This window comes from Haliotis rufescens, unplaced genomic scaffold (assembly GCF_023055435.1).
Source record: "Haliotis rufescens isolate VD_foot unplaced genomic scaffold, xgHalRufe1.0.p SCAF_3, whole genome shotgun sequence".
Taxonomy (NCBI): Eukaryota; Metazoa; Mollusca; class Gastropoda; order Lepetellida; family Haliotidae; genus Haliotis; species Haliotis rufescens.
Window position 1 is genome coordinate 5768640 of NW_025964001.1, and position 131605 is coordinate 5900244.

Consider the following 131605-nt stretch of genomic DNA (forward strand, 5'->3'; position numbering starts at 1 on the left):
CAGAGTTAGCTTGCCTTCAATAAACAACATGAATTTGTATGTTCCAGCTGTTGTAACTGTTTATAAACCATCAATACTTGAGACATCTTCCCGAGGCAAGAGAGTTAACTGACTATAAAAGTCCAGCTTCCACCCTTGCCGAACTAGGCTGGTATTATGGAATTACATTTTGGCTGGACTAACGAGTCTGTGCATCGTCCAATCAAAATCGCGCAACGAAATCGAATTCCGGTTCGTAAACTATCGCGAGATTTTGGTCGATTGCAGGATTTGCAATGCATGTGCACCGCCAACTCGTTGTCAACAGATATTTTCCAAATCTGTTCATGTTTTTAATAAGGTGCTCACGTGGTTTGATGTATTTCGCGATGTAAGACTCGTTTTACTATATACGAGCAATATCTATGCTTGCGATAACGAATACGTCAACATTCTGCGTAAAATATGCGGAGCTGACGCCTCTTTAAGGATTTCCCATTGCGTATACGTACGCGTACGCATACGCATTCGTAAGCAAGTCTATGAAATACGCGAACGAAATGAATGTGTTTTACCCTGCATTATTAATTTATACCAAATCGAAAACGAAAATACACAAATGCAAAGACTGTGTTTGAAATAAGGAAAAGCGTTTATGGATGTCAACGTCTTTTTTATGAGGAACACAACGTTTCGGAATACACGTGTATATACTTACTCACTATCGAGTAATATTTTCTTTATTTATAGGGGAACTTTCAAAAGCTATAAATGAAAACGGTAAACATGGCATACAATTATTTCCAGATACTTATGAATTTGTGTTACTGTTATTTGCAGATGACGTCATCCTTGTCTCAGAATCTATTGGGGTTTACAGACTCAGCTTTATATCATTGTTGTTGTTTTTTCAGATACATGGGGCTTAACTGTTAACATACAGAAATCAAACGTAGTTATTTTCAGAAGGGGGGGGGGGGGGGGGGGGGGGGCACACGCTGTCTGCCAAGGAGAGGTGGACATACAGAGACATCTCCCTGCCCATAGTTAACAGCTATAAGTACTTAGGTGTAATATATTCTTCAACTTTCAAGATGACAAAGTGTTTTGCTGATCTAGTAAATCGTGGAAAACGGGCTTTGATGGAAATAAATATAAATTTAAATAAAATAGTAATGATTGATCCAAAAGTATATTTTAAAATATTTGATACACGGGTATTACCAATACATGTATATGGGTCAGAAGTATGGGCTTACCAGCGGTATGATCAATTAGAACGAGTTCATCTTTTGGCATGTAAAACTTTTTTAAAGGTGGGAAAACATACGCCAAATGCAATTGTCTATGGTGATTGTTGTCGCAGATCCGCATTATAAAGAATGGGTTAAAATTAAACAGGATGCATGAAGGGCGTATTCCAAGAAAAGTATATAACATGTTGATGTATTTCGACAACATTGGTCATAATACTTAAGTAGTATCTGTTCGTAACATTTTACGTTCCGATGGTTTGGGATTTGTATGGTTAAACCAGTCTGTTGGGGACAATATAGCTTTCATTGGGTATTTAAAACGTATCTTGTAGATGAATTTCGTCAAAACTGGATGTCAACACTCAACAGTAGTACCCGATATGTCATGTATAAACAAAATAAAACACTGTTTGAACCTGAAAGATTTTTGAGTATTTACAATAGCAACATGTACGCAGTGTTTTTATTAAATTAAGGTGTAATGTTTTACCTTTACGACAGAACGAGGGTAGATGGCAATCTATTGAATCATGTTTACGCATGTGTCCTGTTTGCAATATGTCTGTTGAAGATGAATATCATTTCGTATTGATCTGTAAACATTATACTGAAGTGTAAAGTTTATTTGCCAGATTTGTATTGGAAATTTCCAACTATATATAAATTCCATAGTTTATTGTGTACAACTCCGGATTAGTTATTAAAACGTCTGCAATATTATGTATATTAAGCATACGAAAAAAACATGAAGTCGTAAAATCCATGTAATGTGCTTCACTATTTGCATTGCATTTCTTGCACATGGGCCAAAGGCCTACACACAAATACAGTAAACTACGGTTATAACGAACTCAAAGGGAATACGAATTTTAGTTCATTATAACCGTAGTTCGTTATAAGCATATATACAGCATAACTACAGCAAATAGTCGGGACCAAAAAAGTGAGTTCGTTATATCCGTGGTTTACTGTAAACTAATTTTTACTTTTGACTACATACTTACTCCTTCATCAGGTAAATAAATGCCCTGAGTCCTTACCTGGTGAAGGAGTAAGTTTATACTCCGAAACGTTGTGCGCCTCATAATAAAGACATCCAACAATTCTCTTCCTGGTGTGTATCACTTCTAAGTGCCTTTCAAAGACTTGAGTGTTTGAAATATTTTAAAACCCCAACAAGACAGTCAGGCAGGTGACCCATAAGTGTTGCCTGCCGATCTTCAAAGTTACCTGCCCGCATTCATAAATAAGAAACTACTAAAAAAGCGCTAAAAGAAGAGACCTATACGAGGAGTTATGTATATAATTATACATAATAAAACTGAATACAAAATTAGTCTTAAATATATCGTGCAGACGGTCTGGCACATGGAGGAAAATTTCATGCAGCCTGACAGATATGTTACCAGCCACGGGTTATTTCGGACACTGATTGTAGATCACATTTTATGAATGATATCTTAGAAGCTTCATTTGACACAAATACACGGTGAAACTGTCAAGCTAGGCAGTATTTTCATTCTTATTTGGACATGTTAAGCTTATGTGGTATCTACACACTGCATCTGTTCTGAACTGATCTGCACTGAACAACGACTTCGCAACAGCCACTGAGTTATCATCCTCTGTAGGGAGTTTTAGATAATATTTCCGATCATGCGCAAATGGTTGCGGAAGTGAGAATGTTTGTTTGGAAAAATGTGTACACGTCAACTTGTCAAAATAAGTGATTTACCACGAAAGTAATCTGCACACCCCGACATCCCCAGGTCATCACCACGGGGGCTCCAAAATACTGGTTTCAACCGCACAGTGTGAATTTTACATCAAGCAGCGTCCTTGTTTCGTCACGGAAGGCGACCAAACACCTGTCCAACGTCCCGGTTTTCGTGCATACTGATGACGACAGTGTCTGTTAAGCTTACATTGTTTCATATCAATGTCGACTAGTTAAACTTTTTGGACAGTTGATAGTTTGTATAGGAGCCTGTTGGAGTTGAAAAATGATGGGTTCTTATTCAAGAGAGCAGAAACGCAACGTACAATAAGGTTGGTATGATTCTGAAAATGCATTGCAACCAGCTGTAATCATCTTAATCTTACGTCAGTGTGAACGCAGGATCTATTTAATTTGTTTGATGGACACGTGAAGATCCTGGGTATAATAGGTGTTCAGCAACCCATGCTTGTGAAAGGCGGGTTTGGGTGGTCAGGCTCGCTGACTTGGTGGATGCATGTCATCGTATCCCAATTGCATGATCGATGCTCATGATGTCAATCACTGGATTGTCTGGTCCAGACTCGATTATTTACTGACCACTGTAAGAAATTTGCTGAGTGCAGCGTTAAACAATAAACAAACGAACAATCATATGTTTGATGACATTTTAATTTCTGTGTTGATGTAAGGTTAAACGATACAAATGTTAACAAAAGCTGTTTTATATTTATTAACCAATATACCGTATTCGACGTAATAAGCGCTCCGCTCTAATAAGCGCCCACGGAGATATTAGCTAATATATTGGCCAGTGAACAATACCAATTAGCACCCCTTCCGATTGATAAATGTACACAACATTTATTTATTCGCGTATAATACGTACTCGTGTGTTACATGGACCCTTAATTATGGGCATTTAAATTCTGGAAAAATGTATCTCTTGTATATAAACATTTCAGGCTGTCAGCATAAACAACGAAATTTATCTTTCAACTCTGTCTTTTTCACCAAAATAAGATTCTAATAAGAGCCCCCTATTTCTAATTTTGAGAGCGCCCTGGGCGCTTATGACGTCGAATACGGTACCAAAAATTATTGCACTACATACAGTTTTTGCATATTTGCCGTTTACAAAGTAGACAGAATTTATGGATAACAACTGCTTTATTTACTGTAAAGCGATGTTTCGGTATAGATCCTTATACCGTTATCAAGCAAGTCTACTTTGTCATCTGTCAACTGCTAAGTAATGCCTATCAAATAATTTATTGCCACAACTTCAGTGTATTGCAGTACTTGATATGTACACTAAACGGAACAAAATGCAGTCAATAACCCTCATTATTATTTGTGTTCTCTATATCAGATGTCATTGATTTTATCAAACTGTGCATATTATACCGTTAAAAGTTCATTATTTACATAAGTCATGCTTAGTGACATCCAGGCCTCATGCTCAGCTTGACAAGGGAGAAAGCTCCAGCATATCACGATAGGGAAAAGTTGTGTACATGGTGTATGGGGCCTGAATTGAACAATAATTCTACGTCCCACAAAGTATGATTGTGCCAGTGATTTATCCAGACAAGTGCAAAGACAGTACATGTGTAATAAGTAATAAGTACTCAATGCTTATTTACATTTTAAGTAAGAAAAAAGTATTTTTATGAATCAACATAATATAAGAAAAGATAGATCTATTTGAAGATTTCTGTTTGAAAAATTGGATCAAAATACTTTCTCCAAAAAAGTGGAAAAAAATGTTAAAAATTACAATAAATATATAAAGTCAATCCTTTAATGACAACAATAAGTATTTATCATTTGGCTACTAGTGAAGAATGTATTGCTAAGTATGGCATTATGGCTCTTATGATCTCCTAAAGAATTCTGGCCACATAGTGCAAAAAATGTGCGAACTACTGCACTTCCGCTACCCTATTTGTCACCATGAAAATCACAAATGCTGCAATACGATGAATGCTGCGGTACCACAGGGTCCTAGGATACTGGTAATACTATGCAGTCCTTTTGTTCAGTGATGTAGTTTCTCACTGATGCTTGGTACAAGGTGAGGTGAAATGGGGTTTAACATCGCGTCAAAGATTATTGCTCTTATATAGCGACATGCATGCACATGTATGTGTGTGTGTGTGTGTGTGTGTGGCTGCTTGTACTTGTCCAGACTGATGCCGATTTATAGTGCTAGCACACTGAGATACCATGCCGCAGTTTAACATGAATACCCCACTCAGACACAGTATACTGACTCCGAGCCGACCAGTCCTTGTTTTAGCCCCTTAATGCCGAGCGCCAGACAGTGTAACAACAAGTACCATCGTTTAACATCTTTAGGTCAGACGCGGCTGGGGATCGAACCCCGGACCTTCCGCTCTCCGGGCGGACGCTCTACCATTAGACCACGGAGGCGGTCCTGCTTGGTACAAAGTTTGCCTACATTAGTAGACATGGTACATGATTACACTGAAATAAGGCTATTTTTGGTATGTTTTCATGTTCAGAGTTCATGGAGTATTGATTATTCCTACCTGATATATTACCCTATATCGCTGTGTATAAGGTGAGTTTCTCGGATCTAGAATTAGGGGGCTTTCAAGGAGGGTCGTCTTATACACAGGGTAGAAGTGTTTTGATGTTTTTCCCCCAACACAAAGACATTACTAATTTACTGTGAGCACGTTACACCAGAAATACCATGTCAACAAATCCGTACTGAAGTACACAAACTAATGATGTTATTACCCTGTCGTTTGATAAAAAGAGTTCATTATATATCTGGACATATGTTTGGACTGCCCATATAAATGATATGATGCTAAAAATAAACATCCAATCAAATTACACTCCTCTGTCATGATTTAAGCAAGCAGCCATATTACCACTATTTGTCTTGACTTCTCTGGACTGCCCCTGTGGTCTAGTGGTAGAACATCCACCCGGAAATCCTTGGCCGTGTCATGCCAAAAGACGTAAAAAGATGGTACTTGTTGTTACCCTGTCTGGCGCTCGGCATAAAAGGGGTAAAACAAGGACTGGTCAGCTCGGAGTCAATATACTTTGTCTAGGTGGGATATTCATGTTAAACTGCAGGATGGTATCGAAGGGGGCTAGTATTGAAATATTGACGTCAGTTCAGATTAGTACAAGCTGTCACACAGACAGATAGAAAGACAGACAGACACGTGATTGCTATATAAGTGCAATAATCTTGGACGCGATGTTGAACCCCATTTCACCTCACCCCACTTTGACCTGTGTGTGGTTATGTATACGACTGGAATGTCGTGTAGCAAAAGGACCTCTATTTGTACACAAGAAAACACCATTTCTTGTGATGCGCTTAAAATAAATGGAGGGTTCGCTTGGATGAGACTGTGATTTTGAAAGTATATCTATTCGTAACTCAGTCAGCAGAGGCATTTTGGTTGGTTGTTGATTTAAAGCTCAAAAGCGAGATAAGTTCTATGCTAAGTTAGTGCTAAGTGATGTAGAGTTGGTGACATCACTCCCAAACGAAGCTATGGTTGTGAATAGGTGTAGGGTATGTTATGTCATGATAGAATAGAGGTACAATGCACTGGATAATCAAAGATGCCTTAACTGCAGCTGATTATCTCATTCAGTCATGACAGAATTAGAAATCCATTATATGACATAATTTAGATGACACATCACAAAGATTTGTACAATAAGGATAAACCCCACTATGAAGATGATAAACAAAGATATTGCTGTGTTTCCGGAGGCAATGTTATATGTCCTAAGCAATGAAATAAAACAAAACTAAAAAATATTTTGAGGCAATGTTCACAAGGCCCTTAAAGAAGAGTGATATCAAGTCAATCTGACCTTACTTAGAGGGCAGATGATTGAAAGCCAATTATAGACATGATAAAACATTGGCAGAATGTGACATATTGTGGCTACTAAACTGGGTGGCAAAAGAAAGTATAGGTCGAGTTCCATGATTAATAAAAAAATAACAAGAAGAGGTTTTGTTGTGAATTATAATATAATCTGGTGAGGGGTAACAAATGATTGATCAACCACAGTTTGAATGAAATTGTGCAATCACAGGTAATGTAAGCTCAAGGTAAACAATGGTGGGGTAAGAAATTTCATTTTCAAAAGTTGTCTGAAATGTCACACTACAAGTTCATTGTTGACACAGTTGCCTTCAACTATATGACCTCCAGCTGCCTCAATGCATGCTGTGATACGCCGCCTCATCGATGACGTCAGTCTTCTGATGTCATGGACTGGAATCTGTTGCCACTCGTCTCTCAGGGCCTGCTGCAATTCTTGATTGTTGATGGCAGGCTGATGGCGTGCTCTAATCTGTGTGTCAAGATGGTCCCACAGATGTTCAATAGGATTCATATCGGGTGAGTGGGCAGGCCAGGGAAAAACGTCAACGTTCTGCTGGTTTGAAAAGTTCCGAGTAAGTCTTGCAGTATGGGGCCTGGCATTGTCGTGTTGAAACAATGTCCCCTGCTGTTGGTATGTAAGAACGGAAGCACAACTGGCTGCAACACTTGGTCTCTGTACTGCACAGCGTTCCCTGTATAATCACCAAGTCAGTCTTCTGATCTCCACAAATACCGCCCCACACCATGACACCTCCCCCGTCGAATGGATGGACCTCTCGAATACACGCCGGAGCCAAATTTTCCCCTCTGCGTCGATAAACTCGTTCTCTGCCATCATTGCGAAACAAGTTAAACCGACTTTCATCAGTAAACAGCACTCGACGCCAATTTCTCACTTGCCAGCGTCGAACCTGCCTCACCCATCGCAGTCTCAGGCGTCGATGTTGAGCTGTCAGTACCATTCCTCGGAAAGGACGATACGCTCGGATTCCAGCAGCACAAAGTTGTCGTAGTACTGTACGTTGGCTAATGGGATGTCCAAACACTGTTGCCGCCGTCACTGTCCCCGTCACCGTTACGAATCTGTTTTGCGGGTGAATGAGCCGTATCTGACCGTCTTCCAGTGGTCTTGTCACTCGGGGTCGTCCGGTTCTAGGCCTGTCCTTTGTCCTCCCTGTCTGCCTGTACCGTTGAAACAGCCTGGCTACTGTCAATGGTGTACAACCAAACCTTCTGGCTATTTGGACCTGTGTTGCCCCCATTTCGGCCATACCGATGGCTCTCTCTCACTGCTCCTGTGACAGTCATGGCATTTCTTTTGTGTGCTTTCATCACGTGTGGTTATACCCTGCAGACGAATGCATTTATACAGCTAACATGCACATGCAGTTTATGCCATAGGCGGGAAACCTGTTTCACCATTTTTTTGTCACCGCACGAGCGCCGTCAAAGGTGGCGCGTTCGGGTGAGGTGTTTTTTGGTACCTGTTCCTGGGCAGTCATATTCCCAATACCCACTTTCCACTAGTTATCACTGTTTTTAGGAAAATTTGTGGTGATGCAGTTGCACAGGCTGAGAATGTGCCATAGACGCTCTAGGCACTGCCTGCACTCTGGGCACTGCCTGCACTCTGGGCACTGCCTGCACTCTAGGCACTGCCTGCACTCTGGGCACTGCCTGCACTCTGGGCACTGCCTGCACTCTAGGCACTGCCTGCACTCTGGGCACTGCCTGCACTCTGGGCACTGCCTGCATTCTGGGCACTGCCTGCACTCTGGGCACTGCCTGCACTCTGAGCACTGCCTGCACTCTGGGCACTGCCTGCCCTCTAGGCACTGCCTGCACTCTAGGCACTGCCTGCACTCTAGGCACTGCCTGCACTCTGAGCACTGCCTGCACTCTGAGCACTGCCTGCACTCTGAGCACTGCCTGCACTCTAGGCACTGCCTGCACTCTAGGCACTGCCTGCCCTCTAGGCACTGCCTGCACTCTAGGCACTGCCTGCACTCTAGGCACTGCCTGCACTGTAGGCACTGCCTGCACTCTGAGCACTGCCTGCACTCTGAGCACTGCCTGCACTCTGAGCACTGCCTGCACTCTGGGCACTGCCTGCACTCTAGGCACTGCCTGCACTCTGAGCACTGCCTGCGCTCTAGGCACTGCCTGCGCTCTAGGCACTGCCTGCACTCTAGGCACTGCCTGCACTCTGAGCACTGCCTGCACTCTAGGCACTGCCTGCACTCTAGGCACTGCCTGCACTCTAGGCACTGCCTGCACTCTAGGCACTGCCTGCACTCTGAGCACTGCCTGCACTCTGAGCACTGCCTGCACTCTGAGCACTGCCTGCACTCTGGGCACTGCCTGCACTCTAGGCACTGCCTGCACTCTGAGCACTGCCTGCGCTCTAGGCACTGCCTGCGCTCTAGGCACTGCCTGCACTCTAGGCACTGCCTGCACTCTGAGCACTGCCTGCACTCTAGGCACTGCCTGCACTCTAGGCACTGCCTGCCCTCTAGGCACTGCCTGCATTCTAGGCACTGCCTGCCCTCTAGGCACTGCCTGCCCTCTAGGCACTGCCTGCCCTCTAGGCACTGCCTGCACTCTAGGCACTGCCTGCACTCTAGGCACTGCCTGCACTCTGAGCACTGCCTGCATTCTAGGCACTGCCTGCACTCTGAGCACTGCCTGCACTCTAGGCACTGCCTGCACTCTGGGCACTGCCTGCACTCTAGGCACTGCCTGCACTCTAGGCACTGCCTGCACTCTGAGCACTGCCTGCACTCTAGGCACTGCCTGCACTCTGAGCACTGCCTGCACTCTGGGCACTGCCTGCACTCTGGGCACTGCCTGCACTCTGAGCACTGCCTGCACTCTAGGCACTGCCTGCACTCTAGGCCCTGCCTGCACTCTGGGCACTGCCTGCACTCTGAGCACTGCCTGCACTCTAGGCACTGCCTGCACTCTAGGCCCTGCCTGCACTCTAGGCACTGCCTGCACTCTAGGCACTGCCTGCACTCTAGGCCCTGCCTGCACTCTGAGCACTGCCTGCACTCTGAGCACTGCCTGCACTCTAGGCACTGCCTGCACTCTAGGCACTGCCTGCACTCTAGGCCCTGCCTGCACTCTAGGCACTGCCTGCACTCTAGGCACTGCCTGCACTCTAGGCCCTGCCTGCACTCTAGGCACTGCCTGCACTCTGAGCACTGCCTGCACTCTAGGCACTGCCTGCACTCTAGGCCCTGCCTGCACTCTGGGCACTGCCTGCACTCTGAGCACTGCCTGCACTCTAGGCACTGCCTGCACTCTAGGCCCTGCCTGCACTCTAGGCACTGCCTGCACTCTAGGCCCTGCCTGCACTCTAGGCCCTGCCTGCACTCTGGGCACTGCCTGCACTCTGGGCACTGCCTGCACTCTAGGCCCTGCCTGCACTCTGGGCACTGCCTGCACTCTGGGCACTGCCTGCACTCTAGGCACTGCCTGCACTCTAGGCCCTGCCTGCACTCTAGGCCCTGCCTGCACTCTGGGCACTGCCTGCACTCTGGGCACTGCCTGCACTCTAGGCACTGCCTGCACTCTGAGCACTGCCTGCACTCTAGGCACTGCCTGCACTCTGGGCACTGCCTGCACTCTGAGCACTGCCTGCACTCTAGGCCCTGCCTGCACTCTGAGCACTGCCTGCACTCTAGGCACTGCCTGCACTCTGAGCACTGCCTGCACTCTAGGCCCTGCCTGCACTCTGAGCACTGCCTGCACTCTAGGCACTGCCTGCACTCTGGGCACTGCCTGCACTCTAGGCACTGCCTGCACTCTAGGCCCTGCCTGCACTCTAGGCACTGCCTGCACTCTAGGCCCTGCCTGCACTCTGAGCACTGCCTGCACTCTAGGCACTGCCTGCACTCTGGGCACTGCCTGCACTCTAGGCACTGCCTGCACTCTAGGCCCTGCCTGCACTCTAGGCCCTGCCTGCACTCTAGGCCCTGCCTGCACTCTAGGCACTGCCTGCACTCTAGGCACTGCCTGCACTCTAGGCACTGCCTGCACTCTAGGCCCTGCCTGCACTCTAGGCCCTGCCTGCACTCTAGGCACTGCCTGCACTCTAGGCACTGCCTGCACTCTAGGCCCTGCCTGCACTCTAGGCCCTGCCTGCACTCTAGGCCCTGCCTGCACTCTAGGCCCTGCCTGCACTCTAGGCACTGCCTGCACTCTAGGCCCTGCCTGCACTCTAGGCCCTGCCTGCACTCTAGGCCCTGCCTGCACTCTAGGCACTGCCTGCACTCTAGGCACTGCCTGCACTCTAGGCCCTGCCTGCACTCTAGGCCCTGCCTGCACTCTGAGCACTGCCTGCACTCTAGGCACTGCCTGCACTCTAGGCCCTGCCTGCACTCTAGGCCCTGCCTGCACTCTGGGCACTGCCTGCACTCTAGGCACTGCCTGCACTCTGGGCACTGCCTGCACTCTGGGCACTGCCTGCACTCTGGGCACTGCCTGCACTCTAGGCACTGCCTGCACTCTAGGCACTGCCTGCACTCTAGGCACTGCCTGCACTCTAGGCCCTGCCTGCACTCTAGGCCCTGCCTGCACTCTAGGCACTGCCTGCACTCTAGGCACTGCCTGCACTCTGGGCACTGCCTGCACTCTGGGCACTGCCTGCACTCTAGGCACTGCCTGCACTCTAGGCACTGCCTGCACTCTAGGCACTGCCTGCACTCTAGGCCCTGCCTGCACTCTAGGCACTGCCTGCACTCTAGGCCCTGCCTGCACTCTGAGCACTGCCTGCACTCTAGGCACTGCCTGCACTCTAGGCACTGCCTGCACTCTAGGCACTGCCTGCACTCTAGGCACTGCCTGCACTCTGAGCACTGCCTGCACTCTGGGCACTGCCTGCACTGGGCACTGCCTGCACTGGGCATCATAATGATGTCACACAACAACTGGCTTCTAAATTTTTGATGAATGAGACAATCGGCAACCGATCAAGTCTGGACTAGATAATCCAGTGATTGACGTCATGAGTATCATTCCACGCAATTGGGATACGATGACATGCAATCCGCCAGGCCCCCGAGCCTGACCTCCTGATCGATTTCGTCACTGACAATCATAGGTTGCTGGTGACCTATATTCTCACCCGGATTCCCTTCAAGTTCCATATCTTATGGAGGAGTAATGAACAGGCAACTGTTTATCCCTCCTTATATAAACATAATATATAATAAAATTTGCATTTATCATTTATTTATAAGACTGGGTTAGAAATAAGCAAGTACGACATATGTATCATGATACACTGTGTGGCACGGGTGGCCCAGTCATCTAAGGCGCCGCGATTCACTGTGCAGAGTTGCGTCTCTTGGGCATGCCAGAAACCTATGATTGTGGGTTCGAATCCCGGTTCGCCCCGATTATGTTTCTAAGTTTGACAGCACCATACCCGTGCTCGTGGTTTTCACCGAAGTGGTAAATGTCTGAGACCTTTCCTCCCACATTAAGCTGACATGCCGTGATATAATTGGAATACTGTTAAAAGTGGCGTTAAACCCAACTCTCACTCACTCACTCACTCACTCACTCACTCACTCACTCACTCACTCACTCACTCACTCACTCACTCACTCACACACACACACACTCACTCACTCACTCACTCACTCACTCACTCACTGGATTTGGAATGGACTTCCTTACATGCTGTACACATTTTTATGTGTCTCCTCGTAAATGATAGCACAATGTATATAGTTTTAATCATATTTTGCAACAAACTTTGCATGTATGGATTTCTTAAAGATATGGATTTCTTAAAGAATAGATGAAGAGAATAATTTATTTTGTGAGCTTCTGCTGTGACAAGTTAATGTTATACAGTAGAGGTTATTTTGCTGCAAGACACAGAGAAATAGGAGGACGAGTATTGACCATGCCTTCTACAAGGAAGTGTTCACAAGCAGTGGCGTTTTCATGTTATAACATCTTTGGAAACCTTTCAGAAATCTAAGCACAGTGTCGTCAATGGTAGCAGTTAAAAAGTTGCTGGATAAAAAGAGTAAAGAAGTTGAAACCTACAAGTCAAAGCTGTCTTTATTGATTCTACATCTTTGATTTTTTTTTACAAAGACAAGTTCAATACTAACCTAAGTTTTACTCAACGGAACATATGGGCAATATAATTGGTCCATGAGCCCTATTGCGGTCGGGTAGCCTAGTGGTTAAAGTGTTCGCTTGTCACGTCGAAGACCTGGGTTCGATTCCCGACATGGGTACAATGTGTGAAGCCAATTTCTGGTGATATTGCTGGAATATTGCTAAAAGCGGAGTAAAACCATACTCACTCACTCTGTCTATGAGGTGAAAACAGTGGTCAGTTTGACTTAAGGAATTCCAAAGAAGAAGACTGATAATAAAGCACATACTAGTAAGAGCTTATTACTAAGGATGCTTTTAGAAGCCTTTTGATATCATAATGCTTGTATGTTTGCAGGGTAAGAACTGAAGGACAGGAGCGCCATGCATCGGCGAACCAACTCCGAGGTCACCATACCCAGGATGGCTAATGTATGCAAGGTAATACTTGTATTTTCATTCCATATTAGGCCACATTTTCTTTTCTTGCTTTACGTTTTTTTACAGTAAATACCTGTCGGTTAGTGAAAAATAAAACTTAATTAAAAACATGCAATTCTGATATATTTTTAGTTTTATCATCCACTTCAAAGTACAAGTAGGCTGGTATTAAAATAGAGTTTCTTTACGTTTGTACATTGATTTTTAAACATTGATGCTAAATTATTAATAGTGGGTCCTTGTTTAGAAAATATGTTTGGGTGCAATATGCTGTCAGCTTATCGGTGATAAAGAGAAAGGTAAATTCAATATTATATATTTTTTCCATTTCTACAAAATGTACAGGATCTGTAAAGCAAGTAAAAGGAAAGTGTGGCCTTAGCATGAATAGCAGAATAGCCATTGTTGATAACAGTATTGATAAATGTACAAAACAGATGCCAGCCTACCTAACACTCTCCTACCCAGAGTTCCATGTGGCCAGCGTAGTACCTCTGCCACAGGCCAACGCCATGTTACGATACGTCACATCTTACAGTCCGTTCAAGATACTGCATGTTTTTCATCTGTTTCATTTTTGACAAGTCTCCACATTCTAGATAAACATATGTCATAGAATGGTTAACTTTGATTGAGAAAGTAACGTCAACAACTATTTCCATTTGCGTAGTTATCCTGTGTTTACATTGGTTGTACGGCTCCTGGTGCTGTCATCGAAGCCCAAGGGAGAGCTAGTGATGTGGCCAGTTTGATGTATAAAGATATATTGTCATGGACATCACTGTCGCAGTTGTAGTAGCATATCTACAAAATTAAACAAAACAATATGTACAGCTCACCGAAATATGGAAGCGTAGTAGGGCCACGGTGAAATTTTTTTTGGTCCAAGTATCTCCTACGTAGGACTTATTATCTCCTACGTAAGACTTATTATCTCCTATGTAGGACTTAGTATCTCCTACGTAGGACTAAGTATCTCCTACGTAGGACTTAGTATCTCCTACGTAGGACTTACTATCTCCTACGTAGGACTTACTTTCTCTTACGTAGGACTTAGTATGGCCTAGAATCACTATCTCTTACGTAGGACTTAGTATCTCCTACGTAGGACTTAATATCTCCTACGTAGGACTTAATATCTCCTACGTAGGACTTATTATCTCCTACGTAGGACTTATTATCTCCTACGTAAGACTTATTATCTCCTACGTAGGACTTCCTATCTCCTATGTAGGCAATAGTTATTCTAGTCCATACTAAGTCCTACGTAGGAGATAGTAATTCTAGGCCATACTAAGTCCTACTTAGGAGATAATAAGTCCTATGTAGGAGATTATTAGATAAAATAAAATTTCACCGTGGCCCTATGCTTCCGTACCGAAAGGCTTACATCAGGCCAGTATGTTTTGATTTCAGAAAGAGCATGTTTGTTTACAAACAAGAGAAAACTCTGATCACGTGATATGCAAATTACCCTGTGGCAGTGGTGTTATGCTGAGTCACCACTGTGCCGGAGAGCGCCTACCTAGATCAAATTTCCATGTTGATCTCTGCCAGTGCCTCCAGGCAGACCATGTAGACATGCTTATACATCAGTAATGCTGAATGAACATTCACAGACGTTTTCCATGTAATGCAGTAACAAGGTAGCCTGATCTGGTGCAGGCAGAAAGCCAGCAAAACAGATTTGTCTCGACCTGCCCAGCTGCCGATATTTGGCCCCAGGTCTGCAGCAAATGTCGTATTAACATGATTAATTCCCAAATTGGAATGAAACATTTCCAAATTCATGTAATATAGTAATAACTAATGTTATGTCTTTGAAGAAGTTATGTTTTTCACTGACCAATTTGAGCAAAATGTTTCATCCTTGATGAATCCTTGTAAAATCTGTGTGGCTATGTGATGTAGGGAAACCCTTATACCAGTGTATACCATTCTATGGTCTTGTTGAACTTTCTACATTTGTAAATATTTTGCAGTTTTGTAATTTAGTCTATCTTGCTATTATTCTTTGCAGAAATATGACAAATAAATGTTATATTTCTTTAATTGATGTGATAAGTGTAGGTAACTGGAAATTTATTTCATGTTCATTTATGTGAAAATATTTCACATTCAACAATTGATCTAAATTATAGTTAGAATAAAACTTGCAATACAAAAAGCATTTATTTGTCTATTTACCATGTTTACAATGGCTAAGTTGGTGTATCAGTTGGCTCTATACTTTTGTTGAACACGATACAATCAGATACACATTTTGTAAATAGGGCTGGATTGAGAAATATTGACATCTTGAGGACTGACAATAACACATTTCATTTTGATAGACTAGAGAGAAATAATGGGTTATTAAAACTGTGTAAGATCAACTTTGCAATTTTTCAATCATCATCAAGGCCAAAATAAGTGTATCAATACCCAATTTTATCTTGCAAATCATACTTTACCTTACAAATGTTAAATGTGTCCACATGTTCATCATTTTCCATGTCCCTTTCCTTTTATTAGTGGTTTCATATATTGTCACAAAGCACTGTTAAAAATATGATTGTAAGTATGCCCTTCAGGCAACAGGAGCCTGTGTTAACCAAGCCATTCTGATGTTTACCATTCCAATGTCACTAAAATACAATGAGTTGTGAACCCTGTGATCCACCCAATGTAATCTGGCGGTTATTTTATCATTGTATAGTAAACAATGGCATACATGTATTTCAAAAGTATGTTCAAATGCTGCTAAAGGTTTCAACACAGACAACAGGGCTGCAATGAATACACTATGAGGCGAATATGATACATATCAACGAATACACTATGAGGCGAATCTGATACATATCAACGAATACACTATCAGGCCAATACGATACGTATCAATGAATACACTATGAGGCGAATCTGATACATATCAACGAATACACTATGAGGCGAATCTGATACATATCAACGAATACACTATGAGGCGAATCTGATACATATCAACGAATACACTATGAGGCAAATATGATACATATCAAGGAAAACACTATCAGGCCAATACGATACGTATCAAGGAATACACTATCAGGCCAATACGATACATATCAAGGAATACACTATCAGGCCAATACGATACATATCAATGAATACACAATGAGGCAAATACGATGTGTATCACGAATATAGGGTAACGAATACAAATATTTCTTCAAGTCAGCATTTGAAATATTATTTATTATATTCAGTGAAACAGTAACAAAATAGATTATTTGACATGGTTTGACCATGTTGACAGTGTTACTTAATATTATCACATTATGCATTAATATACTGCGCTTATCCAGGTACTAGTATCTGCTCAAAAACAACAATGACCAGTGACCACATTTCTGTCAAATTATAAAAAAGAGTGTTGTCTTTGAAGAAATCTACGTTTGCATATAATAAGGATATGTTTAGGTACAGGGTATGTAAATGCACATGACTGCATAACCATGGTTGCAATAATATACAATGACCGCTCGCTACAACGCTACATTTGTGGTAATTGATGAGTGTTATGAACAATCAGCTGTTTAACGAGGTGGAGTTGTAGATGACCCACACAACAGTGGGTGAGTGAGTGAGTGGGTATGGTTTTACGCCGCTTTAAGCAATATTCCAACAATATCACGGCGGGGGACACCAGAAATGGGCTTCACACATTGTACCCATGTGGGGAATCGAACCCTGGTCTTCAGCATGATGACAGAACACTTTAACCACTAGGCTACCCGACAGCCCCCCACACCGCCCCACATACAACAGACTACTGCATGGCTTGTATATATTCCATTTTGCATATCTTGCTTTGATAAATAACAGACAACTTCAAGTAAAACAGAATCTTTGTAACCTTTTTGTTGTTGTAAATATTCGATTCTTGTGACCATGGATTACAAATTCAATTCATTAAGGGATACGGGTTGATTCACCGAATACATAAGTGAATCGTAACAGCCCTAATCATTGCTAATAGACAAGTTTGTATATAACAGTTGCTCAGTGGGGCTAGTCTTAGGCTTAATGGAAGAGGATAGTCTTGGTTCCATCTGGAATGAGATGAAGTCACTGATTCTTTGTATTTCGTTTGGTGGGCGGTCGGGTAGCCTAGTGGTAAAAGCGTTCGCTCGTCACACCGAAGATCCGGGTTTGATTCCTGACATGGGTACAATGTGTGAAGCCCATTTCTGGTGTCTCCCGCTGTGATATTGCTGGAATATTGCTAAAAGCGGCGTAAAACCATACTCACTCACTCACTCACTGTATTTTGTTTGGAAGTTCGTTCCATAGAATGGGCCCTGCCTTGGCAAAACTTCTGTCCCCTGTATGGTTGGTAGGTGGGGTAGCCTCATGTCGTGACATTGTTTTCCACTGGCTTTGAATGTAATTTATGCAAGATCGTTCATGTTGTCTTCTCCCTAATCATTTGTGTTGTGGTGAAGATGATGTCTGTATTTTCAGGACTGCGGATGTGCTTGCCAGAGCTGCTTCAACAACGGTTCCAGGTGAGACACCTATCATGATTATACCGCATGTACAGGTAGCCATGTTATAGGGCAACTAAAGTGCCACAGTTGCATCCCTAACGCGTGCCAAAATCCTAGAGTGTGTTCAAATCCAACATTTGCCCTATTGATGATGATTCTTGGTATGTCAGCACCATACATCTGATCAAAGTGGTAAACATCTAAGACCTGCATCTCTTCAGGCTTTCCTCTCACATTTAAGGGCAAGTAAATTCAACATAACTTTGCAGATTTAAATACTTTAGGACATACTTAAACACAAATGCTGGACAAAAAGCTAGTCTGAAAAAAGGAAATAAGGTAAAACAGATGATAAAAAATGACAGGCGAAATTGTCCCCCTAATGAAAAAAATCTCCCACTGGGTAATTCCCCTCTCTCTAGGGTTAAAATGTGTTCATGGTGTTTGATGTGCTGTGCAATTTCCTAGTTCACTCAGTGTGAATTAGGGATTAAAGCTTGTCCATGTGTCATGGTTGTGTGAAATGTCTTGAAATGACTTGTAAGCAGTTTCAATCTGAGGGTTTGGAGACATCATATTTGTTGTACCACTATAACCCATGTCTTGAAATCTTCTTCCATGTGATAGACTGGTCAAGTTCACTAAACCTGCATATACCTATCTTATTAAGGTAGAGTAGACAGAGGCAAAGGACTTCACGTGTGTATGTTGTACTGCACTGGGCTTATGTAAGCACTGAAAATGATGTCGTTACTACAAACATGATTGAAGGGCCACACTATAAGTTGTAGCAGTATCACAATGGGTAAGTGTGGTTATAACTTATATGTATTTGATATAGGTTTGATACCAGTCACTTATGGCTCGTATAAAACCTAAAGTTGGACGAATAAAACCACATGAGCCCTTGTGATACTGCTTCAATGAATTTATCTTGCTGACACGTTTCAATCGCCTTTGAAAAAGAATTAGAACAAACTGAAAACTGATAGAAATGTCTGTTGAACCTTGGTTAACTTGTGCTGTGTCACTTGACTTTCATTGACTCAGTAGCAACATGCAGCTTTTTTCTTCGTGGCCAGGAATATATTCTCCCCCTCAGAAATCCATTTGCAGCCTGTTTTCTTCATGGCGGGGTATAAGAGATATATTCTCCTGCTCAGAAAGTCATTTCCCTTCCAGGCCGGATACAATTTAAGTTGTAGCAGGATCACAAGGAGTACATGGGGTTTTACGCGTCCCACATTAGGTTTTAAACTTAACGAGGGACCCATAAAACCCCATGTACCCCTTGTGATCCTGTTTTAACGAATTTATCTCACCAACATGTTTTAATGTGAAATTGTAAAAGAAGTAACACAAATTCAAAATTGATAGAAAACACCTGTTCGATTAAGCAAATGTTGAGCTGAGGTTACATGACTTTCATCGACTCGGAAAAAGCGTGCGGCTTTTTGCTTTTCACATGCAGCCTGTATGGCTCATGGTGGGGTATAAGAGATTTATTCTCTGGTTGAGAAATTTATTACCCTCCAAGGCAGGTTACACAGTATTTTATCAAGATCACGTGAACCAATCAGATGTCAGCATTCTGACATGGAGGCAAGATGAAGATGCTTATACATGTTATATGTGTTCAATTGTGTATTATTGTATGGTATGAAAATTAAGTGTCAAATACTAGTTTCTGATAATATTGTCAAGAGTTCTCAAAACATTGCTAGTTAAACATGTTTAATCATATTAATTGGCTCAAATGTTATATACAAATGTTGGGTGGGCATTCTTTGATCGAATATGCCGCTTTCTGATGATACTTTCATGTATCATATTTAAAAAAATAATTGCAACCGTACTGTCATTATAGAGAGCCGTATCATATTGTGGCAATGAGCTTCATTAAAGGAAACGTGGTGGAGGGGAAAAGTTAAGGTGTTGGCTCTTCCTGCCGGAGATCCAGGTTCAATTCCTTACATGGTTAAAATGTGTGAAGTCCATTCTTGATTCCTGCCTTAATCAGAAAGTGACACAAAAACCAAACATTCCTTCAGACATAGTTAACCCATGAAGATCTGGAGTAGAATAGGTCTTCAGCAACCCGTGCTTGCCCTAAACAATGCTAAAAAGCAACTATGATTGTCGTAAGAGGTGACTAATGGGATCAGGTGGTCAGACTTGCTGACTTGGTTGATGCATATCCCAATTATGTGTATCGATGCTCATGATGTCAATCACTGGATTGTCTGGTCCAGAAACGATTATTTACAGACCGCTGTCATATAGCCTATATATTACTGAGTGCGGCGTTAAACAACAAACAAACAAATCCCAGATAGTTACCTCCCTTGTCAGTGCTCCCACTGTCTATCACAGGCTCATCTGCTTCACTGCAGGGACACAGCAGTAGGACCTTTGATGTATAATATTTGTTTTAACGGATCCTCCCAACTGAAAAAAAAGGAGTTTGGAAAAGCTTTTTTATTTATATGAACGTGATTAAAGCCAAACCTGACAATTACACTTGTAAATATAAAATAACCTTTTTCCTCCTACCTGACTAAGACAAGTGCTCAATGACCTGCAATGTTTTGCACAGTTTATGCCTTTTTATCCCCCGCCCCAACAAAGTTGGTGGGAAATATTGAAATGGGTTCCATCAGTCCGTGCATCCGTGTGTGCGTGCGTCCCGAAATCGTTTCCGGAGCATAACTCAGAAACCGTTAAATATTTCCCTACGACACTTTGCATGTCTATCAGACTCATGCTGAACTGGTGCCTTTTTTCTTATTTAGGAATTTTAGAAATTTATATTTCGCTGACTATATGCTTGTTGTTTCTATTTCACACTTCACAAAATGTCTAACATGTCTAAAGGAAAATAGAACTTTTGAGAAATTATTTTTCTTACCCGTATCCTATCGACCCTATATCTGTAATTTCTGACAACATTGTTCAAAAACAAAATAAGAACATGAAGGGTCTAAGTTTATTTATATTTCATAAGAAACTAATAAAAAACGGTTGGTGACTATAGCATAAAACCTCAGACCCCTCACTGAAGTCGGCTGATGACAAGGGGACGTATGATGAGGCTCCTCTCTCTTTGGTTGTGATTGATCCTGGGCCAGCTGTCGGCCCTGGTCACTCATCTCCCCCATGTATTGATTCCCCCATCTGTAGTGTCATTAACAAAACGTCCCCTTCCCCCACCAGTAATTGATTTATGTCTCACAAGTGAAGTCTGGTAAACTTCTGGCTTAGAACAGCCAGGAACTTGGATACTGTTATTTCTTATCCGGGATTGTATTCAGACATGTGTAGTTTAATTATGTGGAAGGAGTTTCTTTGGCCATGGAAATATTTATCTGCATTTATTGACCACCTGCTACCTATTATTTGGTCATACTGACAACTATCAGTTTAATCTATAGGATCAGGAAATTTGTGCTATTTTTGAATAAGCTTTGAAAACTCCCCAAGCGTTTTCAAAGGAATCAGTAAACTTTGGGTATTTCCTCCAAATGAATGAAACTTGGATACTTTTTGTTATTGATGTGAGTGTAATGCCTATTATTGGATGATTTGACAGGGAAGTAATTTGATGAGACGGGGTGATGGAAATAATTCAGCATTGAGCATTGTTAAGAGCCATTTTCATGTCACTCTATATATATATCACAATAGCTGAAGCTGTCAAGCATTAAGGTAGCTTGGCATGAAGGAAGATTGGTTTCTAGTTTAAGCTGGAGAGTTTCAGATCTTAGCAAAGCGGCAGGGACTGTGCTGGTATCTTAGCGGCAGGCACTAGCTTTCTTTGCTGATGAGCCTGCAAATCCTTTCATTGAACGGTGCTGTAGTTTGTCATCATCTCGCTCAAACAGTGAACTGAGCTCGCTCACAGAAATAATCAATTTCATCTACTCCGGAGTTCCCTAGAAACAAAATTATTAGGCAGCATTTGTGTTCAGTCTGCTATTAATGATTCATCTACACTGAATGTAGGGTCGAGGACTTGTGTGCTGGTTCCCGTGTTGAGCAGACGAACTGTGAATCATAGAGGTCATGCATTGATGGTTCTGCATGATTGGTATAACCTCTGGCGACTCTCCTGACTCTTCTGTCGGATCTGTTTCATTCCCATGCTTCATAAAGATGGAGGTGCATTAGCATGATGGCAGACAGTTATTCTGAGTGCAGTACGTGCATGCATGTAGTTCCAGCGGACATGTGTGGGTGACATCACATCGCCAGCCTCATTACTTCATCGTCCTGCGCTTTCCTGGTGCTGTTACTGAAGCTGGCATCAAGGGGATTTTCTACAGCACTGTGATAATAACACCATGTTAGACTGTTGTGTCTTGAAACTGCACTGAAGCCGTCCCTGCCTGCATCAGCTTTACTGCCTCGTCTGTGTTGCACCGATGCCTTACACCACCCAATGCACAAGTGCCTAACTCCATGTCTTCAAGTGCTTTAAAATCAGCCGTGATCCAGTGTTGACCTTTTAGGATACCATGGATGAAGAATATGGCGTTTTTTCGATGGATGTAGAAATTGGGATTTCCTTAAACGATGATGAGGTCAGCCCGACCTAATTAGGTTTTTACAGAGCAAGTTTAAGAGTATTGATTGTATTGTCATCAACATCGCAAGATGAGTAAGAGACATTGTGGACCTGTTTGGTAAGACCTACTTCCTGATAATGCCATTATATCTTTCCAGACATAACAAAATTGTGCCTTCTGCTGTATATTTGCTATCTAGCACAGCACTGTATGGGGAGCACTGGAGACTCTATCACTGTTGTTGGTTGTCAGCATTGTTAAGTCTCCATAATAGCTTTCGGTTGTGTGTCTCGTCACCAGACTAAGTAAGCGTGTGTACCTGTGGCACAGTTAGATTTGGAATCAGTAAAATATTGAGGGTTTAATTTAGTGTTTGAATCTGAATGCTGAATTGGCCTTTGTGCTCAACATGCTCAATATCTCTACGATAATATTGATCAATGTCCATACCAATAAAAATCATTGCAAGGGATCGGTTCTGGCATACTGTTAAAACAACACTATGACATAAGAGGCATAAACAGTGAAAATTCATTGCTATGCTTGAAAATTCAGTTAAAAATTTATTCAGAAACTAACCTCTTTCTATAAATGTAAAGTAACGTCATGTTTCTATGTGTTATTAATGTCAACTGAATCAATATCGTGGTAACTTGCTTAAACATATGAAATACGGATTATATTGTATAGGAATTAGGTAGAGTGTATCTCATATATGTTATAATGTTTAGGTTGAATTATGGAAAATTGCATTCGACTGCTTGCTCGTTTGGACCTTCCAATCATTCTTCGATTATGACAATTAACTGGAACACCTCTGGCCATATCTGGTAATATATTCTTTTCACACTCAGCAATTTTGAGAGAAGGCTGCTTATGGAACACAAACATTATTGATTATTATTCTGATAAATCAGCTGTCAAATGGATAGATGATAAATCAAACTTGAAAACAATTAATCTTTAATTATTTAGAAATGGGATTCACCGAAACAGCAATGCACTTTGATATATCAACATTATTTTGTTATTAGTATGTCACTCATATTGTGGCTTTGCACAATCAATTTCAGTGCATCACAGCAGAGTTTTTGACTGTTTGTCTTCATGTTTGTTTTCATGTTTGTTAAATATGTTTGTCATATCCTGACAGCAGCTATGTGTGAGCGAGCAGTGAATATCTACCTAACAAACATGTGTCACCTATATTGTCGGTTTATATAAAATTGGGTATGCTGGCATATAAACCGAATTCTACAATGGCATTGAAGAATGCTTGATTCTGATTGGTTAAAATAAGGTATCAAAGCATTTGGTTCCAACTGATAAATAATAGGTATTGAATCTACAGTGATACACCCTCAAATTTCAAAACGCAGTAGGTATATCTCCTAATTCACTGATGCACTAAGAATGCTTTGCTTTCATTTGTTTAGACTGAAATATGTTTTATAAAATGATGGTCCTGTAAAATATTGATGTAGACACAGAGCGAATATTTGATAAAATTTGGCTAATAAACTGAAAGCACTTGTTGGGAAGATAGGAATGAAGCGTACCTCTTTAACAGATAAATATTTCCTGTCTCTGTTTGAAGAATGATTATGCTGATAAGATATGTCAAGTAAGCCAACAGTGGTTTAGGTGGTCAGGCACGCTGACTTGGTTGATGCCTGTCATCGTATCCCAATTGCATGGTTCGATGCTCATGATGTCAATCACTGGATTGTCTGGTCCAGACTCGATTATTTACAGACTGCTGTCATATAGCTGGAATATTGCTTAGTGCGGCATTAAACAACAAACAAACAAAATTAATGAATGATGACATTCCATAAGAAAGAAAACATTTATTAATGAAAGGTTAGAGAGTGCTCAAATAACTCAAGTTGACATGGAAAACCACCGCAAAGTAAATCATGACCACAAACTTCTGAGTTCATTAACGTTCAGTGTTGATAAATTATCGATTATAATTTTTCAGGCCGATTCCCAAACTAGTGTTTAGTATTACCAAAAAGCTGAAATTTATTTTTGCCTAATATGTGTTGGGTCTTTAATAAATGGAGTAAAAGGCGACTATGCTTGTTGTAAAAGGCGACTAACGGGATCAGGTGGTCAGGCTCGCTGACTTGGTTGATACATATCATCGATCCCAATTGCGCGGATCGATGCTCATGATGTCAATCACTGGATTGTCTGGTCCAGACTCGATTATTTACAGACCGCCGTCATATAGCTGGAATATTGCTGAGTGCAGCGTTAAACAACAAACAAACAAATAATAAATGGAACATTTCGAAATGAAAGAATGTATGTATTGACAATTCTCAACTATCTACATTTGTATATTAAGACGAGCATCTTTGTAGTCCAAAGACGTTTGTAATGATAAACTTTTTTTACTTGATGTTAATGTCCATCTCCACATGGTTGAATGTTCATGTTGGGTCATTTTGAACCAGTGAGTCCGGTAAAAAATAGATATAGGTTTAACACAATATTGAAAGTCATTTAGGAAGTATAGACTACCAAGTACTGTATTTGCCATAATAAGTGCACCTGGGCAGGTTAAATGGTTTTTTAGAGATCGAGTGGTGGTGAGCTAACTTAGTTCAGACATTGGGGAAACTAAACCTTTTTTGATAATTGTTACCGCCTTACCGGGTACTAGTAACCTGTAGTTTAGACAAGAAACTATGGACTGTCTTGTAAAAAGAAATAGTTTTGTGCTTTGGAAAAATATGGTAGATTCATCCCGGCTCCGGAGGAAAAAGTTGCCAAACTAGGTACAATTGTGTGTTCTGATTGTCCCCCGTCGCGCGAAAGCGCGAAGCGGGGGATATAGTATTCACGACCGTCCGTACGTCCCACCTGTTTGTTGCCGCGATATCTCAAGAACTTAACACTGGATTGTCTTCATATTTGGAACTATGGTGTATATACAAATTCCACAGACACCAGTCGGTTTTGGTGACCTTGACCCCATTTTCAAGGTCACAGCAGGCAAATCTGCTTTTGGAGTTGGAAAACGGTGTTGCCGCGATATCTCAAGACCTATTTGCTGGATTGTCTTCATATTTGGAACTATGGTGTATATACAGACTCCGCAGACACCAGTCGGTTTTGGTGACCTTGACCCCATTTTCAAGGTCACAGCAGGCAAATCTGCTTTTGGAGTTGGAAAACGGTGTTGCCGCGATATCTCAAGAACTAAACACTTGATTGTCTTCATATTTGGAACTATGGTGTATATACAGACTCCGCAGACACCAGTCGGTTTTGGTGACCTTGACCCCATTTTCAAGGTCACAGCAGGCAAATCTGCTTTTGGAGTTGGAAAACGGTGTTGCCGCAATATCTCAAGAACTAATCGCTGGATTGTCTTCATATTTCGTACTATGGTGTATATACAGGCGGGGGACATTTCGTCACAAATACTTGTTTTAGTAGGGTGTATTTTAGTATATTGGAAAGTACCTGGGGTACATATGTGTAGTACCCAATTTGACAATGATCCCTACTGCATTACTATAGAGTGACCAGGCTGTTTGTGCAGCTTCATACTCTGAATATGTAATATACTGACAATAAGAGGTGCACGGTATTACCCGTATACCACGATAAGAATACTGATGAATATGTATCACAATATGTAATATACTGACAATAAGAGGTGCACGGTATTACCCATATACCACGATATAAATACTGATGAATATGTATCACAATATGTAATATACTGACAATAAGAGGTGCACGGTATTACCCGTATACCACGATATGAATACTGATGAATATGTATCACAATATGTAATATACTGACAATAAGAGGTGCACGGTATTACCCGTATACCACGATATGAATACTGATGAATATGTATCACAATATGTAATATACTGACAATAAGAGGTGCACGGTATTACCCGTTTTGGTACTGGTGATTGCTGTTGCAGGATATTTTTACATATGGAACAATTTGACCAGTCACCGTAGGGACTTCCAGGGCTACATGTATTTCGATTGCGAAAACGTTATGTTGACATATATTAGCCAGATTGCCACAGATATGACTTTTAACGAGTCAAAGTATGGCATTTTTAATATATGTATCCATTCTCGAGGAACTAAAGTTTGTTTCAATGCATAAAAAGTGGTAATCTGACCGTGGTTGCTGTATCTCTTCACACACGATTTCACCTAACTTAATGAAAACAATATTAAATGAAATTTTGAATAAGATAAATAAAATATAAAAAAAACACAAGTCCAGATATACAATGAACATGTTTTAATAACAAGAAAGTATAATAATGGTACTTCAGTTCCGATTTGCTGACTGGTATTTCTGGTGCTATGTGCTTGCGGTGATCAGCTGATAATGTTTTTTGAGATGGGGAAAAACATCTGTCAGTGTAAAACCTGAACTTATTGAAAAAGTGTATGTACGTTTTTGGGAGCCATGTGTTACCGCGCATATAACCAAGTTAGCGGTTTATTGAAAGGCACAATATCGAGGAAACGCTGTGCTTGAGATTTGCGTTCCGTATTGTGGCGTATCGATAAATGGGCCCAAGTTTATCGTATATGGTATTGTGTGTCAAGCATCGCGATGCATCGGAATATCGGTGTATCGTTTCACCTTTAATTGTACGATGCATAAGATATATTGTACGTATTGCAATATATGTATCATTATTGCAATAAATTGCAATACGGATGTCAGACCAATACCCATTTACTACTGACAACATCTTCCTGAGGCAAGGGTGTTAACTGACTACAAACGTCCAGTTTCCACCCTCGTTGAACTATACTGGAATTTCGTGGCTCGATCATAGCGCCACCAGTGACTATTACGAGTTATGTCCATTCTATGTCCATCCTATTGACCAATCAGATACCACCTCTCATATCACTTGCATTTGCTTGAAGCAAAATGGCGGTGCCCAATCAAGACGATCTGATCAATAATCAAGAAGTATGTGGTAATAAAACGAGGTGCATGAAATCATTTTGAGCACCTTGATTTAAAACATGAAGAGATTTGGAATATATCTGTCGACGCCCAATCGACAGAACACATGCTTTGCAAATCCTGCAGTCGATGGAAATGTGCATGTTTAAATCCATGTTGTTTTCGAACCGGATGTCTTGTTCGTTACACAGACTTGTTAGTCCAGCCAAAATGTAACTCCAGAACTCCAGACAAGTTCGGCAAGGGTAGAAACTGGATTTTACAGTCAGTTAACTCCCTTGCCTCGGGAAGGTGTACTGACAATGGGTTAAATAAAAGCTTATTAACATATCACTGATATTGATTTTTGAAAACGTTATAATAGAAACACATATACCGTATTCGACGTAATAAGCGCCCAGGGCGCTCTCAAAATAAGAAATAGGGGGCTCTTATTAGAATATTAATTTGGTGGAAAAAACAGAGTTGAAAGATAAATTTCGTGGTTTATGCTGACGGCCTGAACTGTTTATATACAACAGATATATTTTTCCTGAATTTAATTGCCCATAATTAAGGGTGTATATAACACACGCATGCGTATTATACACGAATAAATAAGTCTTGTGTACATTGATCAATCGGAAGGGGTGCTAATTGGGATTGTTCACTTGCCAATATATTAACAAATATCGCCGTGGGCGTTTATTAGAGCGGGGGGCTTATTACATCGAATACGGTATTAAGAAACCACAAACACCCACACAATGCATGTTCTTGTTAACTTCACAAGGGTAAACCGACATCGTCAGATGTTAATACCTTGTACAGTTATGGATTTTTCAAATTGTACCTGGGTAGTCGTTTAGCTGACTCATCATTATCATCATAAAAAATAAAAGCAAATCAGATTTATTTGGCAATGATGTGATATAGCGAGATAACTTGTGATTAACACCTTATATCATAGGCTACCTTCCAATAATGACACCATAAGTCTTTTAATATTGCCAATTTTATTACTTTTCTATGAAACTGACTGATGTTGATCACAGAACGGCTGTAAGGTGGCAATACATTAAAAACATCATCTGCCGTTTCTCCCAGATAGGACTGCTCTTGTGCTTTCTGTTGCCAGGATACTTGGCATGCATAATCCAATTAAAGAACGCTATGGGACATAATGACAGTGAAAATCGTTTTCACTCTAAATGGTTTATGTAATATCCTGTGGAAAAGAAAATATGGAGAACTCATGAATCATGTCAATGAAAACTCAGTAAAGCGATGATTATTAGTGATTAGTTGATAACTAAATCCACGTAATGTGATTATCACAAGTCTTTTTCTCCAGTTTCAAGCAACATGGCAACCGATATTTGACAGTCAGCAAATTGATGCCATTCAATTTGACACCAGCCGAAGGTTATTTAGCCTGGTTTCCACAATTTCTCAAACGAATGATCTCAAACTAACTGACCCTGCTGGATCACATAGTTGTTCAAGTCTTTGAAAGGCATTTAGAAGTGATACACATAAGGAAGAGAATTGATGGATGTCAACTTCTTTATCATGAGGAACACAACGTTTCAGTGAAGGTGAAATTGGGTTTAACGTCGCGTCCAAGATTATTGCACTTATATAGCCATGTGCATGCACGTGTGTATGTGTGTGGCTGCTTGTACTAGACCGGACTGATGCCGATTTATAGTGCTAGCCCACTGAGATTCATGCCGCAGTTTAACATGAATACCCCACTCAGACACAGTATACTGACTCTGAGCCGACCAGTCCTTGCTTAAACCCCTTAATGCCGAGCGCCAGACAGGGTAACAACAAGTACCATCTTTTAACGTCTTTTGGTATGATGCGGCTGGGGATCGAACCCCGGACCTTCCACTCTCCGGGCGGACGCTCTACCACTAGACCATGGAGGCGGTCCACATCGTTTCGGAGCATATGCTTACTCCTTCATCAGGTGAATGAATGCCATGAGGCAGAGAGCAAGTTGTTAGTTTCCACCCTTTGTTATCTTATTATGTTGTTGTCCTTACATGTACATATATGGGCTCTCTGCCTCATGGCATTCATTCACCTGATGAAGGAGCAAGCATGTACTCCGAAATGTTGTGTTCCTCATTATAAAGAAGTTGGCATCCATAAATTCTCTTCCTCCTGACGTAGTTGTTGTTTTAGAGCCCATGTATTTCTTTCTTTTAACAATATTGCCTGCACCAGTACATTTATCACATTGTCTCAAACTGTATTGGAGAACAATGTCTGAGTTTCAGTTTGTTTAGTTAAAAGATTATGACTAAATCATTATATGACTCACAATGAGTGAGTGAGTGTGTATGGTTTTACGCCGCTTTTAGCAATATTCCAGCAATATCACGGCGGGGGACACCAGAAATGGGCTTCACACATTGTACCCATGACAGGAATTGAACCCGGGTCCTCGGCGTGACGAGCAAACGGTTTAACCACTAGGCTATCCGACCGCCCCTTGATTAAACTAAGGCCCACCTAAGAGTATAAGGTTGTTGGGGGGCATTCATGGCCCAGTCGTTTCAGGTGCCGCAATTCACTGTGCAGAGTTGCCTCCCTTAGGCATGCCAGAACCCTAGGATTGTGAATTCGAATCCAGGTTTGCCTGATTATGTGATTATGTTTCTAGGTTTGACAGCACCATACCCATACTCGTTGGTTTCACTAGATTGGTAAATGTCTAAGATCTGCATCACTTTGGGCTTTGCTCCCATTTTAAGCTAACATGCCTTGATATGACTGGAATACTGTTAAAAGCGGTGTTAAAACCCAACTCACTCACTCACTCAAGACTGCCGGTGATATGTGAATATTACTATTCATACTAGTGTTGGAAATAGGGACTGAAAGCAAGGGCCCATGTCACGATCCTCAGGTCAACAGTTAAAGGGGCTCTGTGATTCAAATACTGTAGCAATTACCCCTAAGGATTCCAGCACCCCTGTAATTTCAAACTCTGCATACTAAAGAATCGGTCCATTAACCTTTATGTAATGAAAAGTGAAAAAAAATCTGAAATGCTCTATTTATTTATTCTGCCGAACGCAACTTGCTGATCATATCAAGTAATATGTCAGTGGGGAATTCTGTTGCTGACCAATTTCCATGATGGACTAGCTTATCACCTTGTTTGAAAGTATAATGCATCTCACCTCTCCGACATTTAGTTGCTTCTCGGAAGATGGTATTAACTAGGGATGAATCAGATTGGAATATTACGTTGTCTCTAAATGCAGTCCCACATCTCATCTCAAAACACAGTCTGTGTAACGAGGTAATTTTTAGTGTGATTTTCTCATGAATAGCAATGTTTTGTCAATGATTACTTCAACCTGAGCTAATAGTAGATTTAACTCCCTGTTATTCATGGTATTTGGTGCACTGCTGTGATATTGATGGAAACTGATTGTAGTGTAAAAGTTTACGTACAACAATTTCAAGACCTGTGATGATTAGGGGTAGAATAGGCCTTCAGCAACCATGCTTGCCATAAAAGGTGACTATGCTTGTCGTAAGAGGTGACTAACGAGATCAGGTGGTCAGGCTCGCTGACTTGGATGATGCATGTCATCGGTGGTGAAAGCTGAGGTTAACATGTTTTCATACACACTCGCGTGTAGCTTCACTGGCTGACTTACAAGGTACCATGATGTCAACATGACACAGTACATACTACCGGATGTCGAGAACGTTATGAAAGTGTTTTAATTCTTTATTGAACATTACATTTTACACACTTCTACGACCCGTGAAGATCCAGGGTAGAATAGGTCTTCAGGAACCCATGCTTGCCGTAAAAGGCGACTATGCTTGTCGTAAGAAGCGACTAATGGGATCACTGACTTGGTTGATGCATGTCATTCCAATTTTGTGGATTGATGTTCATGATGTCAATCACTGGATTGTCTGGACCAGATTCAATTATTTACAGAACACCGTCATATAGCTGGGATATTGCTGAGTGCAGCATTGAACAACAAACAAAAAAAACAAAAAAATTCAATGATTTCTCTTGGGCTTGTTTATATTTTTTAATATATTTAATTGAAAGAGCTGTATGTATTTGCTTTCTGAACATAAGACAGTTCTTTTGTTGCTTGTTTTGTCCCGTTGATTTATTACCACAGGAAGAAATCATTCACATCAAAATTTAGACTCAAATAAAAACATTGTTCTCTTTTCCATGACCCTTTTGCCCCACAAAAAAGTACACAGTATTGGAAGTAAATCTATTAGTATGGTAGCCTTTTGAAAAGGTGGCAGATGTAGGTAGGTATTCAAAGACAAAGCAAATAAAATGTCTGTCTGCCAAATACTGTAAAATATCATGTTGGTTGTTTGGTAGTAAGGGCTGTGTTAAATTTGCTTGAACAAGGATCTTGCCAAAAATGTCAGTTTCCATTTGAGACTGCTATGTTTTGAGCAAATGTATAAACATGTTATTTGAATTTAGCTATTTTCCTCTGATTTAAGCTGTATCATTTATTGCAAGATACTGTTGGACATTTTTCTGTACAATCCTGAGATCTGGGTATTTTTTTTGTTCTTATGAAGTTGTCTTGACTGAGATCAAGGTGTGAAAGTAATGTGTTTTGACCGGAAGTACTTGGTGGTACATTGAGTGCTTTGAGGAAATGATCATGAAAGGAGCCTGCTTCTGTTTTTGCAAGTAAAAAACGCCTCTAGTTTAAAATTAATATGCAGTTGTCATGGTTACAGGTTCCATCCCTGTGTCATTATGCTCTAATAATGTCCCCCAGGGAGGTGCAGCCATGTTATTGTTAAGGAATGTCATGGTGCAACTCACCGTTTGCCTTCAGCAATAAGCAGTCTGTTTTAGTCACAATAAGTTGACTCACATGTTATAAGCAGTCTTTTGTAGTCACAATGAGTTGACTGACATGTTATAAGCAGTCTGTTGTAGTCACAGGGAGTTGACTCACATGTTATAAGCAGTCTTTTTTAGTCACAATTAGTTGACTTACATGTTATAAGCAGTCACAATTAGTTGAGTCACATGTTACAAGCAGTCTGTTGTAGTCACAATAAGTTGACTCACATGTTATAAGCAGTCTGTTGTGGTCACAATCAGTTGACTCACATGTTATTAGCAGTCTGTTGTAGTCACAATTAGTTGACTCACATGTTATTAGCAGTCACAATTAGTTGACTCACATGTTACAAGCAGTCTATTGTAGTCACAATTAGTTGACTCACATGTTATTAGCAGTCTGTTGTAGTCACAATTAGTTGACTCACATGTTATAAGCAGTCACAATTAGTTGAGTCACATGTTACAAGCAGTCTGTTGTAGTCACAATTAGTTGACTCACATGTTATAAGCAGTCACAATTAGTTTAGTCACATGTACAAGCAGTCTGTTGTAGTCACAATTAGTTGACTCACATGTTATAAGCAGTCACAATGAGTTGACTCACATGTTACAAGCAGTCTGTTGTAGTCACAATGAGTTGACTCACATGGTGTTTGATTGGAATGTTGTATCCTTGCCAAGTTGCCATGGAGTCTGTTCTAAGCTGTGTCTCTGTTACCATTGATACACTGACTTGAACTCTGTCCACAGTTTATGTTATTAGTGCCGTACTATTACACTTTTTGTGTGATGAGGTCACAAATTGACACAGGATATATGCAGCAGTAAGCGCTTAGACAAAAGTTCCTGACCTGCCCTTCCGAAGTTCCATTTGTTAGTTAGCTTTTCAGTTTTGATATCGCAATCTAGCAATCGTAGCATTGAAATAATTATGGTAACGTTTAGAGCTTGCGGAAAACCGAAGGCTTTGATCATTGCTGATAACCATTGTAACCACCGGAATGACGTGTAAATCATGATGAAGGTGACTGTCGTGTTTGAAAAGATTCAAATTGTTGAGTATGAGCAAGATGAGCTGTTATTTGATTGGCTGGAATGTAATCCTCACTGCCTCTCTCAAAGACTCTCCACCAGTCGTTCAGCTGCTTTTTGTCAAATGTGAATCATGGTAAATCACATATTCATGGTATATGCAGAAACAATGAGTGAGTGAGTGAGTTTAGTTTAACGCCGCTTTTAACAGTATTCCAGTTATATCGCGGCATGTCAGCTTAATGTGGGAGGAAAGCCCGAAGTGATGCAGGTCTCAGACGTTTACCACCTCGGTGAAACCCACGAGCACGGGTATGGTGCTGACAAACCTAGAAACAAAATCGGGGTAAACCGGGATTTGAACCCACAATCATGGGTTTCTGGCGTGCCCAAGGTTCGCAACTCTGCACAGCGATTTGCAGCGCCTTAGACGACTGGGCCACCCGTGCCCCCTCAGAAACAATGAGGAGTGTGGCATTTGACAAGAGACATTTACAGAAAGCTCCTGTCTCCACGTGTGTGTTACTTACGTCTGATCCCTGCTTAATGTGTGCCAACCCTTCTCATCTATACAGTGACAGGGGTTGATTTAAGTGATGGCCCGTTGGCCTGTGGCCAGTTAAAATTACGAAAGGCTGGCTGAAACATGAAGTAGATGTGAACTTTTCACCCCTTCTCTGTGTATGTGTAATTTGATTTAATTGGACACTGCTAGTATTTTTTTAGGGGGCATAAGATATGTAGAAGGCATGAGGTTGTGTGAATGTTTAACTCAAAGATCATCTTGGCAGAATGACACAACCGATGTTCATTTCGTAATGTTCTGTACAACAACATCTTTATTTGCTCATAAAATGGCTCCCGAAATGAGGCAAATGGAAGCCAAGATTTAATCTCAGAGTGCCGAAAATGACGTTTTAGGGGTGAGGACTTCTAAAATGTTCAGAGCCCCCTGGGTAACTCAGTCATGGCCTCCAACATTTAGTTTTGGGACAGTTAATTTGGAGAAGGCCAGTAACTTTTGAAAGGAGCCCTGCTGGCTACATATTAATTTGTTGTTAAATCTCCCCCTGAGTGATCTGTATAAGTGTTCAACTCTGTACCTGTGTATAAGCTTGTAGTGTGCTTGCTTTCACCTTTCAAGGACCGCTTCCATGGCCTTGTGGTAGAGCGTCTGCCCGGAGTGGAGGGTCCAGGCTTCGATACCTGGCCGCGTCATACCAAAAGACATTTAAAGATGGTACTTGTTGTTACACTGTCTGGCACTTGGCATAATGGGGGTAAAACAAGGACTGGTCGGCTCAGAGTCAGTAGGCTGTGTCTGAGTGGGGTATTCATGTTAAACTGCGGCATGGTATCTCAGTGGGCTAGCACTATAAATCGGCATCATTCGGACTAGTACAAGCAGCCACACACACGCATGCACGTCGCTATGTAAGTGCAATAATCTTGGACGCGACGTTTAACCCCATTTCAGCTCACTTCACCTCACCTCACCTCACCTCACCTCACCTCACCTTTAAAGCAGTGCATAATTTATGTTACATCTGAGACCTTACTTTCTGCTAGCTATTAGCTATAAAGACAGCCATACCGGTTCACCATAATCTCAAGTCTATTTATCCTAATTTCAAGTCTAGACACAAGTGTGCTAAGCTCAGAAAATGTAAATACTTACCACTGAAGAAATGCAAATAAAAAGTCATTGTAAGCCTGTAACTATGTTTTGAGAGAACTATTTTGGAAGTTTGTGTTGAGTTAAACGTAATTAACATGTTTTAGGCTACATGTTTGACTCCCCTTAAGAGCTTTTACAACAAAATCTAAAGAGAAAGATTTCTAAGAAAGGTTTTCGAAAATTAAATGACGTAATTATGATCAAACACAGCGTTTGATCTCCTTCTCAATGTATGGAAAATGGAGAGATTTGGTCTGGTGTATAGGATGCAAAACAAATTATTTGAATTCGAGATTAAAAATGAAAGTCAAGGTGTCCTTGTCATTACCCTGATGTTAAAAGTTCCAGATTTGGGTGTCCTTGTCATTACCCTGATGTTAAAAGTTACAGATTTGTGTGTCCTTGTCATTACTCGATGTTAAAAGTTACAGATTTGGGTGTCCTTGTCATTACTCGATGTTAAAAGTTACAGATTTGGGTGTCCTTGTCATTACTCGATGTTAAAAGTTACAGATTTGGGTGTCCTTGTCATTATTCGATGTTAAAAGTTACAGATTTGTGTGTCCTTGTCATTACTCGATGTTAAAAGTTACAGATTTGGGTGTCCTTGTCATTACTCGATGTTAAAAGTTACAGATTTGTGTGTCCTTGTCATTACTCGATGTTAAAAGTTACAGATTTGGGTGTCCTTGTCATTACTCGATGTTAAAAGTTACACATTTGGGTGTCCTTGTCATTACTCGATGTTAAAAGTTACAGATTTGGGTGTCCTTGTCATTACTCGATGTTAAAAGTTACAGATTTGGGTGTCCTTGTCATTACTCGATGTTAAAAGTTACAGATTTGGGTGACCTTGTCATTACCCTGATGTTAAAAGTTACAGATTTGTGTGTCCCTGTCATTACCCTGATGTTAAAAGTTACAGATCTCGGGATCCCTAGATAAGGTACTGCAGGGGCAGACCTCAAGGACCCAGGACCCACCTGCTACTTAATGCAGTGGGTCATGGTGGACTGTGGGTCTTCATATTTTCAAATGTGTCAGATCCGCATTGGCTGCTGCACGTCTCTGTGTCCTCCCGGCTTGGGTCTGTAACTGTCGGTCCGCTGAATGTCAGACGATCAGCCCAATATGGTGAGAATGTCAAACACGATACACACTGAGGGACATTTAACCTGTTTCAGTCTAAACATCACCATGTGATGAATGCTGTGAAGGAATATGTCTGTCACCCATTGTGGAGGCCCCAGTTTACCCTTCAGCTAGATATGTGTATAGCGATTTAATAACGAGTTGGGATGCGAATGGTAATTGAAAGCTATTCACAAGCAAGTAAATTCTGGTGATTACATTTGTGATGGTTGTTGATTTGTATGCTTGCTTATCTTATACAGTAATCTCAGTCTTTCTTTATGAATTATTCTGTGCCTATCATGCTTCAGTGATATGAAATCCAATATTTCTCATCAATTTGGAGATGGGAATACATGTCTTTTAAAAGCTAAACTTGAAAAACTGAATAGACTTTATCTAACCATGCAAGATTCTGAAGTGGTTTCTGGATTTCTTCAGTTGAAAGTGAGTGAAGTAAAAACTGAACACGATTAAAAGTGCCACTACCAGTTATACAGTAACTACATTAGAAATGAAACGTATTGAAAGTTGGGACCAGTTTATTGATTCAGATGTGACTTTTGATCTTTTCAAGTTGTGTGAAGTTGTAATTGTACCAGAATGTGGGCGATCCTTTAAAACTAGAGTGACCTTTGCCTATACATAATGTACTTTCAGACAGTGGCCAAGATTAAGTGGTCCCAGCATGTCTCCCTGGTACGTTCATTACAGACACAACATGGGATACGTTGCTGGAATGTAAATCTCCAGTTTGTGCTGTTAATGTGAGAACTGACACATTGCATGCATGATGACGGCACAGCTAGACAGAATGAGACATTATTGACATCGTACATGTTCGGCATGTCGGTAGACTCATTAGGTCAGCCAAGGGAGATTGCCTGAGTTTTCCACACAATGGGAACTGGCTCTCTTTTGATCTGGCAATTTGGACTTCTTAATGGTTTAAAAATTCCACAATTACAGCGTTTACTTCTGTTGTTTCTGAATGTCTAAGCTTTCCTACAAATAATTAATCGATATTACAACCATGTTAACCTAACAACTGCAGTAAGAGATTCAGCCTTATTCACTAAGACAGTACATTTAACCAATGTAGACTGTTCAGTTTTTCACTGCTGCAGCAAATTTAACCCTTGTAGACAGTTCAGCCTTTCACCGCTGCAGAACATTTAACCAATGTAGACAGTACAGCCTTTCACCGCTGCAGAACATTTAACCAATGTAGACAGTTCAGTCTTTTGCTGCTGCAGAACATTTAACCAATGTAGACAGTTCAGTCTTTCACTGCTGCAGAACATTTAACCAATGTAGACAGTTCAGTCTTTTGCTCCTGCAGAACATTTAACCCTTGTAGACAGTACAGCCTTTCACAGCTGCAGAACATTTAACCAATGTAGACAGTTCAGTCTTTCACTGCTGCAGAACATTTAACCAATGTAGACAGTTCAGTCTTTCACCGCTGCAGGATATCTAACCAATGTAGACAGTTCAGCCTTTCACCGCTGCAGAACATTTAACCAATGTAGACAGTTCAGTCTTTTGCTGCTGCAGAACATTTAACCAATGTAGACAGTTCAGTCTTTCACTGCTGCAGAACATTTAACCAATGTAGACAGTTCAGTCTTTCACTGCTGCAGAACATTTAACCCTTGTAGACAGTTCAGTCTTTCACTGCTGCAGAACATTTAACCAATGTAGACAGTTCAGTCTTTCACAGCTGCAGAACATTTAATCAATGTAGACAGTACAGCCTTTCACTGCTGCAGAACATTTAACCAATGTAGACAGTTCAGTCTTTGACTGCTGCAGAACATTTAACCAATGTAGACAGTTCAGTCTTTGACTGTTGCAGAACATTTAACCAATGTAGACAGTTCAGTCTTTTGCTGCTGCAGAACATTTAACCAATGTAGACAGTTCAGTCTTTCACTGTTGCAGAACATTTAACCAATGTAGACAGTTCAGTCTTTTACTGCTGCAGAACATTTAACCCTTGTAGACAGTTCAGTCTTTCACAGCTGCATAACATTTAACCAATGTAGACAGTTCAGTCTTTCACTGCTGCAGAACATTTAACCAATGTTGACAGTTCAGTCTTTTGCTGCTGCAGAACATTTAACCAATGTAGACAGTTCAGTCTTTCACTGCTGCAGAACATTTAACCAATGTAAACAGTTCAGTCTTTCACTGCTGCAGAACATTTAACCAATGTAGACAGTTCAGTCTTTCACTGCTGCAGAACATTTAATCAATGTAGACAGTTCAGTCTTTCACTGCTGCAGAACATTTAACCTATGTAGACAGTTCAGTCTTTCACTGCTGCAGAACATTTAACCAATGTAGACAGTTCAGTCTTTCACAGCTGCAGAACATTTAATCAATGTAGACAGTTCAGTCTTTCACTGCTGCAGAACATTTAACCAATGTAGACAGTTCAGTCTTTCACTGCTGCAGAACATTTAACCAATGTAGACAGTTCAGTCTTTCACTGCTGCAGAACATTTAACCAATGTAAACAGTTCAGTCTTTCACTGCTGCAGAACATTAAACCAATGTAGACAGTTCAGTCTTTCACTGCTGCAGAACATTTAATCAATGTAGACAGTTCAGTCTTTCACTGCTGCAGAACATTTAACCTATGTAGACAGTTCAGTCTTTCACTGCTGCAGAACATTTAACCAATGTAGACAGTTCAGTCTTTCACTGCTGCAGAACATTTAATCAATGTAGACAGTTCAGTCTTTCACTGCTGCAGAACATTTAACCAATGTAGACAGTTCAGCCTTTCACCACTGCAGAAGATTAACCCAATGTAGACAGTTCAGTCTTTCACAGCTGCAGAACATTTAACCCATGTAGACAGTTCAGTCTTTCACTGCTGCAGAACATTTAACCAATGTAGACAGTTCAGTCTTTCACAGCTGCAGAACATTTAACCCATTTGTTTCTATGCAACCATATTTTAATATAAAATGATGTGTATTGACAGCTGTACATCATCCTCTAGTTGAGCACTAGTACCTTACGGTTCACTAACATTTCAAACTCGACCTTTGTATTCCTTGAAACAATCAGCAGAAAGTGCATATTAAACCTCTTAGTGGCCATTACTCTGCCCTTTTTGTTCAAATTGTGATGAAATTTGGTCTGTGTGTAGTTAGTCACGGGGCTTAACATATATGTTCCCTCTTGCAATATTATATATTTTGACTGCGATTTGACCTTTGAACTTCAACCAATGTTATAAGGTATTTTGGGCAGTCGGGTAGCCTAATGGTTAAAGCATTCGGTCGACACGCCGAAGACCTGGGTTCGAAGCCCATTTCTGGTGTCCCCCGCCGTGATATTGCCGAAAGCAACATAAAACCATACTCACTCCCTCACTATAAAGTATTTATGCAGAAGACATTTTTATATCAACAGTATTCATAGTCTGTCTGTGTTTTCTAAGATATTGACACTTTAAACTGTTGACTATATATGCAGGTGAGCGACAGTGACGCCATGGGACTGTGTTGGAGATATGTCATTTGTATGTCCCGCAGTGTCTTGTTTATAAGGAGGAGCTAATTAAAGGGAAAGCTTTGCTGTATTTCAAGGCACAAAAAAATCAATAGGCACTATGGTAATTGATGAAGTTGCATTGGTCCTGCCATGCTTGCAGGTTAGATTCAATACAACAACACTGGCATGTGTGGCACATATTGACCAGTCCTTGGAGTGTTGTGTGGATTTCTGGAGGCAAGTTGTGTGTGTAGGGTGGTGGCTGGTATGCCGCAGTAAATGGTTAAAGCTGCCCGAAACACGTAAGGTATAGCAGTTCCTACAGTAAGGTTCAAATGTAGGCCTAAAGCTGTGTCATCATTCTTTAAAAGTATCTAGACATATAGCCCCTACATAGCCTTGTCATTGGTATTGTGTCATAACTAACATGATTTGTAGTAATGTATTCGTTGATGCAAGAACCTACAGGCTAACTGCAGTCATGGATGACTCTAATCCCGCTTGAATCCATCTTGGCAGTGACACTGTTGACTTGGGTGGACGTATGCTTACCTATCACATAGGTTCTTGCTTGCAATTTCTTTTTCTGAAACAATCATTACTGAGGGCTGACTCCTTAATGTCACAATTATACCTCCACTGTGCAATGTGATCTCACACCCTCTACAGTACAGCCCTACACCTCCATTGTACAATGTGATCTCATGTCTACTACAGTACAGCCCTACACCTCCATTGTACAATGTGATGTCATATCTACTACAGTACAGCCCTACACCTCCATTGTACAATGTGATCTCATACCCTCTACAGTACAGCCCTACACCTCCATTGTACAATGTGATCTCATGTCTACTACAGTACAGCCCTACACTTCCCCTGTACAATATCACCTCATATCCACTACAGTACAGCCCTACACCTCCTCTGTACAATATCACCTCATAGCCACTACAATACAGCCCTACACCTCCTCTGTACAATATCACCTCATATCCACTACAGTACAGCCCTACACCTCCTCTGTACAATATCACCTCATATCCAATACAATACAGCTCTATACCTCCTCTGTACAATATCACCTCATATCCACTACAGTACAGCCCTACACCTCCTCTGTACAATATCACCTCATATCCACTGCAATACAGCCCTACACCTCCTCTGTACAATATCACCTCATATCCACTACAGTACAGCCCTACACCTCCTCTGTACAATATCACCTCATATCCACTACAATACAGCCCTACACCTCCTCTGTACAATATCACCTCATATCCACTACAATAAAGCCCTATACCTCCTCTGTACAATATCACCTCATATCCACTACAATAAAGCCCTATACCTCCTCTGTACAATATCACCTCATATTCATGATATGTTTCAGTCTGGACCTCCACCAACAGATAGAGGAGCTGCAGTGTCAGCTGATCCGGAGCAACTCACACATCTCTCTCATAGAGCATGAGCTAATAGACAGTAAGCAGCTCGCGGAATATGAAGTGCTGAAACTGCGGGAGGAGTTTGCTCGACTCAGGGACAGATACGACAGGTAAATAACTTAAAAAACAGAATAAATGACAGTATTTATGAGTATATCATATGTGACTTTTGCCTATGATAAATAGCCAAAGGATTTACTATTCTTTAAGATGTATAATATCTTTTTGTGAATGAGATCAGTGTTGTAAATAGGCAGAGGGTTGCTATGTGGACCTCTGTCAGACTTAATCCTCTATTAATGTCAACAGTGATAAATAGATCCTTTGTGATGCCTTGAACAGTCCTCTATTATTGTCTACCATTATGAATAGATCCTTTTTGATGCCTTGAACAGTCCTCTACTATTGTGTTCAGTAATGCACAGGTTCTTTATCCCTTGAACAGTCCTCTATTATTGTCTACAGTAATGAATAGATCCTTTATGCATTATACAGTCCTCTCTTGTCATCTACAATAATGATTAGATCCTTTATGTGGCCTTGTATGATCCAAGGTTCTGATGTTCTATAATGATTACATCCTTAAAAGTTTATGCACAGTGCCTTAATGATGCCACATGCTGTTTGCAGGCTGCTGGAGAGCCACAAGAGGATGCAGAAGGTGAACCACGACCTGGAGGACAAGCTACTTAAAGTGGTCAGTACGGGCTGCCTTCATCCTACAGCTGGGTGGTCGGGTAGCCTTGTGGTTAAAGCGTTTGCTCGTCACTCCGAAGACCCGGGTTCGATTCCCGACATGGGTACAATGTCTGAAGCCCATTTCTGGTGTCCCCCGCCGTGATATTGCTGGAATATTGCTAAAAGCGGTGTAAAACCATACTCACACTCACTCACTCACTCACTCACTCACTCACTCACTCACTCACTCACTCACTCACTCACTCACTCACGCACGCACGCACGCACGCACGCACGCACCCACCCACCCACCCACCCACTCACTCACTCACTCACTCACTCATCCTACAGCTGGAAAACTGTCCCACTATCATCACACAGAAGAAAAGTTTAACACTTGTGTGTCTTTCATAGTGTGCATTCATGGGTCATGTGCATTGACCACCATGGTTTAACTTCAACTTAATTGTCACATTATGTACAGGGCCTATAAATGTATGTTTTCTGTTGCATTAGAAACTATGTGTTTTCAGGGTTAGCTATGTAATGTTCAAAATAATGATATTATATTTTTTGTTCAAGGTTAATAAATTTGAGGGAGAGAAGGTGTCCCTGCAGCGAGAGGTAGCAGCCTTGACCTCTAAACTTGTTGATGGCAAGGTCACTATCTGTGAGTTAGAAGAGGAAAATGTAAGTATAGAACTTGATGCAGATGTTCATTGTCTTCTTGTTACAGCCATACCAGTGTTTTAGAGCTCGAGGACAATCGCTGAAAGAGTAAATGGAAATCGAACCAAAGATGGCAAAACTTTATTTCAGTATTAGGAGCCTTGTGGCCAAATACAATGATTTCTCAGAGTTGTGTTGCTGAGATGTGCATTTCATTTTGATTCTTTAAACGTTTTACATAAAGGAGATGGAATATGGAATACTGTAAATCGTGAAATTAACGCGAGCGTGAATTAAATGCGAAAAATGCGAGTGGTCTTTGCTCGCATTAATAAACATCGCATTTATATCAACAATAAGACACTTTGGTTAGCAGAAATACCAACTTAGACATACACTAAAACCAAACAACTATGTATTCCACATCACTGTTTATTGAGCAGCACTTGTAACAAGTATATAAACAATGTCATTCAAACACTAATTACATCTTGTGTATTGTCAGTGCTGGGGCCAAGACAAGTCAGAGTTCTACTCACTTATGTCTTCACTGATCACACCTGCAAATCCAGACAGACGCCTCCCACCCAACACAGTGTCTTTGTTCTTTGCGACATAAGGCCGACACGAGCCAGCATGCATGTATTGTTTTAGCGAAGAACTCTACTCAGCGCTAATAAGTGGTGCTATTTGGTGTGTGATTGGATTAATGTAAGGTTGGATTAAGGTGAGGATTCACATGAAAACCTGACAGAGGACATTTTGTTTAGATATAAATCCACTGAAGCTTGAGAGGAGGGGGTGTCGCATTCATATTGAGTCGCATTTTTGGCTAGGGGCCAGCGGTCGCATTCTTTTGGAGACGCATTAATTTCACGTTTTACAGTATCTTTAGTTGAAGTACTTCATAGTTTTTTGCTATTACTTTCAGTATTTGATAAAATAACAAGCAGTTTTGAAGTGGACAACATCTAAGTGATGGTGATATATTTCTCTCCTACTGGACCGCCTCTGTGGTCTAGTGGTAGAGCGTCCGCCTGGAGAGTGGAAGGTGTGGGGTTTGATTCCCGGCCGCGTCATACCTAAAGACGGTGGTACTTGTTGTTACCCTGTCTGGCGCTAGGGATTAAGGGGCTAGAACCAGGACTGGTCAGTTCGGAGTCACTTACTGTGTCTGAGTAGGATGTTCATGTTAAACTGTGGCATGGTATCTCAGTGGGCTAGCACTATAAATCAGCATCATTCTGGACTAGTACAAGCAGATGAGTACAATAATCTTGGACACAACGTTAAACCCCATTTCACCGGACCTCACCTCTTCTACTGCAACACTGTTTCTGGACTATTCATGTTTACTTCGGGGCGGTCGGGTTGCCTAGTGGTTAAAGCGTTCGCTCGTCACGCCGAAGACCCGGGTTCGAATCCCGACATGGGTACAATGTGCTCACTTACTCACTCACTCACTCACTCATGTTTGCTTCCCTCCCAGGAGCGGTACCGCAATGACTGTAATCTGGCAGTGCAGCTACTCCACTGTAGACCATCCAACTTTGTGTCACATAAACTTAATTCGGTAAGCTTTAGCCAATTCTTTGTATATTTGTTATATTTTATCATTTAGAGGCACTATTTAGAGTGGTCCTGTGATCTATATATTGGTCACAATTTGCTCTGCAGAGTGGGCTCCCTTATCTCTGTCAGGATCCACTTGGTATAGTTATGGGTGTGAATCCTTGATTATGATCCTTGGTTTGTCAGCACCATACCCATGCTGATGAGTTTCACCGAATTGATAAACGTTTAAGACCTGCATCAGTTTCGGCTTTCCCTCCACATGGCATTTTGTTGCCATGACATGTGATTGAAACAATGCTCAATCCAGCCTTTATTCCAACTCAATCATGCAATGATGCATGTCATCCCAATTGCCTAGATCAATCACTGGATTGTCTGGTCCAGACTCGATTGTTTACAGACCGCTATCATATAGCTGGGACATTGCTGAGTGCAGCGTTAAACAACAAACAAACAAACAAACACTCATGCAATGTGTGACAGTAAACCTTAACTCACTCACACATTACTGTGAAGACCCATGAAGATCAGGGGTAAAATAGGTCTTCAGCAACCCACGCTTGCTGTAAAAGGCGACTATGCTTGCTGTAAAAGGCGACTATGCTTGTCGTAAGAGGCGACTAATGGGATCGGGTGAGCAGGCTCGCTGACTTGGTTGATGCATGTCATCGTATCTCAATTACGTAGATCGATGCGAATGATGTCAATTACTGGACTGCCATCAGATAGCTTGAATATTGCTGAGTGCAGCATTAACCAACCAACAAACAAACAAACAAACAACAATCATTACTGAGAAACAAGAAAAACTGTTACCAAGTTTACTCTTCAGAAGGAGAGTCTCTGGCTTATGCTTTAAGGTTTACATTGACTCATTAAAAGGGTTGTGAAGATTGTTATTAGTGTGTATTTAGAATTAAATTATCTCGTGTAGCTTCACAAAGATGGCGACTACCATAGGCGACGACCTAGTCAATCGAAAAACATTTGCGATTTCATCCCTGACTCAAAAACACAGGCAATCGTTTAAAAGGGGGATTAAAAGATGAAAAAACATATTCATGTCAACAATGACAGGCAGCGGTAAATCACTTCCATACGAAGGTGTACCAGTCGTGGATGTTGATTTTATGAAACGTTCTCCGATTGGACTATTGATATGTGCGATACTCCAGTCATATTTAGCACAGGAAAGTGGGCGTGATGTGGCAAGGGTGGAAACAAGACTTTGATAAATAGGCTAGGACACTCTTGCCTCGGGAAGATGTAAACTTGCATACCAGAATTAGTATCAAGTCAGTCATCTTATCTAGTGAGCATTTGTAAGTTCTGCCTTTGATTGGCAGGTTTTCGGAATTAGTATCAAGTCAGTCATCATATCTAGTGAGCATTTGTAAAACGTTTAGACCTCCTCCATCTCAATATTCAAATTGCCACACTCTGCTGCAGCTTCCAATGGACTTGCAAGACAGGGTGAAAAAACACATGACCAGAGAACAGATTCTCAACATGGAGAACAGTGTCAAGGAGTCCAAGTTGATCCGAGTGCCGATGCAGACTTTCCCACCATGTGCCATGGTCTACTCCGTCAACAACACCGATGCTGACACCAACATGGGGAACGTGTCCCCCACAGAAGCAGTGCCAATGTCCCTCATAGCCAAAGTGCTAACCCAACCCGAACCCAGGCGGAAACCTCAGAGGACTTACATCTGTTTGAAGTGTAAACGGGACGTTGTGTTGATTGACAAACAGGTCCAGGCGACGGGCCTACGTGACCTTGAACGGAACAGTTTGCCGATGAGGGTGCATCGGACAGGAAGTACGAGTAGTAATGGTAGTGGTAGACCCAGACACAATTCTACGGAGACAGAGATCTGATACGAACTGTTGTGTCACTGTGTGATATGCCTTCAAGGTGAAGTCGCCGACAACTGTAGTCGGACTTCATGTGTGACTGAGTGTTTTTAGCATAATTGCATTTCCAAACTTTCCTGTATGATGATGTAGGATATGTAGAGTCCACCAGGGTTCCGAATGGAACATATTCAGGTTTGCACGGAATTTGATACAGTTTTGCAATCTAAATATTCACAATTTATGCCTTGGATATATGAGTTTCAGGCCACTTCGTATGCAGCATTGTGTAAGGTCTTATGGATCCTAGAGACAGGCACAACTACAATTGTACCAATATAGTGACTGACGACTGTAAATATTTTTGCTACAACATTTGGCTAACATGGTTAATAACTCTTTAAAAATTAGTGCAGGCGTATTGTCTTGTTTCTGATAGAGTTGAATGTTGTTCTAAGGCTAAAAAAAAATAAAAGAATTGGTTGTCAGGCAATGACTTTTCAAAATATAGTGCAGACAGGCAGTGTTTTTTTGTTGTTGTTTGCTTGTTAAAATTGGTATGTAACCAAATATACAGCTGTGTACCATCAACCTTTGGAAGGGGCCTCACTATATATTAAAACAAGCCGCCATGACTATAAGATGAGATGCGCCATAAAGTAGTGCACATGTAAAGGGAAGTAACTATGTGCTACATTGGATGACATTGTTTTATACGGTTTTTAAATTTTTGGGGAAAATGGAAAAAAATTACGTGCGGCGGACTTTATGATGAAACGTGCCTGAGAACCAAGACTATTATTTTTTTAGCCTAAGGTGGGTTGGGAATTGTCAGCTCACCTTGATTTGCTGAATGTGTCCGTGGCTGCTATTAGGGTTGTTATTTTAATAGATTTAAATGACACCCATATTTCCTAAATGTAATTTATTTTCGGCGTCATGTTTGTTACCAATTGTTTTGCCCTTTTAATTGAAATTTTAAAAAAAATATTTAGTGTTTAGATTTAATTTTAAGAAATCAGCTAGAAATTTACGAAATTGTGTGCTATGTAGTACACACCTTGTACTAAATCACTGAGATGGCAATTTTAATACCTGGATCATTAGGACAGTATTGTTCAATCAGAATAATTCATTAACTAGTGATTGTGATTGAATCTTCTAGAAAATAGTGAACAATGGAATTATTATTTATTTTAGAAATTTGATTGTTTACATTGGTATCTTGTGTCCAGTCTGACCTCTATCATTGGTTCTGCCTTTAATTGGCAGCTTTTCTGAATCTTGTTTCACATATTTGCTACCTCCAAATAACTGACTTGGGTGGAACAGGTATTGTTCTATAAATATGTATATCGGGAACCTATTAGAAAACATAATAAACCCATCTATCTCCTTGTTCCTTGAGAATGTTTTATGTGATTGCTATAGCCAGTGGCAGTCCGAGCAAGGTTGATTCAGGTCCAAACTGACTTTGTCTGCTGACTCTAGTTTTATGATGCATATAAGTGCAGGAGTTCATGTTTACCCTGGGGGCATGGGTGGCTAGTCGTCAAAGGCGCTGCGATTCACTGTGCAGAGTTGCGTCCCTTGGGCACGCCAGAAACCTATGATTGTGGGTTTGAATCCCGGTTCGCCCCGATTAGGTTTGTCAGCACCATACCCATGCTCGTGGGTTTCACCGAAGTGGTAAACGTCTGAGACCTGCATCACTTCGGTCTTTCCTCCCACATTAAGCTGACATGCCATGATATAACTGGAATACTGTTAAAAGCGGCGTTAAACCCAACTCACTCATTCACTCACTCATGTTTACCCTAAATACACAGATTTCACGACAACACCTAGACCTAGACTGGAAGTAGACACTAGACTGTGGAACATACTCTTCTTCAAATCCCAGATGGGCGGTCGGGGAGCCTGGTGGTTAAAGCGGTCGCGCGTCACGCCGAAGACATGGGTACAATGTGTGAAGCCCATTTCTGCTGTCTCCTGCCGTGATATTGCTGGAATAATCCACTCAAATCCCAGATAAGTTTTGTAGCCGCTGAGTCATCATACGCATAAGGTATTAATAGTTTCTATTGGTATTCTTGTCTCTATATGGCTGAAATAAGCCAGATGCGATGTTAAATCTTAACATTATATAATATTGCATACTCTAAAAAAATTCTGCTTAATATTCTATGTGAAATGATTTCTAATTTGACTATAGTCATATAGGCATATCCCAGTTACGTGGATCAATGCTCATGATGTCAATCACTGGATTAAACGACAAACAAAAGACACTTTGATAATGATTTTATGAGTGCTTGTATCAGTGTGTCTCACTATATCCTGCTTGTCATGAAACAGCTTCAGTCTTCCAGTCATGCAGCCTGTCTCCATGACCGTGGTGATGACACTTAAGTATTTATTTTATCAGATGAGTTTATTACCACAGGTACTTATTCTTCTGTTAGGCTAAAAAAATAATAGTCTTGGTTCTCAGGCACCGCCCGCATCATCCTAAAGTTTGCCGCACATTTTGTTTTTATTTCCCTTTTAAATTTAAAAAAAAAAATCCTTAAATATTACAAGTCCAATGGTAGTCAAAAACTATTCCAGTATTTTACTCAAGGAATACATTTATGTAGGGAGGCCCTTTCCCAGGTTGATTGTACACAACTGTTTATTTGGTTACACACTAGTTTGAACAACCCCCCAAAAACCCAAAACATCACCCTCCCGCACTACATTTTCAAAAGCCATTGCCTGAGAACCAATTCTTTTATTTTTTTAAGCCTAAAATCAGGGCAACTCAATGCTATACTTACCAGCTCTTCTTAACGTGACCATGGCAATAGTTGCCTTGTATGCTTGGTGTGAGCAAGATGGTATTTCAGTTTGTATATATTTTTTAAGTTGTTTTGGGTGTGTTTATATATTGTGGGTTTGAAATACTTCATGTTTGTATATTGTGAATATGAATTTGACCAATATGAAAATTGCATGTGTATGTAGGACTGCCACTATGACAGAATGGTACTATTAAATTGCAGCAATATAGGTTTAGTGTTTGTACTTAGCCATTGGTTAGGATCTCAAGGACATTAGAATTGTAATATGCATGGTAGAGTATGTTTGTTCTAACAATGAGAAGTCAACTGAATGAATGTTTAACTGTTCTTATTCACAACCATTCCAGCTGTTTTAGTCCAGAATGATTAGAGTGACCGTCACCAGAGTGTATTCATTAGATAACAGGAATTGTTATTGTCAGAAGAGGGGGCACGGGCGGCCCAGTCGTCTAAGGCGCCGCGATTCGCTGTGCAGAGTTGCGTCCCTTGGGCACGCCAGAAACTATGATTGTGGGTTTGAATCCCGGTTCGCCCAGATTATGTTTCTAGGTTTGTCAGCACCATACCTGTGCTCGTGGGTTTCACCGAAGTGGTAAACTTCTGAGACCTGCATCACTTCGGGCTTTCCTCCCACATTAAGCTGACAGGCCACGATATAACTGGAATACTGTTAAAAGCGGCGTTAAACCCAACTCACTCACTCACTCACTGTTGTCAGAAGAAAACTATGGTTGTGTCCGTCAGTCATGCCAGGATTTGCTGCTCTTTTGTTCAAATCTCAAAATTGTACCTTTGATCAGTTGATCCAGGCATGGAAAAGGGGCATCACTCTGCATAGTGAATTTCTATGCTTTAGACTGATATCATCTGGTCATGAAATGTTTTGATATGAATTGTTTTTCAAACCAAACTACTTTTGCAATATTATTCGATTAAAAAAGTAGTTCTAATTTAGTGTTCCATTGAAAGAGGTTTGTTACTATTTCGTTCTATCTTCTATCATCTAAAGAAATCTTATTCATAATCTCATCTGAAGCATACCATTTTGTTACATCTGTGTCTATTCAAACTGCCTTAAGTCAAGCCATTTTAAGAAAGAAACACATGGGCATCCCTTATTTAAGTGGGCATGACAACACACTCCATGATGTCCATATGTGTGATACATCTAATGTCACCACTGGCTATTGCTTCCTGTAACTGGAATGCAAGCCTCTCAATATGTATGTCATAGGTCATTCACTTCTCAAACAGGGCATGTTTGTAAATAACTCAAGTCTTTTCTTTAACTCTCCACTCAACTACTTTGTGAGTTGTGAAAAGTATCTGTCTATTGAAAAAAAGGCTGGCTACTGAGATAAGGATGTTCCATGAGTATGAGTTTGCTTCCATCTGAGCTGCAGGCCTTGTTTATGCTCATTCGTGACCAACTCGTGTTATTCCGGGACAAGCAGAATAGCGACTCGTGCCCCTCTCGTGACCATTTTTGCGACCGGGTTCTGTCTTAGCGCAAACGGGCATACCTAAAACAATTGTCAACTCGTTAGGTAATTGTTCACACATTTCCCCATATATTATATATATTTAAGATGCAATTTAAAGCACATCGGAATGTGCGGAATTATACAGTATGATTGAACACATTTAACTGTCTTTGGTATATTTTTAGATGCAAGACATATGTTAAAGCAGAAATTATTTCTGAGGGATTCTTTGACGAAGAATTTGAAATCATACGCACATTCTGATTGGTTTGTTGTATTTTAGCACATAACATTCATCGATAGGGGGGATGAGTCTTCTTGCAGGTTACGGAAAGGGGCGAGTGGTGACAAATGGTTTATACTGAAGAGTTTTTGTTGTTGAACAAGGCACTTCTTATATGTACCTCAGGTAACGTTCTTCATATGATTAGAACAAGTGGACATGTCCATTCCATAAACTGGAACCAGTTCTCCACCCAGTTCCGTAACTAGGGTACATATATGTATTCCAATTTGGGTAAGAGTACATATCAATACCAGAAAGGTATCTGGGGTACATATTGATGCTACCCATGTATGATAACCAGCCTCACCGAATGAATTGGGATGAGGGAGTGCTGTCCAAGCAGGACATATATACCAGAGTCCTCGTCTTAACACTTAGCTACAGTATTGCATTGTATTGACTGCATAATGACTATTTACACTTGGTGTTTACTATACAGTTATTTATTTCTGTGAAGGAGGTTGAAGAATCTCCTGTTTAACCACACAAAGTTGGGACACATGATGTAAATATCTTGTCAGTATTCACTGCATCAGGGGTGCCACTTTCACATTCTCAACATCCATTAAAAACATTCTCAAAACATTTGTGTACTTGTTTTGTCATGACATATTCCAATACTGCTTGAACCAGGCCCATTGCTTGTTGACATTGGGTAGAATAGGTCTTCAGCAACCCATGCTTGTCTTAAAAGATGACTAACAGGATCAGGTGGTCAGGCTCACTGACTTGGTTGATGCATGTCATTCCAATTTTGTGGATCGATGTTCATGAAGTAAATCACTGGATTGTCTGGTCCAGACTCGATTATTTACAGACCGCTGTCATATAGCTGGAATATTGCTGTGTGCAGCATAAAACAACCAACCAAAACCAAAACTTGTTGACATAAATTGTGCATCGGAAGTCAGATCCAGCTATAGCGTGACGACATACAGTCTGCTGGACTTACTAATTTTGATGAGTAGCACTGACCATCAGTGGCCAAGCAGAGTCCTTGATGACAAATCTACATCATAAGTCTGGCCAAGCTAAATCCTTGTTGACACAGATCTTGATCAGAAGTTGGATCCAGCTAAATCCTTGATAACAAATCTACATCTTAAGTCTGGCCAAGCTAAATCCTTGTTGACACAGATCTTGATCAGAAGTTGGATCCAGCTAAATCCTTGATGACAAATCTACATCATAAGTCTGGCCAAGCTAAATCATTGTTGACACAGATCTTGATCAGAAGTGGATCCAGCTAAATCCTTGATGACAAATCTACATCATAAGTCTGGCCAAGCTAAATCCTTGTTGACACAGATCTTGATCAGAAGTTGGATCCAGCTAAATCCTTGATGACAAATCTACATCATAAGTCTGGCCAAGCTAAATCATTGTTGACACAGATCTTGATCAGAAGTGGATCCAGCTAAATCCTTGATAACAAATCTACATCTTAAGTCTGGCCAAGCTAAATCCTTGTTGACACAGATCTTGATCAGAAGTTGGATCCAGCTAAATCCTTGATGACAAATCTACATCATAAGTCTGGCCAAGCTAAATCATTGTTGACACAGATCTTGATCAGAAGTGGATCCAGCTAAATCCTTGATGACAAATCTACATCATAAGTCTGGCCAAGCTAAATCCTTGTTGACACAGATCTTGATCAGAAGTTGGATCCAGCTAAATCCTTGATGACAAATCTACATCATAAGTCTGGCCAAGCTAAATCCTTGTTGACAGATCTTGATCAGAAGTTGGATCCAGCTAAATCCTTGATGACAAATCTACATCATAAGTCTGGCCAAGCTAAATCCTTGTTGACACAGATCTTGATCAGAAGTCAGATCCAGCTGAATCCTTATTGACACAAATCTACACGAGAAGTTAGGCAAAGCTGAATTCTTATTGACACAAATCTACACGAGAAGTTAGGCAAAGCTGAATTCTTATTGACACAAATCTACACGAGAAGTTAGGCAAAGGTGAATCCTTATTGACACAAATCTACACGAGAAGTTAGGCAAAGCTGAATCCTTGATGACACAAATCTACACGAGAAGTTAGGCAAAGCTGAATCCTTATTGACACAAAACTACACCAGAAGTTAGGCAAAGCTAAATCCTTGATGACAAATCTACATCATAAGTCTGGCCAAGCTAAATCCTTGTTGACACAGATCTTGATCAGAAGTCAGATCCAGCTGAATCCTTATTGACACAAATCTACACGAGAAGTTAGGCAAAGGTGAATTTTTATTGACGCAAATCTACACGAGAAGTTAGGCAAAGGTGAATCCTTGATGACACAAATCTACACGAGAAGTTAGGCAAAGCTGAATCCTTGATGACACAAAACTACACGAGAAGTTAGGCAAAGCTGAATCCTTGATGACACAAAACTACACGAGAAGTTAGGCAAAGCTGAATCCTTATTGACACAAATCAGCTCCAGGAATGCATTCCAGCTCAATTCTTGATGACAAGAATCTGCATGAGAAGTCGGGCCAAGCGCTAAATCCTTATTGACACATCTGTTCCAGAAGGCAGATCCAACAAGGTCCCAGATGACCAAAATTCTGCTGCAGGAACTAAGCCTAAATATAATATTTCTTATCGTTGACTTGCATTTGCATGTGTTTGTTATGGGTGCAGAATATGCTTAGCTTTTCTCGAACATCTGGTATCATCACTATTTGATAGTGATTCGCATAAACACATGCTTATGATATCGCAATAGTCGTAAGCACCTTCCCTGTTATTTGTTTGATGACACAGACTGCCATGCTGAAGCGAGTTCTAGCAGGGAGGTTATGATTTACAGACGCTGTCATCAAGATCACATGTATCAAGCAACCTCAGGTTGTTAATGTCATTCGGGATCTGTTGGTATGAACTCCTGTCTTGGTGGAAAAAAGTCAGCCCATATTTTTCTTGCAAAACCTCCACAAAAGAGGTAGACCAAAACACTGATCTGCCAGTCACTTATATTGCGTTATACTACTGTCAAAGAAAGAACAGCCTGGTATAGATCAACAGTTCTGGAACCACTGATCTGCCAGTCATTTGTATTGCGTTATATTAGCGTCAAAGAAAGATCGGCCTGGTATAGACCAATGGTTCCAGAAGCACTGATCTGCCAGTCATTTGCATTGCGTTATATTAGCGTCAAAGAAAGATCGGCCTGGTATAGACCAACAGTTAACAGTTATGTTAAAATGTGGCATGGTATTACAGTGGGCGAGCATTACAAACTCGGGAGTAGTCCGGACCTGTACACGCACGCACACACACGCCGCTACATAAGTGCAATAATCTTCAACGTGGCGTTAAACCCAATTTCCCCTCACCTCCACGGGCATGTTTCAGACATATTAGGCATGGCGTCTGACCTGTTATATTTTTGCTTTGAGGCAGATACTGTAATTGTTCATAGATTGTTGGCGGTGAAAGCTGAGGTTAACGTGTTTTCATACACACTCGTGTTTAGCTTCACTGGCTGACTTACAAGGTACCATGATGTCTACATGACATAGGACATACTACGGGAAGTCGGGAACGTTATGAAATAGTGTTTTAATTCTTTAGTGAACATTACATTTTACCCACTTCTACGACCTGTGAAGATCCGGGGTAGAATAGGTCTTCAGGAACCCATGCTTGCCGTAAAAGGCGACTATGCTTGTCGTAAGAAGCGACAAACTGGATCGCTGACTTGGTTGATGCATGTCATCACTTCCCAACTGCGTGGATCGATGCTCATGATGTCAATCACTGGATTGTCTGGTCCAGACACGATTGCCGTCATATAGCTGGACTATTGTTGTGTGCGGCGTTAAACAACAAACAAACAAAACACACTGTTCCCATATACAATAAAAGAACTGCAAATATGTAATTTGTCAACATGGATATATTTCCAATAATATGCATGTAATATTCCTGATACAGACGTTGGTTTAACACTTTGTTAATCCCTCTGGACATGTTCATGACCACAAAGACCGTGCTTCTGCCGCATAAGTGAGTGAGTGAGTGAGTGAGTGAGTATGGTTTTACGCCGCTTTTAGCAATATTCCAGCAATATCACGGCGGGGGACACCAGAAATGGGCTTCAAACATTTTAACCATGTCGGGAATCGAACCCGGGTCTTCGGCGTGACGAGCGAACGCTTTAACCACTAGGCTACCCAGTCTGGTGTTTGTATCCCTGTTTGACGCGTACATGTTCTTAATCGGGAGAATTACTGCTTGAGCCGTTGAACCGTATAAATATCCAGGGTTATGTACATAAACATAATGCTATATAAAGGGTCTGTGAAGCAATACCTATGACACATGCTTTGAAATTAAATCGTTTGTCAAATTAATATTAAACTTTTATCATAATTTTACTTTTTGATCTATAATATTGATGTTCACAACAGATTGTTGTCATCCACTAGTTTTTGTTCAAAACGATTGATTGAATGAGTATGGTTTTACGCCGTTTTAGCAATATTCCAGCAATATCATGGCGGGGGACACCAGAAATGGGCTTCAGACATTGTACCCATGTCGGGAATCAAACCCGGGTCTTCGGCGTGACGAGCGATCGCTTTAACCACTAGGCTACCCGACCGCCCCTTTAAAACGATTGAAGATCCGGTTGAAAATCGTCTTCAGCAACCCATGCTTGTCGTATTGAAGCTGTGCATACACATGCCGTGCAACGTCTAAACTACATTCATAAATATAAGACCCGGGGTAGAATAGGTCTTCAGCAACCAATTCTTGCCGTAAAAGGCGACTATGCTTGTCGTAAGAGGCGACTAACGGGATTGGGTCAGGCTCGCCGACTTAGTTGATGCGTGTAATCGTATCCCAGTCGCGTGGATCAAAACATATTGAGAAAGATTCTGTAGGCATGATATATTTGCGATATATTAACGCGAACGCAGTGTTATGGGGGAAATTTGATCAATCTTGAAGCTCTGTTTGACATTTAGATATTCTCAGTTAAAAGTAATAACGGAAAAAGGATTTGACTTAACTGACCCTCAACTCAATGTACATCAATCATAACATATTGAGAAAGATTCTGTAGCCATGATATATTTGGTAAGAACTCTTGTGTAAAAACCAAAACAATTGCGGTATATCAGGTAACAAAGCAACAAAAAGACACTTCTCAGGAGCTGTACATCCCGCTCTACTTTTCGTGCCAGTATAAGCGTAAATTAAGCCTGTCACGTGTCTACTTCCTGGTTACAGAACATCATTTAGGCAATCTTTTTATGAATTGAACATGAAAACGATGGACCCCAAGGATGCCTAAGACAATCGTACGGTCCATGGCTTGAAGTCTCCCTCTGGTGTGGGTTTTACCTAAAACATATATAGCATATAGCATATGAAATAGCATGGTCATTATGAATACGGTTAACTGCGGGGAAACACACCTGTTAATCTTTAAACCCATGCGGTCACAAAACATTTAAGTTGCTTTAAAATATTTTGAGGTTAAAAAAATACCAAAAAGTCTTACAGTTACTGGAGTAAAGTCATGAAACGACGAACATGAACGAATGAAATCATGACAATGGATTTCTACGTTTATCATGAAGCCGGAACACAAGTTGAATCATGGTGATACCGCAGGTATTTTTAAAAGGAATACAGGGAATCAACCTTTTTGGTAAACTGGTCCTGACAAGCCATTCTGACTGTTTCTGGAGTAGCGGGACAGTCCAGTTGGAACCGGTCTGTGCAGCCTGCATCTGCCCTGGATGATTTGACGGCGTCAGCAATGGCGAAGAACACGGAGAGAGCGAGGCCATATGACGCCTCACCAACACCCTGTAATACAACAAGCACCAGATACAGATATACCAGAAAACAGCCCCAATGTCCACATAAGGGGCACAGATGTCATTCAAGAAGAGAATGAACTGGGTTTAACGCCGCTTTGAATATGACGGTAAGGGGCCAGGGTCATATGACACATACGTTTATCAGTTCTGTGAAATGAGCACGGGTAGGGTGCTGGTTCGCATCGCGATTCTGATGTTCGAACCTAGGACCAAGTACACCAAAGAGATGACACAGATGTATGCACATCCATGATCATTTCACCTCATCTTTGCATCCCATACCGTTTGAAAGGTTGTGGAAAATATTAATTGATTTATTAATTCAATTATTCCTAAACGTGTTCCCTTCCATGACACCAGTTCTCTTTTTTTCCGAAATAGCAGCTGGCATCAATCTCGATACTATTATAAGGGTAACGTTATTTTTCAGGGCCTTATCATTAGCAGAAGCCCGAGGTCTTCCATTAATTGACCGAGGGAATTTGTTATAGAATAAAAATAAACAACTGTGTCGCTTTTGAAACATTTACTGCAATCAACAAACAACGAAAGCAACTGATCCACTTTTACAAATATGGAAACATCATAGAACAAACCAGATGACGACACCTAACAACGGGCGTGATAATGGCCCGCCGTCAAGCAATATCAAGTTACAGTGGCCAGCTCATTTCTGATAACATGCAGGCGGTTTTATGATAATTCTATTCATTTGAGCTATACAATTGAATATAGAGCATACACGTGAAGACAGACACATATTCTTGTTTAGATTGTTATATATAACAGAAAGTCAACAGAAATTATTTGGCCGATTGTTAGATTTATTTTTCTCGCGTATAAGTTCGGAAGATAATAACATTCTTCTACTAACCTTGGAGCCATATATAGCATATATATTGTAGCTGTTTCTGAGCAGGTGTACGTTCATCTGAGAGGGTATGTTACCGATGGAAGGTATCTTGTAGGTGCCGGGCCCCTGGGTGAGCAGCACCCCGTCGGGGCTGACCTGGTAGTCCTCGAGGACGTATAGACCGTAGCCCTGTTGGATAAACGTATAGTGTGCCTGTAGCAAGTCTATATCCTGTACCACAGACCCACAACGCTCAAAGGGTTGTGTGTCTACTTCACGGTTGCCAACCACTGACAACGTATATCTAGGGTTCAACTTCACGGTCGACAACCACTGACAACGTATACCTAGGGTTCAACTTCACGGTTGACAACCACTGACAACGTACACCTAGGTTTCAACTTCACGGTTGACAACCACTGACAACGTACACCTAGGGTTCAACTTCACAGTTGACAACCACTGACAACGTACACCTAGGGTTCAACTTCACGGTTGACAACCACTGACAACGTACACCTAGGGTTCAACTTCACGGTTGACAGCCACTGACAACGTACACCTAGGGTTCAACTTCACAGTTGACAACCACTGACAACGTATACCTAGGGTTCAACTTCACGGTTGACAACCACTGACAACGTACACCTAGGGTTCAACTTCACGGTTGACAACCACTGACAACGTGCACGTAGGGTTCAACTTCACGGTTGACAACCACTGACAACGTACACCTAGGGTTCAACTTCACAGTTGACAACCACTGACAACGTACACCTAGGGTTCAACTTCACGGTTGACAACCACTGACAACGTACACCTAGGGTTCAACTTCACGGTTGACAACCACTGACAACGTGCACGTAGGGTTCAACTTCACGGTTGACAACCACTGACAACGTACACCTAGGGTTCAACTTCACGGTTGACAACCACTGACAACGTACACCTAGGGTTCAACTTCACGCTTGACAACCACTGACAACGTGCACGTAGGGTTCAACTTCACGGTTGACAACCACTGACAACGTACACCTAGGGTTCAACTTCACGGTTGACAACCAGTGACAACGTATACAATACACTTACAATTACAGATGGTGTCAAGTTGTTGCCTGTCTGGATAAAGATAGTTCGTACAAACACAGAAGACATATGAAAATTTCTAAAGTGTATTTTGGGATAAATGAAACAGTTGAACATTGTCCTAACCTTACTATTATATAAACGGACCCCTTTAATCATAGAGACTAATATTTTTATCCCGATTCTGTTATAAATACCATCAACCCATTCGACTGCATAACTTTGTGACCCGTGAAGATCCGGGATAGAATAGGTCCTCAGGAACCCATGCTTGCCATAAAAGTCGACTATGCTTGTCATAAGAGGCAACCACAGAACACGCACTCATCCACTGCACCCACTAAAAACACACAGAACCTCACTACAAACCACCCTCAATCTAAATAAGGTTCCTACTCTAGATGAAATACTAAACCCTCAAAATAAACTAGAAAACTTCAAGGCCCTAGGCGTATTCCTAATCAAAACAGACCTAATTAAGCGCATCTAAAAACTAATTAATCTACCAATCCAAAATCCAATAAACATACATACACCCACCTCACCCGGCTCCCTTAGTTCCCTCCCCCACCCACCTCGGCATTTATTCCAAATTTAAAAATTCCAAAAATTCAATATAATTAAGCAACCCCTAAAAGCCCCCTCTTGGGTTGCACACACCACTTTCACCCTTTTCGGAATACACTAAATGGTCTGGCCAGGCCCGTGTGCGAAATACGCTACAGTCGGAAAGCGCACGTTAAATCTTCTATATCAGTCAGTCAGTCAGTCAGTCATAAGAGGCGACTAACGGGGTCGGGTGGTCAGGCTCGCTGACCTGGTTGATGCATGTCATCGTATCCCAATGGCGTGGATCGATGCTCATGATGTCAATCACTGGATTGTCTGGTCCAGATCTCGATTACTTATAGACCGCCGTCATATTGATGTAATATTGCTGAGTGCGGCGTATAACAGCAAACAAACAAGCATAACTTGGTAGCTAGTGTAATTTTACGCTAATTAAGTCACTAGAAAGATTTAGAAGTTGACATCACTTTCAAACGAAGCTATGACAATCTAATCAGTCAAGGGTACTTATACACAGTACACTATATAATCGAGAATGCCGAAGAAAGCCAGATTTTAACGGTGCTATGGTGCTCCAGACATTCACGCATACATCTTTTTTCCGAGTGTCACCGACATCACACCTAAGGTATTACATAATATACAAATCAGGTACCAACCTGAATAAATGCACCCTCAATCTGACCGATGTCCACTGTGGGGTTCAGACTCTCACCGGCATCCACAACAAGGTCAGACCTGATCATGTGATGCTCGCCGGTCAAACAGTCAATCTCGACCTCCGAGCAGGCGGCGCCGTACACGAAGTAGTTGTACATGACGTTGTTGGAGCTAGTGGCGTTGTAGTGGAGACCATCCATCCTTCATCATAATGTATGTCGTAACTTACACAGATGTCTTGGTTTCAATATCATGGCTTTTTACTACAGTAAACTACGGTTATAACGAACACGCTTATAACGAACTTACGGATATAACGAACTTACTTTTTGGTCCCGACTAGTTGCTGTAGTTATGCTGTATATATGCTTATAACGAACTACGGTTATAACGAACTAAAATTAGTAGTCCCTTTGAGTTCGTTATAACCGTACTTTACTGTATGTCGAAATTCATTTTTTGAGGCACAAACAAAAACCAAATGAGAACATTTGCGTTGCTGATCTCTATCTGGGTCGGCTTGCGCACCATTGCAACTCCCATTCTTTAACATAGACTTAAGGGGCATTCACACGGTACAACTAGTTGTATACAATTTGTTGCATGCAACACATTGCATCGTGTGAACGGGCAAGTCGGTCCAACTTTTGACGCATGCAACAAGTATATCGTCATCGCTATCATAGCCATACGCAGACGCCATGACGTAATGTAAACATCGTCTTAAAAATTGAGATCTCGCGAGATCCGAGTTGTATGCAACTCGCCGCCGTGTGAATGCCGAGTTGTATACAACTTCAGTTCGTGCAACTAGTTGCATGCAACAAATTGTATACAACTAGTTGTACCGTGTGAATGCCCCTTTAGCGACCGCTTTGTGCAAGAGGGCCCTTAACTCACAGCTGAAGGTTTCATTCGCATAATAGTTATACTTACAAGAAGGAATTAGGCAATAGGATGTTAACTTGAGGGAAATTTAAAGGATTGTTTTGAAATGAATTGGATAACACGTCTACAGCCTTTCACTGTAAAAGTATTCAGGGATATGCAACTCAATAAAGATAAAGCATGTGTTACTTGAAAAATCCTGTCGCCATCAGTTGGACTCGGTCCATGTAGGCGGCATTAACCTGGTAGTAAAGAGATCACATTAGAGACAGGAGAAATATAGACGATGAGAACGACCAATAGGTACAGGGCCCTGAAGCGTTTATGTCCAGGGCCATCCCGTGGAACTATAAGAATAAGCGATATGTTTAATTACTTCCAGAGAAAAAACCGTTTTTGTTTCTGAATATTTCCAATGAACAGTATTTTATTCGACGAAACAGAAACATAGTTTTAATGTTGGATGATGTGTCGACAGTTTTTTATATTCACAGGAAATTGCCCCCACTTTCTAAGACATTCAGTTTACTCTGAATTATTCACAATGTCAGGGTGACATACCCAATCCTTCCATGTTCCCTTGGGTTTCATGTAAGGCTTAAGGCGGTTGAAGAGTAGGTGACAAGCATCCTAGGAAACATATAAATACACTGTTCATAATCACAGAAACATCATCTTGAAACAAACATGCTCTTATCTTCGCCATGAACACATACAGGTCCCATATTCGTCATGGACACGCACAGGTCCCTATATTCGCCATGAACACGTGCAGGTCCCTATATTCGTCATGGACACGTACAGGTCCCTATATTCGTCATGGACACGCACAGGTCCCTATATTCGTCATGAACACGTACAGGTCCCTATATTCGTCATGGACACGTACAGGTCCCTATATTCGTCATGGACACGTATATGTCCCTATATTCGTCATGAACACGTACAGGTCCTATATTCGTCATGAGCACGGACAGGTTTCTATATTCGTCATGAACACGGACAGGTCCCTATCTTCGTCATTAACACGTACAGGTCCCTATATTCGTCATGAACACGTACAGGTCCCTATATTTGTCATGGACACGTACAGGTCCCTATATTCGTCATGGACACGTACAGGTCTCTATATTCGTCATGAACACGGACAGGTCCCTATATTCGTCATGGACACGTACAGGTCCCTATATTCGTCATAGACACGTACAGGTCCCTATATTCGTCATGGACACGTACAGGTCCCTATATTCGTCATGAACACGTACAGGTCCCTATATTCGCCATGAACACGGACAGGTCCCTATATTCGTCATGGACACGTACAGGTCCCTATATTCGTCATAGACACGTACAGGTCCCTATCTTCGTCATGGACACGTACAGGTCCCTATATTCGTCATGAACACGTACAGGTCCCTATATTCGCCATAACACGGACAGGTCCCTATATTCGTCATGGACACGTACAGGTCCCTATATTCGTCATAGACACGTACAGGTCCCTATATTCGTCATGGACACGTACAGGTCCCTATATTCGTCATGAACACGTACAGGTCCCTATATTCGTCATGAACACGTACAGGTCCCTATTTTCGTCATGAACACGTACAAGTCCCTATCTTCGTCATGAACGCGTACAGGTCCCTATTTTCGTCATGAACACGTAAAGGTCCCCATCTTCATCATGAAAACCTACAGGTCCTTATTTTCATCATGAAAACCTACATGGCCTTATTTTCATCATGTAAACGTTCATATACTAAGATTCGGGACGTGGATTTCGATGTATTTCATTCCAAATATCAAGTAAGACAGTGCAAGGACCTGGTCACATACCTGCACAGCGACTCCATTGATGTCTGCAGTGGCTGAGCCAGCACTTAACGAGGCATTGTTGATCTTGTCTGTGCTGCAGGCTTCAACGTGGATGAAGGAAGGGGATATACGCAACTCTCGACTGGCGATCTGCGACAGAACTACACCGTCAATCCTCGTTTGGGCCAATCTCATTAAAATCAGATCATCTTAGTTCTCTCTATCGCTTAACAAAGATCTGAGAACATCCCATTACGGGTCACGTCAGAACGACCTTTCATCCAACCAATCAAAGCGGTGCTTACCAGATGATGAAAGTGACAGTCGGAATGTGTTTTCTCATCATGTAACCTCGAAAACGTTAACAGGGGGTATTCCGAACGACAGTTACGGCCCGTACGACTGATTCCGTCAAAATTATCTCTCACTCCCATGGGATAAACGTTTGAACGGAGGAGGAGTTGCACAGTGCGTGGGAAGCACTGCTTTTCAATCTATATTAGACATTCCGGAATGTTCGTTTGTTCAGTTTTCAAAATTTTCATCGAGAACTGTGTCAACATATTTTTCAAGCGTAGTCTGAAATGGAATTCGCCAGGTTGAAACGGGTGCGTATAGCTCGAGAAAGCTGCTTTCTAATTGGCTGATGTCGACTTCTAGTTAGTGATTTCAGTGGTCGGTCAAAGTTCGCGAAAAGTCGTTCTGACGTGACCCGTAATGTGATATCCTCAGATCTTTGTTTTGCGGCAGCGAGAACTTAGATCTTATTCTAATGAGATTGCGTTGAGTTAGTGTCAGGTTTGACCCGAACCTTTTATTCAAGTTCGGCCTTCCTCAAGTGACACTGCCAGGAACAGACATTGATTTCGAAGAATGGAAAAAAAGAAGATATAGTCTCATTGCAGATGTTAATATCTCACCATCTGAAGCTAAAGTCATTATATTTCCCTTTACTGAGTGGGGCGGTCAGGTAGTCTAGTGGTTAAAGGGTTCGCTTGTCACGCCGAAGACCCGGGTTCGATTCCCGACATGGGTACAATGTTAGAAGCCTATTTCTGGTGTCCCCCGCCGTGATATTGCTGGAATATTGTAAAACGATACTCACTCACTTTCCTAATATTGTGAGTATAGTTCTCAGCTTCACTAAAAAATCGAACATTTCTGATGTGTATCCTCTATATTTCCAGAGCTCGCACCTACACCACGCCTTGCATCCATTCAAGTGATTCTCGCGATCACAAATTACCCGTCCTTGATTGTTATTAGCCAATTTCATTTGCCACGCGACTACGCCGATCAGAATGCCAGCCTCAATGTTGGGTTGGAGATATGAACAACATGGCGGCCAGACTTATTGATCGCGACAGAGTTTAGGTGTCTCTAGGCAATACGAGTTACCTCCCTTACCCATTTCCAGTTTTCTTATCTCGACGTTTGATTGGTCGGTAAAATGTTTATGAAAATCAAGGGCGGTAATTCGCGAGAATCACGTGACTGGATCTAGGGGTTAGTGTAGGTTTACCGGAATGCGAGCCCTTGAGATACAGAGGATGGATAATCTGAAAGTGGACACCAACCTGTATCATCTTGGTGTGGATGCCCTGTCCCATCTCTACTCCTCCGTGTGCGATGAGGACAGAGCCGTCCAGGTAGATGTGAACAAGGGCACTGGCCTACAGGCGAACATGTGGCAACATATACACAATCATGTAATAAGTCTTCATATTTTGAAAGCACCCTTTAATATCAACATGAGACATTAAAGTACACACACTCTTCAAACAATAACGCACAGGTAGTATGTAGTTCATTGAACTTGACTACACAACAAATCCGGTATATAAATTGGATGTATGTTATTGGAAAATGTTGCTGGCCTGATATTCGTCAAACGGTGCGTCAAAACGCAGCCATTGTCGATTTGCAATGTCTTAACGGCATTGTTTCCACACTTGTCATGGAGGAAAACAGGGTGTCATATCCTACACCACGAGATAGATCTGACATGGTTGTGGTTCACGGAAATTTGACAGCAAATCGCTACATGAATCAAATTCTTCAACCTTACCTTCTTCCAATCATTGACCGCCGGAGAGAGTGTTTCAACAGGACAACGCTCAACCGCACACAGCTCGTGTCACGGCAGACTACCTTCATAATGCCGCCAACAACGGCTTGCCCTTGCCGTCGAGATCTCCAGATCTCAAACCAATCGAACACCTCTGGGATGAACTCGATCGACATGTACGTCAACGTCAGAACACGCCGCAGACACTCCCTAAACTGGCCAACGTTTTTCAAACAGAATGGCGCAGAATTCCGCAGGGCAGAATTCGTACACTTATCCAGTCAGTGCCGAGGAGATGCAGAGCCGTGATTGCTGCCCGGGGTGGTCACACGAGATACTGAGTTCAGCGCAACCTTGTGGCCTTATGTGACATGTCCATATACAGTTTTCAATGCCTTTGTACAACATCATGTGACTATCGAGCTCCAAAATTTCATATTTGTATCTATGGTATTAAATTGAATATATCGACTTTATTAGGTACAATAAATTTACTAAAAAGCTGCCTGTGCGTTTCATTTTTTGAAGAGTGTATACTTGAATTTGTGTTAAATCAATTTAGTTGAAGAGGGACACGAAATTGAGATTTTAAATTACTTGAACAAGGAATATTTCTTCACTTGATGTGGAAGAAGCCACTAGTTAAGGCGTCGTTTCTCGTACATATGTTGTCATCTTTGTGTGCTGATCAATACGTCATGGTTCATGTGGCAATAATTAGTTTGTTTGTTTATTTGTTGTTTAACGCCGCACTCAGAAATATTCAAGCTATATGACGGTGGCCTGTAAATAATCCAGTCTAGACCAGACAATCCAGTGATTGACATCATGAGCAAGCCTGGATTGCTGAAGACCTATTCTACCCCAGATCTTCACGGGTCGACAATAACTAGTACAGCAAGGGATACTTATATTATACTGAACCTTGAAGATCCGGGGAGGAATAAGTCTTCATGCTTGCCGTAAAAGGCGACTGTGCTTGTCGTAAGAGGCGACAGACGGGATCGAATGCTCAGGCTCGCTGACTTGGTTGATGCATGTCATCGGTCCCAATGGCGTTGATCGATGCTCAGCCACTTTTCACTGTGGCACTTTTGGGGAACCAAAGATAAACGTATTATTATTTCACTATTATCCAGGAGATACATAAAAAAACATGCATTAAAACGTCACATACCTGGTTTAACTGTTTAGCAGTTGCAGCAAAGCAAGCACTGAATTTCGCAGGTATCATTGAAAGACCTCTTTTCTTCCATCGGTTCTCACTAAATGCAAATGGAACAATACAATTCAAATACACCCACATTGCATTGTATTTGCACCTGTAACTGACTATGGACAGTGTGTGATTTGATATCTTTCTACTCAAGTCCTAAACTTGCTAAATTTCTGCCCCTCTGTGAAAATGTTAAAAACTGGTTACCTATATCTGAAAAAAAATATCTAGTTCAAAGTTTTGGTTAATTGTATTAATACTTGATTTTATTTTCTATATTACAAGAGACTGTATACAAGGTGGTCCACTCTCGCGATATGGATTTATTATGAGCTGAAATATTATGAGAAATGATGAGAAAAAACAGAACAATCAAAGGAACATCAGCAGAAAATTAGAACAAATGCTTCCGCAATTTGCTGACACTACTATAACACTACTGTTATTTTAGAAGGAGCAGCGGCTTGTCTCCAAACCACGTTGAGCACTACACAATAATACAAATAAATCACACGCTGTGTGGATAAGGTCAAGTAAAAGTGTTACTGAAATCTTTTTGAAAATTGGAATTCGGATTGGTCAAGTAATTCTTTCACCTAACTCCTGATGACACTGACCCATAATCAAGCTGAAATAGTTGAGAGAGAAATTATGAAGACAAACCTATGCTAATGTATTCTGAAATGAAATTGAGGAAGTTTAGATTTCTTCCAAACAGCAACACTAAAAAAAACGTGCGTAAGTGGTTCACTATATATAACATTATATTTAACAAAATAAATAAATAAATTGTCAATCAATTGTACAGATGTCTGTCCATGAGAAAGATTCGTCTTGTTTTTGTTGCTATGGTTACCTGTTGAAGACATCCACCTCCCGGCGGCGCTTTTCAAATTGTGAATTGGTCAAGCATTCATCCCAACAACTTCGACCACTACAGGAGGAAAGCTCTTGCTTAAAATGTGTGACATCACCAACGTTGTACATATTGAGAACGCGAATCTGGAAGCCGGAAGAATGAATACATTTACACAAAGGTCTCATTCAGTAAGCTAACACTCAGTACAGAATAAGTTATATCCATTTCGATAAGTGTAAGATTGTAACATTATAATTTGATATCAAATACACCACTAATGCTCATAGTTACCGGCATGTGACTCAACACTGTCTTCACTGGTACTAGAGCTTGTAAACTGCAACGTTAAGATACTATACACCTCTTTCTAGACTAACATTTAGTCTCTGAAATCTTATATTACACAATATCCTTCTTGACTCTAAAAATAAAAAAAAATCCCTATGCTGATTTCATATAGCTAGCTAGAGCTGGCTAGACTTGCTTTTGTATGCGTTTCTAGATTTCTTTTTTCCTAAAATAAATATATTTCACAGTCATGGTGCAGGACTAACCTCTTTCCTGCGTAAAGAGTTAATTATAATAAACATAGACTTTCTGATTTCTGGGTGTTGTGATTATTGTGACCAACATCACAATAAAATGGTTTACTTTAATTCAATGTGTTTAATTGAATACGTATTGGTCACCGGCCTTTGTGTACAGCATATAATAATAGAGACAGACTGTTAAATATTCGATAACCCGTTCCTTCAACATGAGCATTATAATGTATTTAGCTAAATTAACTACAGTGTTAGGATCTTGCGATGATAAAAGGAGGCTGAATTTGTGATAGTTGGAATGGAAATAGAACTTGGTTTTAATATAAGTTCAGCGATAGAAACTAACAGTTAGTCCACTAGTCCTTATAATGATAACATATAGAAAAACTCTTAAAAATGGCAAATTTCTACTACTCCTTATGATACCTTAACTAATGTGCAGTTTGGCAAGGACTATAGAACCAGTGCGAATTTCTAAGGCTGAAGTTTGTCTTAAGTTATCAAACACTTTAACTCTAATTTAAAATCCTGTTCAAACAATTGGTTTAATAGATAAAATGATCCGTAGGTATGTAAACAAATACACATATTGGCTATTATAAACCTAAAATTTGACTTGTAATAATGTTTTATCGTTGGAAATATTTCGGTTAACCAAACAATAACAAATGTAATGCCATATTTAGAGATTTCTCTCAGCAGGAATCAACGGTAAGAACTGACAAGCACCTGTTCGGGGGCCATCTGTAGGATGTCAGCGACATGTTGTATCATCTGTTCGGTGATCAGGGTGGCCTGGGGTACCCCGAACCCCCGGAATGCTGTAGTTGAGGGTAGATTGGTCTTGCATGAGTGACCTATGCAGATCATATTTGGGATGTTGTACATTCCGTCGATTTGGAAAATTATTTTACTTACAACCTGCGGTACAAAGGAAAAAAGAAAACCAAATTAAATAATTTATTTCTGATTGTCAGTTATATGTTTGTTGGGTATTAGCTGCTTAAATAAGGCAACATATTGAAGAACAAGCGACTACAGTGAGCTCAAGTATTTGTAAAACATTTAGTGACACAGGGCCATCAAACAGTATTCCTTGTACGTGCTGTACATTGTCCACTGTACAGGCTTGAACTAGTACCTGCGGGCTCTTGAACTAGTACCTGCGGGCTCTTGAACTAGTACCTTGAACTAGTACCTGCGGGCTCTTGAACTAGTACCTGCGGGCTCTTGAACTAGTACCTGCGGGCTCTTGAACTAGTACCTGCGGGCTCTTGAACTAGTACCTGTAGACTCTTGACCTAGTACCTGTAGGCTCTTGAACTAGTACCTGTAGGCTCTTGACCTAGTGCCTGTAGGATCTTGAACTAGTTTCTGTTGGCTCTTGAACAAGTACCTGTTGGCTCTTGAACTAGTACTTGTAGGCTCTTGAACTAGTACCTGTTGGCTCTTGAACTAGTACTTGTAGGCTCTCGTTATCTTTACTGATGATGGTGAGCCTCTTGTTTTGGCACATGGGTCTGCAGGTCTTCAGCAAGCCATTGATGCCGTAAAAGGCGACTATGCTTGTCGTAAGAGGCGACTAACGGGATCGGGTGGTCAGGCTCGCTGACTTGGTTAATGCATGTCATCGTATCCGAATAGCGTGGATCGATGCTCATGATGTCAGTCACTGGATTGTCTGGTCCAGACTTGATTATTTACGCCATCATATAGCTGGAATATTGCTGAGTTCGGCGTTAAACAACAAACAAACAAACAAATGATAAGCAGTATTCATACAACTAGATGATCCCTATCTACTGGACCGATTCCTTCGGATCTTTGAGCACATTTGCATTATTGTTCAACTTAATGCTTTGATTGCGTGTGTAACCAAAACTGGGCTTCACTTATTGTAGTCAATCAAACCTGGGTCTAACGTGTGGCCTGCGTATGCTTCATCCATCAGAAACATCGACACCTTTCAATAAAGTTGAATCCCTGACAATAATGTTGAACTTTATTCGTAAAACCTGATTTAATGTACTGAGATAATGTCTTTTATTTGTCTTGAGATATTTCTGTCTGAAATAAGAATACTAATTCAATACACACCGCCCGTGATTGGCTGACAGACATCCCACCGTTAGCGTAGACGTTAACAGTGTAGGCGATGATTTTGCCGTCCTTGTTGAAGCCGACCTAAAATGGTTAAAGACAAAAATGATGTCCGATGCTATTCCCTATTTTGTCTTGTACCATATGTTCTCATGTTTGTTTCAGGTGAACAATTGACTTGCCTTTGCGTGCGTTTATTACTGTTGCCACCGGTGGGGCAGGATACGCTCACCTTTTCGCGAAAACCTATCATCACATATTCAAACTATGAGATATTATATTATATATTTACATATTAACAATTTTAATATAAATATCAAGATGTTATTGTAAGGCGACAGTTCAAATAAGGATGTTTTTCAAGAGGGTTGTGTATCAAGTATATAATCATTTCTTCCAAAACAACCTTGAAATATAAACTCAAAACTGTCTTAAGAACATATTCATTTTCTGAGTGAGTGAGTGAGTTTGCTTTTACGCCGCTTTCAGCAATATTCCAGCAATATCACGACCGGGAGCACAAGAAATGATGTTCATTTAGATTCATTTGTTCCAACAAATACTTGAAATATTAACTCAAAACTGTCTTAAGAATATATTCATTTAATAGTGAGTGAGTGAGTTTGGTTTAACGCCGCTTTTAGCAATATTCCAGCAATATCACGGCGGCGAAGACCAGAAATGATATTCATTTAGATTTTGAAGAAGGGTCTCATGAACATCCTCTGAAAACTTTAAACACAACTTGTCCATGAGCGGACACTGATGTCATGGTACAAACGACGCATACCTTGTAATGTGCCCAGGTCGGGTTCCGAGTCCCAGTAGTGGCCATGTCCAGCTGTCTGCCTAGAACACATCGCACTGGCCTCCCTAGTCTGTGAGGACAAACACCATACGTGAAGATCAACATAGTATCTGCAGCACTGAAGAGATTCCTCACAGTATTGATATTAGAACAGTGACTAACATTGCAAGAAGAGGCCATGAATAGAGTACTGAAGCTGTGCATACACATGCCGTGCAACGTCTAACCTACATTCATAAATATTAGATCCGGGGTAGAATAGGTCTTCAGCAACCAATTCTTGCCGTAAAAGGCGACTATGCTTGTCGTAAGAAGCGGCTATGCTTGTCGTAAAAGGCGATTATGCTTGTCGTAAGAGGCGACTAACGAGATCGGGTGGTCAGGCTCGCTGATTTGCTTGATGCATGTCATCGATCCTAATTGCGTGGATCGATGCTCATGGTGTCGATCACTTGATTGTCTGGTCCAGACTCGATTATTTACAGATCGCCGTCACATAGCTTGAATATTGCTGAGGGCGGAGTTAAACAACAGACAAACAAATCATAACTATAATATGTCACCAGAGCAACCAGGGAGCTCAATTCACAACAAACTATATAATAGTACCCGGTCTGAAGCGTTGCATTATTTTCTTCTTTACAGCAAGATGAGGGGCGGTTGGTGGCTGAGTGGTTAAACCCGGGTTCGATTCCCGACATGGGTACAACGTGTGAAGCCCATTTCCTGCCCCCTCCCCCCTGATGTTACTGGAATATTGCTAAAAGTGGCGTAAAACCATACTCACTCACTCACTCACTCACATCACGATGACCGTTGTCCTGCACACTTTGTGCTTTAAGAATAATACATGTGTATTAAACGACCAATCAGAATCAGGGGGCACGGGTGGCCCAGTCGTCTAAGGCGCCGCGATTCGCTGTGCAGAGTTGCGTCTCTTGGGCACGCCAGAAACCTATGATTGTGGGTTCGAATCCCGGTTCGCCCTGATTATGTTTCTAGGTTTGTCAGCACCATACCCGTGTTCGTGGGTTTCACCGAAGTGGTAAACGTCTGAGACCTGCATCACTTCGGGCTTTCCTCCCACATTAAGCTGACACGCCGCGATATAACTGGAGTACTGTTAAAAGCGGCGTTAAACCCAACTCAATCACTCACTCACCCAATCAGAATGTGGAGTTAACGACAACACACACATTTGGTGTCCCTGACTTACTTGTGTGCAGCCACTGCTGCTGGGAGGGCACTGAGCAGGTTTCGGGACTGTTTGCCGCCAAACGCGCCACCTGAAGGTGTTTCCGAGGAACGTCATTAAAATGAACACTGCTTTTTATAGTTTATATGATGATTGGCATAAATGAGGCTCATGTTTTCTCTTTGTTGCTGAATAGTTCATTCATATTAAAGCGCTAACGTACCGTGTAGCTAATACGCCTGACTTACCCGTTCGCTTGACCTTGACGACAACTTTGTTTGAGGTGAGCGCCAAGGTCCTGCAGATTGAGTCCTTGGAAAAAAATAAATCTTAGATGAAACACGTTTGTGTTAATTGTGTAATGCTAAGAAACTGCGAACATGTTTCTGGAACCATTTTATTGCAGTTTAGCTTAAAGTCAGTCTTTGCTTCAAGAAGAAATATCATTGCATTGTGTAAATGGACCTCCTTCTAATGGTATAGCGTCCGCCAGGTGAGCGGAAGGTCCGGGGTTCGATCCCCGGCCGCGTCATACCAAAAGACGTTAAAGATAGTACTTGTTGTCACCCTGTCTGGCGCTCGGCATTAAGGGGTTAAAACAAGGATAGGTCGGCTCGGAGTCAGTATACTGTGTCTGAGTGAGGTATTCATGTTAAACTGCAGCATGGTATCTTAGTGGACTAGCACTATGAATCGGCATAAGTCCGGACTAGTACAAGCAGCCACCCACACACGTGCATGCACGTCGCTATATCTTGGACGCGACGTTAAACCCCATTTCACCTCACCTGTGTCAATGTTGGATTCTGTGTGCCGGTATAGACCTCCATCTTCCCATCCTCCGCCCCCGGGATGACCAGGCTGCCCATTGTCTCCAGGTAGAAGTGTTCCTGGGCCCCGGTCCGAGCCTCCCCCTCCAGCACGTGGTCGCAGGTGTTGAAGGCAGACTCGGTGTCGCCACTGGTCAGAGTCTGGGGTTCTCCGTGGAAGGAGACGTTTTCGATGGCTTCCTGTTTCATGGAAATATAACTAGATTCGCATAAACCAGAATTTTGGTGTGGGAAGTAACACGCATTTGCACATCTTACACTGGAGCCGTGAAGATCCGGGTAGAATATGTCTTCAGCAACCCATGATTGCAGTAATAGGCGATTATGCTTGTCGACTAACGGGATCGGGTGGTCAGGCTCGCTGACTAGGTTGATGCATACCATCGTATCCCAAGTGCATGGATCGATGCTCATGGTGTCAATTACTGGACTGTCTGGCCCAGACTTGATTATTTACAGACCGCCACCATATAGCTGGAATGTTGCGTAGTGCGGCGTCAAACAACAAACAAACAAACAAACAAATCTTAACACTGAGTGATGACATATTGCAAACAGGATCAAAGTGTACACGTGTCCAATATGACAACGTTAGAGGGAAAATAACAGAAGTCGAGATCCAGAGAATTTCATATATCGTGTGGCACCATTAGCGCAGTATTGCATATCCTGCCAATGGACGAAATGAGAGATCGCACGTTTGGGAATGTTAGCCCACTCGCTCTGAGGTGAGTCTACAAGCTGTTGCAGTGGTTGTGATTCCGGATGACGCTATCGTACGCGGAGACCCAAATCGTGTCATAGGAGTTCACATCTGGGGATTTAGAGGGCCATGGGAGGACATTACATCGTGGTTCCGTGCGCATGCTGTTGTTACACGTGTTGTGTACGCTCTAGCACTGTCGTGTTGAAAGATGACGAAACCATTCGGCTGTAAGAATTTTTCACAGTAGCACTGGGCTTGAACTTGAACATACATCAGGTTTGTTCTAACCATTCTGGGAAATTGCCGCTCAAAAAGTTACTTTACAACCCACTCAACCTGTTGGCGGCGAAACGTTTATGGCGACGACAGTACACCTTGGTTCTCTCCCTTTAGCACGATACAGCATAAATTCTCACTAGTCCCCGAACCAAACGTTCTCCATCTCTGGTAAGGCCATATCCTGCGCGCAGACGTCGCAGTTGACAATGTTGTTCCGTCAAAACAAGAGCTCTAATAGGCCGTCTGTCTCGCAAAGGCGGGTTTTAATTGTCAGATATCCTGCATGAAATTGCTGCTGTTGTTGAGGATGACACTTTTGTCGCCAATGACATACAGTCAAAGGGCGGCCATTGTGGGTCACGTGACTTACCATGTCGTTGGTACTGAGATGGAGCTCTGGACCGACAGCGGCCGTTCTGCTTCCAACCGCCTGACGACGTTGTTTAAATTTTTCGTTTTGCTTCAGTTGGCATGACTTGGCAGTTAAACAGTTGCTAACAGACAACGCTTCGGCAACCGAGAATACACCTTGTGTATGTTTCAACTATGTGTTTCTTTTTTAATATATTACTCTCTATACGTAACAAACATAATCTGTTTCTCGACTTTTATACATTCTGTAATTGCAGAGCAATTTAATTTATGATATTACAAGCCTACACACCTGTATCGTAAAAATTGGTTTCAGATCTTCATAAATGACCTTGACCTTGGTAGCAGCATGTTCTGCGACCCGTCTACTCTCTGCAACAATGGCGCCGATTGTTTGGCCCCGACACAGCACCTGATAATGTTCATGATACTGTTACAATACAGAAACAAGAACAAGTTTTGTTGAAAAAAAGACGTGATGTGTGAAAACTCTGGTATATATCGGCGTTGTGTGCATGTTATAGTGTCACGGATCTACACATACGTTTGCCTTATTTGCTTTAGGCCTTTAGGTTGGAAATTTAAATTGAAAGTAATGTTGCACCTTGTCCGAAGCAAACACCTCCTCTTCGGATTCCGGCTGTCCCCAGGTTGTCTCTCCTGGGATGTCTTTGTGCGTGATGAAGTCCACCACCCCAGACAGAGTGAGCGCCTCCGTAGCGTCAACACTGACAAGGCGAGCGTGTGGTCTCTCACTCAGCACCAGTGCCATAAATAATTCTCCTGCAATATACACTAGTAATGTCAGCATAGAAAATAGGGCCACATTCCACCATTTGAACAATTGTGTTCAGGTATACATTTGGTCTCTCACTCAGCTCCTAGGCCATGAACAATTTTCCTACAAATATATGTCCATTGATATCATCATGAAAATGTGACCACATTGCCACCCTTTATTGGAGAGCTAAGCGTTCCAGTTTAGTAACGCCATATGACATGCAAATTAGGATTAAGATAATCGATCAATGAATTTATAAAGGAGCAATCATTTTTATGTATTTTTAGTCTTGAAGTTTGCAGATTTGTTCAATGTTTTTAACTGTAAAATGTCGTCATTCAAGAAACTTCGTCATGACGCCGACCTTGACAATTTCACTCTCTCATGCAACCTCTCCCATCAACCATATTTCGTTCTCATACGCCCTGCCAATGTTCATGCACGCCAAGTCGTCCACCTATAGGAGTTCACCATTTTCTTGGGTTTCAAACAAAGTTTTCTTTTCTGCACATAGCAAAGCTGATAATTAGCTTCCAGGTGAAGAAAACACCTAGAAAAAATTCACCTTCACTTCGTGTCATGTCACCCGCTTAGAGAATCTCACCTTCTCTGGCTGCCATGTCGTCCAGATACACAGCCTCGCCTGTAGCGTGTTGCAGTCCAGACTCATGGAGCAGTGACCTCCCCGCAGTGTCGTCTGGTGGCTGACCGGAACTGACGTCATCATACACGTGACTGGTGGTTGGATGTGGGCAGTTGATGTCAGGCACAGCACTTCGGTAAGACATCGGAACCTTTGTCTTTGACACTCCGATCTATAAAGATACATTTGTGTAGGTGAGGTGATGTGACAAGGAGTTTAACGTCGCGTCAAAGACTTTTGTACATATATAGTGTGTGTGGCTGCTTGTACTAGTCTGGACTAATACCGATATTAAGTGACTGATACAATGACTCCGAGCCGACCAGTCCTTGTTTTATCCCACTAAGTCCCGCGGGCCAGACAGGGTAACAACAAGTACCATTTCTTTTACATGTTTTGGTATGAGGCGGACAGGGGAAGGAACACTACAAATGTATCGTAGAATAAGTTGATGATGAATAGTGAGTGAGTGAGTGAGTATGGTTTTACACCGCTTTTAGCAATATTCCAGCAATATCACGGCGGTCGACACCAGAAATGGGCTTCACACATTGTACCCATGTCGGGAATCGAACCTGGGTCTTTGGCGTGACGAGCGAACGCTTTAACCACTAGGCTACCCGTCCGCCCTGATGATGTGATGTGAATAGATGTGTGACGTACAGTTTTCCAATTGAACGAATACATCATAAAGACAATACGAGCACTAAATATGCACACACTTGAAGCATTGGCCTACCTGATGACACAAAGCAAGTTGTACAGACAGGTAGAACTTAAAGAAGAAGCTGGTTGTAAGTGATTGTCTGTATTCACACATCCCTCCAGGAACCCCCGGTTCCAGCTGCAGTTCCTCAGCCAGCAGGGAGGTTGCCTTGGTTACCAGATCGTTCTGCCAACGACTGGAACAATATTCACGTATATATGAACTGTGTGTTATTAAGCGGACTATAATTGTCTTTTATTTGGATTGATAACAGTAGCATTTATGAACATGTAGGAGACAAGTATGAGACAAGTGACAGATAAGTACAAGTTTTACCTTCCAACCAAAGAGGTCATAGTTCTGGTCGCCATGACGGTTGTTGGTGCCATACCGCCATAGGCTAGGTGTATTTCTTTGATTATATCCGAGTCTTTCTCAAACAGAACCCTCATACCAGCGTTCACTATGGAGATGCTGTCTTCCTTTCGTGGCCCTTGTTTGAAACTTTGGAAAAATTCGTTCTGAAATATTATGTCACGTTACAAAATGATGATATAAGAAGAAATGACATGTTATTTGACACAACATGATTTAAAATATTATGAATAACAATCTAAACAATGGGCAGTAACGAGGATCTATACAAAGACAGTAATTCCTCATGATATCTTTAAACCCAAATTCTTGATATTACACGAAGAGTGAGTAAGTATGGTTTTACACCGCTTTTAGCAATATTCCAGCAATATCACGGCGGGGGACACCAGAAATGCGTTTCACACATTGTACCCATGTCGGGAATCGAACCCGGGTCTTCGGCGTGACAAACGAACGCTTTGCCCACAAGGCTACCCGAAAGCCCCGTATAAACGAAGAAGACTACGAAGGGACTATGATGTATTTTGAAACAGTGGCAAGAAGACAATATGCATGAGATAGTCAAACATCTCCATGGTAACAACCGATGAGCTACACTTGTTAGTCTGTGATTGCAATTTGACGTAGTCCAGCGTTGGTATTAATAATTGTTAGAAGCGCTCGCCTTGTTTGACGCAGGGATTTCTACAGACAGGAGGACGTCCTCTGGTGCGAGACACGTGGTTCGGTACTTGGTGAAGAAGTTACTGTCAACCTTCATCCCGCGCACAGCACCACCTAGTATAAGACATTGCAGACACTTCACATCTTCAGCAAAATGCATAAAAACTAGATTTCCGACCAGAAACACATGCGCTTTTGGGAAGTTTCTAACTGCAAAATGGCACTACATAAATGTATATTTAGTTTGAATGATATTAAATGATTTTACAAGGCATTTAAACATAACCCAATGATGAGAACCGGAACCGAAACCATATATGCGTGTATAATATGTTCTCGTCTTTATTCATGTGGAAACTTTCCTTGCCTTTGCAAGTGTTTGTGACTGGTGTCACCGTCGAGGGAGGATACGCTCACTATTTCGGGAACACCTGTCAACAACAATATTCATGGACACATGCTTATCATATACCATGATCATGGAAAGGATTTTGTCTCTTTTATTTACCTTTCCTGGTAACCTGGACGGTGGCACCTGCAGCCATGAGGAGAGGATTGAGATCTGACACTGGACTGGCCGTCATGATGTTACCAGCGATAGACTTCAAATGAAACAGGAATAATATTTCTGCGTACAAACAGTGACAAACCGATTTTTCTATTTTCTGGGTTGGTTTTCAAAACCAGTGTTCGTGAAATTTCTGGAAATTGCTTTGTTGCTTCAGGTGTTACTCATTCTTTTATGATCATGCTCTGTGTCTAATACCCATAGGTCATGAGTAATTAAAGACAGTTTTATCCCGCTTTAGTAATATTCCAGCCAGACAAGCATTGGTACAGTAGAAATGGACGTGGCACATTCTGTGTGGGGCCGATCCAATGTTTTCACTACAAGGCAACCACACAAACCCCACAGCGCTTTTCCACAAACGGACTTATTATTAGATATGTAGTATTAGCCTCTTAATGCCGAGCGGCAGACATCAAGTACCATCCTTTGCTATGACGTGTCCTAGGATCGAACCCCGGACCTTCCGCTCTCTGGGCAGACGCTCTACCACTAGACCACGGAGGCGGTCGTAGGCGGTATGAGTGTAGATGCATATACAAGTATACAGATAACAAAACGGTTTGAGAGATCACTGTTATTGTAAATACCTTTATCCATTTCTCCACTGTCCTTTCTGTCATTTAATATGTTAATTGTAAATGCACACATGTAAATCTGTAGAAGAGAGTTATCTACCTTGTGGTAACTTATGCCCAAACCTTTTCATGGAATAAAATATTAACACAAGGATCATGCATTGTCGCTTACAGCCACGTTCCTGATCTGTGTACTGGCGAACCATCGGATAACGTCCAGAAAACCACGGAACACACGTGTTGTCGCCTCTAGGGAATAAGGACACTGATTATAAGTGTGAACAAAAATACTAGAATATTATTTTTCACATAACATTTTGCATACGCGTGTTGTTTGAAAACTTTCATGGTAGACATGTGCAGGATATTCACACTTGACGCATCAATGACCTCAATGATGTCCGATACAATTCCTTATTTTGACTTGTACCATATGCATATATTCAGGAGATTTGACTTGACTTTGCATGTGTTTGTAACATTTGACTTGACTTTGGATGTGTTCGTAACGCGTGCCACCGATGGAACAGGGTATGTTCATCTTTCCGCGAATACCGCCAATGAATCGTACATTGGACTTTCAGCAGAGAGTTCTTATGATTATGGAAGTGGTTTTATAATTTATGATAATTTATAGAGGGGTAGACGCATTGAAATAAAACATGTAGCTCATCTTGGTAACAACAAGCACATTTAGTGATGTATACATAATAATTTTCTGTTATTTAACACAAACTTAAAGCAAATGTATTATTCATCCGAAAGCAATATTCGACAGTAGTGCTAATGCTGATGTTTTCCTTAATATCGCGATGCGGTTTTCAAAAAGAAGAACACAAGTGTATTAGCACAGAGACACTTATTTCATCGCATCGAGGTAAAATTTGAATCAGTATATAGAGACTTTGTTAAGTAAGGTTAATAGTACTGATGGTTTGTTTGTACCCCAATCGTAGGCCAAGTGAACACAATATACTGAATGGTTTTCACCTGGCATATCTTTGACTGCAGTCTCTAATGTATCTTTGATATCGGTCAAGGTGACTGCAGACCCAAACGTGATGCCCGAGGGGGCCTTGGTGATCTGGTTGAGCTCAGGCACCTTGGTGACATCTATCTGAACAGGATAGCTCTGACCTTTGAAGCGAGTTTCAATAGCTGAAGTAGTAAAACAGGAACGTATATCACATACCCTTCATTTCATTTAAATACAATGATTATAATGAGGTGAGGTGTGTGTGTGGCTGCTTGTACTAGTCCGAACTGATGCCGATTTATAGTGCTAGCTCACTGAGATACCATGCCGCAGTTTAACGTGTATACCTCACTCAGTCACAGTAAACAGACTCCGAGCCGACCAGTCCTTGTTTTAGCCCCTAAATGCCGAGCGCCAGACAGGGTTACAACAAGTACTATCTTTTAACGTCTTTTGGTATGACCGGACCTTCGGCTCTCCGCGCGGACGCACTACCACTAGACCACGGAGGCGGTCTGATGATGATGTTGATGATGATGTTGATGATGATGAAGACATTGATGCTGCTGCTGCTGATGTTGGTAATTTTACGAATGGTTCCAGAAGAGCCAATTTCGCGCACGGGTCAAAGCTTAAAATACACATAAAATACAAATGACGTTCACCTATTTCTGTGTTTCCTCGGATTATCTTTGAACCAGGATGTCGGGTTTTCAAGTCAAGCAGCTCGGTCAAGGTCGTTGGTCTGTACCACGTGACCCGCTCGTTCTTGAACACAAGTGGCGTCTCCTGGTACTTGCTCCAATTGTTCTTGTAACAGATATAAACATGTTTTTTTTTTATAGACAACACTTACTTGACGTTCTATGAAAAACCCGTCTTGGATAGCCATTAACGAGGAACACGTAGGCATGAAGCCTTTGTGGATAACAACTTCTTTATCGTTTGTTAGGCCCTTTCATGGTTATTTCTTATCATATGAACGGGCAAGGGTTACCCCTGAAACTCTGTTACAAACAGTACATAAGTTGTTATCCATGAATGTTTTATGTGAATGTAGATCTGCCCATTGACGTCACGATAACCGTTGGCATCCAAGGTTTGTTATAGATCTACAGATGAAGCGTGGACATTAACAAAAGTTGAAGATCGCGTGATTGACGTCACGATAACCGTTGGCATCCAAGGCTTGTTATAGATCTACAGATGAAGCGTGGACATTAACAAAAGTTGAAGATCGCGTGATTGACGTCACGATAACCGTTGGCATCCAAGGATTGTTATAGATCTACAGATGAAGCGTGGACATAAACAAAAGTTGAAGATCGCGTGATTGACGTCACGATAACCGTTGGCATCCAAGGCTTGTTATAGATCTACAGATGAAGCGTGGACATTAACAAAAGTTGAAGATCGCGTGATTGACGTCACGATAACCGTTGGCATCCAAGGCTTGTTATAGATCTACAGATGAAGCGTGGACATAAACAAAAGTTGAAGATCGCGTGATTGACGTCACGATAACCGTTGAAATCCAAGATTTGTTATAGATCTACAGATGAAGCGTGGACATAAACAAAAGTTGAAGATCGCGTGATTGACGTCACGATAACCGTTGGCATCCAAGGCTTGTTTTAGATCTACAGATGAAGCGTGGACATAAACAAAAGTTGAAGATCGCGTGATTGACGTCACGATAACCGTTGGCATCCAAGGCTTGTTATAGATCTACAGATGAAGCGTGGACATAAACAAAAGTTGAAGATCGCGTGATTGACGTCACGATAACCGTTGGCATCCAAGGCTTGTTATAGATCTACAGATGAAGCGTGGACATAAACAAAAGTTGAAGATCGCGTGATTGACGTCACGATAACCGTTGGCATCCAAGGCTTGTTATAGATCTACAGATGAAGCGTGGACATTAACACAAGTTGAAGATCGCGTTGTGGGGAGGAATGCAGTTGAACACAGTGATGTTCGGTTAACTGTTTACCTTTAACTCTGGTGGGAAGATAGGTTCTTGCGTTTGGTCATAGGGCGGATGATATGTTCCCTTGGTGGCAGTGGTGTATTGTGCAGACACCGGCTGAAAATATTCGAAACATGCTACACTGTGCATTTACATAATCCTTCGAAATGCGTAACTTACTTTTACTTTTGCATCGCCTTTGAGCATGCATAAAAGAATATCTAACCCCAATGGCGACGTTGTTGTAGATTGAGTTCCGACAGCATTCTTCTCCCTTGCCACAGACGCCCTGCAGAACGTGAAGAATTATCATAGAGCATGACAGAGAGAATGAGTTGATGAGGGAGGGAAGCCAGAAGTGAATGCAGGTCTTAACCGTTTACCACTTGGTGAAACCTAGACACATAATTATGTTGAATCTGAGATTCGGGTTCAGGTCCACCTAAGGGACGCATCCCTGAACAGCGAATTCCGTCGCTATTGACCACCCAGACCATCTAGTATTTTGTTTCTTTGTTTGTTTATGGTTTAATGCCACACTCGGCAATATTCCGTCTATAGGACGGCGGTCTGTAAATAATCGAGTCTAGACCAGACAATTCAGAGATTAACATCATCAACATCAATCTACACAACTGGGATACTGCAAATACATCAACCAAGGCAGGGAGCCTGACCACTCGATCCCGTTAGTCGCCTCTTACGACAAGCATGGGTTGTTGAATATCAATTCTTACCTTGATTTTCACTTAGGTTCTAATGTATGAGCATAACGACCGTGTATATCAAAACAAAGATATTTGATTATATTTGTCTCGCGTCTCTCGTAACACTGAAGAGAATACTTAACTATTGTTTTGTTGAATCGTAAGCAAACCAAAAAGATTTGATTATATTTGTCTCGCGTCTCTCATAAAACCGTAGAGAATAATGAACTATTGTTTTGTTGACTCGTAAGGAACATGTGGTGTCTACTGACATGCTGATCATGGGTATGTTTATCCGTTGTTTGTAAAACGTGTCATTACTTCCTCGAAATAACGAATGTACACCACATGTCACAGCAGATCAGGGGTTCTCACCTTTGAAAAGGTATTGAAACCATCCAGTATTGGTCTGTACCCAGTGCAGCGACACAGATTCCCTTCAAGAGAACCAATATGCAGTTGGAGGATGTGTGCGTACTGCTAGATAGGATCATTAACCATTGGCATTAATTTAGAAAACTCCAACGCTCTTTCGGGTATCTTATTATCTCGTACACCTTTGTGTGAATAACGCCATTGTCTCTTCACAATTGTTTCTCGGTCAAAATAAAACAATAATATAAAAGAAACCAAATATCCATCAATTTCCACTCAAGAAACAAGCAAAAACTTAAAATATCTCTTTCATTGAACCGAGGATCATGGCAAGTGTGTTAAGTCTTAAATTAGCATGTTAATATGTGTTTTTTTATTAAACTTAAATCTGGTGAAGAAGAGTGTCACAATTATGATCCTGGCACTCACCGTCTAAAAAGGTTCGAATTTGATCTTCAGTTGGCTGAGGGTTGTTCCTGAGGAGCGCGTACATGGACATGACCATACCCGGAGTACAGAATCCACACTGGGAGCCGTGAGCCTCCGCTATCCTTTCCTAGAGTTTGAAAGAATATCTGTTGATCTTAAAATATACAACAACAACAAAGAATTGTAAGAATTGAATAGATTGTAACTGTTACTCAGTATTGGTCCTGCTAATACTGATTTGTAGAAGGTAAGGCTGTATAGATTGATAAATGCTGCCTCTTCTGTGGTGGCAGCAAGAATTGTGTTGGGGTCTTGTGGCTGGCTGCCTTTACTCTCTGCTGTAGTGACAGCCAGACCATGGAGAGAACAGACTTACCTGTATCGGGTGTAGCCTGGTCTTGGTGCTGCGTGTACCCTCTACTGTAGAGACAGCCAGATCATGGAGAGAACAGACTTACCTGTACTGGGTGTAGCCTGGTCTTGATGCTGCCTATACCCTCTACTGTAGTGACAGCCAGACCACGGAGAGAACAGACTTACCTGTACTGGGTGTAGCCTGGTCTTGGTGCTGCGTGTACCCTCTACTGTAGAGACAGCCAGACCATGGAGAGAACAGACTTACCTGTATCGGGTGTAGTCTGGTCTTGGTGCTGCCTGTACCCTCTACTGTAGTGACAGTCAGACCATGGAGAGAACAGACTTACCTGTACTGGGTGTAGCCTGGTCTTGGTGCTGCCTTTACCCGCTACTGTTGTGACAGCCAGACCATGGAGAGAACAGACTTACCTGTACTGGGTGTAGCCTGGTCTTGGTGCTGCCTATACCCTCTACTGTCTGTAGTGACAGCCAGATCATGGAGAGAACAGACTTACCTGTACTGGGTGTAGCCTGGTCTTGGTGCTGCCTATACCCTCTACTGTAGTGACAGCCAGACCATGGAGAGAACAGACTTACCTGTACTGGGTGTAGCATGGTCTTTGGGCTGCCTATGCCCTCTACTGTAGTGACAGCCAGACCATGGAGAGAACAGACTTACCTGTACTGGGTGTAGTCTGGTCTTGGTGCTGCCTGTACCCTCTACTGTAGTGACAGTCAGACCATGGAGAGAACAGACTTACCTGTACTGGGTGTAGCCTGGTCTTGGTGCTGCCTTTACCCTCTACTGTTGTGACAGCCAGACCATGGAGAGAACGGACTTACCTGTACTGGGTGTAGCCTGGTCTTGGTGCTGCCTATACCCTCTACTGTCTGTAGTGACAGCCAGATCATGGAGAGAACAGACTTACCTGTACTGGGTGTAGCCTGGTCTTAGTGCTGCCTATACCCTCTACTGTAGTGACAGCCAGACCATGGAGAGAACAGACTTACCTGTACTGGGTGTAGCATGGTCTTTGGGCTGCCTATGCCCTCTACTGTAGTGACAGCCAGACCATGGAGAGAACAGACTTACCTGTACTGGGTGTAGCCTAGTCTTGGTGCTGCCTGTACCCTCTACTGTAGTGACAGCCAGACCATGGAGAGAACAGACTTACCTGTACTGGGTGTAGCATGGTCTTTGGGCTGCCTATGCCCTCTACTGTAGTGACAGCCAGACCATGGAGAGAACAGACTTACCTGTACTGGGTGTAGCCTGGTCTTGGTGCTGCCTATACCCTCTACTGTAGTGACAGCCAGACCATGGAGAGAACAGACTTACCTGTACTGGGTGTAGCCTGGTCTTGGTGCTGCCTATACCCTCTACTGTAGTGACAGCCAGACCATGGACAGAACAGACTTACCTGTACTGGGTGTAGCCTGGTCTTTGTGCTGCCAATACCCTCTACTGTAGTGACAGCCAGACCATGGAGAGAACAGACTTACCTGTACTGGGTGTAGCCTGGTCTTGGTGCTGCCTATACCCTCTACTGTAGTGACAGCCAGACCATGGAGAGAACAGACTTACCTGTACTGGGTGTAGCATGGTCTTTGGGCTGCCTATGCCCTCTACTGTAGTGACAGCCAGACCATGGAGAGAACGGACTTACCTGTACTGGGTGTAGCCTGGTCTTGGTGCTGCCTATACCCTCTACTGTCTGTAGTGACAGCCAGATCATGGAGAGAACAGACTTACCTGTACTGGGTGTAGCCTGGTCTTGGTGCTGCCTATACCCTCTACTGTAGTGACAGCCAGACCATGGAGAGAACAGACTTACCTGTACTGGGTGTAGCCTGGTCTTGGTGCTGTCTATACCCTCTACTGTAGTGACAGCCAGACCACGGAGAGAACAGACTTACCTGTACTGGGTGTAGCCTGGTCTTGGTGCTGCCTATACCCTCTACTGTAGTGACAGCCAGACCATGGAGAGAACAGACTTACCTGTACTGGGTGTAGCCTGGTCTTGGTGCTGCCTATACCCTCTACTGTAGTGACAGCCAGACCATGGAGAGAACAGACTTACCTGTACTGGGTGTAGCCTGGTCTTGGTGCTGCCTATACCCTCTACTGTAGTGACAGCCAGACCATGGAGAGAACGGACTTACCTGTACTGGGTGTAGCCTGGTCTTGGTGCTGCCTATACCCTCTACTGTAGTGACAGCCAGACCATGTAGGCAGCATAGCGGCAGAATACAGGCATTGGCAGAATAATGTCTTCAACAAAATACATTGGTTGGTATATCATATTATGCATACACTGGTTTAACTTAAGAGAATAATATATACGAAACCATGGCAATGTTATTACCTATATAAATCATTCTTTCAGATGTTTGACCTAAATATTGGTGGTCCGTTTGTTTTGAAAAGGATTTCATAAATGTAGGTTTTTGAATACCTGATTTTTTCTGAAGTTTTGTCGTATTCCGACACCATGACGGTACAGGCGCCGCATCCTCCTTCTTTACACCCAGCCTTACTTCCGGTCAGGCGCACTTCACTAGTTAAGGTGCATCAAAGGATGTTATTGCATTGTTCTCGTGACTTAGGCATTGCCGATGCGACGTCAAATGTTAACCAACTCACTCATGGTATATACCATAACGAAAGAGTGATAGTGATTATGTACTGAACCTAAAGCCTTTTTTCATCATCCATCTCTGTATTAATGAAGCCTTCAAAGTAATTTTAATTTTTAAATGAATAATATTTGCATTCATAATACAATGTATCTAAACCATAAATGTGAATTTTGTATTATAAATCATTAGTGGTTCGGAAGCCGAGTAATGAGAAAAATTGCCTTGTTTAAATCCCTGCATTTATTAATGCATACGTAAGTAGATAAGGATACACGTGTAGCGTAGATAATCCAAGAGACTGGTGAGGGGTTCCGGATCCTTCTCTTCTATCTGTAGAGAAATATTCATATATTTATGGGAAATAAGCAAAATATGAATGTTCTGTTCATGTTCGAAATGTGGTGTAGCCCTTGTTTGCAAAGCTATTTAGATGGTGAAAATGAAAACAATTGTAAAGAAGGCTCTCAATTTGGCAGCTGACACAATACGAGTCAAAACCCGACACAGATAAATCAGTCATTTTTTAAATATCCTTTCGATGAATTCCCTTCCACTGATTTGCCCACCTGAACTGGAAATAAAAGAGACCAGTCAGACCGCTTCATCTGTTTCATATTGAGATCTATGCAAAAAGATTCAGAGTGACAAAACACTCTCCGTAGGACTGTATGACAAGAGGGGTGACTTCAACTTTCCAATGGTCAACTTTCCCTTCATGTTCAGCAATATTTCTGCAGCTCCAGCCCTTGGTGTCTATACTAGTATTTCACAACTTTTAAGAAACAATCAATCAAGCTCTTTCTCCCAAGATATCAAAAAGCGTCATTCAACCCCTGCTCAAAAGTTGTTTGATTAAGGTGCTAACATTCAAGGCCTCAGTAAGGCTTTCAAAAAGTTTTATGGTGGACATGTGGAGGACATTTCCAAATTTCCAAATTTCCATCAGTCACAAAAACGATGTCTGATACAATTCCCTATTTTGACTTGTACTATATGTTCCTGTGTCTTTTCATGTGAACATTTGACCCGCCTTTGCATGTGTTTGTGACGGGTGCCACCAGTGGGTGTGGAATACGCTCACCTTTTCGTGAATACCTGGTATCATAGTATTTGATAGTGATTCATAAACCCTTGCTCATGATATCTGTTATTTGCAGTTGTTTCTAATGGATATTGAAAGGGTTTTGTCGCTTTTATTTCAAATGATAAAAAGATGAAAGAAACATACGTGAACTGGACAGTCAGTTTTGGAAAAGGCCTCAATTAGTTGTACTTGTGTAATAAAAAACCCAAAAATTGTGGTTAAGAAAAGTTCACTCATTATAAATTATTGGCAAAAATGTTTCGATTTCAGTAAAATGACTTTTCTCTGTCTTAACAGCCTACTGCAGCGTGCTCCAAACTAAACTCTACTTATTCGTTACTGGCAATGCAAAGCACCGAGCCAAATGTACTCATGAACGAAGGTACGTTTTCATCAGATGTCATCGTGTTTAAACAATGGTACATGTTGTATGTCAATAATGATTTATTGAAATATTGGTATAACTGTATAAATAAATTTATGTGCAATTTGTAAAAGGAGAACATTGAAGTGAGCCAAATGTCTGTATTTAGTTTCTGTCCTTCGTTTTCTTCTGTAAACTGTAAACATGTAAATACACGTAGCAGGGTCATGTTAGGCTTGTTGTAAGAAGCGACGACTGGGATCGGGTGGTCAGGCTCGATGATTTTGTTGATGCATGTCATTGTATCCTTATTGCGTGGATCGATGCATATGATGTCAATAAATAAATAAAAAAATCGTGTAAGGTTTGCCCCATTATTGCATATGCATAAACTTTGTTTAACTTGATTCACATGATGTTTGCACTTTGCACTTCTGTCTCATCGCGTTCTAAGCGGTGTTAAGATGCGTGAAGATCCGGGGTAGAATAGGTCTTCAGCAACCCATGCTTGCCGTAAAAGGCGACTATGCTTGTCGTAAGAGGCGACTTGCGGGATCGGGTGGTCAGGCTCGCTGACTTGCTTGAAGCATGTCATCGTATCCCAATTGCGTGAATCGAAGTGAATCACTGGATTGTCTGGTCCAGAGTCGATTATTTACGATTATTATTTGCCGCGTTAAACAAAAAACAAACGAACAAACAAATCATACTTAACACCCACGTCAGCCTAAGACCGGTGATCAAATCATTTTTAGTCACCGAACGGTGTTATAAATCACACTGACCTAAATACATATACATGTACATGTACTGTGCACTCAAAGCACGTACGGTGCAGATCGGCTTATCAAGTAGGACGTTGCCCTGGGGGCCTCTACGCTATTAACTCCTTGATCTTGACAGACAAAGTCACCAGCTATCCTATAGTTGTAGAGGCCGGCTATTGAGGATCGGGCTTCAATCATAAGTAAAAAATATTCTAAAAGAATCAGTCAGAATAGGTGGACCAGCACTAGCACTGTAAAAAGGTTTACGGGTGACCTACAAAAGAACACTCACGCATTTGTTTCTATATGTAATGAACCCTTACTATTACTTACGACGCAGTATTTACCAGGTTTCATGTTAAGAGAAAGAAGTAGAGTCAAATTTCAACATCAACGAACGAGAACAACCAGCATCGATTATCCGCCGAAACAGATATACATTGGGCAAAAAAGGCAAACACAACGGTGACAATTGTTTGAATGGATCACTGAAACGCATGTTCTGCCCTACAGTGACACCCGCTACTCACACAATTTGCATGAAACAGTAAGTGTTCGTTGCCTGATGCCGGTGCACTCAGGAGCCATTCTCAGCTCCCTGGGGCGTATACAACCCAAGCTGCCTGTTAGGCGCTAGATGGTTAGCAACATTGCCATCTCCTCCTGCCGGGTACCGCAAATCACGAGATCACCCGGATTAAGAAATGTTCGGATTAACGAACCACACGGAAATATTATTGATTGTGTTGTCTAAACCCACGTACCTTTCTTCCATTGACAAAGAAAATCAAGGTGTCAGCCCCAGCCATCGCGTGGTGTCTCGTTACACTGAGGAACCTGATAATGACAATCTATGTATAGTTGTAACCTAATTCGGTGCACATAAGTGCTCTGTCATACACTGATCACAGATTAAGTTTGTTTAGATTTGGCATCGTGAGGTCTTGATAGTACAGGCCGAGTTCAACATCAAGCACAATCTTCAAGCAGTTTGATCTAACTGTACAGTCGTCGGAATGTCACCATGTTATTTGCGTACAAGATAAACACGCGTGAAGCACACATCGCTAACATGTACATACCTGTTCCAACCCGGTGTCGAGAAATAGGAAGGCCATCAGCTGGAGGTACGTGGGATATGGAGAATCTCACCCGAGTGTCGTTTGATATCGAATATATCAACACGAGTTGATATAAAGGGAAAAATTCCGAGGCTTGCCGAGGATTTTTGCCACTTTTATCAACGAGTGTTGATATATTTGATATCAAAAGACACGAGGGTGAGATTTTATTTATCATCCAACATGATTCTTTCACCTTTTTCAATTTGTAGACAGTAATTAGCAGTGTCTTCAGTGTAAAAACAGTGTCTTCAGTGTAAAAAGTACTGCAAACAGCTTCAGTAGCAGAGCCATTAGTGATGTCATTTGATTGTGACGTCATGGTAACCAGTGATGTCACAATGGTCTGCAAAGCATTGTGATGTAATTTCATTGCAGCGATATCTACAGTGTGGATATCGCTTGATCTCATCCAAGCGATATCTCCTGTGGGAGCCAGTTTCGGATGATAAATGGAGAATCCCTCCCAAGTGTCGTTTGATAACGAATATATCTACACGAGTCGATAAGAGTTTTAAACTTTTATCGACGAGTGTTGATATATTTGATATCAAAAGACGCAAGGGTGAGATTCTATTTATCGTCCAACATGATTCTTCCAACCTTTTCAGTTTGTAGACAGTAATAAACAGTGACAAAGTGTTAAAAGTACTGCTAACAGCTTCAGTAGCAGAGCCATTAGTGATGTCATTTAATTGTGACGTCATGTAACCAATGACGTCACAATGGTCTGCAAAGCAGTGTGATGCAATTTCATCGGAGCGATATCTACAATGTTCGCTTGATCTTACCCAAGCGATATCTCCTGTGGGACAGTCCTCTAAAGTGTTGTGTCATGTTTCTCTCACATACATCATACCGTCACACAGAGTCTATTTGCTTTCAATTATATTCTGAATATTCATAGAGCGACGTTTTTTTTCTCCATTTTTCACTGCACCACGAAACTGATTCATAAACCTTTAAAACTCATAATATGTCTATTGAAAGAGATGTGACTGGAAAGTAACCGACGATAGTCTGATCAGGTTTCAGAAATCGGACCCTTGAAGATTCCGGGGTAGAATAGGTAGAAAAGGTCTTCAGCGACCCAGACTTGCGTAAAAGGCGACTATGCTTGTCGTAAAAGGCGACTAACGGGATCGGGTGGTCAGGCTCGCTGACTTGGTTGATACATGTCATCGATCCAAATTGCGTGGATCGATGCTCAGTATGTCAATGACTGGATTGTCTGGTCCAGATTCGATTATTTTACAGACCGCCGTCATATAGCTGGAATATTGCTGAGTGCGGCGTTAAACAACAAACAAACAAAACAAGGACAAAGCATGATAAAGGCGACGTTTGGTCACAGGACATTTTTATTTCACGGAAAACAAGAGCGAGCACTTGGACATCAAGTGCAGCAGTCTAACTAAAAAGTATAACATAACACTAAAGTCATTCGATAAAAGAGTAAAACAGTTTTCTGCCTTCTCAAATTGACATCTGATCGAAATACGCGATTTCTAACAATATTATTTCTACAAGTAATTATAATCATCGGAAATAATACATTATGTACCTAGGAACAATATTGACTATTTTATTGACATGCTACTGGCAAGATGATTTGAATATAAAGGAAGATAAAGAGGTGCATATGAACATCTTCACCAAGCCGTTATATGGTTATACAATACTTAATGGAGGGTACTGCGAATAGTTATGTCCAGTAAATATTACACATAGATATTATTACATCGCCCCCATAAGGGTAGAAAGAATGTCATAACTTTGCACATGTGCATTTTAGTGAATCTGAATGTTGGTTTTTCATTTGAAGCCATACGAGATGCACGGATGGCCCAGTCGTCTAAAGCGCCACGATTCGCGGTGCAGAGTTGCGTCCCTTGGATACGCCAGAAACCTTTGATCGTGGGTTCGAATCCCGGTGCGCCCCGATTATGTTTCTAGGTTTGTCAGCATCATACCCGTGCTCGTGGGTTTCACCGAAGTGGTAAACGTCTGAGACCTGCATCACTTCGGGCTTTCCTCTCACATTAAGCTGACACGCCGCGATATAACTGGAATACTGTTAAAAGCGGCCTCAAACCAAACTCACTCACTCACTCATTCACTCACTGAAGCCATACGACTACACGGTGCGTCATTATTGAGAAACATACTATATGACGTCATCGATTGTTATCTAAAATTAGCTTGTGGCAGTGGCGTTATGTTGAGTCACCACTGCGCCGGAGTATGCTATAATACTCTAAAACCATTACGTTCAACACAGATGTAGGTCGACATTCCACTGACGCAAAGCAACTTATCAGTGATTTACGATCTGGAAAGTAGTCCCACACTCCGGCGCAGTGGTGACTCAGCATAACACCACTGCCACAGGCTAATTTGCATATCACGTGACCGAACTTGTTTGTAAACAAAGGCGCTTTTTCAGAAATCAATATAGAACGGACTAATGCAAGTATTTGGGGGCGCTTAACAAATTGTTTTGCATAATTATATAGATATGCTACTACAACTGCAACATGACAATATATATTTATACATCAAAGTGACCGTGTTGCTAGCTCTCCGTTGGGCTTCGATGACAGCACGTGGAGCCGTACAATCAATGTAAACAAAGGATAACTACGCAAACATTCTTTGACATTTGTTTATGAAAATGTGTAGACTTGTCAAACATGAAACGGATAAAAAGCATATGCAATATCTTGAATGGACTGTGAAAGATGTGACGAATCGTCACATGGCCTGTGGCAGAGGTACTATGCTGGCTGGCTGCCGGTCGCATGGAACTCTGCGTAGGTGAGTGAAGTAGTCCGTCATAATCTGACCTTAGGTCATCACCATGGAGTAACCAATCACTGGCCTGGAATTTGATCTCACACATATGTTTGGTACCAGTTATCTCAAATGGGTTTTTTCACCCACAGGTGTGTAAGAAAGCTATATTACACATTGTGTAATACCAAAGCGCGTGTTCATGAACTGCGGGAACACGTTTCATAAACAATTTTGAAAGCTCTCAACATCTCTTGGCTTATTCAACGCCATTGCGTGTGGAGATGTTAGGTCACCGAGAGGAGCTTATTCATACTCGATGACTCCAGCAACCCTGTTGCTAGGCTGACGTCACATGGCATTGTTTTTACCGGTGAATCTTGCAACACAATTCCACAAATTACGTCATAATGTATTGTGACGTGATTGTCAACTTTGAGGTGCAGGGCCCCGTTCCACAAGGCAACCGTCCTAGCGCAAGGACAGTCGTAAGTCTATGTTAAAGTATAACCTTAGCGCTACGATAACTTTGTGGAACGGACGCCTGAATTCAAAAGTTGGGTCGTTGTACGCTATTAAATTAATACTTGTTAACTTTTGACGTTTTTGAAGTATTATTCTGTTCAACCCAATTGTGTTTTGCTGTGGAGCGTGTATGTGTCTGCCTATTTACATGCGCCAGTTAGATTCTAAAAAAAGGTTCTTAATTGCAAGTAATACATCTAATACTTAAGTCCCTCATGTGTAATACCAATTTTACGAAACTCATGAATAGTTCTGGTATACCAGAACTATTCACTTGTTTCATAAAATTGGTATTACACGGGAGGGAGTTTAGTATTCTATATGTATCTGTCCCTCATGAATGAATGCCGGACATCTTACATTCACCCATAATTCCCTGTAGCTCCTTCATTATTCTCTAAGTATTTTCCACCTTGTAGAAAATAGTACTCTTGAATCGATATATTGTTTTGATACGGACAGACAAAGACATATGTCTTCTCAACAGTGTTTTTTCCTACTTATTTTCAAAACGCATAAGCATGTATAGTACATGACCTTCCAACCTCAAACCTTGGAATTATATATAATTATATTTTGCTTTTTTTGCAAATGTTTATCGTTGTAAAGGGTCCATATAGCTAGGTGTTTCAACCATATATAACACTTTCTTCGAACAATTACATGAAAGGTAACCCGACGTGGAGGTTTCGAATGGAAATAAACCGTACAAAATTACAAAACAATGCTCCATTACCACAATTCTCTTTCAGCACAGTCACCGTGTCAATAACTAGTTACATGTATGACAACTAGTATCTTCCCATGCGAAATCACAATATGTCAACTCGCCCAATCCACACTGCCATCACAGGGTGCCTCTAGGACAGGTCTATCGTCGTCGGAGTATATGCGTCGTCTGACGAATGATGGATCTGTTGAAAAAAACTTCAGCATTACTCGTTTAAGAGTCTAGGCGTCTGATTGGCAAGTCAACCACACGACTTTCGTCTTGTGTCGCCTTTGCAAGTGTTTGTGACGGGTGCCACTGGTGTGTTTGGATGCTCTCACCTTTTTCGCCAACGCTTGTATCATCTTTATTTGATAGTGATTCATAACACATGCTTATAATATAGGTTGAATCGTTCAATGGACTCTTGACCCGTGAAGATTCTGGGGTAGAATAGGTCTTCAGCAACCCACGCTTGCCATAAAAGGTGACTATGCTTGTCGTAAAAGGCGACTAACGGGATCGGGTGGTCAGGCTCGCTGACTTGGTTGATACATTTCATCGATCCCACTTGCGTGGATCGATGCTCATGATATCAATCACTGGATTGTCAGGTCCAGACTCGATTATTTACAGACCGCCGTCATATAGCTGGAATATTGCTGAGTTCGGCGTTAAACAACAAACCAACCAACCAACCAATCAATGGACTCTTATTAGAGATTTCGTATCATAAAGGAAAGGTTTTTGTTGCTTTCAGCCACAAGGCTCTACGGATATAATGACGTCATAATGTTTGACGTGACGTCTCTCGCTCGTCACTCTTTACTCTGTTACCATACCAACGGTCTGCGAGATAGCATTTACATTTTACACGCAAATATTTCACCGAAATAGATTCTTTGTAACTGACCTCGTAATTATAAATCCGTTGTATGTGTCAATTCGGCTCGTAAAACCAATATCACACCGCTGGTGACAAATTTGTATATGAAATATAAAACGCAAACGACAAATAAGCCAGTCTCGATTATCCGCCGAAACACGATATTGGACGTAAAAAGCAAACGAGCGGTGCAAGGAATAATATAAATGGATCACTGAAAATCAGTGATGACATCCGGTGTTTGCGGAAAGCCCAGGGTATGAACATTCATTATATGATATCCACTGCCCTGGCTGCAATCGCAGCGTGTATTCAAATATCTACGCAATTAAGATATGATGAAATGCAACCAAGTCAGCGAGTCCTACCACCCGATCCCGTTAGTCGCCTTTTACGACAAGCATAGTCGCCTTTTACGACAAGCATGGTTGCCTTTTATGACAAGTATGGGCTGCTGAAGACCTATTCTACCCCGGATCTTCACGGTTTGTATTCAAATTGGAAGTGTACACCAAAAGTAAATAATCCCAGTAGAGATTTGCACTATTTGTATATACTCCGGTGACTGAAAATGTTTTGACCACAGATCTTAGGCTGACGTTGGTGTCAAGTGTGATGTGTTTGTTCGTTCGTTCGTTCGTTTGTTTGTTGTTTAACGCGGCACTCAGTAATATTCCAGCTATATGACGACTTGTAAATATTCGAGACTTGACAAGACATTCAAGTGACTGATGTTATGAGCATCGACCCATGGCGTTCGGGTAAGATGATGGGCTATCAACAGAATTACCGAGCTTGAGCACCTGATCATTTTACCCGCGTCTTACGACAAGCATTGCCTGGTTGGGATCTATTCTAACCCGAAATCCAACGGCGTGTGAAAAGTCAATGTGGGGTGATGCATATGACGAAATGTTAATTTCTAATGATGAATCTTATTAGGTGTGTAACCTTTTGAGTAAACTGGTCCTGACACGCCATTCTGACTGCTTCAGGAGTAGCAGGACAGTCCAGCTGGAACCGGTCTGTGCAGCCTGCATCTGCTCTGGCTGATTTGACGGCGTCAGCGATGGCGAAGAATGCAGATAGTGAAAGAACCACTGACATGTCGGTAACACCCTGCAAGATGATGGACACGGATCTAAATGAGCATTTGTATGGTTCTGAGTGGTAATGAGAAGTGAGTGAGTGAGTGAGTATGGTTTTACGCCGCTTTTAGCAATAGTCCAGCAATATCACGCTGGGGGACTCCAGAAATGGACTTCACACAATGTACCAATGTGGGGAATCGAACCCTTGTCTTCGGCGTGACGAGCGAACGCTTAAACCACTAGGCTACCCCAACGCCCCTGAAACATAGTGCATGTATACTTCTGTATGTACAGCAGGACGTTCAGGGGTAGTTCCGTACCCTATCTCCCACATGGCGATCATTATTCCATTGACAATGAGAAAAGACTTAATTGTGTCAGTGAGATGGGGTTAGCGCCGCTTTGAAAAGCATTGATTTATTGTTACAGTATTCCACTTAGCGGTGTGTCTGCTTTGGTTTCTGGCGTGCAAAAGGGACGCAACTCTGCAAAAAGACATGCGACGCCTTTGACGACTGGGTCCCCCGTGCCCCCAAAAGACCTTAGACAGTATACGTAAGTACATTTTATGATGCAGTGATATTTCATCATGGTGTGTATTTGGGAAGAGCGTGACACTGATAAATACTGGCAGCTTCAAAATACCTTAAACCTGAATCACCTTATCTCGGTGTTGGAACCCCTTCCAGATTAACAAAGTGTTCTACCAACCTTCGACTCGTCCATTGTCCTGTCATTGTCGACATCTTTTAGCAGGTGAACGTTCATCTGGGTGGGTATATTCCCGATGGAAGGTATCTTGTAGGTGCCGGGCCCCTGGGTGAGCAGCATCCCGCTAGGGGTGAGTTGGTAGTCCTCAAGGACGTATAGACCGTAGCCCTGTACAGAGGAAGGGACAATGAGTAGGTCGGAAAGCATGGTGAAGAAGTGAGTATGATGTTACGCCTTTCTAGCAATATCCCATCAAAGCCACAACGGAGGATACCAGAAATAGGCTTCACACATTGAACCCAGGTGGGGATAGAACCTGCGTCTTTGGCGTGACGAATGAACACTTTAACCACTAGGCTACCCCACAGCCCAATGTTTCTATACATGGCAATGCTGCTATAAAGTTCATATGCAGGCTCACGCTGTCACTATATACTTTGTGATGGTGTTGTGTTTGTAGATTTACTAAATAGTAATCGTTCGGATGTATGGCTGATAGAGGTTCGCTGTACTAAACCATTGATGACTTTCCAAGGTACCTTAAAGTCACATTTAAAGTCACAAAGTCTTTTAAAGACATGGCTGTTCTGGTATAAATTATTGGTTTAACAATGTACTTCTCCGACAACAAACTGTCACAAAAACCTGCTTTTCACAAGGGTATAACGGTGTAGCGCTGCGACGCGTCACTGAATGCCATTCAACACAAATGAACAAAATGTCAATAAAGCGACTGAACACTTTCCATATCCAATAGAAATCTCGTGTCGATGATTTAGAAATGTCCCCCACGTGACTCTTTGAAAGCTTTACTGAGGCCTTGAATGATGTAACCTTGATCAAACAACTTCTGAGCCACGATCGTATGACACTCCCATCACAGGAGGATTCCTGGGTAGAATAGGTTCCTGATGAGGGGCTAAACTTAGGGTCAGGTGGCAACAATGTGTGACAAGCCTGATTGTGTGTCTTCGTACCCTGGCAGCAAGGGTCGTTGATCATACACTCACTCACTCATTCACACACCCATTCACCAAACGCCCACCCACTAACCCAAACAAAAAACAAACAAACCCACTAGCATAAATGCACCCTCAATCTGGCCAATGTCGACCGCTTTGTTTGCACTGCGACCGGCGTCAATGACGAGATCAGTCCTGGTCACGCGAAGCTCCCCACTCAAACAGTCGACCTCGACCTCAGAACAGCTGGCGCCACACACAACGTAGTTCCGGTCAGAGTCGTTGTCGCTAGCGGCGTCGCAGTGAAGACCAGGCGCCCTGTAGCAAAATGCGTCATTTTATAAACTGTGTTAAGCCGTTCCGTCCGTGTAAACGACTACTTAATAACTATGTAATGTAATTATAACTCAAATATTAATGTTCTGGTGTTCCCCGCTGTGATTTTTCTTGAGTGTTGCTTAAAGCGGCGGAAGACCGAAATCCCTTATTTACTCACTCAAAAATCAATGTAACAAATTTTAAAATGGCCACAACAAAGACGACATGTATTCCGTGTATATTTAGACGTTTATATCATTTCGCTAAGATACATCTTATGACGGTTTGCTAATTGCTGTTACCTGTAGACACCAGAAGCCATCAGGTCGACTCTTTCGTTGACCGCAGCAAGAACCTGCAGAACAGAAACCGCTAAAAGTAGGCATCTGTATAGTTCAGTGTAAAGTACCAATACGATCCATATCTTAACATCTACGCACGGTCATGCAAGAGCATTGATAGTTTATTTTCTAGAATAAGGCCGTAGTAGTATTTTAATGGTTGTACTTTGATAAGTAATTAGTGAGAGAGACCTACCAGACACTATTTTGATGGTTGTACTTTGATCGGAAATCAGATCTTAGTGAGAATGAGCGACCTACCATATCCTATTTTGATTGTTGTACTTTGATCGGAAATCAAAACTTAGTGAGAATGACCGAATTACCAGATCCTATTTTGATGGTTGTACTTTGATCGGAAATCAGAACTTAGTGAGAATGAGCTACCTACCAGATCCTATTTTGATGGTTGTACTTTGATCGGAAATCAGTACTTAGTGAGAATGAGCTACCTACCATATTCTATTTTGATGGTTGTACTTTGATCGGAAATCAGAACTTAGTGAGAATGAGCGAATTACCAGATCCTATGTTGATGGTTGTACTTTGATCGGAAATCAGAACTTAGTGGGAATGAGAGACCTCCCGGGTCCTACTTTGATGGTTGTACTTTGATCGGAAATCAGAACTTAGTGTGAATGAGAGACCTACCAGATCCTATTTTGATGGTTGTACTTTGATCGGAAATCAGAACTTAGTGAGAATGAGCGACCTACCAGATCATATGTTGATGGTTGTACTTTGATCGGAAATCAGTTCTTAGTGGGAATGAGAGACCTCCCGGGTCCTATTTTGATGGTTGTACTTTGATCGGAAATAGGTACATAGAGAATGAGCGACCTACCACATCCTATTTTGATGGTTGTGCTTTGATCGGAAATCAGAACTTAGTGAGAATGACCGAATTACCAGATCCTAATTTGATGGTTGTACTTTGATCGGAAATCAGAACTTAGTGAGAATGAGCGACCTACCACATCCTATTTGATGGTTGTACTTTGATCGGAAATCAGAACTTTGTGAGAATGACCGAATTACCAGATCCTATTTTGATGGTTGTACTTTGATCGGAAATCAGAACTTAGTGAGAATGAGCTACCTTCCATATTCTATTTTGATGGTTGTACTTTGATCGGAACTCAGTACTAAGAGAATGAGAGACCTACCAGATCCTATTTTGATGGTTGTACTTTGATCGGAAATCAGTACTAAGAGAATGAGCGACCTACCACATCCTATTTGGATGGTTGTACTTTGATCGGAAATCAGAACTTAGTGAGAATGACCGAATTACCAGATCCTATTTTGATGGTTGTACTTTGATCGGAAATCAGAACTTAGTGAGAATGAGCTACCTACCATATTCTATTTAGATGGTTGTACTTTGATCGGAAATCAGAACTAAGTGAGAATGAGCGACCTACCACATCCTATTTTGATGGTTGTACTTTGATCGGAAATCAGTACTAAGAGAATGAGCGACCTACCAGATCCTATTTGGATGGTTGTACTTTGATCGGAAATCAGTACTTATTGAGAATGAGCGACCTACCAGATCCTATTTTGATGGTTGTACTTTGATCGGAAATCAGTACTTATTGAGAATGAGCGGCCTACCAGATCCTATTTTGATGGTTGTACTTTGATCGGAAATCAGTACTAAGAGAATGAGCGACCTACCACATCCTATTTGGATGGTTGTACTTTGATCGGAAATCAGTACTTAGTCAGAATGAGCGACCTACCAGATCCTATTTTGATGGTTGCACTTTGATCGGAAATCAGTACTTAGTCAGAATGAGCGACCTACCAGATCCTATTTTGATGGTTGTACTTTGATCGGAAATCAGTACTAAGAGAATGAGCGACCTACCACATCCTATTTGGATGGTTGTACTTTGATCGGAAATCAGTACTTAGTCAGAATGAGCGACCTACCAGATCCTATTTTGATGGTTGTACTTTGATCGGAAATCAGTACTTAGTGAGAATGAGCGACCTACCACATCCTATTTTAAAGGTTGTACATTGATCGGAAATCAGTACTAAGAGAATGAGAGACCTACCATATCCTATTTTGATGGTTGTACTTTGATCGGAAATCAGTACTAAGAGAATGAGCGACCTACCAGATCCTATTTTGATGGTTGTACTTTGATCGGAAATCAGTACTTATTGAGAATGAGCGACCTACCAGATCCTATTTTGATGGTTGTACTTTGATCGGAAATCAGTACTTATTGAGAATGAGCGGCCTACCAGATCCTATTTTGATGGTTGTACTTTGATCGGAAATCAGTACTAAGAGAATGAGCGACCTACCACATCCTATTTGGATGGTTGTACTTTGATCGGAAATCAGTACTTAGTCAGAATGAGCGACCTACCAGATCCTATTTTGATGGTTGCACTTTGATCGGAAATCAGTACTTAGTCAGAATGAGCGACCTACCAGATCCTATTTTGATGGTTGTACTTTGATCGGAAATCAGTACTAAGAGAATGAGCGACCTACCACATCCTATTTGGATGGTTGTACTTTGATCGGAAATCAGTACTTAGTCAGAATGAGCGACCTACCAGATCCTATTTTGATGGTTGTACTTTGATCGGAAATCAGTACTTAGTGAGAATGAGCGACCTACCACATCCTATTTTAAAGGTTGAACACTGATCGGAAATCAGTACTAAGAGAATGAGAGACCTACCATATCCTATTTTGATGGTTGTACTTTGATCGGAAATCAGTACTTAGTGACAATGAGCGGCCTACCAGATCCTATTTTGATGGTTTTACATTGATCGGAAATCAGTACTAAGAGAATGAGCGGCCTACCAGATCCTATTTTTATGGTTGTACATTGATCGGAAATCAGTACTAAGAGAATGAGCGACCTACCACATCCTATTTGGATGGTTGTACTTTGATCGGAAATCAGTACTTAGTGAGAATGAGCGACCTACCACATCCTCCCACGTTTCATCAGAGCTGACACCAATAAAAGGTAATAGGCGGCCATAGAGTATCTGACACGCATCCTGGAGATGAAAAATGATGAGACGTGCATTGAAAAAAACCCACGAGAATTTACCTAAAACCTCCGGCCAAAATAGTATACAAACAGCTCACTGTTACTTACATGCAATCAGTATACTCCATGTGAAATGTAAAATACCACTAAACACTTTAAGGTTGTGCTTATTACGTAACAGTCTTGGGCCCACTTGCACACATCTATCTTAGCGCTATGATGATCGCAACTCCCATACTTTAACATAGGCTTAGGACAGTATTTGCGCTAAGATCGCTTTGTGAAAGTGGGCCCAGGTTACTAATTCAACTATGACAGGCTAACGCAAGGATAATGGGTTTCGCCTCGTTGTTAGGCACAGGGCACAGCCCATTTGCAAAGTGCACAAAAGAACAGACAGACTATAATGTTGAACTTTACGTCCTTGTAAAGAACCAACACGACTGACCAGCACCGCAAGGCCCCAGATGTCTTCATTGGTTGCGTCTGCATTAAGTGACGGGTTGCCAGTCTCGCTGCTCTCATCAATCCGGACGAAGGATGTGGGCACATTTAGCTCATCACTGACGATCTGTTGGACATAAACTAGGCAGTTGGTTGTGTAGGTTTGTGAATGCAGATTACATGGTATTGTATTGTAACTATAGTCTGACTATAGTCAGTACCGCTCAAGTACCTTCTCAGGGAACCACATGAGTTTGTTTGTTTGTTTGTTGTTTAACTCCACACTCAGTAATATTCCAGCTCTATGACGGTGGTCTGTAAATAATCAAATCTGGTTCTGACCCTCCAGTGATTGACATCATGAGCATCGATCCACGCAATTGGGATACGATGACATGCATCAACCCTGACCAGCCGATCACGTTAGTCACCTCTTACGACAAGCATAGTCGCCTTTTACGGCAAGCATGGGTTGCTGAAGACCTATTCTACCCCGGATCTTCACGGGTCTTGAAATTGTTGTACGTTGACTTTTACATTACAATCAGTTTCCATCAATATCACAGAAGCGCACCAAATACCATGAATAACAGTCACTGTGATTTCTATCCACTATTAGCTCAGGTTGAAGTAATCATTGATCTTCACGGATTCGTTTGAGGGTACTGTTTAGACACCGTCTCGAGTGGTTTAGAGTTTCTACGGAAGTGTATTGAATTGTGAAGCCACCGGAATCTTCTTCGTTTGTATAATGTCATGAGTTATGTGATCGTGGACACCTACCTGGACCATCTGGGTGTTATCGCTATGCCCCGGCGTCCCCCCGACCGGCGAGATGACGACAGATCCATCCGCGTCAATCTTCACAGTGACACTCACCTCCTGGGGAAGTACAAATGTATAATATACATAGGTGTGAATGTTAGGTGTAAATGTCATGTGTAAAAGACAGATGTGAATGTTTAATATAAATATCAAGTGTAAAAGATAGGCGTAAATGTTTTGTGTAAATGTCAAATGTAAAGGGCAGATGTGAATGGCTGGTGTAAATGCCAAGTGTAAAAGATAGATGTGAATGGTTGGTGGCAATGTCATTTGTAAATCTGAAGACTTAGGAGGAAATCGAGTTGGATGTGAATTAATGAGCACAGGCATAATTATACAATCCCACAACGTTTGAAAAGTAAATACTGGCAACGCTTAATAACATGATTATCCTGAAACATGTTGCATAACAAAACATCAAATGGAAGGATATGCATTCTGTTGGCATTTCTTTAGTGTATTTTCAAACTAATCTGCTTGAGTACGGAGTTGGGTGAACAACACGGAACGCGGTTGCAACCTATCAAAGATTCGTGTTGTACTGACCTGATGTATGTTGTATTCTGCTGCAGGACAAGCAATGGCGACTCTCACTGGTACCATTGATATGCCGCGCTTCCTCCATCTATTCTCACTACATATAGGACAGAGAAACAGCATGACATACATTGCGGGACAGACAAAAAGTGAGATTATCGTGTACAAGCATTATCTTATATACTCCCGTTAGCAATAATTATACACGTATATTCCCGTGAGTGAGTGAGATGGGTTTTACGTTGCTTTGAACAATAATTGATGCATGTTTTAGATGTGTACCATTTCGGTGAAACCCAGGAACACGGTTATGGTGCTGACAAACCTAGAAGCATAATTAGTGCGCATTCAGCGCATTACTGAACCACAGCAGACGACTAATGCATATTTATAGAAAAAAAACCTTTGACTCATTAAATGCTTATGTTATGTAGTATTACATGCACCAAGTAGATTACTACTACTACTACTACTACTACTACTACTACTACTACTTCTACTACTACTACTACTACTACTACTTAAAATAATGTGCAAGGATCACCCAAACCTCTTTGCTGCATTTTTTATTTTAATCTGTAAATAATAATTATAATAATAATAATAATAATAAAAATAATAAAAATAATAATAATAAAAAATAAATAAAAAATAAATAAAAAATAAATAAAAAATAAAGCGACAAAACCCTTTCCATATCCAATATCTAAGAAAAAACCACTGAAAGAAGATCATAACATAATTGACACGATTTGACTGCGTTAAGAGGACGTTAATTATTTATTACACATTGTACGTTATTCAGTTATCAGTTTGTTTCTTGTCTTCATCTCTCTGTGTTTGCTTTGGTTACCTGTTGAATTTATCAACCTCCTTTCGACGTTTCTCAAACTGGGAGTCCATCACACATTCATCCCAACAACGCCTGACATTGCAGGGAGACAACTCCATACAAAGTGCAACGTCATCAGTTTTGTACATGTTGATCAAGCGAACCTGGAAATAAATTCAAGAAAGCGATTAACTCGAGATTCTAAAGCATTAACTGGATTGAGAAAATATATGTGAAGACTTCCTGAGAAATGAAGCATCATATATAATAATTAATGTTAAGTTTATATGATATACGGCTTTTCTACATAACCGTGAAACTGATGTCGATAAATGAAGTCACACGTACTAAGTGCCATTGGGCAGGTATACAATAATGAAATAAAACTTATCAGAATTGACATTGACATCCAAAACTGGATGAGATCAAGCGATATCTACACTGTAGATATCGCTGCAATGAAATTACATCACAATGCTTTGAAGAACATTGTGACGTCAATGGTTAAAATGACGTCACAATCAAATGACATCACCAATGGCTCCTATTGAAGCTGTTAGCAGTACTTTTTACACTGAAGACACTACTTATTACTGTCTACAAATTGAGAAAGCTGGAAGAATGATGTTGGATGATAGATAAAACCTCACCCTTGTGTGAACACTCGATGATAAAAGTGGCAAAAATCCTCGGCAAGCTTCGGAATTCTTCCACTTTTATCAACTCGTGTTGATATATTTGACATCAAAAGACACTCGGGTGAGATTCTCTATATCTCTTTAGGTGACTTCACATATTAGGAGCATTTCTATGGTGGCATAAGGTCGCCACCGTGGTCTAGTGGATATAGCGTCTGCCCGGAGAGTGGAGGTCGGGAGTTAGATCTCCGGCCGCGTCATACAAAACGACCTTAAAAGATGCAACTTGTTACCGAGCCTGGGGCTCAGTGTATCAGCGGTGTATATGTGTTAAGCTGCGGCATGGTATGTCAGTGGGCTTGCGCTTTGAAATAGGCATTAGTGCGGACTACTAAAAGCAGCCACACACACGCACGCACGCACGCACGCACGCACGCACGTCGCAATAACCTTGAAAGCGACGTTAAACCCCAATTCACCTCACCTCACACCACCTCACCAATGGCGACATTGACTTTTATGCATAGCGCATAATGGCTTTCTTCAATAACACCTGTGTTATCACTGTAACCTTTCCATGATTCGTGAGCTATTGATTATGAAATTATATCATTCTGTCTTCTATTTTGGGAGGTCGCTGTTCCTCTTGACACTGTTTACTCTTAAAATCATGATATCTAGGGACGGTTGGGTAGCCTAGTGGTTAAAGAGTTGACTCATCTCGCGAACACGGGTTCGACTCCCGGCATGGAACAATGTGTGAATAAAAACGACAACACCCCATAATCATAAGAAATCATTCTAAAGCGTTGAAGATGCATATTAAGCATGTGCTTATGAATCACTATCTAGTGACACCAAGTGTTCGAAAATGATGAGCGTAAAGGTGGCACCCGTCACAAACACATGCAAAGGCAATTCAATTTTCCCCCAGAACATTTCCTGAAAGTCATTGCTTGTGTCATCCGCCTTGGAAAAGCTGATATTGCTAACAACTACTTATAACTCACTTACCCATTGACGCATTTATTGCCCCAATTTTGCATAAGGGGTTTTCATTGTTGTGAGAACAATATAGATGGATATTAAAAAGATGGACACAACACCTGTTCTGGTTTTTTTTGAAGGGTGTCTGCTACTAGCTGTATCATCTGCTCGGTAACCAGGGTGACTTGTGGGACGCCAAATCCTTGAAGCGGTGTGTTAGAGGGTAGGTTCGTTTTGCAAGAGTGCCCTCTGAATGTCAAGTTGGGGATGCTGTAACTGGCGTCGACGTGCATCATCATCTGATGAACCACCTTCAGGTCAATAATGAGAACGTTTTAACAACATCATCACACGAATAGATTCAAACTGGAATGACGCTGCTTAGGTATGGAAAACTCGTGTAAGGTCTCACAGATTTTGTATTCGTCCATGCATAAGAGTGATAAATTTCGTAATACTACAGGGGAATATACGTCTCAGTCGTCTAAGGCTGTGCAGAGTTGAGTTCCTTAGGCGGGCCCGGATCCTATGATCGTGGGTTCGAATTCGACATCTGTTCTTGGTTTCTCAGCACTGTACACGCGCCCGTAGCTTTTAATCGTAACTGTCTCAGACTTTGACATGCTCCTAAGCTGACATGTCCAAATAGAACTGAAATACGTGCCGCCTGACTCATAAAAATGTTATATTTGTATGTTAAAAAAGTAAGGTGTAGTCGTCAACAAATTGTCATTAGAAAAGCAGAGACGCGTTTAACATTACACACCTCCCGTGACTGATCCACTGACATCCCTGCGTTCACGTAGATGTTGACACTGTAGGCGATGATATTGCCGTCACTGTTAAATCCAACCTGTGAAAAGTGAACAGTATTATTTATTTGAATAACGAAGTATTTGGGTTGCGTCCCTTGTATTACCATGATCAACTGACTGTGAATTGGAATCCAAGATTTAGCCTGATCTTTTGTCTGTCAGTATAATCCTCTCCTCGTAGGTTTAACTACTGTTATACACACCCAAGACCTACGAAATTTGAAGCTTACTCATTAGAAATGTATACAAAACAAATCCTTGCAAAACTGTACCTTGTAATGTGCCCAGGTCGGGAACCGATTCCCAGTGATGGTCGTGTCAACGTGTCTGTCCAGAACACACCGTACAGGTCTCCCCAATCTGTGGGGTCAATTATAGTTGCACTTGATTGGAACGAGCTATTCGTGAGACATCTAAAACCGTTTCTGTTCCCCCCATCACAACAGGCTTAGCTGATTTACTGAGTGTTGGTCTTCGACCTTGTAACATCATTTCACAAGGTAAATCTTTGCATCGACAGAAAAAGGTATCTCAAAGGAGTTAGAAACCCGCATCTATTCTTTTGTTTGGAATCCCACTTATTTTGGATTATGGTTTCAGGAGACAGGTCTGGAGACCCCTACAGCAGTAACACTTTGATCTCAGCTGAGCTCAAGTCAATATGGCGATACATCCAATAGCTTCGAAACACTTGCGGTAAGTCTCTGAACCAAGTAAACATAATATACCAGCAAATATACTGTCATTGAGAATTTACAACTTTAGTAATATCGTTCAAGATTCAACACTGATTTTGCTGGAATAATGCTAAAAGCGGCGTATACTAGTACCCATACTAATTGGTCTTCGTTTCAAATTGAGCATACCGTAAATCCCATCTTAAAATTAACTGAAAGAAATATCAGTGTTACATGTGTTGTACTTACCCGTGGGCTGCCACAGCTGCTGGTAGGGTGGTGAGCAGGTTGCGTGTTTGTTTGCCATACAAAGGTTCCCCTAACCAAAAGAAAACAGATCATTTTATTGTAGTTATATACTTATGCAGTTACCTCCCTTTCACGTTAAGGGGGCACCGGTGGCCCAGTCGTCTAAGGCGCCGCGATTCGCTGTGCAGAGTTGCGTCCCTTGGACCCATAGAAACCAATGATTGTGGGTTCGAGTCCCGGTTCGCCCCGATTATGGTTTTAGGTTGTCAGCACCATACCCGTGCTCGTGGGTTTTACCGAAGTGGTAAACGTCGGAGACCTGCATCACTTCGGGCTTTTCTCCCACATTAAGCTGACACGTCGCGATATAACTGGAATACTGTTAAAAGCGGCGTTAAACCCAACTCACTTACTCACTCACCCTTTCACGTTAATCCCAAGTTAAAACATTATGTTTCCTTTGATAAGTCTCTCAACATAACCTTTGCTTAACAGCGTGTTTGTAAAAAAATCATTATATGTAGCTTATTATGCCAACGTCTTACCAGAACTTTTGACTTTGACGACGACCTTGTTTGAAGTTACTCCCAAAACCTTGCAGATGGATTCCTGGAACAGTATTAAATAAGGATACATAATTTACCTAAAATTGAAGTGCGCTTTGGAAACTGAATTTTCATTGCTTCTCCTACCTGTGAATATGATGCAGATTGTGTGCCGGTATAGACCTCTATCTTCCCATCCTCCACCCCCGGGATGACCAGGCTGCCCATTGTCTCCAGGTAGAAGTGTTCCTGGGCCCCGGTCCGAGCCTCCCCCTCCAGCACGTGGTCGCAGGTGTTGAAGGCAGACTCGGAGTCGCCACTGGTCAGAGTCTGGGGTTCTCCGTGGAAGGAGACGTTTTTTATTGCTTCCTGGAAAGGAATGATTCCCGCCAGGGCTGTCACATCACTCGAGTGAGTGAGTGAGTGAGTGAGTGAGTTTGATTTAACGCCGCTTTTAACATTATTCTAGTTATATCGCGCCGTGTCAGCTCAATGTGGGAGGACAGCCCGAAGTGATGCAGGTCTCAGACGTTTACCACTTCGGTGAAACCCACGAGCACGGGTATGGTGCTGACAAACCTAGAAACATAATCGGGGCGAACCGGGATTCGAACCCACAATCATAGGTTTCTGGCGTGCCCAAGGGACGCAACTCTGCACAGCGAATGGCGGCGCTTTAGACGACTGGGCCACCCGTGCCACCCACATCACTCGAAGGTGACGCCCTAAGCGACAATTATTCATAGCATTATTATGCTGGCTCTCCTGCCTCATCGACATGGGCTGTTGGTCTTACTTTCACTCTTTCATACTGAAAGACATGTAGCTGTGTAACCTTAATTGTAAGAATATACGGAAGGTCTTCGTAGACGATCTTGACCATAGAAGCAGCGTGTTCGGCGGATCGTGTACTCTCTGCAACAATGGCGCCTACAGTCTGACCGCGCCACAGCACCTTGTAAATGAACATTCACACGTTACCGTCACAGAATCGTCACAACTTGTTCAATATCAGGTAATTTTATTAAATTATGTATAGTTTGTGGAACTGGAAATATTTAAGGATTTTAACAATCAATGGAAATTAAATATTGATATTTAATGAAATAGATATAGTTTTTACACACATGCTTAGTAAGGTTTTATTAACGCACCTAGAATTGTGATTTAAACTATAACCAAACATTATATGCACCACGTCAGAGGCGAAAACCTCTTCTTGAGATCCCGGCTGTCCCCAGGTTGTCTCCCCTGGGATGTCTTTGTGCGTGATGAAGTCCACCACCCCAGACAGAGTGAGCGCCTCCGTAGCGTCAACACTGACAAGGCAAGCGTGTGGTCTCTCACTCAGCACCAGTGCCATAAATAATTCTCCTGCAATATACACTAGTAATGTCAGCATAGAAACTATGGAAACGGTGCACCATTTGAACCGTTGTGTGTTCGGGTATACATTTGTGGTGTTTAAGGGTCTACATTTTAAATCTACCATAAAATCCTACCACCTTCACTCGTCGCCATGCCACCAACATGAATAATCCCACCTTCCCCTGATGCCATCTCCCTAACATGGAGAATCTCACCTTCCCCTGATGCCATCTCCCCAACATGGAGAATCTCACCTTCTCCTGATGCCATCTCCCCAACATGGAGAATCTCACCTTCTCCTGATGCCATCTCCCTAACACGGAGAATCTCACCTTCCCCTGAAGCCATCTCCCCAACATGGAGAATCTCACCTTCTCCTGATGCCATCTCCCCAACATGGAGAATCTCACCTTCTCCTGATGCCATCTCCCCAACATGGAGAATCTCACCTTCCCCTGATGCCATCTCCCCAACATGGAGAATCTCTACTTCTCCTGATGCCATCTCCCCAACATGGAGAATCTCACCTTCCCCTGAAGCCATCTCCCCAACTTGGAGAATCTCACCTTCTCCTGATGCCATCTCCCCAACATGGAGAATCTCACCTTCTCCTGATGCCATCTCCCCAACATGGAGAATCTCACCTTCTCCTGATGCCATCTCCCCAACATGGAGAATCTCACCTTCTCCTGATGCCATCTCCCCAACATGGAGAATCTCACCTTCACCTGATGCCATCTCCCTAACATGGAGAATGTCACCTTTACTTGACGTCAAATCTCCCCCTTTGAGAATCTCACCTTACCTGATGCTATCTCACCAACATAGAGAATCACACCTTCACCTGATGCTATCTCACCAACATGGAGAATCTCACCTTCACTTGACGCCATCTCACCAACATGAACAATCTCACCTTCACTTGACGTCATGTAACTCACATGGCGAATCTCGCCTTTACTTGACGACATTTCACCAACATGGAGAATCCCACCTTCACTTGACGCCATCTCACCAACATAGTGAATCTCACCTTCACTTGACGCCATCTCACCAGCATGGAGAATCTCACCTTGAATTGACGCCATGTTACCCACATGGAAAGTCTCACCTTCACTTGCCGCAATGTCGTCCAGATACATTGTCTCTCCTGTAGCGCGTTGTATCACACACGTCCTCCCAATGTCGTCTGGTGGCTGACCGGAACTGACGTCATCGTACACGTGACTGGGACTTGGCAATGGGTAGTCGATGTCCGATAAAGCACTTCGGAAATGTCGGGGTATCTCTGATGCAGTCCCATTCTGTAAAGAGGAACACATCTTTTAGAACAAAATCTAAGTGAGCTGTTCTATTATACCCCGCTTTGAACACTTACATCGTGGCGAGTCAGCATACTATTGGAGGAAAGCCGGATATATTACCATGATGTGAAACCCACGAGCAATAGGTCGGGTGCTGACATGCCAAGATTCATGAACAGGGTGAATCACGGTTTCGGACCCACGATAATAGGCGCCTTTGACGACTAGGTGCCCCGTGTCCCGCAGGAAAAATATACACATTTGTACAGATTGCTGGGATATTGTATGCAAAGGTATGCCAGAGAGTAGTTCAATTAACATAAATTAAGTGACATTGATTTTGTTTCTAGTTTTGTTAATTACACACGCTCAACAACCATTTAATGACCTAACGTGTAACCTTTAACTGTAATGTATACTTGATAGATTGTATTAAAAAGGATAATGAGTTTTCCATACCTGATGACACAAAGCACGTTGTACAGACAGGTAGAACTTAAAGAAGAAGCTGGTTGTAAGTGATTGTCTGTATTCACACATCCCTCCAGGAACCCCCGGTTCCAGCTGCAGTTCCTCAGCCAACAGGGAGGTTGCCTTGGTTACCAGATCGCCCTGCCAACGACTGGAAAAACAAACATTATTACGTGTCTTGATTTGAACTTTGATATAAAAATTCATTAACGTTGATAAAACATTCGAATGTCAGTTGGTTTTGAAGATTAATGTTATATGATTTATTATGATTTATTTGAAATTTGAAAAAACGTATCCTAGTACCTGCCAATAAGTGCGTTCCTTGTGTTAGTTGCCAGGATGGTGGTCGGTGCCATGCACCCATAGGCAAGATAGATGTCTTTAACGATGTTTGAGTTGTCCTCAAATACGACTCTCATACCTGCATTGCATGTTGCAACACAACCTTCCTTCCTGCCTGCCTGCTTGTAGCCGTGGAAGAACTCGTTCTGAAAAGGATGTGTCCACGTGTCGTACATGTATGTAGACATTATATTTTCCAAGAGTCTTTAATAAATCAGCAATTCATATTCCCTGAGACGAAATAAACTGCCGAAAGAAAGAATACACCTTGTGTTATGACACAAACACAGAATAGTTATTATACGGGTGTCACCTTGGCTATTGTTATAATACGGCTATCACCTTGGATATGGTTATAATACGGGTATCACCTTGGATATGGTTATTATACGGGTGTCACCTTGGCTTTGGCTGTTATATGGGTGTCTCCTTGGATATGGTTATAACACGGGTGTCACCTTGGCTATGGTTATTATATGGGTGTCACCTTGGCTATGGTTATTATACGGGTGTCACCTTGGCTATGGTTATTATACGGGTGTCACCTTGGATATGGTTATTATACGGGTGTCACCTTGGCTATGGCTGTTATATGGGTATCACCTTGGATATGGTTATTATACGGGTGTCACCTTGGATATGGTTATCATACGGGTATCATCTTGGCTATGATTGTTATACGGGTGTCGCTTTGGCTATGGCTGTTATATGGGTATCACCTTGGATATGGTTATTATACGGGTGTCACCTTGGCTATGGCTGTTATATGGGTATCACCTTGGATATGGTTATTATACGGGTGTCACCTTGGCTATGGCTGTTATATGGGTATCACCTTGGATATGGTTATTATACGGGTGTCACCTTGGCTATGGCTGTTATATGGGTATCACCTTGGATATGGTTATTATACGGGTGTCACCTTGGCTATGGCTGTTATATGGGTATCACCTTGGATATGGTCATCATACGGGTGTCACCTTGGCTATGGCTGTTATATGGGTATCACCTTGGATATGGTCATCATACGGGTGTCACCTTGGCTATGGCTGTTATATGGGTATCACCTTGGATATGGTTATCATACGGGTGTCACCTTGGCTATGGCTGTTATATGGGTATCACCTTGGATATGGTTATCATACGGGTGTCACCTTGGCTATGGCTGTTATATGGGTATCACCTTGGATATGGTCATCATACGGGTGTCACCTTGGCTATGGCTGTTATATGGGTATCACCTTGGATATGGTTATCATACGGGTATCATCTTGGTTATGATTGTTATACGGTTGTCGCTATGGCTATGGTTGCTATACGGGTGTCACCTTGGCTGTGGTTACTATACGGGTATCACCTTGGCTGTGGTTACTATACGGGTATCACCTTGGCTATGATGGTTATACGGGTATCACCTTGGCTATGATGGTTATACGGGTATCATCTTGGCTATTGTTAAAATACGAGTATCATCTTGGCTATGTTTGTTTTTTATACGGGTATTAACTTGGCTATGGTTGTTATATGGGTATTACCTTGGCTATGGTTGTTATACGGGTGTCGCTTTGGCTATTGTTATTATATGGTTTATTACCTTGGCTATGGTAGTTATACGGGTGTCACCTTGGCTGTGGTTACTATACGGTATCACCTTGGCTATGATGGTTATACGGGTATCATCTTGGCTATTGTTATAATTCGAGTATAATCTTGGCTATGTTTTTTTATATACGGGTATTACCTTGGCTATGGTTATTATACGGGTGTCATCTTAGCTATGATTATTATACGGGTGTCACCTTGGCTATGATTATTATACGGTTGTCACCTTGGCTATTGTTATAATACGGGTGTCACCTTGGCTATGGTTATTATACGGGTATCACCTTGGCTATGATTATTATACGGGTGTCACCTTGGCTATTGTTATAATGCGGGTGTCACCTTGGCTATGGTTAGTATACGGGTGTCACCTTGGCTATGATTATTATACGGGTGTCACCTTGGCTATTGTTATAATACGGGTATCACCTTGCATATGATTATTATACGGGTGTCACCTTGGCTATGGTTATTTACGGGTGTCACCTTGGTTATGGTTATTATACGGGTGTCACCTTGGCTATGGTTATTAAACGGGTATCATCTTGGCTATGATTATTATATGGGTGTCACCTTGGCTATGGTTATTATACGGGTGTTACCTTGGCTATGGTTATTATATGGGTGTCACCTTGGTTATGGTTATTATACGGGTGTCACCTTGGCTATGGTTATTATACGGGTGTTACCTTGGCTATGGTTATTATACGGCGTTACCTTGGCTATGGTTATTATACGGGTATCACCTTGGTTATGGTTATTATACGGGTGTTACCTTGGCTATGGTTATTATATGGGTGTCACCTTGGCTATGGTTATTATACGGGTATCACCTTGGTTATGGTTATTATACGGGTGTCACCTTGGCTATGCTTATTATACGGGTGTCACCTTGGCTATGGTTATTATACGGGTATCACCTTGGCTATGGTTATTATACGGGTGTTACCTTGGCTATGGTTATTATATGGGTGTCACCTTGGTTATGGTTATTATACGGGTGTCACCTTGGCTATGGTTATTATACGGGTGTTACCTTGGCTATGGTTATTATACGGGTATCACCTTGGTTATGGTTATTATACGGGTGTTACCTTGGCTATGGTTATTATATGGGTGTCACCTTGGCTATGGTTATTATACGGGTATCACCTTGGTTATGGTTATTATACGGGTGTCACCTTGGCTATGCTTATTATACGGGTGTCACCTTGGCTATGGTTATTATACGGGTATCACCTTGGCTATGGTTATTATACGGGTGTTACCTTGGTTATAGTTATTATATGGGTGTCACCTTGGTTTTGGTATTTTTACAGGTGTCACCTTGGCTATGGTTTTTATACGGGTGTCACCTTGGCTATGGTTATTATATGGGTATCACCTTGGTTATGTTTATTATACGGGTTTCACCTTGGTTATGGTTATTATACGGGTGTCACCTTGGCTATGGTTATTATATGGGTATCACCTTGGCTATGGTTATTATATGGGTGTCACCTTGGCTATGGTTATTATACGGGTGTCACCTTGGCTATGGTTATTATACGGGTGTCACCTTGGATATGGTTCTAACACGGGTGTTACCTTGGCTATGGTTATTATACGGGTGTCACCTTGGCTATGGTTATTATACGGGTATCATCTTGGCTATGGTTATTATATGGGTGTCACCTTGGCTATGGTTATTATACGGGTGTCACCTTGGCTATGGTTATTATACGGGTGTCACCTTGGCTGTTGTTATAACACGGGTGTTACCTTGGCTATGGTTATTATATGGGTGTCACCTTACCTATGGTTATTATACGGGTATCAACTTGGCTATGATTATTATACGGGTGTCACCTTGGCTATCATTTACTGAACGAAGTCAATTAACTCCAAATAAGGTCGTTGGAGATGATGTTACGTAAATGCCACTGTCTAAACCTTGTGGACACCACGGTCTTATATCGTCATTCCGCTTGTCTCGAACTCTCATTACTCGATATGTTTCCATTGGACCCATCGCTGATCTGAGGCCTATGATAAATCAAATGAACAAAGTAGGACTCTGTTTGGCCCACCGCATAAATTCTAGACTTGATGAATACCGAAACGAAACTTTTGAGTTATTGATGGAAAAGAATTCATTTATGGTCAAATGGCTGACACCTTGCATTCTTTTTCTTTCTCACATTTGTTTCTTTTTAGTTTCTGGCACGTTAAGGGACACATTCTTGGTTAAACTACGTGTCAAATTGCTGGGTTTTGCGTCCCTAGGGCACGCCAGAAACCTATGATTGTGGGTTCGAATCCCGGTTCGCCCCGATTATGTTTCTAGGTTTGTCAGCACCATACCCGTGCTCGTGGGTTTCACCGAAGTGGTAAACGTTTGAGACCTGCATCACTTTGGGCTTTCCTCCCACATTAAGCTGACACGTCGCGATATAACTGGAATACTGTTAAAGGGGCGTTAAACCCAACTCACTCACTCACTCACTAACTCACTCACTGACGGCGGTCTGTAATTAATCGCGTCTTGATTAGACAATCCAGTAATTGACATCATGAGCATCGATCAACGCAATTGGGATACGATGACATACATTAATTACTGATCCCGTTACTCGCCTCATATGACAAGCATAGTCGCCTTTTACGGTAAGTTAGTGCAGCTTAAGACCAATTCTACCCCGGATCTTCACGGGTCGGAACTCGGCAGTCACCAACCTTGTTTGATGCAGGGATTGTTACAGACATCAGGACATCATCGGAGTCCAGACACGTTGACCTGTACTTGACATGGAAGCTGGAGTCAATCGTGAAGTGCCTAATAGCGGAGCCTAGAAATATTGAAACCAGAGAAAATTGACTGAACTACATCTGCATCCTAACACACACACACACACACACACACACACACACACACACACACACACACACACACACACACACACACACACACACACACACACACACACACACACACACACAGGCACACGCACACACACACACACACACATACACACACACACACACACATAGACACACACACACAGACACAGACACAGACACAGACAGACACACAGGCACACGCACACACACACACACACGCACACACACACGCACACACACAGACACACACACAGACAGACACACAGGCACACGCACACACACAGACACACGCACACATAGACACACACACACACACACACACGCAGACACAAACACACACAGACACACAGACACTAACAAAGACACACACACACACACACAGGCACACACACAGACACAGACAGACACACAGGCACACGCACACACACAGACACACGCACACATAGACACACACACACAAACACATACAGACACACACACACGGACACAAACAGATAGATGCAAACACACCTTTATAACATATAATATATATTTGTACACGTAAATACATGTGCAATACCTTTCTTCGCCACGCTGATGGTGGCGCCGGCAGCCATAAGCATCGGGAGGAGGTCAGACAATGGACTGGACGCAATAATGTTGCCACCGATACTCTGTCAAGTTATGAAACATTCCTGATCATAGAACGCTGAGTCATCACTTTGCTAAGATCAAAGGGGATTTTGGGGGACATATTTTCCAGGTGGAATATTTCATAGCACTTGGATATGTTAGAAGTTTTTGATTTAAAACATAAATATCAATGCGTTTTTATAATCTATCTTCATTGTATGGCAAGTGGGGTTAAACACCCCGATTGGTATCTTTCCGCGGTATGCTAGCTAAACGTAGCCATATGTATAACGGGTCGTAGAGAATAAAATTCTTTGAAACCATATGCAAGCAAATCCTGACCCATCTAAGGGACACAACTCCCCCGATCCGGACAGCGAATTATGCCACTCTTGAACACTTTGCCATCTGCATCCCAACTGAACCAATATCTCATTGTGATTGTTGGTCTGCTGCGTCTCACTCACTGAAATATTCCTGACCTGTGTGTTGCCGAACCATCGCAGAACGTCCAGAAAACCACGGAACACCCGTGTTTCATACTCTGAGGAGAAATTTGTATCAATTACGAATCATTATAATGCTGTAGTGTGCTTTTAACATTAACATGTCTTTCGTTTCAACTCATATTAACTTAACTGCTTACCTGGCGTGTCACTGACAACAGTTTGCAATGTATCAATAACGTTGGTGATAGTGACGGCCGAGCCGAACGTTATCCCTGACGGTGACCTTGAAATCTGCCTGAGTTCCGGGACGCTGGTGGCCTCGATCAACACATGGTATGTCCGACCCTTGCAGTGAGTCTCAACTGCTGTAATGGTGTCAGTTGATGTGGATTAGAGTCAGTTGAATTTATACTCCGATAACAATAAATATATATCACACATATATTTTATGTTTTGTTATGTCATGAATGTGTAGACATAATTGATCACATACACGTACATGAATAATATGAATGCACGAGGTTTGTATGTTACATTCCCGGTTAGCGTACGTGTATTTCATTGTATTCTGTTTAGAAGAAGTGAATGTATGGGTAAGGATTTCGTGATGGTTGGCGAAACGTTCACTCATCACATCAGAAGTGTTTACTTAAAGGGTAAGCCCCTCATCGATGTCGCTTGCTGTGCTCTAGGTCTACAGGGGCTGTCGGGTAGCCTAATGGTTAAAGCGTTCGCTCGTCACGTCGAAGACCCGGGTTCGTTTCCGACATGGGTACAATGTGTAAATTCCATTTCTGGTGTCCCCCGCCGTGATAAAAAAACGTAAAAGCACATGGCTGAATGCACAAGCACTCTGTCATACAGACATTATGTTGTTTTGTTTACAGATGAAAGATTTATCAATATGTCCGTAAAAAAATAGAAACAGGAAACAATTATTTGTACTTTCTTGCACTATTGTTACCAGGTCGACTTTTCGGAAAAGTATAGGCGTCATCTTCTTATTATTGTGGGCAGTGAGATTAATTCAGTTTGATTTTGTCAATATCCATCTCTGTTAAAACCCTTAATGAAGCTCAGCGAACACCAGTACTGTAATGGTCCCTATTGACACTCCACTTGTTGATGTTTGCACCGAAATTACTGTAGCGGCATGAAGTGATTAACACTCACATATCTCTGTATTCCCCAGAACAATCTTTGCTTCAGGATGTCGACACTTCAGGTCAAGTACCTCAGCCAGGGTGGATGGTCTGTACCACGTGCAATTGCCACATTTGAACACGACTGATTTCTCTTGGTAAAATGTCCACTTGTTCTGGTAAATGAAAGAAAAGGATTTCAACAGTCTTGTCACTTAAAAACAACATGTGACGGTGAGGTGGACAGGTATCCTCCGTGATAATTCTCGATTTATGCGATGATCGACGAAACTCCCACTGATGGAGTACTTTGATGAGATTGATTCTTTCGACGCTTCAGAACATAACAAATAAGAAGAAGAAACTGAACAGAAAAACATTTAAAGCTGCATTCAAATTGCACATATAGTAAACTACGGTTATAACGAACTCAAAGGGACCACTAATTTTAGTTCGTAATAACCGTAGTTTGGAAAAAGCATATATACAGCATATATACAACAAATCGCGGGACTAAAAAATAAGTTCGTACATCGGTAAGTTCGTTATAAGCGTGTTCGTTATAAACGTAGTTTACTGTATCGCCCACCTTTAGCTCTGGAGGAAAGATGGGTTCTTGTGTCGGATCGTATGGCGAATAATACGTCATGCTGGAGACATCCTTAGGCTGGAATATCAACACAATGCCGTAGATATATTACATCATCATCATATATGATACAGATACAGTGCAGTCCATCGTAGTAATCTCAGTGTATATATTTGTGAATAATAACTCTCTTACTTCAAGGTGTTTTACCAAGGATGATGTCTGTGACCATACCTCATCTTTGGCACTTGTGTTATTACGACAGCAATCCATTCCCAGGCCACAATTACCCTGTAATTGAGTGTTCCATGTTAACACGTGTCAATAAATTATAATTATTCATTTATCACGCTTACAATACTTTATACTACAGTATATTTTGGTTAAGATATGATGAAAATGTGATATAGATAGTCGTATATTCCGTCATGACCATTGAAACCAAAACCAAAATGATCAAGGATATCGTTGAGATTGATATGTCAGGATTGGTGACTGAAAAGTGTTTGACGTTTAGATAATATGGAAATACCTTTGCGAATGTCCGAAATCCATCAAGTATAGGTCTGTAGCCAGTACATCGACACAGGTTTCCTGCAAGGGGCGTTAGGGGAGGATATTGAGATCAATTTAAGGTTGATCAAACAATTACAAGTTGTCATTTAAGGTAGGTAATAAATTCGCCGATATCATTGTTTGTTTTCCTGTTGTTTAACGCGGCACTCAGCAACATTCCAGCTATATGACGGCGGTCTGTACATAATCGAATCTGGACCAGACAATACAGTGACTGACATCATGAGTATCGATCCATGCAATTGGAATACGATACCATGCATCAACCAAGTCAGCGTGCCTGACTAGTCGCCTCTTACGACAAGCATAGTTGCCTTTTACGGAATGGGTTGCTGAAGACCAATTCTATCCCGGATCTTCACGGGTCTCGCCGTTATCAAATGCCAGAGACTTACCATCTAGGAATCGGCGAATTTGGTCTTCAGTAGGCTGAGGGTTGTTCCTGAGGAGCGCGTACATGGACATGACCATACCAGGGGTACAGAATCCACACTGGGAGCCGTGCGCCTCCGCTAACCTTTTCTGAATTATTAAACATATTTTTAGAAGAGCAAATGATCACTGAAAACGTTAAGATAATAAACATCTTGAACCTGCAGTTTGATACGGATGGTCTTTGTGCTGCCTATAGACCATGGAGAGAACAGACTAACCTGTACTGGGTGTAGCCTGGTCTGTGTTCTGCCTATACCCTCTACTGTAGTGACAGCCAGACCATGGAGAGAACAGACTTACCTGTACTGGGTGTAGTCTGGTCTTTGGGCTGCCTATGCCCTCTACTGTAGTGACAGCCAGACACCTGTACTGGGTGTAGCCTGGTCTTGGTGCTGCCTGTACCCTCTGCTGTAGTGACAGCCAGACCATGGAGAGAACAGACTTACCTGTACTGGGTGTAGCCTGGTCTTGGTGCTGCCAATACCCTCTACTGTAGTGACAGCCAGACCATGGAGAGAACAGACTTACCTGTACTGGGTGTAGCCTGGTCTTGGTGCTGCCAATACCCTCTACTGTAGTGACAGCCAGACCATGGAGGGAACAGACTTACCTGTACTGGGTGTAGCCTGGTCTTGGTGCTGCCTGTACCCTCTACTGTAGTGACAACCATACCATGGAGAGAACGGACTTACCTGTACTGGGTGTAGCCTGGTCTTGGTGCTGCCTATACCCTCTACTGTCTGTAGTGACAGCCAGACCATGGAGAGAACAGACTTACCTGTACTGGGTGTAGCCTGGTCTTGGTGCTGCCTATACCCTCTACTGTAGTGACAGCCAGACCATGGAGATAACATACGGGCAGGATGCAAGCAAAGACCGAAAAATGCCTAAAAGAAAGATTTAAAGAATTATTGACAAGATTAATTATGGAAATTAAAATGTGAAAAATACAATCAAAATTCAAATTCAGTTAATTTGAAAGGTCGCAATGAGAAAGATAAATCAGTCAACCTGATCTTCTGTGCTTTGTGGTCATACTCTGACACCATTACGGTACACGCGCCACATCCTCCTTCTGCACAGCCACCCTTACTTCCGGTCAGGCGCACTTCAAGTACAGTTAAGTAATAATGAATTGTATAAGGATCTATACCGAAACGTCGCCTTTACTTTAAATATAGAAGTAGTTATCCATAAATTATCTCTACTTTTTTAAGTTATAATGTCTTGCATTTCTTGTACAGTAACTATAATGGTAGCAAAGTAAAATCCACATGGCGTATGTCCACATTAGGGATCAGGACTTCACGCCATCTTCACAATGTATTGGCCTACTATTTTCGCTTTCACCAGCCATGTCTTGGGGAATGGCATACTTTTGATTTGCTTAAACTCAGTTTATACTTTTGTCTTAGTTGAAAATTTAATGCTGGCGATTTCAACCTCACGCTTTGTCGACGAAATAATGTTAATCTCACTCTTCATTTGTACAGTGCAAAGAGTGCGTCTCGTGACAAGCTTCAAGGATACATTTATGACGCAGGTACTGCAGCAACGAGAGACCTGGATCAGGCTGCCTTTCCTCTATCTGGAACATATTACACAGATGGTAAACAGCACTGATACGGATGGGTAAACATGAGTTCACATGCTGTTTACCTCTAATCTGCCTTTTACGAACCATGTCATCTGTTTCGGGGGATACGCGAGACTAACAATTCTTTGGAGTTGCCGTTTTGAATTAAGGATATAGGATGTAACCAAATGTTGTGATTACATATAAAGGCATCACAAAATCATGGCCTGTTTGCTTTCGTATGTAAGATATGTAATGGACAAAAAGTTAAAACTTTTGCGTTTTCTCTGGAAAGCGTGTAAAGTATGATCAAATATTTGTGTAACAGACAGGAGGTCAAACCGACTGCAATTTGTCTGAACGACATATCAGGTGGGGTCAATCAGACGGTAACCATGGTAACAGATGAAAAGCGTACATCATTTTCTTTCACTCACTCACATATTTTTTCCATTTCAGCAGTTATTATTTAAAACAAAAAGCAGACGGCCAATTCCTTTACACGAAATACAAACTGGGTTGTTTTTTATGAATTGTTATCCCGGCATTAAGAGTACAGAACAAGGAATGGTTGGCACAGATTCAGTATAATATGTCCAAGTGAAAAATCCATGTTAAACTGCGGCATGGAATCTTGATGAGAATACCTGATCATGGACACGTTCTCATGACAATTTGTGTATTATTTGTCTTCATACAGACTCCTAAACAGTATTCGTCCGGTATTACCAATTAATGTATCCAATGAAGTAAGTACCACGTATCATCAAAACATTCGCAGTAAAAGTATTAAGTATTAAGGAATATAATATCACCTTTATACCATTCACGAAGAACACCAAACTGTCTGTCTCCGCCATCATGGAGTATCCTTCTATGCTGAACGACTGTTACTGTCCATGTGGATACAGAACCACATTAAGTACAACCGTCACGGTGACTAGCTGAATACCATGCAGCGTTTTGGACGTGATGCGATTGCCATATGATGTGTGTGGCCTGATTTGAATAGGACCGATCTCGAAAAATATCCCTAGCAGAAATAGTGAGTGATTATAGTCAGGACTAGTGACTGTGTCTATATTAGTTCACGCTGTTTTCAGCTATATCAGGGAAAGGGACACCGTCACGTCAATGCAGTCATGTGTAAGCATTGGAGGTTTTACCGCAAATGTGTTTCATGTTAAGCAAGGTGTGGGTCAAGGTCGCGTTTTATCGGCATGGCTTTCTACTCTGTATATTAATGACTTATTGTATTCACTTGATGATTCAGGGCGTGGCTTGTGTCTTCCATGAGGGTAATACACCCGGCATCCTATTAGCAAACGATACTACGTTGTTGAGCAGCTCCTCTGACGGACTGCAATGTCTACTGAATGATATATACAAATATGCTAATAGATGGCATTTGAAATATAATGCCAGTAAAAGTGCATTTCTACTGTTTGGGAATATTCGCTAATCTGTCTGTCAATGTGTCTACATTGGTTCACAAGTACTTCCTAAAAGGGAAATGTAACTTATGCTGGATTGCTTTTAAATACATCAAAGAAAACCTTAGAACGTACCCATCTCATATGTGAAAAACTCAGAATGTCAGTCAATATAAATTATAATCATTGACTATATTTTGGTGGTGTAAATTCTGTCCCAGCTGTTCGTATATGGGAAAGGGTAATTCTACCATGTGGATTATTTGCTTGTAGTGTATGGGGTAAACTGTCACCAAAGAAATACGAAATGTTTGAAATTATTCAACGTTATTTTTGTAAAAAGATCCAATCCTTCCGTCGTCACCAGAGATTGTCTGGGTTAAATTTCTCTCCTGGCGTACATTGATCAACGAGCTCTCTTATTCCTTCGAAAACTATGTACTAGTGACATTAACTTTGCTTTTAAAAGAATATTGCAGCACAACTCGATACAATTAAAGAAAAAGATGATGAATGTAAAATGTCACTCGTATACCACATGCTTTCACTAGTAAACAAGTATGAACTCAATAATGATAGAAACACCTACACCACCTATTCTCACCCCAAAAAAACAACAACAACAACAACAACAACAACAACAAAACACAAACAAACAAAAACATGCACTGCATTGTCCATTCACTAAAGAAGAAATCCATTGTGCAGTAAAACGACTTAAAGTTCGAAATTCAGTATTGTAAATGAGCATATAAAGAAGGCTGGTAGATCTCTGCTGTATCATATTGCCTTACTATTCAATGCCATGATTAACTTTGAATACATTCCAAAATCATTTTCTATAGGTCAAATTCTTCCTATACACAAAGGCCATGGTAAACCAAATTATGACCCTGCCAATTATAGAGGAGTAACAATGACGCCTGTATTAAGCAAACTTTTTGAAATACTTCTTCTCAACAGAATAGAGTCGTGGGTAGAACATAACAAAGAATTTTCCCATCCTTTGCAATTTGGATTTAGACGTCAGTATGGTGCTGAAACGGCTGTACTTACGTTAACAGAAAATATTGCATATTACAATGAAAGGATGTCGCCTGTATACTGTGCATTCTTAGATAACGAAAAAGCATTTGATCGGGTATGGCTTGATGGATTATTTATTAAACTGTATGATATAGGAATAACGGATAAACTATGGAGAATATTAAGACTCTCCAACAGCTCTATGAAATCATTTGTATGCTTTGAAGGATTTAAGTCGGATGTATCCCCCGTGAATCAAGGAGTAGGTCAAGGTAGAGTAATATCCGCCTGGCTTTTCACGCTATTTATTAATGACCTTCTATATGAACTTGAAAACTCAGATTCTGGCTTAATTCTGCCATGGGGTAAATGCCCTGGGATCTTTCTTGCTGACGACACTACTTTATTGAGTATCTCAAATAAAGGCCTGCAAAATCTACTTGATGTCGTTCAAAACTATGCTCATATGTGGCAGCTAAAATATACTCACACGCAAAAGAAACGCAAGTCGACTATGCAGTATACGTGTTATTTATTTGCAACAGTAAAGACAAGAAATACTAATAGGGCAAGATTGACAAAAATTTGACTAAAGACAGTTTCATGGATTAAAAGGCAGATGGCATAATTGGTTTTTGCAAATGTTAAGGGCTTACACAGTTTCGGGTCAATACCCAAAATGTCAGTCAATACCTGGTGTGACCACCATTAGCATTGATCACTGCCACACATCTTCTGTACATTGAGTGGATCAGACGATTTGTGAAGGCCCTAGGGATCCTCCTGCACACATCCAGAGCAACTGTGCGTAGTTCATCGATAGTTGTAGGGACTGGGCGCACATTGTGCAGACGCCTTTGAACCTCATCCCACAAGTGTTCGATGTGGTTCAGATCAGGGCTGAGGGCTGGCCACGGTAGAACACGGATGTTGTGTTGTTGCAGAAAGGCCATGGTAGCTCTGGCAACATGGGGACGAGCGTTGTCCTGCTGGAAAATGTGTTGTTGATGTTGTGCAAAAAATGGAACAACGTGGGGTCTGATCACTTGGTCGATATACCGCTGAGCAGTGACGCCGTGTCCCCGACCTTGACCAACATTCAGAAAGCACATGGGTCCAAGTCTCGCATTAAGTCCAATCCCTGCCCATATCATGACGCTTGGTCCACCCCATGGATCCCTTTCCACAACGTTTCTTTAAGCGAAACGATCACCTCGACGCCGCCAAATTCTGACTCTTCCATCTGCATGGGAGACACAAAAGCGACTTTCATCAGAGAAGATGACACGCCTCCACTCACGATGACGCCAATTGCGATGACCCTGTGCCCACTGAAGTCGTGCTTGTCGATGCCGTGATTGGAGAACAGGACGACGTGCTGGTCGGCGACATCTGAGGTTGTTGGAACGGAGACGTCGGATCACAGTGTCCCGGCTAATGTGTCGATTATGTGTTCCTATGGTCTGTCGAGCACTTTCACTTGCAGTTAGGAACGGATGTCGCTGGTGTTGACGGGTAATCTGCCGATCTTGTCGAGGTGTGGTGATCCTAGGACGACCGCTCCGAGGAAGGTCATCTGTGGTCTGTGTAGCATTGTATCGATGCAGGAGACGGTAAATTGTGATTATGTTAACATTGAAATGACGGGCAACATCTTGGACAGACTCTCCAGCTTCCAAACGTCCGATAGCCTGGTTTCTCTGAATTTGAGTTAGGCGTGGCATTGTTGACCAAGGAGTGGTAGGTCCAAGAATCGGCCACAGTTTTATACCCACTACACTTCGTGCATTTTCGATTTCGCGAGAAATGGGTGCATGATACCCACATAGTCATTGAAATGGTGCGTTTTGGCGATTCGTTTTTTATGTTGCGTTTTTACTCAGGGCTTCCAAAATGCAACCAAAAATATTGATAACACCATCAGGCTTTACTACATGCTAAAATTCGTATCAATTTATGGTTCCGTGTGTGTTATATATTTGCTTAAAACCACTTGCGTTTCTTTTGCGTGTGAGTATATAATGTAAGCAAGAGTGCAGTTCTCTACTTTGGATGCCAAAACAATAAGGTTAAAACCACAAATGTATCAATTGGCGATAAGGAAATCTATTAAATATGCAGGTGTATATCTTATTACAGATAAATCATCACTTGAACGTACAAATTTGCATGTAAAAAGTTACGTGTAATCAACACTTAGCATAATAATGGGCTGTATTTTGGTGGTCTGACTCCTATATCTGCAGCACGTATCTGGGGGAGGGTAATCTGATCATGTGGTCTCTATGGATGCAGCGTATGGGGTAAATTTCCTCTTAAAGAGTATGAAATCCTTGAAGTTGTACAACGTCAATTTTGTAAAAAAAAGTTCAGGGACTACAGAGGCGCACTCCCGGTATTGTCGTATTGGATGCTATCGGCATCATGCTACTACAGTATTACATAGATAAAAGAGCACTCTAATTCTTAGGAAAGCTATGTAATGCAAAGTATAACTGTGTTTTTAAAGTAATGTTTCTAGTTCGCCTGGGTCAATTTATGTGTACAGATAGTTTTACATGCAATGTATGGAGTAGAAAATCTCCATTATATAAAATGCTACAACTTGTCCAGAACTATAACCTTAGTGATACACTTGTAACTATGTCAATAACTGTCAATTTATTAATAGGAAATGCTCGTCCAAGGCCATCAATGATGCCATTAAATCTCATCGAGATGATGTATTTTATGTCCATCTTAAATCAAGACTCAGTCTGTCAAGATATGTTAGAATATGATCAAGTAATGAACACTATCTCTGGAAACTAGCCTTGGAGAAGTATGACCATTTAACTAATATTGCAAGGCTTGTATTCTATGGATCATGTGAAATTGTCTCTAGAGAATGCTATTGTAAAACTGTTGCAAATGATATTGTAAAGCACGTGTTTATGTCTTGCACGATCAATATGAATGACCGAAATCTACTTTTTAACACCATATGTGATATCCTGGATGTAAATGTTTTTGTAAAGATCTGGGAGAAAGATGATATATATATATATATATATATATATATATATATATATATATATATATATATATATATATATATATATATATATATATATATAAATATATATATATATATATTCTTGCGTTTTTATTTGGTGGATGTCCCATAGAATGTATTATGGAACTAGAAAGAGATGTGTGGGAAGAAGTAATAATTAATGTAAGCCTCTTCATAAGGAAATGGCGATACCTGTTAAAAAACTTATATGTCTATGCACATGTGTAAATATACCCCCAATTCATGTTAAACATGTAACATAATTATATCGCATATTGTAATCTTCATTCAATTGGAGGAAAAAAATAATATCTATCTATCTATCTATCTATCTTGGAGGAAATAAAGATGATATATCTATCTATCTATCTATCTGTAGAGAATTGAACCCGGGCCTTCGGCGCGGCGAACGAACGCCTTCAACAATTGGCTACCCAATGACAACCAGGCACCATTGACGTTATATGACGGTGATGTGGAAACTAACCAAGGCAGATCTGATACTACGGTTATCATATAAACATAATGCTGCAACCATCATGTCAGAGGTATAATTAGTAAACTTAGGCCAGTGTGAGTGAGTGAGTGAGTTGGATTATTAACCCTCTGGATGCCGAGTTTTTTTCTGACGCACATTTTCCAAAGATCACCATGTATGGACATACATTCAATGCCAAAAATAGCATGCCGTAAATGACGAACACAATTTTTCTCTATGACGTCAAAAGTTGACAGAGGTTACACGCGTACAAAGAAAAGGGGGCATAACTACGCTATCCTTAGCACTAGTTTATTGTAACTCAGGTCACTTGGTGAGAATTAGCTGTAAGTAAGGACAATATATTTTCGTGGTGTTTTGTTCACGGTTTACCAAACTATTCCATCACAAATGTCTGTATACGTTTAGTTATAAAAAAACCCTTAATAAAAAAGAGGAAATGGAGAAATGGATGGTCCTATCTAACCTGTAACTTAGTCCTTAGATTCCAACATTCTCCTGATTGTGTAAATGTAATTTGACTAATGTTGCACCATTATTAATAGAGCACTTGTCTTATCGTTAAATGTAATGGAATAACATAACACCATTCTTTTTGACGTCATGGCTGGTTTTATGTCTTTGATAACGTCCATGGTATGGACAATTTCGATGTGTAAAAAATAAATTTCACACCTTTTCGACACAACGTGAAATGACTGCTTCCACCAAGTGAATAATGTCTTGAATATGTAAACAATTTGATTGTTTATCGTGTATCTTAATTGGTCAAAACACGCACCTGTTTGGCATCAAAAATTCAAAACAACCAAAATTATATTCAATATTGGACATATATTTGTTTATTATTATGTCATTATTTCTCTTCATCTCGTCTCAGAATTACACAATAAAAGATGCGAGGAAGGTTCTATTGGTATAGAATTATCAGGATAATCGTATAAGGTTGAACCAACGGGGTACGTACATGGCATGGGTTTTATTTTTATACATTTTACAATTCCTGCAGAAATAAAGTGAACAGTTTACTATCCTGTGATCACAATATTGAACAAAGAATGAACCCATTGATTATATAATGCAAAACGACAGGAATAATTCGTAAATTGTTGGCGACTAACGCGCACCCGGCGAATCGTTAGATATCACTGTTCTGAGTATCAAACGACTTAAAAATCAATTCCAAGACCAAGACAATTCTTTCAGAAATGTGTGCATATATTTTAACGAGAAATATTATCCATTTTGTTCAAGTAGTATATTCATGGACATTGGTTATATGAACTTCGTATTCGACACTATTGTAAACAATGTTCAAACAAATAGGATATTATCAAAGGTTCGTTTATACATGTTGTGGCCTATATTTACGTATGATACCATTTTGAACATTGACAAATATCCAACGAGAAATTAATTGTGTGAAAAAGTGTGTAAAAGATATACAAAATCTACATCATAACTGAAATTGTAAACCTAATGATACAATGATCGTGTGCACTCTCATTCAAGGACCTTCACCTGAGAGAAATGACCAAATATGTACAACAATGTTGACGTATGACATCACTGCCTGTTACCGACTTTTACAAAATTGCGTGTTCAATGTCAACAGTACGCGGGATTTTACGAGGGGACTTTCGTTGATTCAGGGATCGTATGTACATAAATGTGATATGTAAGTAATCAGAACCATTCTGAAAATCTATGTGTACTGTTATTGGTTGTTGTATTTTTCATTGAAACCAACGGAAATAGTCAGAAATTCCGATAAATACCGTTGTCGTTGTGCGTGATGTTTGCGTCAGTCATGGCGTCACACAGGACGGCAACTTTGACAATTTCTGTTGAAAATATCAAATCATTGTGTTGGAATAGTTTGGTTCCTCGTGAACAAAACACCACGAAAATATATTGTCATTACCCACAGCTAATTCTCACCAAGTGGCCTGAGTTACAATAACTAGTGCTAAGGATAGCGGTGTTATGCCTCCTTTTCTTGGTACGTGTGTAACCTCTCTGTCGCCTTTTGACGTCATAGAGAAAATTCAGGTTTCGTCATTTACAGCATGCTATTTTTGGCATTGAATGAATGTGGTTATACATACGCATGTAACTCCATTTGATATGTAGTTATGTCGTTCAGATATTAGGCAGTATTTTGTTTCGCTCATAGTTTCCGTAAAGCTTCTAAATAAAAAAAAATCGTCGCACGGTACTTTTATGGGTGTACGATAAAAAGCAGATAAATTTACTTTTTTTCAATGCAGAATAAATTCTCGGACAACACTTAGAAGTGTCTTTTTTTAAAACCGGTGTAATAACTGCCTTTAAATGTACAGCACCAAATAGGAAATTTAATATTCTCCACCTCTGCGTAATTTTATAGCCGGAGGTAGATCCAGTGCCGCTTGAGCCCAATTCTCGCACAACTTTCACTTTTCCGATCTCAGGAAAATGTGTGTCAGAAAAAAAACGTAATAAGATAATCGTATAAGGTTGAACCAACGGGGTACGTACATGGCATGGGTTTTATTTTTATACATTTTACAATTCCTGCAGAAATAAAGTGAACAGTTTACTATCCTGTGATCACAATATTGAACAAAGAATGAACCCATTGATTATATAATGCAAAACGACAGGAATAATTCGTAAATTGTTGGCGACTAACGCGCACCCGGCGAATCGTTAGATATCACTGTTCTGAGTATCAAACGACTTAAAAATCAATTCCAAGACCAAGACAATTCTTTCAGAAATGTGTGCATATATTTTAACGAGAAATATTATCCATTTTGTTCAAGTAGTATATTCATGGACATTGGTTATATGAACTTCGTATTCGACACTATATAAACCTATCAATATTTATGTAAACAATGTTCAAACAAATAGGATATTATCAAAGGTTCGTTTATACATGTTGTGGCCTATATTTACGTATGATACCATTTTGAACATTGACAAATATCCAACGAGAAATTAATTGTGTGAAAAAGTGTGTAAAAGATATACAAAATCTACGTCATAACTGAAACTGTAAACCTAATGATACAATGATCGTGTGCACTCTCATTCCAGGACCTTCACCTGAGAGAAATGACCAAATATGTACAACAATGTTGACGTATGACATCACTGCCTGTTACCGACTTTTACAAAATTGCGTGTTCAATGTCAACAGTACGCGGGATTTTACGAGGGGACTTTCGTTGATTCAGGGATCGTATGTACATAAATGTGATATGTAAGTAATCAGAACCATTCTGAAAATCTATGTGTACTGTTATTGGTTGTTGTATTTTTCATTGAAACCAACGGAAATAGTCAGAAATTCCGATAAATACCGTTGTCGTTGTGCGTGATGTTTGCGTCAGTCATGGCGTCACACAGGACGGCAACTTTGACAATTTCTGTTGAAAATATCAAATCATTGTGTTGGAATAGTTTGGTTCCTCGTGAACAAAACACCACGAAAATATATTGTCATTACCCACAGCTAATTCTCACCAAGTGGCCTGAGTTACAATAACTAGTGCTAAGGATAGCGGTGTTATGCCTCCTTTTCTTGGTACGTGTGTAACCTCTCTGTCGCCTTTTGACGTCATAGAGAAAATTCAGGTTTCGTCATTTACAGCATGCTATTTTTGGCATTGAATGAATGTGGTTATACATACGCATGTAACTCCATTTGATATGTAGTTATGTCGTTCAGATATTAGGCAGTATTTTGTTTCGCTCATAGTTTCCGTAAAGCTTCTAAATAAAAAAAAATCGTCGCACGGTACTTTTATGGGTGTACGATAAAAAGCAGATAAATTTACTTTTTTTCAATGCAGAATAAATTCTCGGACAACACTTAGAAGTGTCTTTTTTTAAAACCGGTGTAATAACTGCCTTTAAATGTACAGCACCAAATAGGAAATTTAATATTCTCCACCTCTGCGTAATTTTATAGCCGGAGGTAGATCCAGTGCCGCTTGAGCCCAATTCTCGCACAACTTTCACTTTTCCGATCTCAGGAAAATGTGTGTCAGAAAAAAAACGTAATAAGATAATCGTATAAGGTTGAACCAACGGGGTACGTACATGGCATGGGTTTTATTTTTATACATTTTACAATTCCTGCAGAAATAAAGTGAACAGTTTACTATCCTGTGATCACAATATTGAACAAAGAATGAACCCATTGATTATATAATGCAAAACGACAGGAATAATTCGTAAATTGTTGGCGACTAACGCGCACCCGGCGAATCGTTAGATATCACTGTTCTGAGTATCAAACGACTTAAAAATCAATTCCAAGACCAAGACAATTCTTTCAGAAATGTGTGCATATATTTTAACGAGAAATATTATCCATTTTGTTCAAGTAGTATATTCATGGACATTGGTTATATGAACTTCGTATTCGACACTATATAAACCTATCAATATTTATGTAAACAATGTTCAAACAAATAGGATATTATCAAAGGTTCGTTTATACATGTTGTGGCCTATATTTACGTATGATACCATTTTGAACATTGACAAATATCCAACGAGAAATTAATTGTGTGAAAAAGTGTGTAAAAGATATACAAAATCTACGTCATAACTGAAACTGTAAACCTAATGATACAATGATCGTGTGCACTCTCATTCCAGGACCTTCACCTGAGAGAAATGACCAAATATGTACAACAATGTTGACGTATGACATCACTGCCTGTTACCGACTTTTACAAAATTGCGTGTTCAATGTCAACAGTACGCGGGATTTTACGAGGGGACTTTCGTTGATTCAGGGATCGTATGTACATAAATGTGATATGTAAGTAATCAGAACCATTCTGAAAATCTATGTGTACTGTTATTGGTTGTTGTATTTTTCATTGAAACCAACGGAAATAGTCAGAAATTCCGATAAATACCGTTGTCGTTGTGCGTGATGTTTGCGTCAGTCATGGCGTCACACAGGACGGCAACTTTGACAATTTCTGTTGAAAATATCAAATCATTGTGTTGGAATAGTTTGGTTCCTCGTGAACAAAACACCACGAAAATATATTGTCATTACCCACAGCTAATTCTCACCAAGTGGCCTGAGTTACAATAACTAGTGCTAAGGATAGCGGTGTTATGCCTCCTTTTCTTGGTACGTGTGTAACCTCTCTGTCGCCTTTTGACGTCATAGAGAAAATTCAGGTTTCGTCATTTACAGCATGCTATTTTTGGCATTGAATGAATGTGGTTATACATACGCATGTAACTCCATTTGATATGTAGTTATGTCGTTCAGATATTAGGCAGTATTTTGTTTCGCTCATAGTTTCCGTAAAGCTTCTAAATAAAAAAAAATCGTCGCACGGTACTTTTATGGGTGTACGATAAAAAGCAGATAAATTTACTTTTTTTCAATGCAGAATAAATTCTCGGACAACACTTAGAAGTGTCTTTTTTTTAAACCGGTGTAATAACTGCCTTTAAATGTACAGCACCAAATAGGAAATTTAATATTCTCCACCTCTGCGTAATTTTATAGCCGGAGGTAGATCCAGTGCCGCTTGAGCCCAATTCTCGCACAACTTTCACTTTTCCGATCTCAGGAAAATGTGTGTCAGAAAAAAACCGTAATAAGATAATCGTATAAGGTTGAACCAACGGGGTACGTACATGGCATGGGTTTTATTTTTATACATTTTACAATTCCTGCAGAAATAAAGTGAACAGTTTACTATCCTGTGATCACAATATTGAACAAAGAATGAACCCATTGATTATATAATGCAAAACGACAGGAATAATTCGTAAATTGTTGGCGACTAACGCGCACCCGGCGAATCGTTAGATATCACTGTTCTGAGTATCAAACGACTTAAAAATCAATTCCAAGACCAAGACAATTCTTTCAGAAATGTGTGCATATATTTTAACGAGAAATATTATCCATTTTGTTCAAGTAGTATATTCATGGACATTGGTTATATGAACTTCGTATTCGACACTATATAA

At 41.3% G+C, this 131605-nt stretch overlaps 3 protein-coding genes across 5 annotated transcripts; 1 reads left to right on the forward strand and 2 right to left on the reverse strand.

Moving 5' to 3' along the window:
- The first annotated feature begins 2907 nt into the window (after positions 1–2907).
- LOC124131806 (tight junction-associated protein 1-like) lies at positions 2908–47304 on the forward strand. 3 transcript variants are annotated; one of them, XM_046495283.2, is made up of 8 exons: positions 2908–3284; positions 13327–13409; positions 17895–17938; positions 41073–41237; positions 41758–41824; positions 42388–42495; positions 43964–44047; positions 45499–47304. In XM_046495283.2, exons 2-8 carry the CDS (start codon positions 13353–13355, stop codon positions 45928–45930), a joined length of 957 nt encoding a protein of 318 aa, XP_046351239.1. In that variant the 5' UTR covers positions 2908–3284; positions 13327–13352; the 3' UTR covers positions 45931–47304. The 3 variants fall into 3 exon arrangements, with proteins under 3 accessions (XP_046351239.1, XP_048259577.1, XP_046351240.1); XM_048403620.1 differs by having other exon boundaries at positions 13327–13400; XM_046495284.2 differs by lacking the exons at positions 2908–3284; positions 13327–13409; positions 17895–17938 and adding an exon at positions 21681–22602.
- A 7400-nt stretch (positions 47305–54704) lies between these two features.
- Positions 54705–88244, reverse strand: LOC124131803 (xanthine dehydrogenase/oxidase-like). Its single transcript, XM_046495276.2, has 34 exons — positions 87967–88244; positions 85260–85317; positions 84804–84900; positions 84511–84619; positions 81991–82117; positions 81562–81623; positions 80706–80768; positions 80504–80596; positions 79173–79317; positions 78522–78689; positions 77704–77780; positions 76894–76987; positions 76387–76499; positions 75681–75865; positions 75378–75540; positions 74600–74810; positions 73819–73997; positions 73507–73626; positions 71816–72037; positions 71276–71339; positions 71049–71118; positions 69815–69902; positions 69022–69108; positions 67654–67845; positions 66377–66522; positions 65482–65569; positions 63814–63909; positions 62258–62386; positions 60980–61048; positions 60608–60660; positions 59530–59731; positions 57236–57403; positions 56180–56347; positions 54705–55876 (listed from the first exon to the last, which is right to left on the reverse strand). Exons 1-34 carry the CDS (start codon positions 88009–88011, stop codon positions 55823–55825), a joined length of 4005 nt encoding a protein of 1334 aa, XP_046351232.2. The 5' UTR covers positions 88012–88244; the 3' UTR covers positions 54705–55822.
- Positions 88245–92230: 3986 nt separating this feature from the next.
- LOC125384321 (xanthine dehydrogenase/oxidase-like) lies at positions 92231–120449 on the reverse strand. Its single transcript, XM_048403299.1, has 32 exons — positions 120405–120449; positions 119544–119601; positions 119025–119121; positions 118792–118900; positions 117974–118100; positions 117535–117596; positions 117003–117080; positions 116445–116589; positions 115469–115636; positions 115305–115366; positions 114770–114863; positions 114046–114158; positions 109690–109874; positions 109372–109534; positions 108486–108912; positions 107785–108393; positions 107436–107614; positions 107076–107195; positions 106388–106609; positions 106241–106304; positions 105696–105765; positions 105042–105129; positions 104721–104807; positions 104074–104265; positions 100919–101017; positions 100140–100262; positions 99624–99698; positions 96621–96673; positions 96117–96318; positions 95039–95206; positions 94188–94355; positions 92231–92555 (listed from the first exon to the last, which is right to left on the reverse strand). The coding sequence occupies exons 1-32, from the start codon at positions 120447–120449 to the stop codon at positions 92502–92504; spliced, it is 4506 nt and encodes a 1501-aa protein (XP_048259256.1). The 3' UTR covers positions 92231–92501.
- Between the last annotated feature and the right edge of the window lie 11156 nt (positions 120450–131605).

Bases quoted from the DNA above. Each gene is read 5' to 3' on its own strand.
- LOC124131806 (XM_046495283.2), top strand. From the start codon at position 13,353: ATGCATCGGCGAACCAACTCCGAGGTCACCATACCCAGGATGGCTAAT. The intron at 42,496-43,963 runs GTAAGTATAGAA...CTTCCCTCCCAG, and splicing joins GTGAGTTAGAAGAGGAAAAT to GAGCGGTACCGCAATGACTG. The intron at 44,048-45,498 runs GTAAGCTTTAGC...ACTCTGCTGCAG, and splicing joins TGTCACATAAACTTAATTCG to CTTCCAATGGACTTGCAAGA.
- LOC124131803 (XM_046495276.2), bottom strand. From the start codon at position 88,011: ATGGCTGGGGCTGACACCTTGATTTTCTTTGTCAATGGAAGAAAG. The intron at 73,998-74,599 runs GTGAGATTCTCT...TGTATATTGCAG, and splicing joins CGACATGGCAGCCAGAGAAG to GAGAATTATTTATGGCACTG. The intron at 69,903-71,048 runs GTAAGTCAGGGA...TTGTCCTCACAG, and splicing joins GCAGCAGTGGCTGCACACAA to ACTAGGGAGGCCAGTGCGAT.
- LOC125384321 (XM_048403299.1), bottom strand. From the start codon at position 120,449: ATGGCGGAGACAGACAGTTTGGTGTTCTTCGTGAATGGTATAAAG. The intron at 115,367-115,468 runs GTAAGCAGTTAA...ATTTCTCCTCAG, and splicing joins TGTTGTCAGTGACACGCCAG to AGTATGAAACACGGGTGTTC. The intron at 101,018-104,073 runs GTGTTGTGTCCA...GTACTTCCCCAG, and splicing joins TTCAAAAAAAACCAGAACAG to GAGGTGAGTGTCACTGTGAA.